Source organism: Bacillus rossius, chromosome 2, assembly GCF_032445375.1.
Source record: "Bacillus rossius redtenbacheri isolate Brsri chromosome 2, Brsri_v3, whole genome shotgun sequence".
NCBI lineage: Eukaryota > Metazoa > Arthropoda > Insecta > Phasmatodea > Bacillidae > Bacillus > Bacillus rossius.
This window is the reverse complement of record NC_086331.1, coordinates 65,579,449-65,723,627: the sequence shown is the minus strand read 5'-3', so window position 1 is coordinate 65,723,627 and position 144,179 is coordinate 65,579,449. Positions and strand designations below refer to the sequence as shown.

At 40.2% G+C, this 144,179-nt stretch overlaps 1 protein-coding gene across 13 annotated transcripts; it reads right to left on the bottom strand.

Annotated features, from left to right (window-relative positions):
* Positions 1 to 39,308: 39,308 nt before the first annotated feature.
* Positions 39,309 to 131,804, bottom strand: LOC134529340 (ribitol-5-phosphate xylosyltransferase 1-like). Of its 13 annotated transcripts, none has more exons than XR_010074537.1 (7): positions 131,592 to 131,804; positions 125,364 to 125,431; positions 96,487 to 97,030; positions 94,050 to 94,220; positions 69,450 to 73,085; positions 56,164 to 56,339; positions 39,309 to 40,247 (listed from the first exon to the last, which is right to left on the bottom strand). XR_010074537.1 is itself a non-coding variant. In XM_063363301.1 (5 exons), the coding sequence occupies exons 1-5, from the start codon at positions 131,681 to 131,683 to the stop codon at positions 70,670 to 70,672; spliced, it is 936 nt and encodes a 311-aa protein (XP_063219371.1). In that variant the 5' UTR covers positions 131,684 to 131,804; the 3' UTR covers positions 62,056 to 70,669. The 13 variants fall into 13 exon arrangements, 4 of the variants coding, with proteins under 4 accessions (XP_063219371.1, XP_063219369.1, XP_063219370.1 ...); XR_010074540.1 differs by lacking the exons at positions 39,309 to 40,247; positions 56,164 to 56,339 and adding an exon at positions 62,056 to 65,030 and having other exon boundaries at positions 69,450 to 69,506; positions 70,599 to 73,085; XR_010074536.1 differs by having other exon boundaries at positions 39,309 to 56,339.
* Positions 131,805 to 144,179: the final 12,375 nt, after the last annotated feature.

Genomic DNA, 144,179 nt, shown 5'->3' with positions numbered 1-144,179 from the left:
TTTGAATTTTTTTATTAAATTTTAATTTTTTTATTAAAATCGGATAATAAATAAAAAAGTTAAAGATGGCGACCGTAACGAAAATTGCAACGGTGACGACATAATCCAAGATGGCGGTCATTGTATCCTTATTCCTAGAAATGGCTTAACTGAGGCTTGAGTTAAGGTTGCTTAAGCCAGTTTTAGGAATTTTCAGCCGCTGGGATTTTTAAGGACTAAAAACGGGAATTTTTCCCTCGAAACGGGGAATTTTTCCCTCGCAAAGAGAAATTTTTAATTTGTGGAATTTTTTGAGATTTTTTGGCGGAACTTTTTTCCACAGAAATGGAAATTTTGGCGATTTTTGAGGAATTTTGGGTAAATTTTGCCCAATTTTGGCGGATTTTGGCGATTTTTGAGGATCAAATTCAAGGTCAAGGTCAAAGGTCAAGGTCACAACCATCCAAGATGGCCGCCGTGACGTCACAATCCAAGATGGCGGACACCGGCACCGGCACCACCGCCTGGCGCCTGTTTCCGGAGGAACCAAACTATACTACTGTGGGGCGCTCGATTTAAAGATGGCGGATCCAAGATGGCTGATCCAAAATGGCTTTCGGGGTCAAGGTCAAAGTCACGGTACTACTTGTCCCGTTACGCTGTGTCCCGTTACGCTCATGGCCGCCGTGACGTCACAATCCAAGATGGTCGCCGTGAAGTCGCAATGTAAACAATTCGCTCAATCCACACCCTGGACCCTGTGCCCGGGCGCCCATTTCTATACTACTGGTGCCAGTTAAGTTCAAGCAATAAGCTGTTTGTAAATTCTGTGGCAGTACCTTTATGCCTGTTTACTATGCTAGACATAATGAAAAATAGTTACGTTGGTTACAATGCGAAATATGTGGCCTTATATATCGATGTCGCAACTATTTGATAGTCCACTCCAAATTCTGTAAAGTTCCAAACTCTAAATTGTTTGTGTACAAAGTGTCATGTGACTTTTCCATGAATCTAAAAATGTCCAGCTTTGGTTGTGATTGTCAGTTTTTAATACGAATGTGGAAGAGCTAGGGCAGACTTGACCATTATTCAGCTGTATAAATTCTTTATCAAGACTAAAAATCTCCAATGGCTGCAGTAGCATCAACGACAAAGGCCTTGATGACACCTTTACCTTTAAAAATTGAAGGTTCTTTGGCCCAGCCTGACCCATCACCTCCAACAACAACAACTGTAATGTCTACTCCATCATCAATAGAGATACTGGTAGCAGCGACATTGAAAGACTCAGTCATCTCAGAGGTAGCAGCTCAAACATTACCTACCACTCCAACAGTACAGAAAAAATTCAACAGATACAGTTTCGTCAGCAGCAGTTCCAGTAACGACCTCAACACCTACTGATTCCTTATCTACCCATACTGTTTTGCTATCGTCACCTCCAATTGACTACCGTTGCATATATTGCAATAAGACTTTTATACATTGCAGAAATTGTATCATGTATCCTACAGTTTCAAAAACCCAGCTCCTGTTAGGCACAAGTGTGACAGATGATGTAAACAAATGTCTTGAAGAGACATGTCAATACATGGAAAGTATTGGTTACACAATCATGTGGAACTAAAGACAATGACGGAGATATTGTATTTTTTGTATATGTGGTAGAGTAGAATTTATGTAATAAATGTTTGAAAAATGTGTTTTATTTATTGACCCTAGAACATTTAATTTTACATGATATGAAAATGAAGAGATATTTAATTAAAACATATTTTTCAGCCTAAATTACTTTTTCATTGGTCAGGGATAAAATCAAGGACAGTTAACATTTGAATCAATCAGTATATTAATAGGTAATTATTTTAATTATATTTAGAATTTTCCAAATTTTTTTAATGATCCGTTGATTGATAGTACTGCACTCTAGTGAGTAAAAATAAACCACGATGGTTGGTGCACACTCTAGCAGATGCAAAAAAGATAGTTAGTCTAAGATGGCTGCAATTAAATCATAATATGGAAATAATAAACGCTTTGGTAGTAGTGGTAGGGGTCAGTACGCTTATATTCCTTATGGAGGAATTTTTAATCAATTTATCTCGCCGGGATTCAAACCGAGGTCTCCAAGTTCCATGATGTAGTTGCGTTTATATTTATTTTTATATATACATCATTCTTCTGTACGTGTGTATGTGACTGAACTCCTCCTAAACGGCGGTACCGATTCTGATGACATGTTGTGTGTGTGATTAAGTTAGAGAAAGGTTTAGATTCACAATTTGATCCAATAGAAAATGTTTTTTGTAGTTTTTTATTTATGTTTTTTTGTTTATCTTTGTTTATCTTTAAAAATAAGTATATAAGTATGTATGTAAAATAAATTATAAAATTTATAAAATAAAATAAATGTTATTTATAGTTTATTTTAAAATATATATAATTTTTGGATTTACAACGTTTGAACATGACGTTTGTCGGGTCCGCTTTAAAATGTGTGTTCAAGTGTATTCAAGAATGGTTTAGATTCACAATTCGATCCAATAAATAATGTTTTTTTTTTTACTAATTAATTTCATAATGTTGTGTTTGATCATTGGATGTTTTACATTGGATCCGGTAGGAAGCGCTCTGATCTCGTTATCGAATATTCAAAAATATTTTATTTTTATTTCAGTTCGACCCGGCAGATGGTACTGCGATTAGATTCAGGGAAATTTCCTGTAAATTGGTACTATTTCGTAAATCTGTTACTTGCGTCATAGCTTAGTGTTGTTATTATATTAAAAATCCTGTGTTGATTGAGAATATTATAATAAAGTTTAATTAATGTCTAGAGGGTTTTGAAGTGTAATTAAAAACTATACATGTGGGATTCGTTAGGTGCAGTATTGAAGTGAGTATTTCCCATGATTATATATAAAATTTACACGTGCATTGAATTACAATCAACCTAACCTACAAATAAAGAAGTTAAGTACTTATAACTTATTTATGTGTTGTTCACTTTTTTTACAAAATTTTTTACAGAAAAATGCCACGTCTTCGTGAAAGAGCAGGAAATATTGGTTGACGTACCCGACATGCGCTAGTGGTCCATAACCGTCGATTAAACAGTACGGCATATGAACATTCGGCGGATAATGTAAATTTAAGAGACCAAGTTGCAAACACACGTGAAAATGAAAATCAAGAGCAACGCAATCAACGTCTTCGAGCAAATACATTAAGACATCGAGAGGGACGTCAACGTGCGACTGACGCACACAGACTACGTAATCAACAGCGTGTGCAAGAACATCGAGCATTGACACGTGTATCACTTCATTGTCTCGCGTTCGAATATGACCCTGAAATAGACTATTGGTCACATGCACAAATCATAATCGGCAATATGGACAAAGAGTGCCAACATTGTCATGCATGTAAATACAAAGGTGAACCGGCCAGTCCTTGCTGCGCATTTGGAAAAGTTTCACTTCCATCATTAAATTTTCCACCGGTGTCATTGAAAATTCTATTAGCTGGAGCCACATCAACAATCGAAATTGTTTTTGCATAAAATTCGTAAATTCAATTCATGCTTCCAAATTACATCATTTGGAGCAACAAAAATCGTTGGGAATGAGGATGGTCGTAATTTTGAATCAACATTCAAGTTTGAGGGCCAAGTGTAGATACCACAAAATTGGTTCTTTGTTTTCAATGCCTGATGCAGGTCCATACTTTTTACAAATTTACTTAATGGGCGATGAGGAGGAACAAATTAACACACGCTGCCTAAACAACCACATCGAGCAGATGGAGGAGCGAAAGATTGTGGAAACTTTGAAAACGTTTTAACAAAATCATAACCAATTGGTCCGGTTGTTCAACACTGTTTCCAACAAATTGCAAAACGACAACTACGTTAGTAGTATATATTAGTTCCTACTAGATCAGGCTTCAGGCTGTGGAGCCGGGAGCCGGGCCGCCATCTTGAATTGTGACGTCACGGCGGCCATCTTGGATGGTAGTGACCTTGACGTTTGACCTTGACCTAGACCTTGACCCCGGCGGCCATTTTGGATCCGCCATCTTGGATGACGTCATTTTGTTTTCTCGAACATTCCGGCGTTGTGTTTTCCGCCATTTTGAATTATGACATGACCGTTGCAATTATCGTTACGGCCGCCATCTTTAACTTTTGTATTTATTATCCGATTTTAATGAAAAAAAATTTAAATTTTTAAAAAAAATTTAAATAAAATTTTTTTAATAAAAATGTTTTTAAAAAACAAACACTTACGACACGGAGCACGGAGTCCTCGGTTCGAACCCGACGAGTGCAAAAAAATTAATAATGGCGACCGATCCTTTCCTCGTGGTGGGTGCTGGCAGACTGACCCCCACCACTTTGTTCATAGCATATATATCGCCAGTTAGCATGACGTCATGTCAGCCATATTGTCCTCGTCTGCTGGAAGCCATCATCATTGTATCGTCGGCTAGAGTGCGCTGATGCCATGTTAGTTTAATTCTTATCCGCTAGAGTGCAGTAATCATTTATTATTTTTGCTGTGACACCCGCCATCTTGTCATTTGGCCGCCATCTTGAGAATACGTAATTATTTAGCTAGAAATTCGGGAAAAAGTTCAAAATTCATTAAATAAATTTGTAATCTATATAATGATTGATTAGATCGACTAAGGTCCTTGGTTCGATCCCTGGCAGATACAAAACAACTTTAATATTTTAAAAAAGTACCACTAAAGTGGCAGGTTTGAGAAAATAAAAACACCGCAAGTTCTTTTAAAAAAACTTTTATTACATAAATACTACACTACTACAAGTACAAAAAAATACACAGACAAATTACTAAAGTTTTGTGGATTTTTCGATTCAAACAGTCTTCTTAATGGACGAAGTAAGTCTTTTACATGTCCGTAAATGTCTATTCAGTTTATCAGGTCGACATATTGGTACACCACCATTTTTCACACAAAGACGAATTATCGACTTCATTAAAAGGACAGTGATATATTTCGTGTCGTTGTGCACTTTGAATATTTGGTAATGTTTTGTTACAAAATATACAGCTTGATTCCGATGAATGTACAGCCAGTCTATCACAATTCCTGAGCTGCCGAGTATAAACTTGCTTAAACATCTGTTGCACTGATATTTAATGAGTTCAGAGTAATTACTACAATTGTGTATTACACAATCCCGTAATTTCAAGTTTTTGAACTTCTCACAGTACGTGCAGTCGGGTGATGGAACACCGCTGGATGCTCCTTCCTTCATCAATGGCACTGGAATTGTTGACAACCATTGTAACACTGATAAAATGTTAACTTCTGAAGCCTTTGAGGTCTGCTCTGCAGAAGATGTTGCACGCGTCGAAATCTCCTGCTGTGCTGAGAGAGCAGGTGTAGCTGTAGACGTCGTTGTCATCGTGCTCTGCACTGATGATGGTAGACGTTCGATCCAGGTTGGTGTACATAGTGGTAATGATGCCATCGAGTTCTCAAGAATAGCTAGATACCGGTCTATTATGTTATACAAGTCTAACTATCCGATCCGTTCATCACCGCAACCGGAATCGTTCATATCACCAGGGTCTCACTTAAATAGTCTCATCAGTTGGTACAACTCATGAGTCAAAACAATAACCATGTTCATTATACTCGCACTTAACTTTCTCGGAGCATTTTTTATAATGATGATGTATGCTATCCAGACGTGAAATTAGTTTATTACATTTTATACACTGAAACAGTATTCTTTGAGCATTATTCTGACAGCTGCTTCTTTCATGTCTGCGCGCATTTGAAGTGAAAGTAAATGATGCGCCACAATATTTGCATTGATGCGCTGTACGCTCTTCATTAATTGAAGTATTCAATGCAGATGATGAAACTTCAGCTGATGATGGAACAGCACGTATCGTTGTCTCCTCTGCAGCAGGTATCGGGATCTACACCGCTGTCGCGGTCTCCTCTGCAGTCGTATCGGGATCTCCGACTCCATCATCGTTGCTGCCATCGAGATCCCCGCTGCTGACGGTAAACAGTCTATTCCGGTCGACATTGGAACAGTAACTAAATCTCACGAAACTACCTGAAGAGAGCAAGTCCGTACTACACCGCGGCCAGAGGTGAACTGCGGGTCCAGTCGTCTGAACCTCGCTTATATACCCGTGGTCTACTGGTATACTACATGAGTCAAAATATTGTCTGTACTTAAAATTATTTTTTTATTAGGTACCTAAAAATTATAGAAATAAAAAACACATTATTTCAAGTTTTACACATTTATTTATAAAAATTACACAAATACACATTAGGTTAAGGAATCAAGCATTTTCACAAGCAAAGTCTTTAATGCCGCACGAACTGACTCGTCGACTCCGGTTCCAACTGTTTCGCAGGCAACGGGATCAGGAACACATGTTTCCAGCTGGTCATCTTCTGCGACGTCGACAACTCCGACAAGACATGGTCGGTGACGTCTGTGACAATGTCTACGCCTGGGCTTAGGCTCAGTGCTAGTTGGGACAGATTCACTGCCTGAACTGCGACGACGAGACGCACACCATTTGGACTTCTGCGTAGAAGCATCACTTCTTGCGGGTAGAACGACAACTGAAGGCACGTACGTATGTATGACATTTATATATGCAGACTCCTACTAACATTGTATGTGCCATTTCTGCATTAACTGCGAGTTTGTACAGGCACAGACACGATCAAACTTGTCAAGTGGCTGCACGTCGTATATTGCACTAAGCTTGCGCAGGGAAGGACAGCCGTAGTCTGTCTGTAGGTCTACAATTACAACCGACGCATCACACAACTTTCTCAGCCATTTCTTCTGTTCAGGTCCGGCAACGTAGATTATTTCGTTTTGAACTAGTAAATCTTCAATAGTGTTTTTTACTTGGTACGGAATTTTTCCTTCGTCCCTCTCTAGTCCGTGATAATATTTACATAGCCATTCATTCGACCGTTTACTTTTTTCGTCTAGTAGTTTCCACGGATACGGAGGTCGGAAAGTGCGTGTTCGAGTCTTGTCTCCGGAGGTGACGCTAATTTCCTTGAGCACGAATCTATTTTGACTCTGGAAACCTTGCAGGTTGCAGTACATCTTGTCGCTAGCAATGCTCGGTCGTAACTAAATTATCATAGAAAATGAAACACTATTTATGTCAGAATTTTCACAAGTTTGTCTCGACAATTGTACGAAGCAAGCCGATCGTGAAGTATCAGACAAAAAGCATAGGTGTTTGGTGGAATATTTCCGCTAGTCGTTATCTCGATCCTACAGTCGATGATGTTTTAATTTATACGATCATCCTGTTCTGAAACGTTAAACACCATTAAAAGAGCCTTGTTCTTGAAACTGTCGGGACTCAGTATCGGTGATTGTCTCCGCCCATAGTAAGCTTGCTGAAACTTGGCGTACATTTGATATGCGAGAAGAAATCTTCCACTTTCAAAGTCCATGTTCATGTCAACGTACGGATAACTTTCGCTGTTTAAAAATATTTTTACATTACGTTTTTGACAGTTATCGAATACGGAGCGACTTACTCCTGCATTGAGCTGGCTTCCGGTCTGAAGCCCGACGATGATGTATCTTGGTTTTTCCGTAGCGAAGCTGGACTTTACTATCCAATTGATACGCTGACTATGAGGCAAGCCAGGATAAGTTTCCAGGCTCCAGGATCGGAATGGCACTGTAAAGTTTGGCCCTAAACCCCGGCCAAACTAAACAACTTCCGCAACCCGCGACACAGTTAAACTCCTATATTGCCCCGTACCGCGAGCGCAAGTAAACCCAAAAAAATATTAAAACCTAAACAAATGGCAGGCTTAAAAAATACTAATAAGATTGCTAACAGTGAGAGGAGGCAGCAAGTTAAAAAGACGCAAAATGTAAATGGCAACATTTAATATATATATATATATATATAAATATACCATAAAATCGTTTCATCACAAACGGCGCATCCATCATAAAATACATACCCTATTACTACTTATAAAAAATTGCTATATAATAAAACTAAATAAAAATACTTTAACAATTCCCCAAAAAAATATAATTTGATCATATACTTCGGAGCTCCGAAAAATTAAAGGTAATTACCAAAAAGGCATTAAAAATATATAAGAACATATTAATACAATAACAAATTTATATACGCACCGGGCGTAGCACTACTGTAAATACCAATTAACAGAATGAAATCCAGCAAAAAATTGACACACATTAGCATCCAAAATAATATATCAAAAATTTAGCTAATTAAAAATTATGGGTTAACAAGCGCTTCTCAGTTAAGTCATTTTCTAACGGTCGACGCCTTTTTTCTTCCATGTCTGGCCGGGATTGGATTGAATTGGATTGGATCCTTCGCCATACCGTCTTGGAGTCTTGGCGCACATAATTCATCCTTGGAAAATCCTCGCGACATTCACACACGCCTCACCAACCCCTCGCTTTTCATCGTACCAATGCGTTCAAAATTATATATATATATGAACCCCGTTCATATTCAAAAAGGAACACTCGTATTCAGATGTTCGACCGGCAAGTCACTTCGACGTGGAACCATCACCATGGCCAACCCGTGTTTAACTCACGTCCGCGCCCGCCCGGGCCCACCAGGCGACTGACGCTCGCAGTCTCCCCTCTGATGTCACACACTCAGCTGTTCACCACGCGCGCCGCCTAGCGCAGCGATTACCAAAATATTCGGTATTGTCCTTGAACTTTCCAGACCAATTTTATAACTTAAAATCTTAAAATTAAAAGTAATAAGACTAAACAAGAATTACAATTTCCTTATTTAAAACAAAATATAACAAACTTAAATCCAAAATAACTCTTATTACCAGGGCATCCGAAAAGGTTAATAAAATAAGTTAACCAATTCTGCCAACCTAAACATTATCAAAGGTAGAGGCTGTAGCACACATGCTACAGCACATCGAAGTTCTTGCCATTTTCTATGTTCTTCAACATCTTTACTTGTTCAACGGTTCTCACTTGGATGTGGGGCAGCATCCACTCGATTGACTGCAGTGTTAGCGAGAAATCTTGAGGGTTTTCTGCAGCGGTGAAAATTGCATTAATGTGCGTGTTGGCTAGAAGCAGTACGAGCTCTATTTCGAATTAATGATTATATGCTTGTAGTCCTCGGCGAATACAAGAAGCATGGACAGAGGAACACAAACTTCGAACTTCTCTTCGGCATAAACCGGAAGCTTATATTCATCCTCGAGAGCCCAACCAGCCATCTTTGCAGCAGACAGTTCATTTGGCGTGAGCGAAAGGTAATTTTTCATAGCAGATGTTATGCCAACATCTCTCGTCTGGTCTACCTCGACGCCATTGAGTACATATGTAATGCGCTCGATTAGGTGAAGAGTACCATTGCAGGATATTGATGTCATTGTTGGGTGCGTACCATCCGCTTTTGTCAGCGTGCCTCTTATACGTAGAAATGACTGCGAAGGTAAAGTACAAATATCTTGGTGCTGTACGGCAATGCGTACTTCCGATGGTAGTGCGTACGGTCCGAGCAGGAAAGGCTGGTACTCGTGCAATTCCATTTTCGTAATGCTGTCATCAAATATGACCGGATATTCCACGTTGAGGATTTCGTCTTCCATATTTATTCGGCACTTGTCCAATACTGAGAAGATACTTTATGCTATCAGGTGTTAATGCACCGATGTCTGGTAGAGAACTGTTCTTATTAACGCCAATACAATTTCTTTTATAACTATTCGGTGTTACGAACTTTATGCCCATCGCTTCAAGTGCAGACGTAATGTAATTTCTTCGTCTTGAAAATTCACCAATCGTTCTCGCTGGTCAACGATTCTGACGACGACTTCGTATGCGCACTTCACGACGGCTGGAACGTAAATGATACTTTGCGGTACCTATACCAGTTTATATCCTGGCGGGACCATCGGCAAAAAGTTGTGCAGCATGTTGCTTAGTCTTCCGTTGAGATACGTTCCACTTGCCAAAATACAGTTTTTTCTTATGACATTCACAGGCAAAATGTTTACTGCGCGCGTAGATTCGTACGTTCTTCCTGTATCATACACCTTTGATTCGAATCCGAGCATCGTACCTATGGTCCCAGGTTTCGTAAAGTCGACATTTTCACTGCATGTTAGAATGCTTTTTTGAGTGTTTGGATTTCCACGCAGTTGAAAGTCTACATCCTGTGGTAACATATCCCTGATGTATTTTGCAATGTCGTCAATTTTGTAAGAGCCAAAAGATAACTGTATTTCATGAGTGGTCCCATCGCTTTTCAGGAAGCAGATCTGGCAGTTTTCTTCGTCGATATTAGGTATGGCATTATACGTTTAAAAATCTACGAGTCCGATAAACCATTCTCCGTCTAAATCCAGAGGCGGGAAATGAACCGCCAGCAGCTCAGTTGCGTGACCTGTCAAGGTAAGTGTTATCGACATGACTAATAAATTATCATCACTGCACAACCTTTAAGTAGCAATTTTTATTTCTCAGCTTATTTTTGTTTGTTAAAAAGCGAAGACACAAGTGTCCGCAGTTTGTTTGATTAGGTCTCTGTTCCGTTTCGTAATTCTAAAACAACGTAGTGGACCAGCCCAGGTACTGTCGCAGTTCAGGCGTAGGACTCAAATTACCGAAACTATCATAGTACTCGGCCATTTTTCCCGTCTTTAGATAGGCCACCCAATGCGTGCCGCGACCCAACGACGTGTCTAAATTAATGATGGCACGTTCGTGCGTTTTTGGGTTGCTGGGCAAAGTGTCGCGCATAAACACGCCGCGGAAATTTTGTATTTTCAGTTTTAGAGCGTACCTGATCAAATCTATATTGGTGAGCGGACGTTTCGGCAAAGAACTTAGGATTTTTTCATTCGTTTCTTCCTCATGCCTCGACCTGATTTGTGATGTTGCAAGTAGAGTCCTGCGCCGTTTTTTTTACCCATGGCAATGGCTTCCATGCTGGCATTGTGTCGCTGTGCTTCTTTTAACTGCTTGAGCTCATTCTTCGAAATGTTGACTGCCCGCACTATACCGCTCGTTGCACCGATGAGGCCGTCGAGAACACCCAATGCAGGCAAAAGCAAAGGAAGAAATCCTCCTATAATCTTCTTGTCGAGAGTCTGTAATTTTTGCTTGGCTTATTGCACGCCTGCACCAGTCTTGGGTTTGGTCTTGCGTGAGTTAGTCTTTGACTTGATGGAGCTGGCTCGAAGAGCACCCAGTCCTAATTTGGTCTTTGCCTTCATGATTTTGGAAACACTCCAGGCCGCGATTTTCTCTCCTAGTCCCGCGTTCGGCGATTTACTTATATCTTCGGCTTCCTGTGCCAATATATCGTCGGCCCGGTGTCTGGATTCCAGATCCTTGCTTAATGAATATGCGATATCGTGCTGCTTGCACTTTTCGTCGAGAGAATTAATGCCCACGTCACCGCGAGCTAACCTTATCGCTAGTTTAGTGCCGGGGCCCCAGAATCGGTAGCCGGGAATGTGTAGCTCGAATGGCAGATTGTTTATCAGCGAGTTCACGAGTCCTGCACTGATGTGTTTTTTGTTCTTACCTTTTCGAGTCATTACGCACAACTGACCAGAAAGTATAAATGTGTTTGATTTTATACAAATTCTTTAGTACAATGCAGGTCGTCAAGCAAGAAGTGTGTTTGCCCGTGCGCATTACGCAAGACGATGTATTTAGTGTGTGTGAAACACGACATGGCTTACTTTTGCCTTCTGCCGTACGTTGCATAATGGCAGGTCCGTCCAACTGCGGCAAAACGTGCGTTCTGCTGAGTTTACTGGAGGAGCCAAACGATCTTCGGTTCGAAAACGTTTACTTGTATTCCAAGTCGTTGCAACAGCCAAAGTACCAGCACCTAGCTACTTTTCTACGCTCGATGGATGGTCTGGAGTATTTTCCATTTAATGATAATGCGGATGTGGTACCTCCAAGCGAAACTAAAGCCAATTCCGTGTTTTTTTTCGACGATGTAATGTGCGAGAAACAAGGCATAATACAAGAGTACTTTTCCTTGGGCACACACTCCAAGGTAGACTGCGTTTACCTGTGTTTGACGTACAGTCGTATTCCAAAACATCTCCTACGAGACAACGCAAATGTCATAGTACTTTATCGCATGGACGAACTTAATTTACGTCACGCTTATGATTATCACGTAAACACTGACATGACATTCCATGAATTTAAAGACATGTGCTCCTTGTGCTGGAAACACGAGCACGGATTTCTTGTCATCGTAAAGGACTGGCCGCTATATAAGGGCAGGTACAGACGAGGTTTCGATCAGTTTATCGTCAAACATGAGTCATAGCATTTCCAAATTTGGACGCAGCAGTCGAGACTTACGTACTGCTCTCAAGTCTCATGACAATGACGTTATCCGCAAATACATTTCGCTACTGGCTCAAAAAGTAGAAAGTGTGAAAAACTAATTACTAGATTATCTCGTTGCCATCGACCAGCGTGTGGAAGCCTCGGATTCTCGCATTCGCGACATGATCGAAGTATCGAATGCACAAAGACGTGACGATCTGAGAACTTTTCAAAGTAGTCTGAAAGCATCACTATCTCACTTGTCAACAAATTCAGATTTAGCCAAACACAAGAAAGAAGTTTCTGTGAACGAATAAAAAAGTATAAAAGGAGGTCTTGCAATATGTTTTCAGCCAGTACAATGTCGGACCTGGCCAGTGACCTTCATGGAGCTATACAGTCTGTTCGTGAAAAATATCTACTTGCTAGATGAAACAGACTTGCACGTGAGATGGAAAATGAGGAGATATTTAAACCAATCACTAGTCGCCTCGACGAACATAAAAAAAAAGGAAGAATCAGCCATCATTGTGAAGACAGAAGTTGAAGATGCAATGCCAACTGTAAAGAAGAGAAAGTATGAACCAGATCGAGAAGAAGAGGACTTAACAAGTACAGAGTTCATGCACAAGAAGAAAATACCGAATAAGGGACATAAAGTGAATGCAATGGTCCGACCATACCTGATATCGTTTACGAGCCGGAATAATGACAAGACCTACGGAGTGTACAGAAAACATAATAGGTGGTTCCCCGGTGCTAAAGAAATAGACTTTCGACCAGGAAATATCGTGCGCGTAGAAGCATTAAAAACGCGCGGGACTCCGGGTCTGTACGAATTGCTGTTTCGCAGGGAGCCTAAAGGATATTCTCACAAAGACTTACAAGAGTACAAAAAACTGCTAGAGCTAACCAATGCACTTTTTCGCGATAACGATCCAGATAGTGGTGTATATAAAGACGAAGATCATGAAAAAATCGACATTCTCGCTAATCTCTTCAGTGAACTAACAATACATGGCGAAGGTTTAAAAAAGCTAGAAAGTGGTCATATATTTGACTATGTATATTGGGACGACCCCAATGAATTAGTTGATGCCTTAGAATTCTACATGCTTCGCTTAGTGTAGGAAACTATTCGCACATCAACAAAATAGTCTCCATACTTAAAGAACTGAGGGAAGCCGGCTACATACAATGAGTCGAACCGGAATCGCTCACGAACTTCATGCTCCTGCTAGACGAAAATACCTTCGTCGCAAGGTTATAGTTCGTGGAATTGATGATTTATTCCAGGCGGACCTTGTTGAGATCATACCATATTCTTGATTGAACAAAGGTTTCAAATACATGATGACAGTCATCGATGTTTATAGCAAGTTCGCTTGGGCTAGACCTGTCAAATCAAAGACTGCAACTAATGTAGCCAAGGTCATGAACAATATTTTGCGTGATGGGCGTGTACCGTCGCACCTGCAAACGGACCTCGGGAAAGAATTCTACAATGCAACCTGCAAGGCTTTGATGAAGAAGTATGGCATCAAACACTACTCTACATTTAGTAACGTCAAAGCCTCTGTTGTCGAAAGGTTTAACAGAACTTTGCGTTCCAAGTTGTAGCGTTAGTTCACAGCTAACGGAAATTACAAGTGTCTTGACATCTTGCCGAAAATAATAAGCGAGTATAATTCCATGGTGCATTCTACCACGAAAATGAAGCCAAAGGACGTAACGGACAATCGCCTGCTTCAAACAGTGTTTTCCAACACGAAGAAGAAAGATTCACGAAAGCTTAAAGCTAACGTCGGTGATATTGTGCGAATCACCAAGCAGAAAGGTTTCTTCGAGAAAGGTTTCACTGCGAACTGGAGTCTCGAACTTTTCCGTGTGACACATGTTCGTGAATCAGAGCCTAGGACCTACTACCTCGAAGATTTGGACCACAAACCTATCCATGGCGGCTTCTATGCCGAAGAGATTCAGCCTACGTTGTATCCCGATACGTACTCGGTGGAGAAGATTATAAAATGGAGAAATGGACTGTTCTACGTCAAGTGGTGGGGCTTTCCACCTCGCTTTAATTCGTGGGTGGCAGATGCAGACATCAAGGAATCCATAAAACTTTAGTTATTTGACTGTGTATTTTTTTTTGTACTTGTAGTAGTATAGTATGTATGTAATAATAGTTTTTTAAAAAAAGAACTTGCTGTGTTTTTATTTTCTCAAACCTGCCACTTTAGTGGTACTTTTTAAAATATTAAAGTTGTTTTGTATCGGCCAGGAATCTAACCAAGGACCTTAGTCGAACAAATCAATCAGTATATAGATTACAAATTTATTTAATGAATTTTGAACTTTTTCCCGAATTTCTAGCATTAAAATTATGAATTACCAATATGTTGGTCTTGATGTCTGATAGGATGATGGTAGTAGAGGATTTAAAGTCTCTTTACGAATGTTGAACATAGTTAATTGAAATTATTATTTTTTACATAAAATTAAACATTATTGCATCGATCGGGTATCGAACCGAGGACAGGAGCGGATAGAATCAATATGTAAATTAATGAGTGATTTATTTAATGAATTTTGGAACTTTTCCCGAATTTATAGCTAAATAATTACGGATTTTCAAGATGGCGTCCAAATTTCAAGATGGCGGGTGTCACAGTAATAAATGATTACTGCACTCTAGCGGATAAGAATTAAACTAACATGGCGTCAGCGCACTCTCGCCGACGATACAATGATGATGGCTTCCAGCATCGAAGACAAGATGGTGGACATGACATCATGCTCACTGACGATATATATGCTTTGAAAAAAAATTGGTGGGGGTCAGTCTGCCTGCAGCCACCATTGAGGAAGGAACCTGTCGCCATTTTTAATTTTTTTTGACCTCGTCGGGTTCGAACCGAGGACTCCGAACTCCGTGTCGTAAATGTTTATTTTTTAAAAAAAATTTATTAAAATTTTATTAATTGAATTTTTTATGAATTTTAAATTTTTTTTATTAAAATCTGATAATAAATAAAAAAGTTAAAGATGGCAGCCGTAACGGAAACTGCAACAGTGGTGTCATATTTCAAAATGGCGGATAACACAATGCCGGAATGTTCGAGTCAACAAAATGATGTCATCCAAGATGGCGGATCCAAAATGGCCGTCGTTATATACTTGTCCTGTTACAATGTGTCCCATTACGCTCATCCAAGATGGCGGCCGTGACATCAGAGATGGACGTGACGTTAGAGATGTGGCTCGGCACCACAGGCACCACACCCTGGACCCTGTGCCCGGAGCCCCATTCCTATACTACTTGCTCGAGGTTACAACTGGCGTATAAATTGAGGGACTGGGTTTCTTTTTACCCGACATTCTCACATTTATAATATTTTGTGTGTAAGTTACACTGACCGATAGAATAATATTTTTACTTGTAGTACAGCTTCAGTGATGTATATACGTGGTGTACTTATACAAATTATGACGATTGCAAATCTTTCAACGTTTTGAATCGTTATATATTTTAAAAAACGTTGGCTCTTAGAAAAAAAAAGTATTCTGATATTTGTTATAGATAATTATTGATTTTTACAATTTTTGTCTGGGCTAATTTTATGATGAAACTTACAGTTTTGCTTAAAATCGCGAAAAACCCGTTTTTGTGTCCTTTGACCCCGAGTAAATTTTTTTCCAGGTATCGGATTGATGAGGACTTTTTAAATTTCATTTATAATGGTGTTTTGAACAATCATGCCAATTTTCAGCTGAGTGCGAATTTTTGTAACTTACTCCTTTTTTTTTGGTCTAATTTGACCAGACTTTACTATTAACTCCAAAATTTCCCAAAACAACCCAATTCAACTAATCATCCATCTGATTGCTCCACATCACTGACTAAACTAGTTACATTTGTATGATGCAAATTCTGCTGTACTTTGAAGCCTAGAGGTGAAAAGTGGCAAGACTGAAAATTTTGACACCTCATTATATAGGCGTACCCAGGATTTTTTTTCTGGCCGTGCGGGGGGGGGGGTTTTGTAGGGGGCTTCTGATTTTTAAGAATAACTCCATAAACACCACAAAAATAATTGTTTATAATAAACATTTTTAAGCTTACAAACTTTTTACAGAAGAATTCTTCTATATTTTTTGTTAAATTCAGTAACCACATTCTCCGGGTCAATGTGGATGTTGTAGTGGACACATTCAGTAAGGCCAATCCATTCAGTCTGTCCTGAGATATGGTGTTCTGCAGATAGGATTTTAATCTTCTTAAGAAAGAAAATGTCCTCTCCGGAGTTGCCACTGAGACGGGAAGGGTCGCCAAGACTTTTAGGAGGCAGTGGATGTTAGGGTACAAGCCTGCGTCACATTGGTCCAGTGCTTCCACAGCACTCTTAGTGCTGTTGTCAGAGCGGCACGCTTCTTGCCAGATTTCAAACTCAGCTTTGACAACTGCAGGATTCGTTTCTGGCAGAACTTCTGCATATGTAGCAATGCACTCATCAGTATCTGTGTTAGTACAAGTTACGCAGTTTTGGGTCAAAATGCTGCATAATGCAGTAATGGTTTTCCGATGTTTGGAAAACCGATCACTCAGATGGCTTATTACAGGATCTACAAATGGGATAAAAGAGTTGATTTTGTAGTGGATTTGAACATAGCAGGCTGGAGCATTCATACAATTCACTTGTCTTCTTGCTATGCGAGGCATTTGTATGATTCCTCCATTTTGTAACAAAGCATTAGAAGCTGCTTCGAAAATAGTTTGGAACTCGTCGTCGGCGTTATTTCTAATACATTTCAAGGTATCTAATACTACATAAATGTAATTAAATGCTTTTATCAAGCCACAGTCAACTGCCTGAAGTTGTTTACAAAGGGTTATAGTAAAGCTAATGATTTTCTCCAAGATAAACAATGCTATAACGAAGTTGGTCGATCGCAACATACTCAACATTTGACATACCTTCTGCGCTGTATCATTGTTGTGGCTTTCTTGCAACTCTTCCAATGCTGACACAATAGCATCGTAAATTTCTTTGAAGCGAATTACTGCATCATGTCTGTGGACCCACCAAGTTTCACACATAGCCAGAACTGTTTTTTGGTGGTCAGTTGGAAGAAGTTCTCTTATTTGTCTTTTCAGGATGTCTGTACATTGAGCTGATGTGTGAAAGAAGCTACCAATAGACTGCACTACACCAACACAATTGCGGATGTCAGATTGAGAACAAGAATCTGTTATTGCTGGATTCAGTGAGTGTGAACTGCAGTACACATAGAGAGCTAAAGGGCATTCTTCCCGTACATACACTTGAGCACCATGAAACAGTCCGCTCATTGCCGCTGCCCCGTCGTATCCCTGGCCAACTACATAGCGGCAATCTATTCCGTTCTTCTTTAAACCACTTACAATAAGGTTAGCCAAACCTCTCCTTGTCATGTCAGTAGTCGGAATAAACTCCAAAAATGATTCTCTGACTTCATGCTTGTTTAAATGATTGACATTCAGGTAGCGAAGGCAAAAAGACACTTGCTCCACGTGGGCAATGTCTGTGGTTTCATTAGCCAAAAAAGCACAAAAATGGGCTTTCTTTACTTTTTTTTTAAAATTTTTGTTTAATGATGTCGCCACAGATTTCTATTAACTGGTTATGAATTTTTGGGCTTCAATATAAAGCATTTTGTGGGGCATTAATTAAATGACTCTTTAAAAATTCATTCCCTGACTCAACAGCGTATCTCAAAAGAGCACGAAAATTTCCTTCATTCTTAAGATTATCATCATCAGCACAGTAAATTTCCAAATTTTCCACACGTCCAGACCCACACTGCACACTTATGTTGCAGAAACATAACAGTTAAATAACTTTGTAACATTCGTAATGTTTCAGAAATGTTACGATACGTAATTGTTCGGTTTCAGTTACATTACATTTACGTAGATATGTTCTCTTTCATAACTTAATGTTGCAATGTCTCTGAAACATTACAGTGATACCTCTCAGAAATGTAACATTGTTACCTAAAATATATGCTACATTGTTACATAGCAAATATGTGACATTGTACATGTTTCATACCATATATGTAACATTGTAACATAACATATACGTAATGTATATGATATAAAATAGTCAATAGTATATTCATACCATATTAATAGAGAGGCATGCTTGCAAACTGCAATATACAGGCAAAACAACTGGCATACTCTTGTCTCTTGTAATAAGCTGCGTTATAGGCATTTCTCATTGGTAAAATAATTATGTGCTAACAATAAAGAAATTAATCCTATTTTGTAGTATAACAAGTGCATTAAAGGTAGACCAGCTTTGTCTACATTTTTGGAACAGTTTCACTATACTGTTATAAAACTGCAGTCCTTTTTCTTTATTTCGACCACATTATGTACAGATATTATTTACAATATTGTGCCATCAACCGACCTCTGTGAAAGGTCCAGCGGGTACCTGACGGGCGCTACGGGCGTCGCGATGCTCTTGTTGTCCGGAGGGGCGCCAGGCTAGCGGGTTGCTAGGCCGTTGATGTTGGGTCGTGGGTACTCTGCCCCCGCGTGCCCCGCCAGGTACACGGCTTGAATGTAACCTGAATTGTTCTCCCTTGGTTGTGAAGGCCGCTCGGCCGTGTGGAGGACGGGAGATTATGGAAAATGATCGTATACGAGTTGGTGAGAATACATTTAATTTGGGAGTTTCACCGGGGGTCCATGTGGGTACACGGTACACTCTACAAGTCCGCTCCGCGGTTCAGTCCCGCTACAAAAATTCTCACCAACACTAAACACAACACTACGTGACAATGGTTACCGCGGCAGTCTCGCGGGACGTGGGTCGATGCTCGCTGGAGACGGCCAGCGCCGAAAGTTAACGGGTGTAGGGGGGGGGGGTCGATGAGCGGGCTCCTAAGTTCGGCGAAACACTTACGTGAGTGATACAATACGCAGCGCGGTATCACGATGAAGACGGTGGGGATAGGCCCGGTTCCGTAAAATACGCGCCGAGTCTCGACGTGGCCAGCGATGAATTAATAAGAGGTTTTAAATTTAAAGATTTAGTACAGAATAAAAATAATCAATGAAAGAAACTTGAATGCTGCCCACGGACACACGTCTGTTCCCGGCGCGGAGTGGTTTGAGACTGCCGAACATGGCCCCCTCGCAAGGAAGAGAAACTTTCTCTTCTTTGTGAGTCGGCGTCAAAAAACTTATATTAATTGAATTTACTCTATTACCAGTTGAAACATGTTCCAGCTGCCCAATTAAAATGTAGCACCTGGTAATTGGGTGCTTAAGGCTTAACAATGGTTTTAATGTATTTAATTATTTAAATTGTGACATCAAGTTGGCGACTGTAAATTTACTAACATATTGTCCCACTGTGAATTGTTTTAGAGGGATTTCTCCTATTCTGACTTGATCATAGTCACGGGCATTTTAATTAAGGCCAGTGGCCGCGGTGACTCTTAATGAGGTTTGTTGTCTGCTCCGTGCGTGGTGTACTCGCCCGGAGTGGCTACGACGCACTTATAACATGTCGGGTAATTAGTAATTTCGTACTAATGGCTTTTCCCTTAATTGAATTATGGGTTCGAGCCTCCGGGGTTCCCTACCTTTAAATTTCATTATGTCTATTTGGGTCACGCCTGAGGTGCTCGCCTGACTCAATCCAGCTGGGCAAAGGGCGCGCTCCGAAAACGGGATACGGTACTGGTGGTGCGGAGCACGGGCTTAACGGCCATGGTCGGTACGACGTCAAATGACCCCCCCCCCCCTGTGGAAGCCCGTCTCCGCCCCGTGTTCCCGCTTCTGCAGTACGACGACTCCCTAGCAAAGCCGGTACCCTTCGACACGCGATCCCATGGCGCGTGGCGCCTTAGCGCCGGCGGCGCATGAGGTGCTGGCGCAGGCGGACGCCGCCTCGGTCGCTGCATGGGCAGCTGGGCCGGGAGGCGGCGCCGCGGCGCATGAGGTGCTGGCGCAGGCGGACGCCGCCTCGGTCGCTGCGTGGGCAGCTGGGCCGGGAGGCGGCGCCGCGGCGCATGGAGTGTCGGCGCAGGCGGACGCCGCCTCGGTCGCTGCGTGGGCAGCTGGGCCGGGAGGCGGCGCCGCGGCGCATGGAGTGTCGGCGCAGGCGGACGCCGCCTCGGTCGCTGCGTGGGCAGCTGGGCCGGGAGGCGGCGCCGCGGCGCATGGAGTGTCGGCGCAGGCGGACGCCGCCTCGGTCGCTGCGTGGGCAGCTGGGCCGGGAGGCGGCACCGCGGCGCATGAGGTGCTGGCGCAGGTGGACGCCGCCTCGGTCGCTGCGTGGGCAGCTGGGCCGGGAGGCGCCGCCGCGGCGCATGGAGTGTCGGCACTGGCGGACGCCGCCTCTGTCGCTGCTAGGGCAGCTGGGCCGGGAGGCGGCGCCGCGGCGCGTGGAGTATCGGCGCAGGTGGACGCCGCCTCGGTCGCTGCGTGGGCAGCTGGGCCGGGAGGCGGCACCGTAGCGCGTGGAGTGTCGGCGCAGGCGGACGCCGCCTCGGTCGCTGCGTGCGCAGCTGGGCCGGGATGCGGCGCCACAGCGCGTGGAGTGTCGGCGCAGGCGGACGCCGCCTCGGTCGCTGTGTGGGCAGCTGGGCCGGGAGGCGGCGCGTGGAGTGTGGGGCGGCGTGACGAGACTGCCCAGGACGTACTCGGCCAGGTGGGCCGGGGGTCGGCGCTCCCGTCGGGGGCGCTCTCGCGGGCTAGTCCCCTCGGGCCAATCCCCCGCGACCTTCATTACCCGATGCCGGGCACGGCGGGGTCGGCCCCTTCTCTGCCGGCGTGGCGTGGTGTATGTCCCCGCGGGCTGCTCTTGCCTCGGGGATGGTTTGCTCTCGGGGGCTTCCCCCCGAGTCGGGGCTGCTGTGGAGCAGGGGATCTCGCGGGGGTCATGTTTGGTGTCCGTTTCCGGTCCTTCGGGCGGGTGTGCGTCGGGAGGAGTCTCAAGCCCGTCGGCAGCTGTGCTGGCATGTGTGGGGGGCAGGATCTTGTTTACCTCAGTCCGTGGAGCGGGGGGGGACGTCGTGGCGCACGTTCACTAGGGCCAGTACCGTGTCCTGGTGGAGGGGCGTCTGTCCTAGGGTGTACACTACACATCTCTCCACCCGCCCCAGGATGAGGCGGGGAGGTTCCAGCGCTAAGACCACGTCTTGCTGGGCTAGCCAGGAGAGTCCCAGCACCACCTCCTCGCGCAAATCCTGCACGACCACCGCAGATACACAACTGTCCGATTCTCTGGTACTCACCGCGATCTCGGCGTGTCCCAGCATCCGCCCGGTGTGCGTCGTGGTGGCCAGGCGTAGCTCGCCGCCGCCCGGTCGTAACGCGCCTGCGGGCACGAACGAGGGCCGCACAAAGACGTCGCTCGCTCCGGTGTCGACGAGCGCGGCGGCCGGCTGTCCGTTGACCTCCACGGGGATGCGGAACAAGTTGTCCAGCGGGAGGTCCAGCTGTCCCAAGGTCGGGAGGGCGTGTCCCTCTCCGAGCGCCTGGCTGTGGGTGGGTGCGGGGGGAGGGCGCCCTATACCTGGGGCCGGCGGGCTGGCGCATTGCGGCGAGGGTAGTCTCACGTGCGCCTCCTGGTGCGGCGGTGTGACGGGTCGCGCCGCCCGGAATCCCCGCGGGCACTCACTGTGCCAGTGACGTTCGCCGCGCGGGCACCCCAAGCGACACAGAGAGACGTGTTCCCGTGCCGTGGCGTCCTGCGGCGCCTCAAAGGCTCGTGGTCCTCTGGGCTGGTATGGGGGCGTGTCCCGTGGTACCGTGTTCTGCCGGGCTTCCGGTGGGCTGTCATTACCTCGGGCTTTCGCGGCGGGGCCGCGCTTGCAGGCCCGCTGAAAGTTGCGCTCTGTCTCGCGTGCTTCCTGCATGTACTCTGCTACGCCACCGGCATGGTAGCGGCGCAGGAAGGGTTGCAGCTCGTCTCTCACCAAGCTCGTGATGACGGGCAGGGCCCCGGACAGGTCGGTGCCGGGTGAAATGCGGCGGAACAGTCGTATTTTCGTGGCTATGAACCCCTCGACTGCTTCGTCGTCCCTCTGCCGTGTCCCATAGAAGTGGGCGGAACACTCGACACGGGGCGATCCGGTGTCGAATCGGTGGCTGAACGCGTTCGCGAATTCGCTCCACGGCATTGCGAATCTGCCCCACATGCTCCACCAGCTCCGGGCGGTCCCTCGCAGCTGATCGCTAACCCGCTCTGTCCATTCCGACTGATGCATCCGGCACCCGATTAGGCGCACTTCGCACAGCCTCAGGAAATCCCTCGGATCTTCATGCGGGGCTCCGGTGAACTCCGGCAGAGTCGCTCTGCTGGGTAGCAGGGCTCGTGCCAGGTCCTCCAGGGCGAGCCACGTGCATTTGGCCTCGGTCGTCCCCGGGGCGTGCGTCGCGTGGTCGGTGTGCGAGCTCCAGTCGCTGGCACGGGTGGTCGGTGGTGCGGGGGTCGCCGGTGTGTTGTGGACCAGCAAGGGGGTGTTGTTCACTGGTGGTGTTCTCGCCTGTGACTGCGTCTCCGTGCTGTTGTGCCACAGTTCCAGAAGCTCTTCGGTCTTGATCCTGTCCGCCATCGCGTTGCGCGGGGCTTTGATGTGGATATCTAGTCCGCACGCGCACGTGGCTCTGTTGACAAACATTCTCCCGGCGGTGGGTGTGGGGAGAGGGGTGTTGGCGCGCGCGCTGATTCGGGCCGCTGGCCGAGAGGCGCCCGGACAGCCGCACATAAGGGAGAGCCGAGACTGGCCACTGCGAAGGGGGGATGCGGATAGCCGTGTGTAGCGGCGGCCGAGAGCGCCCGGACAGCCGCACAAAGCGGAGAGCGCGAGGATGTGAAGGGTGGTAAGGTGGTGTGCGGGCGAGGATGTTCGCTGAAAGGCCAAAGAGGGGTGGGGGTGAAAGCTCTTCCGGGTGGTCCCTTTGTCGCTGCTCCTCCGTGCGCCAAATTCCACAGCGCGCATCCAAAATGGCCATCTTCTGTCCCCTTTGTCTGATCTTGCTGCGTTTTTCGTGATGTTTGGCTGTAGTTATGCCCAACGCAAGGGCGCCATTTGCCGTCACCCGACCTCTGTGAAAGGTCCGGGGGGTACCTGACGGGCGCTACGGGCGTCGCGATGCTCTAGTTGTCCGGAGGGTCGCCAGGCTAGCGGGTTGCTAGGCCGTTGATGTTGGGTCGTGGGTACTCTGCCCCCGCGTGCCCCGCCAGGTACACGGCTTGAATGTAACCTGAATCGTTCTCCCTTGGTTGTGAAGGTCGCTCGGCCGTGTGGAGGACGGGAGATTATGTAAAATGATCGTATACGAGTTGGTGAGAATACATTTAATTTGGGAGTTTCACCGGGGGTCCATGTGGGTACACGGTACACTCTACAAGTCCGCTCCGCGGTTCAGTCCCGCTACAAAAATTCTCACCAACACTAAACACAACACTACATGACAATGGTTACCGCGGCAGTCTCGCGGGACGTGGGTCGATACTCGCTGGAGATGGCCAGCGCCGAAAGTTAACGGGTGCAGGGGGGGGGGGGGTCGATGAGCGGGCTCCTAAGTTCGGCGAAACACTTACGTGAGTGATATGATACGCAGCGCGGTATCACGATGAAGACGGTCGGGATAGGCCCGGTTCCGTAAAATACGCGCCGAGTCGACGTGGGCAGCGATGAATTAATAAGAGGTTTTAAATTTAAAAATTTAGTACAGAATAAAAATAATCAATGAAAGAAACTTGAATGCTGCCTACGGACACACGTCTGTTCCTGGCGCGGAGTGGTTTGAGACTGCCCAACATGGCCGCCTCGCAAGGAAGAGAAACTTTCTCTTCTTTGTGAGTCGGCGTCAAAAAACTTATATTAATTGAATTTACTCTATTACCAGTTAAAAAATGTTCCAGGTGCCCAATTAAAATGTAGCACCTGGTAATTGGGTGCTTAAGGCTTAACAATGGTTTTAATGTATTTAATTATTTAAATTGTGACATCAAGTTGGCGACTGTAAATTTACTAACATATTGTCCCACTGTGAATTGTTTTAGAGGGATTTCTCCTATTCTGACTTGATCATAGTCACGGGCATTTTAATTAAGGCCAGTGGCCGCGGTGACTCTTAATGAGGTTTGTTGTCTGCTCCGTGCGTGGTGTACTCGCCCGGAGTGGCTACGACGCACTTATTGCATGTCGGGTAATTAGTAATTTCGTACTAATGGCTTTTCCCTTAATTGAATTATGGGTTCGAGCCTCCGGGTTCCCGTACCTTTAAATTTCATTATGTCTATTGGGGTCACGCCCGAGGTGCTCTCCTGACTCAATCCGGCTGGGCAAGGGGCGCGCTCCGAAAACGGGATACGGTACTGGCGGTGCGGAGCACGGGCTTAACGGCCATGGTCGGTACGACGTCAATTGTGCTACAAAATATCACATTTATGAAGGAAAAAACCTGGACATGTTGTCCATACTTCTTTATGAAAGTTTTATACAAATTTTCTTTTAGGACTGGCGATTGTTGAAAGTTATTTCAGCCCACGATGTTGAAAAAATGAATATTAAATAAATGTTGTTTAATTTTATGTTTGCATTTAGCATTCATATATTTTTTTTTTGACATTCATTTTTATGGGTTATTTTAAACGCTTTCTTCCATCATCCATAACCATACCATTTAGAAACTTGGAAAAGAACAAAAAAAAATCATATGGTTCTGACTTGAAAAATATATTGCAATCAGAATGTGTACAACAGAATTAATTAACATTCTCATACACCTCACTTCTCTTTTTCTTCTCTCTTCTTCTTTTTCCTGGAACAAAAATAAAACCTATTAATTACCTGGTAGTCCAGGTTTCGATAAAGCATGACCTAGGAAACTGAGGTTTCAGAGTTTCGCAATCTTTAGACAACGAAAGTGAAAACATATTACATGAATATTAAAACAAAAACTGCAAAAATTATGACATCATACGAACTGTAACAAAGCTGAACTTAATTGCTCTGGATCACATGGAAGTATTATTTCACAATCTTTTGAAGAATTATAGTAATAACATATTTGTTTTAATAATTGAAATTAAAATAAATCAGTTGAATATTGATGCACAAAATGTAATTCTGATACACAGTAATACCCGAAACCTCAATTTTGCCGCTTTACCACATACAAAACTATACTCTCAACACATGACTTTAATTACAAACATAAGTTTTGAGACTGTCTCGCATCACTTTTCGAAAACTAGGCTTCATTTAAACTGATTTTGGGGCTGGTACAATCATATATATACTAAAAATATATTAGCAGTCAAACTGCAAAGGAATGTGAATTGCAGACTCAGATGAAACAGCTAACATTTTCATTGCAAATTTCAATTATATTTCACTAACATATTTAGATTTTGTCAGTAAGGATATGGCATCTCATCATATGCCTTTCATGAAGTATTTTTTACCCAATCAGCAAGAAAATAAAAAAATAAAAATTGAAATGTACCAAGTTTGTATATGCAATGTTTTCTACAATAAATATTGCAAAGAAAATGGTAAAATGTTTGGCTAAATGTTTGTTTACAATTTTTTTAAACATTATAAACTACAATTATACATGTTTCATAAGAAATTAATTTTTAAAAATTGCAAGTGAAACATTCCTGCAAATATGTAGGACAGTATATTTCAAAATATTACAAATATTGCAAACAAAATATTATTTTGAAACTATTTCAGATATATAAGTTATAACAATTTAACACTATATTTTTAATTATATAATAAGCAGCAACAGATATAAATTTTTAAAAAAGATAAGTGAAACTATAGCATTTTAAAAGCTACAAAACATTTTAAGTTTATTATAATTTAAAATGTCATATTAGCAAGTAGGCATGTTCTGATAGTATGTGTTAAGGTAACTGGTTGAGAAGGCAAGGCTCATAGGATCCCAACTGCATCCAGTTTTCTATTAGTTGGGTTGCACACTATCAACATCATTAGTTTCTAGAATAAGACATTAAGATGTGGAAAGGAAATTAAACATAAGGTAACTGCTGAGATTAACAGTAATGTTTCGGAGTTTTCATTAAAAAAATTCTAGGAACTACATAAATTGCTGCATTCTGATATTACACATTACATAGAAATTTGCTGAAGTTGTAAGTTCTATTTATTATGGCAGTAGTGCAAGACGGGAGACTATACACGGGCATACAACGGAAATAAATTGACAGGAAATGAGTAAAGAAAAGGCCAGTAAGATTACATTTCTAAGAAACATAGCAGGCATGAAAAAACTAAAGCTTTTACTTACAATTTCTCTCTGTCAGCCCTCAATTTGGCTTGGACAAGCCATTTTCCAGTTATATACGAAACTTCTTTTTCTGTCGCACCTCTAAAAGATTCCCGTACAGATCCTGCAACATACGTTAATGGTTTACTTCTGCAGACTACTTTACAAGCCAAATTTATTTATTTATTTATTAAAGAGCGAGCAATACTTTCTTCAGTATTCATGAATAAAAACATGTCTGGTACTGGATGTTGACCATTAAGACATCCTTTAAGGGGCTTCCACACTCAAATTTTCATTACTTTTTGTTTTCATTTTATTTGCGCAAGATAGTGTATTTGTTCTGTAGATATAAAATGTGACTGAAATTTGCTCTTACTACAATTCTTTATCACTCATAGTGTTTGCACATTGACATGATTAGGCAAAAAAAAAATTGTTATACCATCTTATAAATTTGAAAACTTTAAAATTTGACCCATGATTTCTGTCTTCATACCAAATTTGAATTCAAAATTCTGAGCATAGAAAAAAAGTAATATGTAATAACTCACTTCATTAAACATCCACACAGCACGGACACCATCTTTGAACATAGTAGAGGAAATTACTGATTGACTACATAAAGCCAACAAGAAATTTTTTAAGAATTTAGCAGTGGGTCCCATAAATGCTTGTTCATGGTAACAAAAAAAAATTTTGAATTCAAAGCAAATACGGCTTTTAGTAATATGAGCACACAGTATAATTATGTGCTACTCAGAAGGCAGTTTTTATGTTAGTAGGTGTAAGATTGTCATCCTTTTGATCATGTGTGTAATTGTGAGAAAAGTTAACTTTTTCAACACTGAGAAGTGTTTCTTCTTGTGTTAATCTACGCTTATGTCTATCACTATAACCTGCTACTGTTCGCAGATTTCTTTTCTTGTTCACTGCAATATAAACATCCGTATCCAACTTGGAATGTACACGAGTAGGCTATATCCTGATTGGGTGCTCCAAGCCTAAATTCGCAAGAACATTCCTAACCCCACCACATTTTGAGTAAGGATAGGAATATGGAAATATACGAACATCGAGGCATCGGGAACCAATTTTCGTTCAAAGAAAAAACACAGTGAATATTCCTATTAACTACCGAACAAAAATTTTCCTCTAACCTAAAATTTGTCATAAGCATGCTACCAAACGATCTATGAAATAATTATTCAATGTAATCAAATGTAGTACAATATTAATAATTGTTGCTTACCGAGTCAGCTATAACTATTAATGAAAAACACTGATTTCAAACTAAAGTTAACAAACTTCACCTACTTCACATTACCAAACAAAAACAAAAACTTATTTGGCGCGAATATCATGAACATACATATTACAAAAGATACGACACATTTATATCTCAGAAACATCGCACATGTTATGTAACAAATTACATAATTCAGTTATATTTCAGAAATATTAATAATGTTAGTTACAAAAAATATATTTCATTATATTTCAGAAATATTTACCGTGCTAAGTAATAATTTGTATATCTCAGTTATATTTCTTAAATATTAGAAATGTTATCTATCATAAGTTATATTTCATTAATATTTCCGAAATATGTAAAATATTATGTAACAAGTTCTATGATTCAGTAACATTTCAGAAATATTAACATTTTATGTAACAAACTGAATGTATTATATATATTTCAGAAACATGCATGTTGTTACATAACAAAAGAGTATATTACATCTACATTTCAGAAACGAAATACTGTTACATAACAAAATGTGCATTTAATATATATTTCAGACACATTAATGGTGTTATGAAATGAAAATGTCATTTAGTAATATTTCAAAAACATAAATGTTACATAGTGTGCTGTGTAGGGAGTCTTGTTTTCCTCGTAATGCAATACCTTGTTTTCCACAAAAATTAATGGCACCTACAATTGACTTCAGTTTCATCCGATTTTCTTGCTTCTGCTTCTTATTTTCGGATGACAACATTTATATTATATTGGCATATTTTTCAGACATTACTTTTAAGAAAGTGTCAGCCATTTGGCTAGGGGAACGGGGGGCAAGATCGAAATAGGGGGTAAGATGGAAAATCATATGTTCTCTTTTCCTACACCAGATGACACTCATTTTATTTTGTTACTACAAAGATATTACCATTTTCAGAAGGGAAACTTAAAATTAAATGTTGTAGTGGCAATACTGACATCATAGGCACAAATTGTTTTTTGGGCATGTCAACATCTAAGCTTTCGTGGTAAGTGATAAATTGTGTTTACACATTTGTTTTGAACAATACTTCATTTAAAACGTTCAACATATTTACAGTTATAATATTTCTTTTAATTAATAATAATACATCTGTGATTTTGTCCTGCTAGACAATGCATAGATCACAGTTAAGTGCAAAGGTGTAATTTTAGGTTATGAGGGCAAGATGGAAATGTTGTTTTGGGGGCAACATGGAAAGCTTTCCATCTTGCCCTCTCTTTTGCACAACATTATTTTTCAGAACACACTGATAGGGAAGCATCTGTCGCCATCTTGGATTGTTATTAATAATAGTTTTAAGGGTATTTTTATCCTTACATGTCTCACGCGATTTAAAGAAAAGTAATATGTTTTGAAACATTGCTGCAAATTCTGGGTTGATGTTAAAAGTAGAAACTGTGACATTAAAATTAAATACTTAAGATGACAGCTAATGTTCCTGATTTCTGCCTATGGCTGAGAAGCTAGATGTTTTATGTCCAAACCAAATTACTAAGTTATTTACATACCTAACGGCTTTGTAACTACTGGAAAAGTTAGTGTTCTAATTTATTTTGTATTTTTCCAGATGGTGCATCACTACAAAAAGAAAAGCAATAGGGGAAGCTGGTCTGAAGATGATATGCGGCAAGCAATGGAAGAAGCCAAACGATCAAGCATAGCAGAAGCTTCCAGACGATATGGTGTCCCACTTGGTACTTTACACAGACATTTACAGACTGGTACATCAAATAAAGTACTTGGACGATTCAAGCAGGTATTCTCTCCTGATATGGAACTGGAAATAGTGAGACATGCAAAAGAGATGGATATGATGTATTATGGCTTAACCAGAGAATCTCTTAAAGAGTTAGCATTTTTTCTGGCTCTGAAGAACAACATTCCCAACCCCTTTCAAAATGGGAAAGCTGGTAGATCTTGGCTCGAAGGATTAATGAAAAGGCATCCTGAGTTGTCCTACAGAACTCCAGAATCTACGAGCATAGCTCGGTGTGCAGGGTTCAACAGAGATATGGTTGATAGGTTTTATGACAATTTATGGGGTGTTTATGAGAAACATGGCTTTGTTAAACGACCACTGGACATATACAACATGGACGAAACCTGTGTGAAGACATCTTCAAGCAGACCCCCTAAAGTGATTTCCACCAAGGGAAAGAGACAAGTTGGAGTGGTTAGTACTGCTGAAAAAGGAATACTGACTACAGTTATAGGTTGTTGCAACGCAGCAGGAAATTTTCTACCACCATGTTTCATATTCGGAAAGAGAAAAAGGGTACCAGAAAGAATCTTAAATGAAGGACCAACTGGCAGTATTGCTTGGTGCACAGATTCTGGCTGGATAAATGCAAGCATCTTTCACGAGTGGTTGAAGTTTTTTGTGGACTGTGTGAGGCCGACTCTTGAGCATCCTTGCCTTTTAATTCTTGATAATCATGCAGCTCACCTAAATTTTAACTCCATTGAATTGGCACATGAAAAGGGAGTCATAATGGTCTCTGTGCCTCCCCATACAACGCATAAGCTCCAGCCATTGGATGTTACAGTTTTCAAGACTTTCAAAGACACATTTGAAAGGGCTGTAGATACATTCCAGAAGAATCATCCAGGCTGCAGAATCAACCAATATGACATACATAATCTAGTAAATAAAGCCTTTGAGAATAGTGCAACTATGAGTTCTGCCACATCACGATTTAAAAAATGTGGGATACGGCCTTTCAACAAACATGTCTTCTCAGAAACAGACTTTGCTCCTTCTGCAGTTCATTTTGAACCTCAAGACCCATCCTTGGCATCTGAACACTCTGCAGTTTTGGTCAATGTGGCAACTGCTCATTCTGCAGTTGACATTGAACCTCAAGACCCTTCATTGGCATCTAAACCCACTGCAGTTTCAGTCAATGTAGCTCCTACTCATCTTGTCAATTTTTCCAATGAGAACCCAACGACTCAAAGAGATTATCCCAGTGGGTCACGCATTGTTTCTCCCATCATTTCCAATGAGGATTCTGCTATCTCTACCAGGTTGTCTTACTCAGCTGGATCTACCAAATCTTATGAGACTACTTCTGTACCTGTGCTCCCTTCCTGTTCTTATAATTCACCTGCTGCTTCTTCAAATAATGTCAATGAACCTTTAGTCGTATGTGACATTTCCTCTAAACCTAATAAGGTTCGCATTCCTAGGCCTTGTCCAGATAATGGTAGGGATGATGTTTCACAAAGTTCATATGATCAAAATAGTGAGAGTAGTAGTGTGTCAACTACTTTCAATGTATCTCCAAAAGACATTTTGCCAATCCCTAAAGCAAATAGAGCTGCAAGGTCACGACGACGTCGTTGCTGTCAGAAATCTGAAATCCTTACAAGCTCCCCATTCAAGAATGAATTGCTACAAAAACAAAGCAGTCCAAAAACTGTGAAGAGGAGTATATTGTCTGAACCAAGTGCTTCTTCATCAGGAATAGGCCTACGAAAGAACAGAAAGTCAAATCAAGACCTACATTGGCCTAGCCTATCACTTTTCCAAAGCCACCTATCGATAATCCAATTCCAGATGAAAGAGTGTCATGCCTTATTTGCAAGGAACCCTATAATGACAGTAAACATAAGGAAATATGGGTTCAATGTAACATATGCTAGCAATGGGCTCATGAAAACTGTACAGATTTTAATAACAAAACTGGCTTCTATGTTTGTGACTTTTGTCGTAGTACTTAGTAAAAACTAACAATGTGAAAACTGGGAAAGTGAAATGTTTTAGTCCAATACATTTCAAATGTTTGTGACATATAGTTTACTGGAGGATAGATATTAACAACGTACCTATTATTCATTTCCATCTTGCCCTGATTGGCTTTCCATTGTGCCCCCTTTATGAGGGCAAGATGGAAACAATGCACATCTTTTTAAAAATTTCTTTTTCATTTACACATTGGATACAAATTAATTCAATAACATGTATTTAGGTAGTAAATGTATCATATTACTCGTAAACATAAAAACTTTTTTTGTGGTATCTTAGATGTGTTTTTTATTTACATTAATATGTTAACCTTTCCATCTTGCCCCCCCCCCCCCCCCCCACCCTTCCCCTATATTGTTTGTGGTAGCCAGTTTAAGAATGGGCTTTGAATGTTTCGATTGCTTTCTTCCAGTTGCAGAAAGGTTGATTAACAAGTTTACCCAACTGTTGATGTTGTCCTTTGCCTTCACCTTCAGTACTACGACCCATCACCACACATGTTCGGCAGAATGCTCCCTGTCTAACTTCTTAATACGTCAGCCACGTAAATATTTCTAGCCATTTGTGCTGAAAACTCAAATTTCGGGTCGCTGAAGTAGGGAAATGGTAATTATTGGGCGGTGTCCAGGGTTCTTTTAATAATTTTTCTTTAATAAAATCGTTTAAAACTGTAAATTCTGTGTCACGATAATTTCCGATATCAAAATCAACTAACATACTCGCAGCAGATGCTGAACATACAGTAGTCATTGAAACACTTGTCACAGCAGTCATAACTTGAGTAACCATCACTGGAGCATATATTGCCGAAGCAGCCATCGCTGGAGCAGTTGTTGGAGCAATCGCTACAGCAGCAGACATCACTGGAGCAGTCATATTCGAAGCAGACGTCGCTGGAGCAGTTGTCGTCGGAGCAATAGCTACAGCAGCAGACGTCACTGGAGCAGTCATCTTCGAAGCTGATGTCGCTGTAGCAGTTGTCGTCGGAGCAATAGCTACAGCACCAGATGTCACTGGAGCAGTCATCTTAGAAGCAGACATCGCTGGAGCAGTTGTCGTCGGAGCAGCTACAGCACCAGCACCAGACATCACTGAAGCAGTCATCTTCGAATCAGACATGGCTGGAGCAGTGGTCGGACCAATAGCTACAGCAGCAGATGCCACTGGAGCACTCGTCGCCTGAGAAATAGACACAGCAGCAGACGTCACTGGAGCAGTCATCTTTTGAGGAGATGTCGCTGCAGCAGTTTTAACCGAAGAAATCGTCGCCGAAGCAGACGTCGCTGGCGAAGCTGTCGTTGGAGCAATAGCCACCAGAACAGACGTAATGGAAGCGGATGTCGTTAGATCATGTGTTACAGGAGAAATCCTCGCATTTGTGTTAGCTTGTGTTTCGTTAGATGATCGGCTGCACCATTTTTCCGAAAGTCCATAGACGTTTCATCAGTAACTTTTCTCTTCTTTTTCCCCATATTTTATTTTACAGTGTAACCTATAAAAACAACAAATAGCATTGTTATAAATTAAAAATAAATAAAAATACCGTACTTAAAAATTAAACATTCCGCTAACTGGGAAATTGAGGAACATAGATTATATTTTAGTAAGGTTTGCTTATATAAGGAAAGCGATTTTTGAAAGACCCATCTGAAAAAAAAACACTAAGGTGATAAAAGAGTAAAATAATATAAAACCTAACTTAGTAGAAATATCCCTTCATCCTTTGATTTCATTCCAAAGAATTTATTTTATTCTTGAGTAAATAAATAGAATAGTCTCAAAATTCATTTTTTTAAACCTGAGCTATTGTTGTTTTGTAATTTGTATGTAACTTTTCTTTCAATTCACTGAAGTAAGTTCACATTACCATATTAAAATACCTACACAACCAAAAAAAAAAGTTAACCTAATGGACCTGCATACGCACTTTACAAACTTATCCCTAATAAGTTGACATCATGATAATAGAATAATTGCTGTATAATTTGATTATAAGGGTGTTAAATCTAAGGCCGAAATTACAATAGCCCGTCATCTCCGTCTATCCGTCATCCATTCGTCAATTACGTGACTTGCAGCCAAGATGGACCGAAAAATTTCATCCGCTCGTCCATATAAAGCTTGATAACTTTATACTTTTCACAGATGAACGGACGAAACTATAACATCCTAATGTATTCTAGGTGTATGCATATCACATCTTATAATATTAAAATGTATAAATGTTTAATTGTTTAGCTGCTTCCAAAATTATTTCTTAGCTTATGTAAAGAAACATTCAAAAGCTCTTTTTTGAAACGAAAATGGTCTGTCACGGAAGTGTTAAAATTACTCATGGTAATTCTGGAAATGTGAAAATACATACCGAAATGAAAAAAATTTGAGTTTAATGAGTTTCACTTACTTTACATAATTATTTAAGTAATATAATTACATATTATAAATTTTTTTGCCCAAAATTTTAAGTTTTCTCAACAGTTGTCAGCATTGACATGGAAAAATATTATGACGAACGAGCAGTGTGTTGTAAATCGCTAGCCGCCGACCTCCGTAGCGTAGTCGAATGCACACCGGCTTATTGTGCGAGGGGTTCTGGATTCGAGTCCCGGATAAGGCATGGGTGTAAAATTGAGACTTAATCAAAATATACACTTGCGGCTAGCTTTAGCTTTAACAAAGTTTTTCAGTCGGTAGATAGGTATATAGAGACTCGTACACTCATACCTCTGGGTAGGTGTAGTTGTGTGAATAATATATAATAAAAATATTAAATTACATAAAATTTAATTCTTTTTCAAATAAATAACACATGGGCTATATTGTAAATGCTTTCCTTAGGCGGGATAAATGGTACACATCAAGTTCAGTTCAATAAATATTGCCGTTCTTACTCACGTATATTTATCACGTCTAATTACTCTATCCTTCTGGATAAAGCCTTAACAATATAACTTTACTTATTACTTAATGTACATCGATTTTTGTCATCCTTTAGTTCGGATGCCTGCCTCAAGCTATTATATCTGCAGGATTCGGTTCAAGTCCAAAATGGGACGTCTTCTCAACACAATAGGCCATTACATTTTCTTAAAACTTCTGTTCTTAAATCAGTTGATTTAAAATTTGATACATTTTCAAAGCTGGCTCCTGATTGGCCGAGAATTAAAATAGTTTCAAACTTTATAATTGAACTAAGCAACGTACATGGAGCTCCGTTTTTTCACGTGGTATGTCTTTAAGAAAATCGTTTAAAAATGTGCACACTTCATCTGGGGACTTTCTACCATTTCCTTCATGGTACCTACACGTACATGGTGCTCCTTTTTTCTTTGATATTATTGATGCAGAATATGTTGAATGTAAGTTGTCTTAAATAGTATAGCTCCTGAACAGGAATCTTAGGTCAATTTACATTCTGCATGTAGTCCATTGCTATAGATAAATCATTGCTTTCTTGTGCCCCTCTTGAGATGCTTCATACTATAATGCAGAATAAAACATAGGTACTGCTCCTATGTTTATGTAATAAGAGGTCTGCAACAGCTGCTCTTTTTGCCACCTCATTAAGATGTGGAGATTTTATTTTGAGGTTAAGTTCCTCACATGTGCAACAGGTATCTGCCTGAGGTCTACCAAATCTATACCCAAAACACTTGGTAAAATCACTGTGTAGGTAGTATGAAACGTGACTGGACTGAGGGTACTTTTCTTTGAATAGTTTCCACGTTTTCTTTATTGAGATTTCAGAGCTCAAATAGGAGACTAGGGAGGTATGAGACAAGGGAGTTTTGAGACAGTAGCTTTAACTTTTAAATGTTCGTAGCTCTTGGCTTCTAATTTTTGTCATAGTATGGCATTTATAGTCAGTCATATATGATACAAAAGTGAAGAAGCACGAGGTTAGTTTTTACATGTTGCAGTTTTAGAGTTCGGTAAGTAAATTTATTGGTGTTTATTATTTGTTAATTTGAAAGTCATTAAACAATAAATGACCAAATAATGTATAATGCCTGCCATATAACTTATATTACTAGCTACATTTATGATACGTTATGTGTACTTTATAATACACTAGCATGCATAAGATTTTTTCACAAAATGGCGCAATAGGGAGGTTTGAGACAAATGCTATAGGGGAGTTCTGAGACATCTGATTCCTCCCTAGGCATAAAAGTTTATTTGCTATTCTCTTGAAACATTTTATATGGTGACAGCCCTAGGTCGTTCGTACTAAAATGTCATTCCATACAAACTACCGAGTAGAGTATTTAAACATTTGTTATTAATATCCACTAATGATATGTAGTGGGGCATAAATAGTATTTTTGAGTTCAACTTATTATTTTTTTATTTAAGGTTTTCTCCAGACAATTTTGAGAAGGAAAGTTGTAATGTTGTTACAGTTAAGAATGCCGCTGCATTGGAAGAAAAAGACAGGGCGTGAGACAACACCAGGAGATGTGATGAAGGCTGCAGCAGAAGAATGCATCTCAACAGGGAAACTCCGGCCAATCGCAAAAAAATTTGGTATTGACAAACAAACTCTTGCTCGTTATGTCAAGAAAGCTCGTACTGGTGGTGAAGAACTGTCTTTTACTCCAAACCGAAAATGTTCACAAGTTGTTACCAACGAGGAAGAAAACCTTCTACAGGAGTATATTCTCACTTCTTCAAAAATGCACTATGGACTTTCAGTTCTAACTACTCGTAAATTAGCTTTTCAGTATGGAGCTGCAAACACAAACAAAATGCCTGTCACATGGGAAGAAACCAAGATAGAAGGATATGATTGGTATTTAGGTTTCATGCATCGTCACCCAAGTCTCTCTTTACGATCAGCTGAATCAACCAGTCTGTCACGTGCCACAAGTTTTAACCGAAAAAAATTTGGTTGGCTTCTTTACCAACCTAGAGAAAATTTTGAAACGAGAGAAGATTGAGCCACATCAAATTTGGAACATATATAAAACTGGGGTTTCAACAGTTCACAGGCCACTAAAAGTAATTGCACAGAAACGGTGCAAACAAGTAGGAAAAGCAGCTTCATCTGAGAGAGGTTCTTTGGTGACAGTTTGTTGTGGTATGAATGCTACAGGTAACAGTGTTCCATCGTTTTTCATCTTCCCACGAGTGCACGTCAAAGAACACATGCTATCTGGGGCTCCTCCTGGCAGTTCAGGGGCATCTCACACCTCAGGATGGATGACCGGGGAAAATTTTATGCTCTTCCTCAACCATTTCATCAAGTTTTCTGGTTGCTCAAAAGAGAGCAAAGTGCTGCTCTTAATGGACAACCACGACAGCCATATTACCATTGACTCACTTAAAAATGCAAAAGACAATGGTATTAAATTGTTGACTCTGCCTCCACTTACAAGCCACAAGCTGCAGCCTCTGGATAAGTCAGTATTTTATTCATTTAAGGCTTTCTACAATAGAGCAGCAGATTCGTGGCTTACATCGAATCCAGGAAAGACTATTTCCATTTACCAGATAGATGAATTAGTTGGAAATTCATTCCCACTTAGTTTCACGCCAAAGAATATAGTGCTAAGGATTTAAAGACACAGGAATTTCACCTTTCAACCCTGATATATTCTCAGATGAAGATTACCTATGCTCTGATGTGACAAACTGTTCACTTCCAAATTCGCAAGGCAAAACCTCTGGCATTGGGAAAGATCAGATGCTTCTTGATGGAACTTCAACATCTGAAGTGAATCTAAATGCTGTGCCATCCACTTCATCGCAAGAAAACACACCTGGTAAGAATGGTAATCATATTCTTGTAACTGGATCAACAAAGCATTTCTCCAGAAGATATGCGTCAATTACCCAAAGCAGCTGCAAGAAAAAAGGCTTTGGGTAGAAAACCTGCGAGTACAAGAGTATTAACAGACACACCAATTAAGACACAAATTGAGGCAGAACTGATGGCTCGCCAACAACAGAAACATGCTGCTGCAAACAATACGTTATTTGATCCAACAGTAAAAAAGAAAAAAATTGCAAGCAACAAAGACAATGTTGATGAAGATACTAGTGATGATTCAAGTTATGTGAGTGATGGTAAAACAAATGACACAGACATCTCTACATCCGAGTCTGATCTTGGAATCATTTTGTGATGTTTCGATTCGTGACTTTATCTTAGTAAAATTTACCACAGGCAAATGTAGGCCTACTGTGCATTACATTGCACGTGTCACAGAAAGTTTTCCAGAGGGTAATGAATTTGGTGTTAGTTTTTTGCGACGAAAAAGAGATCACTTTGTCTACCCCTATAATCTTGATGATGCAATAATTTCATCTGCTGACATTGTCTTTAAGCTACCTCCTCCTAAGCCAACAGGAGGAACTCAGAGAATGGGTACCTCTTACAAGTTTCCTTTGACTTTCAAAAACTTTTGTGTTCGCTAAGAATTGTCAAAAGTGATTAGCTCATTTTATATTGCAAATTTTAATTGTCAATGGCTCTATAATAGAGTAGAAAGTTACATGCCGTTAATGTTATTTTTATAGATATGAGATGTTATATAAATAGTAAATGCAATTAATATTAATTACATGATAAAGTGTATTGGGCTGTAAATGCAACAACCATTATTATGTAACTACACAAAAAAAATATTAAAGCTAATGTCTCAAACCTCCCAGGCTGTGTCTCAGACCTCCCTAGCAAAGGGAGTTTTGAGACAATTTGCACTGTAACAAGTAAGTTACTTTTGTAAAAACAATTTGATGCAACATGATGCTAAAACAATTTCAGTAAGTGATCATGACTGTATACTAAATATGAAAATAAATTTAAACTTATATGTAAATTACACAGCCCAAAATTAAATAAAATTTTAGTTTTGTCTCAAACCTCCCTAGTCTCCCTACACCTTTGGCCCATATAATGTGATTCGTGCAATGGAAAAAAACCTGATATGTTCATGGATAGCCTCATGAACATTTGCAGATAGAATGTTACTAATACCTCTGCCTCATTTGTCTTCAGGACTCTTTCCAGCCATTTTAAGTTCTAGGATTCTTCTTACACGTATTTCACTCACAGAAAATATAGAAAGTAATGCTTGCATTCATACCTTCATTCTAACTATTCCCACCAAACGGATATATTTTGATAATATACTTACAGTTTCAAAAAATAAGGCCAAAACCAGTTGGACCATAATTAAAAACCAGTTAAATAAACCAAATGACAAGAAAGACATATCACTTAATGAGAATATTATTTTGAATGACTCTGATAAAATTGCTGAAACATTTAATCATTATTTTGTTACAGCTGTAGATAAACTAGTGGATCATGATACTGATTTGACGGCATTCCTACAATACCTATCAAGCAATTATATAAACTCATTTCCAAAAATTACCATAAATTATACATCAGCTGAGATAGTATTGACGTCCCTCGGCCTATGGTCCCTAATTTACTGTCTGCGAAATGTCCTGCTTTGCCCATGTAGCTCTCGTCGGTGAGGAAGTGAGTTCAGGCCAACGTGGCCGGGACCAGAAAATACGGGACCTGGAGGGAACGTTGCGTAGGTAGGGGAAATGGTAGGTATTGCCAAGGATAATGCGATGATGTCCGTTTTCACGAGATTCTTTTTATTCCATAAAGAAAATCCTGCCGCAGCCTGGCCAGCACTTCGCGGAACGAACGTCCTCCCCGCCGCGACCCGGACTCCCGGACTCCCGGACTCCCGGAAATAAGTCTCGTCCTCAAGATGTGACCCGAAACGACAGAGAAGGTAACTCTGGGGTGAATCGTACTGGTTACGAAAGTTCTGGGTTGATATACAGCGCGCACGCGGCCCGTCACGTATGCGGATGAGGGTCCAGTAAATAAGCGTACTGACCAAGAGAGTTCAGCGGTTCGAAAGGCAATTACAAGGGCTATGACGTATGCAGCTACAGTCCCGAAAAGATCCGTAAAACTGAGAGAAATCCAGCGGTATAACGAATGCGGATAATAGCAGCTCGGCTGCCGAGACCGTCCCGTGACGTTGTCATTGACTGCGAACTCCGAATGCAGAAACGCGTCTCCCGAACGGAGCGCACGTCTGCTCGCTCTCGCGTCTGGTTCGCCACTGCCCTCCCCCGCCCGCTAGCGGGCCGTGACCCGCGGGCCGCGGAGGAGGGGAGGGGAAATCAGCCGGCGTGGGATCAGCCCGCCTCGCGGTGCGCCAGGCTGCAGTTACATAGCTGACATAACACTAGCATAAACACATAATTATTAAGAAAAGACATGACCAGTAATTAATTAATAAAACAAAACACCAATTGATAAATGAATAACGGATTATTGATAGGCGAAGTATTTGTACAATATTTACACACTCGTGGAGGCTCGTGGTCACTTAAAGAAAAGGCATAAAACATAATTATATACAACATTCTGACGTCCGCTGACGTGCCAGGGCGCACGCGAGTGCGTCCCTGTTCGTAGCACTTCACAGTCAGTGCACAGGGGGGAAAGCATATCTCCCTTAGGCCCACGTCGGCGGACAGGTACGGCCTCTGCATCTAGGAGGGTACGACAACTCTCGTCAGTATATATTATAAACTCATTAAAAACATCTCATTCTTCGGGTTTCGATCAAATTAGTAGTACATTATTAAAGCAATGTAAATTTTATATTTCGAGCCCTTTGAGTCATATATGTAATAGTATGTTAGAACAGGGTGACTTTCCAGATAGATTAAAGGTTGCTATTGTTAAACCTTTATTTAAAAAGGGCAATAGAAAAAAAATTGAAAAATACATGGCCTATTTCTCTATTATCAACATTTGACAAAATATTGGAAAAGGTAATACCTACATACAAGATTAAATAAACACTTACAGTTTTATGGTATTTTAACTGATTCTCAGTATGGTTTCCGAAGTAAATTATCCACTAATGATGCAACATTTTGACGTCGTCCGGGCCTGCGGCCCCTTTGAGCCCGATATGCCACCGCCCAAACACCACCATCTCTGTTCAAACCTCCCACTTGTGCATGCATGTGCGCGTGTGTTGGTAGCCCGGCAAGAGGGCACATAGCTGTAGTGCGCCGAACCCCTATTTGTAATAATAATATTATTGTAACCCTTTTCGTTTCGCCCCAAAATAGTGTCACGACGATTATGTGAGTGCCTTTTGTTTCATTAATTTGTTGTTTTTGTAATAAAATACGTGCAAGCACGGACAAGGACGCTCCCTAGCGGGCGACGGAGGAACTAGCATATAACTTGATATAAACTATTTTCTACCACATAAGTAATAATTACAGACGGTCTGGTCATGGGTGTGATGTGCTAATTTTTATAAAGAGTTCATGTTATTTTCAATAATAACCCGGGGCACGCAATAGCTAAGATGTTAACGGTAATGGTGTTCGGCGCGAAGGGCGCCATGTTGCCTGCCGCAAGCCCTTGTCTCAGCCCAGTCTCCTTCTTCAGCCGGCCAAGAGCGGACGTCTCTGCAGACACCCCGAGGACATCACTGTTGTTTCACCGAGTAGTTCTGTTAAGCAATTTATTCAAATCGTTTTCTTTATATCCTCTCTAGGTCGGAGACTGCTTAATTAAAAATTCTTTACTCTCCGGAGTTTTTGTTCATCCCTGTATTAAGAAACGGCTTGAGGCGACCACGTGCGTGGTTCGCCTCCTAACCTAAATCGATTTGTGCCTTGGGCGTTTTATAACAGTATCATGGAAGGATTGTGTAAGGGCGTGTAACGTGAGTAAATAAAAACCAACTTAATTGAGTGACGTGTCTTTGTTTTCGGGGGGGGGGGGGGGGGGGGGGGGGGCACGTTGGTCCTTAACCAGTCAGCGGCGTGTGGGACGCCCTAAGAGCCCACTGCGTTTAATAAGAAGCGTGCCCGACGCTGAGAGCAGGTGTGGTTAGGAACAGGTGTTGCATTTAAAATCAGGAGGGCTAATATCCCGCCGCACACAGACCACGTAATGCCCTGAGTTAGAGTTTCAAGCCGGGTCCACGTGCTCACTCACGTGGTGGCGCCCATTATTTTCCACCAGTATTCAAACTTTAACACCGGTACGCCCTCAATTTAAACTTACTTCTACAATATTGAATGTCTGAGACAATAAAGATTATGTAGTAGGGCTGTTTTGTGATTTGTCAAAGGCATTTGACTGTATTAGTAGGAGTGGCAGGCTGTTACTGGAACGATGTAAACATTGAAATGTAAACATTGCGCCAGTACTAGCCTGGGGGCCGCCATCTTGTTTCATGGAGGCCGCCATCTTGTCTCGTGGGGGCCGCCATTGTTGTTGACATTGGCTACCAGGGCGCGCCACCGTCGCAGCCACTGGGGGCCGCCATCTTTTTTCCGTCTGCTGGAGGCCGCCATATTAGATCAGCCTTTAGTTACCGGAGCGCGCCACTGTCGCTCCGAAGGCGGGAATTGTATACAAAAAATTCTGGGCGGCGTGGGGATTCGATCCGTGGGACGCACAAACGTCGTGGTTAGGAGGCAGACACCTTGACCACTAGACCACAGGACCAGATGAAGTATGGGGAATTAAATAACGTACATATGCCACCATGTTTTTTTTTAATTACAAAAAATATGCTTAAAATAAGCAACCAACATGTTGTTAAACTTCAAAAAAAAATATGTGTCTATAAACCCCCACCATCCACAACCACCATGTCTTTAAATTTCAAAAAAAAAAATCTGCCATGATGTATGCTTAAAAATCACACACACACCCCACCACTCCACAATTGCCGCCATGTTTAAAATTTCCAACTGCTATGCTTAACCCGCCATAGTTAAAGTTCGAACCGCTATGCTTAACCACCATGTTTAAATTTCGAAAAAAATATGCTTAAATAATGCAACCATACTAGCTATGTCTATAAACCACACCACTCCACAAACGCCGCCATACTAGCTATGTCTAAAACATTTGCCGCTATGCTTAAAATCCCCGCCATACTAGCTATGACTGAATGGAGCGCAACATAACCTCAAAAACCACACACAGAGAGCGACCACCATGTTGTCGCCGCGAGGACATAATGTAAAGTGAGAACAAAAAAGAAACCTCAAGCCATCTTATAGTACTTGTCCAGAAAGAAAAAAAAAGTAATGTAAAATATGCTTTAGTGGTAGCACTTGTGCAACACGCCAAGTAATAAGCATAGTGTAAAATAAACAACTGTAATAAGCATAGTTAAAAATATAGATCACCGTACAATAGTACGGGACCAGAGAGAGATAAAATATGCCATAGCGATAGCATGAATAAGCATATAAATGTATTAAGCATAGTTAGGACAAAGACTATTATTTTACGTCAAGTAAAATAAATATTGTACAAACATTGCATAGTAATTGGCTCTCTATCAGTGTGTTAAGTAATAAGCATAGTTAAGTATTAAGCATAGTTAGGAATTAAAATCCCTGCCATACTAGCTATGCCTAAACCATCATGTTTAAATTTTCAAAAAAAAAAAAACATTAACCGTTATGCTTAAACCGCCATGTTGTATGCGTAAAACACCCACCCCCACCCCAAGTATGCCTAAAATAACCCCCGCCATACTAGCTATGCCTAAACCGTCATATTTAAATTCCAAAAAAAAAAATAATTAAACCACCATATTTAAATTTCGAAAAAGAAATAAAATTCCGCCATGGTGTATGCTTAAAGCAAACACCCATCCCAAGTATGCCTAAAAGAAACCCCACACCATTATGCTAAAAGCAATTACCGCCATATTTTATTTCCAACCGCCATATTTTAAAATTTCAAAATAAACCATTTACCCTATGCTTAAAAGCCCCGCCATACTAGCTATGACTAAATAGAGCGCAACATAACCTCAAAACCCCGCGCAGAGAGAGCGAGATGTTGTCTGCTGGAGCGTCACTCATAAACTGCGCAATTATAATCCCATCATATTATAAGCATAATAATGTCTTTAAAATAACACTGTGTGTGGAAATGCTTTAGTGGTAGCACCGGCTCTCTGCCAATGGCATAAGCATAGTTAAAATTTATAATATTTTAAAGACAGAAAATAAGCATAGCTAAATTTATAATATCGTAAAGATAGAAAATAAGCATAGTTAGGACAAAGACTATTATTTTACGTCAAGTAAAATAAATAATGTACAAACATTGTGTAGTAATTGGCTCTCTGCCAATGTGTTAAGTATTAAGCATAGTTAAGTATTAAGCATAGTTAAGTATTAAGCATAGTTAAGTATTAAGCATAGTTAAGTATTAAGCATAGTTAGGACAAAGACTATTACTTTACGTCGAGTACAAACGCCGTGCTGGAAACCTCGCTCGTGCGCCGGCGAGCAGGAATGTATTAAGCATAGTTAGGACCCCTACAGTTAACACGTAGCGTTAAGTAATTTAAAATTGTAGGAACGCTCGACAGCAGCACGATCTCTAGAAATAAATTACTAGCGCTCTGCGACATGTACCAATAAGCATACATAAAAGAAAAACTCACCGGAATGCACCCAGCCCACCCCGGCGACGTGTAACAAATAAATTTAAATAAATGTTGAACGGCCGTGTAGGAAAGAGTGTTGAACGATCACTCGTGCGCCGTAGCGTTAAGTAACAAACATATTTAAAATAAAAAAACCGCACGGAGTGGGCGAAGACCCAGAAAAAAAAAAAACAAGAACACCGACGCGCTCAGCTGCGGCACGAAGCAAATAAGCATACATAAAAGAAAAACTCACCGGAATGCATCCAGTCCAACCCGGCGACGAGTAATTAAAAATAAAAACACAGACGAAAAGATATATTAAAAATAGTAACACCTATATAGGCCGTGTGGAGAGCAACCCGCACAACCGACAGCGTTTAACGATAAGTAAATTTATAAAATATATTACAAAGCGGGAGCATTAGAGAAACACGTCTGTACACAGTGTAAGCACTCTGTAAACTGTTGACAAAGTCCTCGTGCGACGAAAGCGAGAAGGGGGAAAGTTGTTTTTCGACCCTGACACGCAACATTCCATACTAACTTGCAGGAGAGCCTAAGCGTGGAACACAATTAAAAACGCACAGCCCAGTAATACATGAAACCGCCGAACTATAACTGTGACAAAAAAAATACCATAAAGCAAGTGTAATTACAAAAAAAAACCTATTAAAACATAATAAAAAACAATCAAAATGATATAGCACTCACAAACGCAATACAGCGCAATGCAGATAAAATCGCCAATCACATAATAAAACCTCAGCAGCGAAAACTCCCATGAAATAATACTCGCTTATTGAGACACCATGATGCAAAAAGTAAAAATCCCTATACGTAAATAGGAAAAAATAAAACAAACGCGGAATCGCGAGAAAACAACCATATGACGTAATAAAATAAACAATCAAAACCATTGACAGCAAAAGCAAGAAAGGTTATAAAAATACCAATTCAGTAACACATTGATGAAATAAATAACGCAGACAGGTAAGGACGGAAACCTCTATACCCACCCCAAAAATATTATACCACTAGGCTAAACACAACCCATAAGTAAAACACAATAAACCAAAACCAGAATTAAAAAAATAAAATCTATCTACGAGAACAATATTATAAAACTACCACACTCTCAAGTCAACACACCAAATGGCATGACACGAGAAATGACAACACAAATAAATATCAATAACCATAAAATACCTACATCCTCAAAATACGTTATTAAGCAACCGAAACATAAGAAACATACACCACAGCCCACATAAGACCTCGCGAATGAACGGCATAACACCAGAGACAAAACATGCTATTCTCATTTATTAAAAAAAAAAGTATGACGCACATACGAGTCTTAAGTGCTAGCCCAGCTAGTATACATTCATTAATAAATAAAATCGGTTATAGTATTATGTGTAGTCATTAAATAGGAAGTACAAACCGATATAGCCACAAGACGTTGTTAAGTAAAAAATATAGTAAAAAAGTGTATGTATAGCCATTAAATAATATACATGTAAGTAAAACGTGTTATACCCTAAACTAAATATGATAATGTTTAAACTCTTATAGTCATACTTTGTAGTAAATAAACATAAGTCCTTTTAACGGTCTGTGTAATACATATGCTTATCATCAGCTCTGACTAATTTGTCCTTCATATAAGAAAACTAGTTCCCGACTATAAACATAGCATGTTACTCTAATAATAAAAAACTATGTATCATTATAGTATAAAGACCGCAATATACTGGTAACTCATTTTCAAATAGTCATACCACCGTTAATAAATAACCATACTATTTATTTATACAAACAAACATTAACAGCTATCCATCCTTCCCTTTCGCTTATGACATAGCCATATCGTGTGGTGTTCTAAATAAGGAGTGTTGACACCCATAAAGGAATATTATATGAGTCATGTTGTACAGTAAGAATGCTTATAAGATTATTGTTAACTTTCCATCAAGGCTAGATAAAACACAATCTCTATATAGTGGTAGATGAATAATCAGAGACCAACTATAGACTTCAAACTAGTAAATAATAATAAGGATATATCGGGGTAAATAAAAAAATAACATATACAACTACATCCCAATAAGCATAGGAAGCTCTGGCGTTAATAACAAGACGTAAAATAAAAGGTTACTGGTTCAGTTTTAAATAAGAATCTATATTCTACTACTATGCATTCCATTAAGCATAGGAAGCACTATAATCCCATTCCGACGAAACCTAAATAGAACACACCAGTAATGTTTGTGAAAGAACACACAAGGAGATTCATATTAATAACCACTTAGCCAAAATCGTCTACAGAATAACAGACATAGCAAACATCACATCGCTTTGACGATGGTCCAGAACACGACAGACGCCTCGGTGGACCACTAGTAACTTTCACATTGCTTGAGGGCAGACGGAAATAACACAAACACGCAGCGTCCTCCGAACACAAGCCTCCAGCTGTAATGGTGGATAAAATAATATAATAAAATATGTAAAACAAGGATGCCTTGCAAACTATTAATTACACCACCCATGCCTTTAAACCAAGCAACGTGAACGACGAAGCCCGACAACGACTTTCAAGTGACAAGGAGTAAAGAAGGAAATAATATTTACATAAAAGTAAACATGTGGTTTACGAATACTCAATGCCCACCAACTATGTACTACCTACTAGTGCTAATCCATTTATTGCCAGACATAAAATAACCAATTTTTTTTTCTATATAAAATAAATATAGTGTCAGGAGAATACTAATAATAAGTATTGAAGTAACTGAAGCATTTACACAAACAAAACTGTATATTCCTCATCATAAACGCTCCTTGAATTTGTACCCCCACATAGACAATTCGTTAATATTATCATAATATAGTTATCAGTAATAAATAACAAGTCAACTTGAAAAAACCAAACAACGCCTACAGGCATATTGCAACCTACATCGAAACAACAACTAGATGCCCAACCCAAGACTCAAACCCAAACACTTCATAAACCCACAGAGATGGCCAGGAGAAATTAAATTCCATATACTACAGATGCTGTACTAACAAGACACATGTACCTATACCAATGAGAACAGGTGTAACCGCCATAACTGAAAGTATTATATAAAAGAAACAATACAGGAGAATGAACAAAAAGAGCAATTTCAAAAGTCTAAAATGAACAGAAAATTAGGTAAATATTGACGTATATGTATGAGAGTACACTTAAGTAGAAATATATATTTAAAAAATTACATTACCTAGCGTAAGAAAAACGCATTCAGAAAGACCAGACATCGCTTCCCCAACACAAAATGTTCGATGGTAATAGTCACAATCCCTAATAACATACATGTAAAATAGAAAGAGTTAGACACCGACTTTAAAAAAGACAACCACTCTTTAAAGACGCGTAAAAGTTAAAGGACTAAGCTAAATGAATATAACATGGTGGCCACTCACAGCCACCAAAAATATTCCCTGATTTTTCCCTGATTTCCCTGATTAAAAATTCAAAATTTCCCTGATATTTACAATTACAAAAAAAAACATACTTTTGATGAAAAAATATAATATTATAGAAAGCGATTACTCATATTTTAGCACCCTGCTGTGTTTTATTCATTATATACATACGGAAGTTCGTTAAATAACAAATTCATTTTAAATATGTCACTTTACATTATAGAGTCCCGTTCAATGACCTGCAGTCTGTGTTTTGTTTTATGTAATAGGGTATTTCAGTGGCGAGCACTCAAACATTTTTTCACACAACTTTTGATAACTGTTCTTTAATTCATTTTTGAAATGTAACATTTCTAGTTGTGAAATATTCTTAGTTTTAGTACTCTCAACAAGGGATAACAGTACAGTGCAAATTTTACCTTGTATTTGATTTAAAAATTAAACAACTAATGGATAAATCTTCACTGCATTACAATCAGTACTCCCATCTGTAGCTAAAGCAAATGGTCCACTTACTAAAGATTCAACAGTTTCAATTTAGTTTCACCAGCCATATACTCTATTAAGGCAGATGTTTTTGCTCTCGCACAGCTGTATTTCTGTGCAATATTTGAGTCCGGAAACATAGCTCTATACAAATTACCCGAATGATCGGCTATTGCTATCGGTAAATTGTGTTCTACCAAAAAACTTGTAAACAATAACTCTGCGTTTGTTACTTTCGTTTCTTCAGATGTAGCGAAAAACGACGATATAGATTTATTGCTCGTCACGGCTTTAAAATGTTCTGCATGTTTCTTTGATTCAATATGCCGTCCTCAGTCATCCCTTCCACCATGCGCAATCGAAAAGTCACACGTGCATAAAAAAGCGTGGCGTTCCAAAACATTTGAAGATGACAAGCATGGCCATTCTTTTATATAGTTTGGTCGAAAGTTCTGAAGAATAACGTTCTTTTTTTTTTTTTTTGCCACAGATACACATTGTTCTGTCACACGCTTCATTTCTACAACCGGCACTGAAGAACACAACACTATTGAATAAACTAGTTTCACGTCTGTACACCCGACAAAAACACTTTGATGAAAAAAAATGGCTTTCAAGAAAGTAAATAACACAAGACAGGTTAGCCAAAGTACCGTACAAAAATTATCGTGATATAAGTAGCTAACAAACGAAAAGACCGAGAATATGTACTAGTTGTATCGTACAACGGACGTAATACCGTACCATTTCTATTACAAAACACAATAATTAATCTACTTATTTCGACAGTACATGCGCACATTTATCAGTTCCGTTATCTGCTCAACCACGTGATGTATTCGAACTGCGTTCACGAAACACGCACACCAGAAACGGAATTTTTTTTCCGTGACCCAGCAGCACAAAGCCTCGTTTCCGTAATAAACCAGCGATGTTCCGTAGTTCCGTAATATTGTGTTAAATCCGTAATAATTACGGAAAATCCGTAATGGTTGGCAGCTCTGCGTAAATATACATGACACAAAAAATTCCCGGTTATTAAAAAAATTCCCTGACATTTCCCTGATAATTCCCGATCAACGTGATTTCCCTGATAAATCCCGGTTTTCCCGGTTTTCCCGGTGAATGGCCACCCTGTATAATGAAGCCACATATACGTGTGCGACGAAACACGTTTCCTATACTAAATGTCACATCCCAAATAAATTAAATTCATCATCTAAAAGAAAAAGGTTTTTTTTTTTTTGTTCACCTAAACGAAACCTAAGTTCAAAAACCCATATGGAAGAGAGATTCCGCATTATAATTAAGTAGATTGAAAGGAATTGCGAACTCTAGAGACCCACCTTGTTCGCACAAATAATTTTAAGTAATTATGTATGTTCGCAGACAATGTGAGAAAAAATGGATTAGTTTAAGGAATTTGATGTTTGCTCTTAAAAGTGCTATGTAGTGACAAGAAACGATAAATACGGAATTATATATTTAGATACCAACCATACAATTATAACAATTTAAATACGAAACATATAAAAAAACCTCGCGTATGTCGTATATCTAGAACCATACTGCCATGATCAAAGATGTCACCAGTAGTTCCCTGTACACGTAATGAAGTAATAATAAAACATCCAGTGGTTACAAACAGAAATATTTCAAAAATACAATTAACAATGAGATAGGTTATCCAGAAGCATATAGTAATAAATATACAATTGAAAAGCAAACCAATGTACCAATAATATGGAATCACTTCAAAAAAAAAAAAAAAAACAAAGTTCAGACATTACAAACACAGAAAGGTGAAAAAATGCAAATAGATCAGTAAGATGAAGCTTCAAAGACCAATTCCCTCGCGGATAAAGGATGATAACCATTGCAGTAGCACACATTGTCCCACATATGTATCGAAACACAGGGTTAGATCGTAACACACACACACAACTTCCAGGATGTTTCCACCATCATGTTTGGAACCTTTATACCTATTTTAAATTTAAATTTACATTGATTAACAACGAGAACCTAAAATATATAAACAGCAGCACCGATAGTAGCTAAACACAACACACTTAATAGAATATTCTCCATCACGTTCAAAAACCCATCCGTGAAATAAAAATGAAGCAGCCAAGAAAAAGGATTGATATAAAGACCTTAAACTCTGCCGGCCACCGCAACCCAGCATGAGTTGCCAGACGTGTCCTTCACAGACAGAAGGGGTTGCCAGTGCGCAACCAATATGTAATTATTGTAAAAGACTCAATTAAAACAATCAATGATATACGTTAAATCAGGCTAGCATTCTCATAGTTTAAGTGAAAACAGGCCGGAACACAACTTGGTAACATAATATTAGCTATTCCTAAACCTTAAATATATACAATGCAGAGCTGCCAACCTCAAATCACACCCATCAGTAATGGCAATTAGGTATATGAAAAAAGTATGCGTAAATCATGCACGATAAATTTTCCCTGTGGCATTATAAGACACTCTCAAGATTTAACAAGGAGAATAATATGCAAAAGAAAAAGAAAAATATGAATACAATGCAAATTAATGAATAAAAAAAATCTATTTGAACAATACAATCATCTGAATATGTAAGAAATATTAATAATTTTACTGGATATTTGGAATCTTCAATTCAAAGTATTCAAAGTTAAACTTTAAAGCAACTGTCTTTTTATTTGCTTTTTTTTTTATCCTGGTTGGATAAGAAATGTCATGTAAACAAACAACAAGACAAACACAAGGACTTGTAAACAATAACTGCGTTCGTTACTTTCGTTTCTTCAGATGTAGCGAAAAAACGAAGATATAGATTTATTGCTCGTCACGGCTTTAAAATGTTCTGCATGTTTCTTTGATTCAATAAGCCGTCTACAGTCATCCCTTCCACCATGTGCAATCGAAAAGTCACACGTGCATACATTACAAAACCGTGGCGTTCCTAACATTTGAAAACTACAAGCATGGCCATTCTTTTGAATATTTAAGTCGAAAGTTCTGAAGACTTGCGTGTTTTTTTTTTTTTTTTTCCTAGATACACATTATTCTGTCACATGCTTCATTTCTAAAACCGGCACTGAAGAAAACACTATCGAAAAACATTAAAAAAATTCACGTCTGTAGACACGACAAAAACACTATGATGAAAAAAATGGCTTTCAAGAAATAAATGAACACAACACAGGTTAGCCAAAGTACCGTACAAAAATTATCGTGATTTAAGTAGCCTTCAAACGATAAGTCCGAGAATATGTATTAGTTGTATCGTACAACGGACGTAATACCATCCCATTATTATTTGAAAACACGAGAATTAATTTACTTATTTCGACAGTACATCGTACATGCGCACACTTACTAGTTCCGTTATTTGTGCAACCAAGCGATGTATTCAAACTGCGTTCACGAAACAAGCACAGCAGAAACGGAATTTTCTCCGTTACCATGCAGCACAAAGCCTCGTTTCCGTAATAAACCAGCGATGTTCCGTAATTCCGTAATTCGGGGTTAAAATCCGTAATAATTACGGAAAATCCGTAATGGTTGGCAGCTCTGACAATGTAAGAAATCGCACTAGCCAATTTACACTCATATTCCACAAAATATAAGTTCACTGAGATACAATGACACATGAATATATGCATGAATGATAGATAAGTACTATACAACCCCCCAAAATTCAAAACATATTTATCAAAGTACCCTTTCAATACTAACCCAATGAAACAGAAAATAACATTACATCCCAACCATTCTATGTATATGAAAGTAAGCACAATTGAACTAGAAAAAAATAAATATAAAAAAGCTAGCGAACACACAGACAAATATGCATCATAGCACCATTGGGTGGAAAGAAGATAGTACTATCAATTTCATCTTTACAGTCACATGCATTAAGAAAAAAATATATATAATTAACTTTTTTTAACCACACAGGAATCTTTTAGTGTATAATCGTTGTGTAGCAAAATTAGGAGGATAAAATTACGTGTATTTAAAAAAAAATCTAATTACAACTATTAAAAAGTATGTTCGCTAACTCACAATTGTAAAACCATTAATGAAAACCTACAAAACCTCTCTCTTCATATCTCCCTCTCTCTTTCTCTCTTTGTCTCTCTTATTCACTCTATATACTGGTTGTGAAATTCCACGATTGATACAATTAACTTAGAGATAACCCCCACACCGATGCATTGTAACGTCAACTACATTCCGCTTTTGAGAGGGGAACGAGAGCAACTCGAGAACACTCGCAGGCTCACAGCAACGTCCGCCACATTTACACACAGAACTAACCACTCGTACCCACCGGATGGGATACGAACCCCGAGCAAAAGGCAAATACCTCCGCTTAAACACAATTACAAGTGATCTAAATATAGAACGATAGTGCTAACACGAGCAAACACATTGGTTAAAAACTTTTTTTTTAGAGTAATGGAAGCAATACGCTCTTCAAGTCTGTGTGTCAACTCTGGAAAATCATTACGTAGTGGCGGCAATTTTACAACATCTTTTATAAAGAACCCTAAAGAAAAAAAAAAAATCTCAAAGTAAATGATGAAAACAAAAACGTAGTATTTGTCGGTCGATGGTAGTGAAATAATGTGAGATAAAACATTAAAATAATGTCAAATAAATATATTAATTTTTACTATAAAATGAATCCACGTATAACCATAAGTTTTTGATAGTAAATCAACAAATCAACATAGATTTAAAATAATTAAAAAGTTGTAATAATAAATTCTTAAAATAAATTTATTTCCTTTAACAAATTAACATATAATTAACACATATTCGTGAGCGGGCCGCTCCCGCTTTGTAATATATTTTATAAGTTTACTTATCGTTAAACGCTGTCGGTTGTGCGGGTTGCACTCTATACGGCATACATAGGTGTTACTATTTTTTAATATATCTTTTCGTCTGCGTTTTTATTTGTTACACGTCGCCGGGGTAGGTGGGGTGCGTTCCGGTGAGTTTTTTTATGTATGCTTATTGGTACATGTCGCAGAGCGCTATTTTTTTTATTATTACATCGGTAACTTATGTCGATCGTGCCGCATCTAAGTTTTATTTTTAATTACTTAACGCTACGTGTTAACTTTAAGGGTCCTAACTATGCTTAATACATTCCTGCTCGCCGGCACACGAGCAAGGCTCTCAGCACGGTGTTTGTACAACGCTTATTTTACTCGACGTAAAATAATAGTCTTTGTCCTAACTATGCCTAATACTTTTTTAACTATGCTTAATACATTTTTTTTTTAAAAATGCTTATTACTATTTGAAAGTATTCTACCACAATAGAGGTCCTACATTTTTTTAACTATGCTTATTTTGACTATGCTTGTACCGCTAAAGCATTTCCACACAATGTGTTATTTTTAAAGATATTATTATGCTTATAATATGATGTGGGGATTATAATTGGGCAGTTTATGAGTGACGCTCCAGCGGACAACATCTCGCTCTCTCTGCGCGGGATTTTTGAGGTTATGTTACTCTCAGGTATTTAGTCGGTGTTTGTTTTTTTAAGCATACTGGTGGTGGGAGTGGGGTAGACATAGCTAGTATGGTGCCTTTTTGAGGTTATGTTGCTCCGGGTATTTAGTCATAGCTAGTATGGTGGTGTTTGTTTTAAGCATACTAGTGGTGGGGGGTGGGGTAGACATAGCTAGTATGGCGCCTTTTTGAGGTTATGTTTCTCCCAGGCATTTAGTCATGGCTAGTATGGTGGTGTTTGTTTTAAACATACTTTGGGTGTTGGGGTTGCGGTATTTGCTTTTCGAAATTTAAACATGGCGGTATTTTATTTCTTTTCCAAATTAAAATATGGCGGTTTAAGCATAATGGTGGGGGTTTGCTTTAGGCATACATCATGGCGGTATTTTTTTTTTTAAATTTAAGCATAGCAATATTTTATTTCTAATCGAAATTTAAATATGGCGGTTTAGGCATAGCTAGTATGGCGGGGGTTTCTTTTAGGCATACTTGGGGTGAGTGTGTGTGTTTTAAGCTTACATCATGGTGGCATAGGCATAGCTAGTATGGCGGGGGTTTTAAGCATACAACATGGCACCTTAAGCATAATGGTGGGGGTTGCGGCATTTGCTTTTCGAAATTTAAACATGGCGGTTGGAAATTAGATATGGCGGCGTTTGTATTAAGCATATTTTTTTAAATTTAAAGACATGGCGGCATATGTACGTTATTTAATTCTACTCTCCTCATTTGATCTCGTGGTCTAGTGGTCAAGGCGTCTGCCTTCTAACCACGACGTTGCTGCGTCCCACGGATCGAATCCACACGCCGCCCAGGATTTTTTGTATACAATTCCAGCCTTCGGAGCGACGGTGGCGCGCTCCGGTAACTAAAGGCTGAACTAAGATGGCGGCCCCCAGTGGCTGCGACGGTGGCGCGCCCTGGTAGCCAATGTCAACAACAATGGCGGCCCCCACGAGACAAGATGGCGGCCTCCATGAAACAAGATGGCGGCCCCCAGGCTGGTACTGGCGCAATGTTTACATTTCAATGTTTACATTTAAATGTTTACATCGTTCCAGTAACAGCCTGCCACTCCTACTTGTATTAACCATGAGATTCTTTTAAATAAGTTTCATTTCTATGGCATAACAGGTAAAGAATAAATAAACAATTCTTACTTATCAAATCGTAAACAACAGGTTTCTATATATAATAATAAGTCACAAAACCATATTTTTTCTAATGCAGAATATATAAAGCATGGTGTTCCACAAGGCTCTATTTTGGGACCTTTGTTGTTCCTTGTATTTATTAATGATCTTCCTTATGGTCTTGGACCTGGAACTACCCCTATCCATTTTGCTGATGATACTAGTATCTTAATTAAAATGAATTCTTATAATCAGTTATTGCTAAATAGAGACAGAACACTCTTACAACTTAAAGAGTGGTTTGCTATAAATAAATTAACTTTGAATTATGATAAAACTAATTATTTGGAGTTTTCATTAGGTAATAATAATGATCAGATAAATGAACATATTGCAGTAAATGATGATAATCATGCTAATGTTAATAATGTAAGACTAACTAAATTTCTTGGCTTAACTTTAGATACAAGGTTAAACTGGAAAGCGCATATTTCTATCATTTCTAAAAAACTAAGTTCAGCAATTTTTACATTCAGATACTTGTCTTCATTAGTATCACAGGCTACTTTAAGGAAAGTCTATTTTGCCTATTTTCATTCCTTAATGAAGTTTGGTCTTATGTATTGGGGAAATTCTGTTGATAGCCGTAAGGTTTTTATATTACAGAAAAAAGCAATAAGGATCATGTGTTATAAAAAGAAATTAGAATCTTGTAGACCTCTATTTACATATCTAAAAATTCATCCTTTACAATCTCAGTATATTTTAGATGTTTTGGTTTACGTATCAAATCATAAGGATAAGTTTGTATTAAATTGTCAAATTCATGAGTATAGCACAAGATCAAAAAATAATGTTCATGTTAAATTTTCGTCACTGTCGGCTTCTCAAAAAGGCATAGAGTGTATAGCTGTTAAATTATTTAATAAATTGCCCAAAGATCTTCAAATTTTCTGTTTTCAGAACAGTATGTTATTTAAAAAAAAAATTAAAGGAATTTCTCCATACCCATACCTTTTATACTATTATTAAATATTTGGATCACCAATATTAGTATGTATAAATTTAATTCCAATTTCTGCATAATTATAGCTTGGTGTTGATTGTATTATAATCCTACTGTGTGTGTGTGTGTGTACTTTATTATTTATTTCTTTTATAACTGATAAAGGTTAATATACCGTTCATTTTTATTATTTGAACCATTTGTAATATGATTGTATGATTTGTATTGTTGATTTATATTTAACTTCTATTGTATTAAATTGTATTTAACTTGCTCCATGTCCCTAATTTGGGACTAAACGGAGTGCATTTTAAAAAATTAAAATAAAATAAAAAATGTAGCACCTTTCAAAATTTTGGGATTATCTTTGTCTTGTGGTCGCCTCTGTTTAACTTGTTCAACGTCTATCAAGACTTGTAGAAACAAATCTTGCGCATTTTTACTTGGTAGATCGTAAAATCGTACAAACACATCCAGGCAGTTGTCTTCTCCCAAATTATCCAAGCATTTTCGTGTGCATCTGAGGAAATAATCAGTGTTTATTTATAACGTTCCAATTATTTATAAAAAAACACACTCCACACATTTCCATTGCAATGACATTACAACACTTACATTAGTTTTCAAATCATGAAATAGTGATGTTGTTTTAACTCTAAAACTACACACACATTAGTATGAAATTAATAGTGACAGAAAACGTTACCTGCAAGAAAATCCAGGTTTTTTTTTGCAGCAACATCCTTGCCTCTGTGATTAACATAACCTTCACCTTTCAGTCGTGCAGCTTTTACTTTATTCACTTTGTATGATGAAGGATCACCTTTTATTTTACATGAACTGACATGATCTGTACTACAGTTTTCATCATCACTCATATTGCAAGTTTATTCATTTGTTGTGCAATAACCGACAAAAGTACAGTATCCTATACACTGCAAAGCAAATATGAACATCAAAACACAATGCATTGAGTTTATACAATGTCACCAACCGTTGTTACCAACCTGTGTTGCCAACCTCTGCAACCAACCTCTGCTGCCAACCTCAAATATTTTTTAAGGGGCGAATGTCACGAGTCATTTTTAAACAGGCGGAACTCAGTGAGATATGCCCCTTCAAAACAATGTGAAAATTTTAAATGTCTGTACATACTCAACCAAATGCCTGACATCCGCCTTTTCAAAGCCTACGTGTAGGCCTATGTAAGAAGTTACCGACACCATGTAAAACTGAAAATAGCCAAAATGATGAGTTACACCCTTTTTAAAAAAAACGATTCAAATACTGTAGTTAATCTGGACTGGAAATTAAACATGTTGCTGCACACTAACCTCTCTTTCATGTGTCACGATTTAGAAATATTTTTAGCGGAGGTGAGCCAAAGATCGGCTCTGGACTGCACTATCTTATAAATATATTATATGTATATGTTAACTAGGTATGCTCAATCAATTACGATTAGCGGGCCAAAATAACTTGTTGATTGTAAAGTTTAAAAAAATGTTTGCACTCCAATTAACTAACTAGCGATGACTGAACTACAGACTATAAACAAATATTATAGTAGAACAAGAAAGGAAAGTTGTCAAAACAACGAAACGGGAGACACGTTGTGCAGCACATTCTAGCGGCAGGTCCTGGTCTTATAGGATAAGTGCATGTTGAAAAGGAAATATAGCTGTTTAAAATTTACTTTTTTCAAGATTTCTCCTGTTGTAGTTATTGATTATAGCTGGAAAAGTTCGTTAAATGTTTGGTTGCAACAATTACGATGTTGTTAACTGCTAAAAGTAGTTTTTGAATTTAAAATTCCTTAGGCGCGTTGGTGCCGAAGTAGTCTACGTGTGGCGGCATTAACATTATATTCATTTATTTGAGCACAGTTCGGGGGGGGGGGGGGGGGGGTGGGGGGAGGCCTATCAACCTTACAGGTGGATGGCTGAAATCAGGTGTCGCCAGCATTTGCTATGTTATTATATAATTTTATTATTACGGTATATTAAAAGTAATATATTATGCATATGTATTAAATTATATTGTTCTATTACAATATTTGCTAAAAAAAACACCCATGCATTGAGTTGAGGCCTTTGAGCTACTGACTCAAACACAACTTCACACCACATTTCACTCAGCAAGGTCCGTTTCATCTAAGGCGAGAAATTTACATTTCAGCTTTTCAATGTTTGTAACCGTCATTTAAATTAAGCACCTTGCGATAATCGACCTTCTTCTTCGTGTTAACGTACAGTATTTAAATTAAAGTACCTTACTTGACAAAACAACCAAAAAATATCCCCCCTCCCACATTTTAATAGTTTTATGGAGTTTTGTATGAAATTAGGTCGCAATCACTACTGTTACTCAATGCCCAATTCTACAAAGCAAATCTAAAACATAATCGAAGTAGAGTTGAACTGATTATTCCATAGACCAATCACCACGATTTGAGAATTTAGACTGACCAATCATGAACCAACCACTGCAATTCAAGTTTATTTATTGTTAACTTACCAATTGGGCTGCTTGGTGACGTTCTCTCTCGTCGCTCGGTGTGAAACTTCAGAAAATGAGTTTTGAATGACACGAGTGCTCATAATATTCTTGCCTTTATTTCGGGGGGGGGGGGGGGGGGGGGGGGGTGAACCCCCAAAACACCCCCCCCCCCCCCCTTTGTCATATATGTGTGATGGTGTGGTCTATGGACCGGAAGTGTGTATTGGCAAGGCAACGATGACAAGCATTGTGAGAGTTGATGTAAAAATATAAGTATGGTTATCGCAAACCATCTAGAAATATCGTGTTCTTATTTAATATGTAAACACCCATACATGACATGGCGCAGTCGGTTACTGAGTTTACGCGTATGAGAAGAAATATGAACAGTGGAAATAAGTGGATATGTGAGGAGGTTAGGGCCGCCTGTTTTTAACGAGAGGAAAATAAAGCATCATGAATCAGCTAAAACCACCAAAGGAGCTTTGCTGGGAAGGCAATGTGGCTGACAACTATAAAAAATTTAAGCAACAGTTTGATATATATATGTTGGCATCGGGTGGAAACTAGCAAACGGACGAGGTGCAAGTGGCGATTTTACTTCACATCATGGGCGTTGAAGGTCAAGAAATATTTGAATCGTTTGAGTTACAGGAAGATCAGAAGAAAAATTTGAAAAATGTACTGCAGGCTTTTGAGAATTATTGCGTCCCCAAGACAAATGAAAGTGTGGAAAGGCATGTGTTCTTTAACAGGGATCAACTAGAAGGTGAAGATATTGACACATCGGTAGCATAATTAAAAAGACTGAGTAAGAGTTGTACTTTTGGAGATATGCGGGAAGGATTAATCAAGGACAGAATTATTAGTGGGTTACGTGATAAAGAAGTGAAGAACAAATTGTTGAGAACCAATGACTTAACTTTGCAAAAGTGTATACAAATATGTAAAGTGGTAGAACTAACGGAACAGCAGTTGCAAGCACTTAACAAGCAGAACAACAGTTATGAAGTGAATAGAGTTTCAAGTAGTGAGCATAAGAGACAATAAAAACAGAGTTATTGTAGACAGAAACCATCTGAAGATAGAGGATACACAGTGCACCCTGTACAGCGGAGCAGGTGGGACCACCACGCAAGCAGTATGGAAGATCAAGGAAATCAGCAGTTCAGCAGGGGATCAAGTTTCTCATCAAGGAGTGAAAGTACGAAGGGTAAACAACAGTCTACATACAATCAGCAGGCAGGGAGGAACTTTCAAGGTAATAAGTTGATGACGTGTGGTAGATGTAGTCACTACCATGAACTTAAGGTATGTCCAGCATTCAATAAAATCTGTCATAATTGTAGAAAAATGGGCCACTTTGCCCAGTTTTGTAAAACAAAATTTGTCTCTCATGTTGTTCACACAAATCATTGTAACACTCGCACTAGGGAAACAAATGAAGGTAATGATGCTGAGTTCAAATGTAATTTAGAAGGAGATTTGATGTTGGGAAAGACTGACTTAAATGAAGGAACTAAAAAAGTAGAAGACTGGACTGAAAAAGTTACGATTAAAGATAAATACATTAAATTAAAATTGGACACGGGTGCTCAAGTTAATGTGATGTGGGAAGACTTGTGTAATAAGCTGCACTTAAGAATTACACCAACCACAGTCAAGCTGAAAAATTTTAATGGGTCCCCTATTGAAGTAATAGGTAGATCTGTTGCAAAAATAGGTTTTCAAAGTGGGGCGGAGGGTATGCTTGAATTCCAAATTGTTAAGTCGTGTGCATGTACACAATCTGTCCTAGGGTTACCTAGTATCTCTCAGTTTGATCTTGAGAGGAAAGTTAATGAGATTACCACATCAAAGCAGATAAATATCAAAAATATCCAGAGGTTTTTACAGGTATTGGGTGTATAGATTATACATATGAAATTAAGTTGAAAAGAGATACTCAACCTCAAATTGAGGCATGTAGAAAAGTACCATTTTGTTTGTTAGACCCATTGAAAACAGAGTTGAAAAAATTGATTGCCTTAGGCATTGTTAAGCAGGTTAAGGAACCTACTGAATGGGTGAATTCATTAGTCATTGTTCGAAAACCAGATAAAACATTACAAATCTGTTTAGATCCTCATGCATTGAACAGGGCCATAGTGAGAGAAGTGTACCAACTACCCACTTTTGAGGAATTGTTTCTAAAATGCCACAAGCTAAATATTTCACTATTTTGGATGGATATAAAGGATTTTGGCAAATCCCCTTGAGTGAAGCTAGTCAAAAACTTACCACATTCAACACACCATTCGGTAGGTTTTGTTTTACAAGGCTACCATATGGCCTTTGTTCAGCGCCTGAGGTGTTTCAAAGATGTTTTGTAGAAATTTTTGGAAATCTGGAAGGTGTGCAACTGTACATGGATGATTTGATTGTATGGGGTTCAACATTAGAGGAACATAAGAGGTTAGAAAAAGTAATAGCTACTGCAAAAGACAAAAAGGTGTGTTTTAACAAGGCAAAATGTAAATTAGGAGTTACGGAAGTCACATATGTGGCACACACACTATCTCACCAGGGTATCAAACCAGATGAAAAAAGAGTTAAAGCTATCACTGAAATGAATGAACCAACAAATAAAAAGGAACTACAAACATTTTTAGGAATGGTGACATATGTAGCTAAATTTGTGCCGAAGCTATCTGACATGACAAACCCTTTGAGACAACTTCTGAAAAAAGACGTAATATGGAAGTGGTCAGAATTAGAGAGTAACGCCTTCAAGGAAATAAAAAATGCCTTAGTGAAGCGTCCAGTTTTACATTATTTTAATGCCAATGAGGCAGTAGTGCTATCTGTAGATGCTTCCAGTTACGGGATTGGTGCGACTCTGTTACAAAATAACCTGCAGGTTGCTTATCCTTCACAATCTCTGACTACATGTCAGCAAGCTTATGCACAAATTGAGAAAGAAACGATGGTGGTAGTCTATGGGTGTGAAAGGTACAAGCAATATGTGTATGGAAAACAATTTATAATAGAGACTGACCACCAGCCATTGATATCCATTTTCAGGAAGCCTTTGAATCAGTGTCCACTTCGTTTACAGCGTATGAGATTGAGGTTACAGGAATACGATTTTGAACTTAAGTATATACCGGGTAAGGATCTAGCGATTGCAGACATGTTATCGAGGGTCACCAGAAAGCAAGAGGGCAAGGAAAGTTTTGATTCTGAAATAGAGGCTCATGTATGTGTCGTTCAGGAAAAATTACCTATGACAAAGGATCGCTTAGTAGAATTTCAACAGGAGACAGAGAAAGATGACGAATGGCAGAGGGTAATGGAATATACTAAGCAGGGTTGGCCATTGAGTAGTACAGAATGCAATAACTTAACAAGACTGTATTTCAAATACAGAGAGGAATTCTTTCGTGCGCAGTATAAAGGGCTTAAGTCAAAAAACACAACTTTTCGGGAGAGATAAAACTAACTTTAGAAAATAATGCAAAATCGCTTATTTGGTCTGTGTGTGCCATTATAAAATGATATATTGTTTTATATATCTGTTATCAATTAGAATGAAAATATCAGTAATATATAAATATTTAGTGCTTCTTTTGAAAATTTTAATTTTTTGTGACAGACTTATGCCCTTTGTATCTCACAAGATGTGACATAAGTCTTTTTAACCCTTGCAAGTTAAATGTAAACTCAAGTAACAACTACTTATCTATGTCGTAAAAACATTTAAGTTATACTACTTTATTTAAATCATATTATGAAATCATGCATAAATTATAATAAGACATTTTACTAATCCAATTTATGAAACTCAAAATACAATACAAAATACAAAAAATATAAAATAAATCAACAAATTTTACCCTTTCAGTAAGTCAAATTGTTCAATGTTGAAACCCAAAACAAAATCTGTAAAAAAAATTAATTATCAGAATACTAAAATGACAATAAAATTGGAAAGTAAAGGACATGATGGCAATAAACCATAGAAAAAAAAATTGCTCTAAATCATAGTTCGTCGGGATTAATTTCTATCAGATCAGGATCAATGCAAGAAGCATCAACCGATGTATTTAATTTTAAGTAAAATTCATGGAAAACTGAAGGTACAAGTGGAAGCAGGTCCAACAAGTCTTTTTTCTTTGCTGCAGAAATTGCAACATTGTCAGTGTACCTCTTCACAAGATGTGTGGTTTGGAGATTATTCTTACCCCTTCAAAGGTAGCTTAAATCTTTGAAAATACCTTCTTGAAGAGAATCTCTATAATGCAGCACTCCATAGTCTTTTAGATATCGCAGCCACTTTACACTGTGTCACTTGAATTGCTCGCCTTACTTGTTTACTTTCCTGACCACTAAGGGACCTTTTAACAAACCTGCAAAATCGAAGAACTCTTCTTGTGTCATTTATTTGACAGAAAGTTGCTGCTTCTGTCCTTTAGATCTTACAAGTTGATACCAATCGTGAGGGTGATTGATGGGAAAGGGAAGATTTTTCTTCTTCTTTTCGATCAGAGCATGATCCACATTGCACTCTATGTGAGTGTGTCCTGGAATGAGAAACTTATGATTGATGGCACAGATGTGAGGGAAGTCAGCCATGACTTTTGAAAACATTGCCGACACATGTGTGTTCTTATTTTGACCCCCACATGTGTCGGAGTAAAAAGTCACCTCCTTAACGTATTTGGGTAAACAACTTAAATGGTGGTACACGCACGATGCAATTTCATTAGCACCTCTCCCTGCAATAGCTTCATGCTACATGTAATTCGTAGATTTGCCAGTTGCCGTATCATGCACGGTTAAATTATATGTCCATAACTGGCATTTGTAAAATGCAACAGAAGACGAAACAAATGGCGTAGGCAAACACTGTTGCAGATCAAATGTAAAACACTTTTTGGTTGGATCTATTTTTGAGATGTTCTTGTCTGCTCTTTTTGACTCATATGCCAGATCTGCTTCTTCTTGATGTTTTTTTAGCACGTGTTCTGCCTCAGATTTGGCAGCATCATTTGAAGTGTCCATGGCTACTTTTATTTGCATTTGAAGGCTATCACATTTGTGCAAGTGTCTACTTTTGGCTTTTTAAATGACAGCTTCATGTTATGGAATTCATTCTCATAGAGTTTTCTAGAAACAGGCTTCTGAACCTTCTCACAGTACATGCCATACATGATTTTAAGGTTTAAATGTGAAGGCAGATATTGTTTGTCATTTCTCCGTCTTGTGTAGTGACTTTCATAAGCGGGGAAAGATTTTATGTGCGCTCTAACTTCTTCAAACTCTTCTTCAGTTTTTTTATTCGTTGTTGGCTTCTTACCGCGTTGGTCAGGTGATGTAATGCCACTGGTACTTGGTGATTTATTTTTTAGATCACATCTTATAACCTTTTCTTTTTCGTCAAGAGTATTACAGAAACATATTTTGCACACAGTTTGCCTGATTCCATGTATCTGAAAAGAATACACATTTGTCACTTCTCTCTTTTTGTTACTATCAATTTTTATTTTGCAAGTTACAACTTTTTCCTTTGTACTGATGTTAGAAGCTATGAGGGCCACTCGTTTGTCTCTGGAGCCTAAACTCCAGTACTCTGTAAAAATCTCAGTCTGCTTTTTTAAATCTAGTAATAAGTGGTATTTGTTTCTGCACTGTTTCGGTGGCTTGATTTCCCTTCCTGAAACTTCTTTACCCTTATAGTTCAAGTAAGGCATTCCAGAGTTCTTCTTATCTTTCCGTTCTTTACGAACCTTTCTGGACCACTTACTTTCCTTGGTTGTAGAAACCCTTTCTTGATATGAAGATTGCTTATCACAATTTGGAACATTTTCTTTAGGAAGATTTTCATTGAAATTTTCTCCACTTTTATCCTCACTGCAGGTTTCTTTCTCCGTACTAAGTGAAGTCTGTATAGAATAAGATGGCACAGAAGAACAACAAACATTTGAAGAATTACCCAGACATACCTCATTCTCATTTAAATTAGCTCGTACAGAACTGTACTGAACATCTGAAATATTGCCGAGGTGCAATTGATTGTGAGTCACACTACTTATCACAGAGTTGCACGGAACATCTGAACAATAACCAATATCTTGCTTATTATGACAGAAAGAAGAAGATCGCTGTATATTGGAAGAATTACCAAAATCGGAGTTATTTTCATCCAAAATTATTGGCACAGAATTGCACTGAACCTATGAAGAATTACCAACATCTTGTTGATTGTGGTACAAGGACGAGGAGCACTGAATATTTGAAGGATTTAAAATATCTGATTGCCTCAAATTTAAACGAACTGGTACAGAGATACACTCAATATTTGAGGACTTACAAAAGTCACTTTGGTTATCACAGTAAGTAACTGTCTTAGCCCACTTATCAAGATTTAAAATATCCTTCTTGACTTTATTAAAGTCTTTCTCTGCATCTTGTGTAGTAAGTCTCATTTTTTTTTTATTTTTGCACCCTCTTCTTCGCTGCTTTCACTCTCAACAATGGAAACATACATTCCGTCACTTATCACCTTCTATTTTTTCGTCAACCATGGCCGGTAAAACAATATTTTGTACTGATGGCACAATGCGAAATTCTTCAAAAATGGTTTCACATTCGTTCACATATTTATGCAACCCAGGATACATTACTGGAAGTGGTGATGAACTAGCATACTCACTTTCCGGATCATTTAAACCTGCAACAATGGAAAGATTAACCTAGACATTTTTATTACTAACAAAATTATCTGTTAACATATTGTGCTGCATTTTATAGAATTTACCTCGAGCGTGTAATATTTAAAAAATTCGAAAATTCATTTGAAGAAGCTTAATATGTCGGAGATGGTAATTCAGTACATTTTAAGCTTTATCCAACAGATAGCAGCACACATATTAAAAGGAATGTGAATAAAATCAACTTCAGAACTGACTGCATTTTTTTTTAAAAATAACTTTTGTGGAATCACAGCAACTGAGTTGGTTAAAGTTAATCACAGCACCCAAATAGTCAAGTTAGTAATAAAAACATATAACAGTGTAATTTCTTGGCTACTTTGCACATAATAAATAGTACTTAATAGAAATAACAAAACATTAATTTTATCAAAATAAAAAAAATTGATAGTTGTCAGGCTCGAAACCTCAACCCTTATGCCATCACACTAAGCATGCACATTAACTGACTGAGCTACCATATCTAATCCTACAGTAATGGGAGATTCAAGTATATTTTAATACTTTTGTAGCACAGTGTTAAACACATCTAAAAGTAAAGTTTTATTTTTTATCTTTTGAAGTTAAAGAAGCAAAATCTTACAAAGTTTATTACGTAATTAGGCCTACTCACTAAATCCAAAACTAAATCGGCTGTGGTGTACTGTATAGTAATATTACTAAACCCAAAATATTAAAATTACTACTTTAACGGGTTTGAGTGAATAATGTTTAATAAACGAAAAGTTCTTAAACGAAAAGCTAACAGACTTTAATTAAACCATACTGCACATGCTAACACCTAACTAACTACAAATCAAAGTTTACTACTGACCCGTTGTTTCATTTCTAGAGTTTACATCTTGCAAAGCCATGCCTACAATTCTCTTGCTGCGTTCTCCCATATTTAATACACCGTATAAGAGAAAAAACACAGTTAAATCTTTATATGTACAGGACTAGCATCTTGAAATTTTACATCTCACAACACACCAACAATGTAAATAGTACTGCAATTATAATAAACATGAAACAAATGAAAATAATGGCGCTAGTAACGAGGGGCAGGATTACCAACATTGGTTGCCGAAATGAGTGTGACCGCCGGATTTATCTTGTTTAGTGATTTAAAAATATACAGACATTAAAACTACCAATAAAATGATTTGTACATGCGAAAATACGACTTACGGCTTTTATATCTCTCTAATCAAAATTGCATAACATGACTTATGCCAAATAAATCACTCTGACAAAAATATGTTATACTGGTCTAAAGAGCACATATTGACATAACCCTTAGTACAGATTGATAAAAGGTAGTCAAAATGGCATATCATGACTTATGCCATTTAGATCACGCACACAAAAGTATTTTATAATGGTCTAAAGGTCACATGTTGACGTAAGTCCTTTGTACATACTACATATAGATAAAAGCACTCAAAATGGCATAACATGACTTATGCCATTTAGAACACATGAAACAAAAGTATTTTATAATGACCTAAAGGGCATATGTTGACATAAGCCCTTTATACAGATCGCACATTTGAATTTTTGACTTAAGTCAATTAAACCAACGCTTATAACGGCCGCTATTATTAATTTTAGACGCATGCCCTTTGTACCATTGGAAAGCTTGGATTTTTCTGAGCATAACAGTATAAATATCTAAAAATTCAACTTTTTTGACTTAAGCCCTTTATACCGCGCACGAAAGAATTGTTTGTACATAATGGATTGTTGTATAAAACACATCAAGTAGTGGTACCAAAAGAGTTAAGACAGAAAATGTTAGCAAAAATACACTATCATCATTGTGGCATAGAGAAATGCAAAAACAGGGCAAGACAACATTTATATTGGCCAGGGATGACCGTATCAATTGAAAATTTAGTGGGTAACTGTGAGGCATGTATTCAGTTTCAAAAAAGGCAATCTACAGAACCCTTACTGACTAGGATGTCAGAAGAACCATGGCTTATGTTAGGAACTGATATTTTCTATTACAGAAATAAAAACTTTCTCATAGTGGTGGACTATTTCACGAAATTCACTGAAATTGTAGAACTTTGTAATATGTCAAGTGAGGAAACAGTCAGGAAACTCAAATCTATTCTAGCAAGACAAGGTATTCCAGAAACAATATATTCTGACAATGGGCCACAATTTAATAATAAATCGTTTAGGGACTTTGCTAAGAATAAGAAATAGGGTTTTCAACATATAACTTCGAGCCCAAATTATCCAGCATCTAACGGAATGGTAGAGCGTCAAATACAAACAGTCAAAAGAATGTTAAAAAGAATCAATCTAGAACAAAAGTGACTTAGCATTACTAGAACTCAGAAATACACCTGTGTCTAGTACTATTCCATCATCAGCAGAACTATTGTACAACAGAAAAGTTAGGAGCATGCTAAGCTTACAAAATACAACCAGCACCCAAAATTATCATAACCAAATTGTGCAGGAATTAAGGAAAAGAAATGGACGTAGTTATGCAAACAGGAACCAACCCACAATTTTGGTATATTTTATTTGAAAATAAATTAAAATAGTACAAGGTTGATTTTACCATCGTTGCTATTATTATATCAGTATTTATACTAGACCATTAAAATTATACCCACATTATATTATCAATAGGAGAATAACAATTTATAATTAACTTTAACTTCAAAATACTCAGAATAGGTTTCATGTGGGTTGGTTCCTTTTTGCATAACTACGTCCAAATATAGTCAATAAACATTATCATGATAGGAAAACTAAGGCATTAACAGAACAGGTAGAAGGGGAAGTAGTGTATTTTGAGGACGCAGAGGTGGGGAGTCGACCTTTAAGGAAGGGACGTATTCAGCAAATGAGTACAGTAGGACCCAGAACTTATCTAGTGGAAACTGAAAAGGGCAACATTGTCAGGAGAAACCGTCAACATCTTTATAAGACGGGGAATCAGGTTCAGTTTAACAAAATGGACAGAAAAGAGTAAGTATGCAATGATGAAGCGGTGGAAGCCGATTGTGGGGGCAAGGAAATTATGGGTCATAGGGAAGTCTCTCAAACTAACAAACAACAGTGGGCAGAGGGTGATTCTAAAACTGACAGTAATGGGACCACAAACAAGAATCAAGAGAATTCAGGCACTCATAAAACACCCAGTGGAAGAATATGTATTAAGCCTAAGTATTTGGAAGATTATATGTAAAGGGGTAATGTATACCATGTATAAAATGTAAAAAATGGGAAGATGTCATATATGTGTGATGGTGTGGTCTATGGACCGGAAGTGTGTATTGGCAAGGCAACGATGACAAGCAATGTGAGAGTTGATGTTTAAATAAAAGTATGGTTATCACAAACCATTTAGAAATATTGTGTTCTTATTTAATATGTAAACACCCATACATGACACCCCTGGATACGCCTATGCCTCATTAAGTAGCCAGTGCTCTGCCATGCCTCAATACAACAGAAACTGTTACTCACTGTGTCTAAGGGTGGTATTCTAAAATGTTCGGGGAAGGTAGCGACTAAGCACTGCCTTGTTGAGATACAACCGTAAGCTAACTCGCGGACAGTATTCTAGAACGTGCCCAAACTGAATCCCAGTACGGAAGCAAATCAGCAGCCGTTTTAATAAATGGTGCCCTGCATGAGGCTAGAAACTAGTTTCAATGCATTCTAGCAGATGTTTCGCAACCACTGATACAATTGTTATGATAAAAATACTAGAGATAACAGCACCATTCATTGCTCAAAAATAGTACCACCTTTCTAATTTTTTGAAGTACTTTTTCAGTTGCGATCATTTCTTGTATTCCAGAATAGTTTTGCTATCGTAAAGTTTAATTTGTACACAAACACACTTGGTATGTCCCCCAATGATCACAAAAATGATTATATACGAGTTAATGGCGCCAGGCGCAAGTCCGCTATCTCGAAGAAATCAACGAAAAAGTGAGCTCTGTGCATGCGCAGAATTTAGGCAATAGATCGGCAATGGATAGGACACCAAAATCTGTTCCCTAAAAATAAGGGACTAGCCATGTACTATCATGCACTAGGAATACGGTTAGGGTGCAGGTGTTGCATATGCAATACATAAACCTTATTTTTGTGTCTTGGAAACCAGCCTATGAAATGTCACAGAAATCTTTGTTCCTCAGGACAATGGCCTTTTGGATGGAGAAACCACTTAAATTATGCCAGTTCAGCAATAAATAGATACTGAAGTTTAAAATCACACAAAAAGGTGAATTTTACTCTTCAGGCTATTTTTTTCTTAATGTTGTTTTATGAAAATTTGTGTTGATTGAGCCAACTCAGTCTGACATGTAATGTACGTTAATTTCTAGAAATTATTGTTATTTAAGGATTATGCCTGCACTTACATTTGTTGTTTGGTCGCAAACATTGTCACCAGATGTTTAGTCAATGTGATTTTGGAACTGAAAAAATGCATGCAAATGATCATAATTATGAAAACTTGCATGACTTTTTTTACTGCTATTAACATGAAGCAGCACCCAAATATTGCAAAAATTTGTACTTATGTTTAATTGCATTTATGTAAATCCTGGAAACTACAAATTACCACAGACACATATGTCAAATTACCAAACAAGCAACACAACACACAGGTACCCACAAATTTAAGATAGCCAAACGAGGCAATAGCACTTCTATAATATGTACACTTCATGTTTAACATGATTTTAGGCAAGCTGATGAAATACGAGTAGAAGCATTAAGCTACCGCAACAACTCTCTCTCCTAGAAGTATAATTTATGCTTGTTTATCTTACATAATTACTAACAGTTCACACGGAAAATTGTTACAATAAGTAGAAAACAGAAGATTAATAATTTTAGCACCAATAGCCCATCTGAATCACAATCCAAGACCTAAAACTGTTTATTTTGAAAGATAACAGGCCTCAATTACACCTTTCAAAATCAACAAATGTAGCATTTATATGAAGGCTTTTTACAAAAGTGGTAAGAAAATTTGTGCTATCCACCCTTTTATATTCATACAAGTCTTTGTGTTTAATTTTAAAAGTGGTGCACCTCCAACTTACTTCTGCCAACAACTAGCACTACAATTACTAGATAACCAAAGTTAATATTTAAATATATCAATATAAATTACCATGAATGACAAAATGAATCAAATTGGAGGTGTACCGCCATTGAAATAAGGCCTCCATATTTGTCACATCAATAAATAAATCCTTGATTCATTTTACAGGGTGGTTAGCAACACAATGATGAACTCTGGCATACCAGACTTCTTGGAGTTCACTTGTAAATCTCATGATTAACTAATCATTACTCATTATAAAACAATTTTACAAAATATGTTGGATACAAAATATGTTATAATCTAGGAACCATACAAAATTGCTATGGATTTGTAAAAGGCAATATTGTATATTATTTTTATATGCAGGTTTAGAATAATCAGATGGTACATGTAAATTCAATTCTACTAAAAAAGAAACTGTGTCAAAATAATCAAATAATGCTGGCTAACTTACCTACTTTATTCTTAAGGTTTTGCCTCAATTTCCATGCTACATTATTACATTTTCATGAAAGTATTTTTGTTTTAGGGCAATTCCAGTGGATGTTTCACTATACTCATTGAGTCTGAATTCGAAAAACATAAGCTGCAAGTTCGTAACAAAAAATATTAATTGAATACATAGATAATACCTGGGGATAGTACACACCTTTGAATATGAAACTGAACAAATAATTTACTGAAAACAAAGTATTTAAAAGACAACACTTAACATCTCAATAAAGTTTAACTGAACAAAGTTCTACAACCATTGCAAAAGTTTTCGCTGTCATAAAATGACTGGGGTTACATAAATCTTATATCACATACAGTTTTGCAATATGGAAGAATAGTTGTTTGTTGTTGCAAATTTTTCTGTCAGATGTATGCTAAACATAATCTGCTGTTCATAAAATATCAAGCAAGTACATATTCACAATTAAAATTTTTTGTTTTACAATATTGATGAAACTTTGCTTCTGTGTTTCCAAAGTCAAGTACTAATGCAATTAATCTTGTGTAGTCACATTTTTTAATATTACTACCTACAAATCTGTTAACTTTCAAAATATTAAAACTCCAACATGGTGGGTAAGAACAAGGAATAAGCATGTCTGGTAATAAACACAAAAAAATTTTTTTTATAGATTCTTATATCCAATACTTTTTAATTTTTCATGTCACAAGCCAGCATATTTAGGAGCAACCTCATGCACACACATTTTCTTCCAGTCAGCAAATTGTATGGACATTTCATCGTAATTTATAAATAAAAAAAAACATTTCATTGTGTCAATATTGAAAGCAATAAAAATCTTTATCACAGACAGTTTGTAACACTATATGAAAGAAAACTCTTAAGATATGTAATATTTTAAATTAAATTATTTGATTGAAAAAATACATAAATACAATCAACAGAAGAATATTTAACTTTACAGAGAACCACTTAACTTAGACTTACAAACTACAAAAATTATCTCTCATTAACAACACAGTTGCTTGGCTTCTGGGTTAAAGCCGCGTCTGAGGTAAATATATCACAGAAGTTTCCGTCGACATTGCATTCACCCAACATCAAGGTAGAGTTACCTACTGAGGTTTATTATAAGGTCTCTTGCCTTTTTAATACTCTTGCCTGAAAGGGGAGTGTTTCCTGATTGGTTGCAGCTTTGGGCCAATAGGGAAAATCTCCCCTCTCAGGCAAGAGTATTAAAATGGCAAGAGACCTTGTAATAACCTCAGTAGGTAACTCTACCCTGATGAAAATTGAATGCAATGTCGACCGAAACATCAGTGATGTATTTACCTCAGACGCGGCTATAACCCAGAAGCCAAGCAACTTAAGACAATTGCCGTGAAAGCCTACAATCTTTATCATCAACAACATAATTTATCCGTAAATTACCTCAATTTATATACTGCAAGTAAAAAAATTTGTGGTACATTTATTAGAGGGTGCTAGAACATAACTAGACAAGCACAAATCATGAGACAATATATGCTCTGAACTAAAATAAAGAAGCACTAGAGGGATGTACATGCTCAGTTATAAATGAGACAGAAAGAGACTATGACAATTCACACACCTTGTATGCCTGAAATTCCTTCTGTAATTTACAGATGAGCCCCTTCGTACAGATTTGGTGTGATTGCTAAAAGTTCTTGCATCTGGCACGCACCTTGTTACGAAACGTTCTTGTTACAACCTTTGTGCTTTCCTTGCATTGCCATCTATAAGCCCGATCATGTAATGCATGTTAGCCTTCTCTTTATTCATGTACACATTTATCTTGTAAGAGATCTACAGCAGAAATGAGGACAGTTTTTGTGAACTGCACTTTTAAATAGTTTGCTGGAAAGAGCTCTCTAGCACTAGATCGATTGAGTTCCAAGCATACATTGTATGGTGACTTGTGCTTGTCTAGTTGCTATCACTCCCTAACGTATGTACTACAAATTCTTAAACATTCTATATATGCTCTTATGACTGCTGGGAAGAAAGGTTACTTTCAGACATTTCAAAAAATATATATACTGTAATTGGTTTTGAGATCAGTTATTTGGAAAGAACTTCATGTTAAGAACATTAATAAATTTGATCTTCATTGTCTGTTTAAAATTTTTATACCATTCTATCACAGCTCTTCTCCTCTCTACTTTTTCATCTAATGTAAGTTGCATTTCCTGACTAAGAACAGCTGGCAATTCATGCCAATTTTTTAAAAATATCACAGGTGCATAATGGGACTTCAAAAGCCGTAATGGTGAATTTGATGATGTGCCATCACAAATTCCAGGTGTAACTTTATCTTCTATTACGGGAATACTACCAAGAGACAAAGCCTCATAAATTCTGTAGCATTCGGTGTTCATTCCAACTGGACTAAGAGTCAGATCTGACTTTAGCAGAGATCCAATGTACAGTCCAAGGCTTTCTTCAGTCTCCAGAGGCTGCCATCTAATGAAATAAAAACTCTTTAAAATGTATTGCACAAATAAATAGATTCCTGGTAAACTTTTCATACTTAACATTTATATTTGTCTTTTAATATTAATAATGGAATGTTCCATAGTCATATTGTAAGATGCAAAGTCTTTATTTTAACTTGTACAAGTACTCTTTTTAATTCAATTTAAATTTTTACTGTCAGAATAGAATTTATATCCATGTACCCTACAAATAAAACTACAAATTTATGAAGTGTTAAAATAAAGGCAAGCATATAAATACACATACAAGAAGCTAAATACTTACTGACAGTGAAACATACATATAACAAGCTTTTCTGAAAGATGTGCATAAACCGGGACATACTTTACCTAACTGGTGACTAGTTAGTTTGATGAACTAGAACCCTGTAGTATTATACAGCTCCTGCTTATAACACTTTCCTGCTTGAAACAATATTGTTACAGTCCCAGAATGGGTGTCATTAAATAAAAGTAATAAATTTCCTGTGTACAACATTTCATGTTTTAATGTTTCCTGCTAACATCATAAAATAAGTGTATAAAACAGTAAAATTTACTATCTTTTTGTAAAATGATTGTCCTCAATTAAGTAGTTTGATACTTATTAATTTCAAACCAGCAGATTAAATAATAATGGGATTTGTAAAAAAAAAAAATACTTGGTTTTAAATTAAGCTCCAATAGCAGCCGATATCTTTAAGCTTTTAATTTACTGTGACTTTACTTACATGTTGGCTATTTGAAATTGAATGACTGTGTCAGAATCAGTGTTTTCCAAACCTTTTCAGCTGAGACGTAGCAAGTGAACACATAAGATGTCCGGTATTTATACTTGCTAAAAGTATCAGAGGATGATAAACACAGCTAGAAAGTCATACTGAATGACATTGTGCAACAAATACATGTTAAGATATATCACAAAAAATTCAGAATCTGAAATCATTCTACACCCCTCCTGATATGCACATTTCTACAATGGTACAATGGTTCCCACTACCCGTCAAACCCTTCCCCAATCAGGCAGCTGAAAAGCATATTAGGCTTTTGTGTCTTGTAAAGAGCAACGGCTGATCTAAAAGCTTATCAAAGTATGATAAGTGCCAAAACAAATGTTTTCGTACAGTTTTTTCCAGACAACATTATTAATTAGTGTAAGTTGTGATGAGAGTCTGAACCTCGGGGTTTCATGTATGAAAGGGCGGCACTTAATGGAAGTAATATAAGATGTAATTTTATTATCCTTAACTTATTAAAAATTTAGTTTTGAACTGCCCTTCCAAATTTCCATTTGGTGTTAAGAGTAAATCCTTTTTACATTTGCTTCATTTTTTTTGGGCTCGGTTTATGTGGGTTAAAAGATAACACATGATCGTTCTGGTTACTAGTAATTTGGTATGATTCTTAAAAACATTTAGACAGATCTCTTAATATGCTATTATTTCGTAATGTGGTTTTGACTTATGTCAAATGATTACGTTGATATAAAAACACAGGAATATTGGACGAGTACTTTGATAGTTTGACAAGAAAAGAGTCAAATATTAAAACTGTTTAATATTTTGGGTCATACTCTGTCTAAGCAACTTGAGTTAACATTAAGCAGGCTAGTATCAGTCAGTTCATGCGTGTTTTAAGCTTGATAAGACACCTGTTTAACTAGTGGGCCTTCCTTGGTCCTATTGTTTAGCTATGTATACTAACCACTTTGTATACCTTAAAATCAAAGTGCCTTATCTGCAGTTATGATTTTTGAATTGTTTGTATACGCATTATAGTTATTGGCCTTTATGAATGACTATGATAATTTGTCTTTGGGAGATCACAGTTTTAACTTGGCAATTTGTGATAGACAATACAGCCTGCTGTGCAGTGCATTGTTAAAGTGTTTGAATGTACATTGGTCTTACTGTAAGAGCTCTGATTTGCATGAACAATTGCTCTCCGACTCGAACGCGTAGTAAGGCATAATTTTCATTTTGCAATTTTGTAAAGTTTTTAAGTTTACCAATGTCATATAAACCTAATCCAATTATTAATTACAACTAGTTTATTTAAAAGCATTCAATTTAGATTTTTGTAACGCTTGAAATGCATGATGCAACGTATGCTTGTTTCATTGTAACCTTGATGTATTGTTGGAATGTAATGGGAACCATAAGAAAGTATTTTGAGTGTTGCTATTACCTGTAAGTGATTACATAGTTTTTTCACCTTGTTTGTTACACTTACAAGCTATGTACCTGAAGTTACAGATATATATCCAAGAAGAGGTCCTTTAATGGATGCATCGATTTTTCGATAGATATCGAATCAGATTAGATAAATATTGAATTGGATATCCACTTGAAACATCAGCGTTTACATATTTCTTTTTTAAATTGCACTTCCGTCATAATAAACAGAACTTATGATAAAGAAATCTTAGTGAATCCTTCAACTTAACCAAAAAATTCTACCAAAAAACCACTTAACCAAAACTTCTGGCACATCAGACTTTTCTTATAAGAAAGTACTTTTGAAATTACTGTTGATATTTTGTATCACACACATAACCTACAAATATAACCTCTTAAATTTACTTCTCATAGCATCAGTTAGTAACAATACTCAATACTTGATTAAATTCTTTGTTCACATTGCAGGTTCATTATCATTGAGGAACTTTCAACTTCCATTTCATGTGAAACTAAAATTGAATTGCATTGTTTCTTACATATAAAACTCTGTCTGTCTTCCAGATTCATTCAATAAATACATGTGCTTGATCCACGGTCTGGATTTACCTTCATAGATTCATTATCACACCAAGGTAAAGAATGGAATGCCACACAAAAGGATTTGGTGCGCACTGCAGAATTCCGCACGGGTCGACTAATTACCATAATTCCTCCATCCATATCACTTCAGCCCCCATAGTTAAAATGAATTAATTATACAAGAAATCCAAGGCTGAAATTGAAGAACATTGTGGAGTCAATAATTTCTTAGGACGACCAATTATTCCATTTCATTGACATTGGAATGATGGTGAACTCATCCACCCAGAGTCAGTGATAAGTAAAAGCATTTGCAGAGAACATAATTAGAGAGAATTCTTACATTTTCAAGTAGCTATAAGAGATACAATACACAGGGCCGCCAAGAGGGGGGGGGGGGGGGGGGCAAAAGGGGCATATGCCCAGGGGCCCGGTAGCCTTAGGGGCCCAGGGGCCCGGCTGGGAAGTGGAAAATAAATGGCTGGAAAAACATTTTTCCCCTGCTATTAAAACATCTTGTACTATATATATATATATATATATATGTTTTGTGTGTCCTAAAATTACAGTCGATAACCAATAACCTAACCGAGCAGTACTTGTAAAATACTTGCGTAGTAGCAGAAATGGGAATGCCAGGTACGAGCACAATAGGTTTGCTTGGGCCCATAAACCCCTCCACTTGGGGTCAATGCCATTTAGACTCGCCCTTCTGAAGTAAAGAATGCGGTGATGGGCCCTGGCTGGAGGGGGTGTCATGGAGGGTGGTAGAATGTTGACGTTGATGGGTTTTGGGGGGGGGGGGATGTGGGAGGGAGCAACATTTGCTAGCAGGACTCTGCGACATCGTTTCTCTTTCTCTCCCCTCCCCCTTACCATTATCATTCAGAATTCCAAATTTTCCAAAGTTCTTCAGGCAGTACAGTACCGCAGTTTAGACGCAGAACGTATAGCGGGAAATCATTGAGAGTGCATAGTTTAAAATGTGTGAATGTTTTAGTGGGGAAGTTTAATATTTATAAATAAATCTGAAAAAAAATGTTCAATGCTTTAAAGTGTCATTAAAACATTATTGGAAGGAGTGGGAATATAACTTTTACTTATGATTTCATCATTGGTCGGCTGCTAAGAGTACTAGTGTTATGAGAAAGACCTTCTGCTATTGTGAATACTTGTAGTTGTGGCTGCGAGGTTCCATTATAGAACATTATACGCATAAATCGGGGGCTCAGAAGCGCAAGGAACGAGGGAAGAAATCAGAGGTTAGTAAAAGAGGCAGTAGAACCTTGTTTGATGTTGGTGTTAAAGTGAATCCACAGTCACAGCTGAAAACTCCAGATTGTGGTGAAAAAGAGGAGTTTGTTGAGTTTGTTGTTCCTGACAGAATGGTTTCCGAAGAAGTAGGCAGTGAGTTGATTTGTCTCCTTCAAAATGTGAAAATATTGTTTTTCCTGAGAGTAATGTTTTGAAAGCAGTAATATGTACAGTTGATTTACCTTTAGAATGTGAAAAAAATATTGTGTTATCTGAGCCATTGCCAACAACATCAGAATGGCAAGTGTCTCCCGACCTTGGGAAATTTGGGAGTGGGTACTTAAATGCACATATTGTTGAAAATATTGTTCGTAAAGGGCCCCCTAAAATTCCTGACAACCTTCCAAATGATGGGAAACGAGCATTTACCAGAACAGTTTTATTTTCTAAACATAAGAATGGGGTAAAAGTTTTCAGAGATTGGCTTGTGTGGAGTGAAACAAACAAGTCACTTATGTTTTCGTTGTAAATTATTTAGTTGCAGCTCTGATGTCCCCGAATCTTGGAAATCCGTTTTGTGTAGTGACGAAGGGTGGAAACAAGAGTATTCATGGCGCAAGCTATATGATAAATTGCCGTCTCATGAAGTGAGTGCTCGCTATAAGCAATGCTATATTAAATGGAGAGAACTTGAAAGCCAACTCAACAAAGGAACTGACATACTTGCTCATTTTAATACTGAAATTGGTTTGAAAGTAAAATATTATCTATTTCACAGGGTATTGTCCATAGTTCTGTTTCTTGGTGAGAGAGGCCTTGCATTTAGGGGCACTTCTAGCAAAATTCGAGATTCCAATAATGGAAAGTTTTTAGGAGTTATTGAGTTATTAGCTCAGTACGACCCACTGCTAAGAGAGCACATTACTAAAGTACAGAATGCTCAAAGAGATGGGAAAAGGCTACAAGCTCACTCACTATCTTTCTCCTGACTCACAAAATGAATTAATTGAGGCTTGTAGTGCCAGGGTTCTTCAAGCAATACTTGCAGAGAGAGAAAAATTGAAATATTTTGTGTTGCTAGTAGATGCGACACCAGATGCAGCACATACTGAGCAGACAACTTTCGTTTTAAGATATGTGTTAGATTGTGATTCATCATTTATGATAGTGGAGAGATTTTTGAGTTTTGTGTCGTGCAATAAAAAAACAGGACGAGACATTGCAAATTTGATCATTGGTGAGCTGGAAAAACATAAAATTCCTTTCGCTGACTGCAGGGGACAAGGCTATGACAACGGTGCCAACATGTCTGGCATATACAATGATACACAAACTATCATTTGTGAACTGAATAAGCTTGCTATATTTTCAAACTGTGGTGCACATAGCCTAAATTTGTGTGGCTTGAATGCTGCTGAGTGTTGTCAAGATGTTATCACGTTTTTCGGAATGGTCCAAAAAGTTTATAATTTCTTTTCTCGTAGCCCACAGCGATGGGAGGTATTGCAGAAAGAAATTGGTTGTTCCTTGCATAGCCTTTCTAGAACAAGATGGTCTGCTCGAGTAGATAGTGTCAAACCATTTGCTAAACATTTGCCCCTTATCAAGCATGCACTAAATAAATGCAAAGAAATGAATCTATCAGCTGAATGTAAAACGGAAATTATGGGGATTTCACAATATTTCAAGTCCTTCAAATGTATTTTAATGGCTACAGTTTGGTTGGAAATACTCGTAGCAATTGACTTCAGAAACAAAGTTTTACAAGCCCGAGATGCGACTCTCGATGTAGAAGTCGCAAATATCAACAATCTGATTGAAGAACCAAAGGAGCTTCGTGATCAATGGAAGGGTCTTCTAATCAAAGCAAGGTTAGTAGCCGAGGCTATGGCCACTGATCTTCTGACCGATACTGATTTTAAGGAGAGAAGAATGAAGAAAAGAAAATGTTTCCATGATGAAATCAAAGAAGATGAGTCAATGTCTCTGATGAATGAGAATGAGACACTTGAAGAACAGGAATTCAGAGTGAATGTATTTTACAAACTTATTGACTCAGTTGTTAGTGGACTAACTGTACGATTCACTGTCGCCAGAGAAGTTAGCTGTATGTTTAAATGTTTGTGGCACTACCTGGATATGGATGACCAAGACATTGAACATATGTGCATGAAGCTGTGTGAAAAATATTCCGAGGACATAAATATCTATGTATCTAATGAAATGAAACATCTCAAATCAATTCATGTTTCAAATATTGGTCCAAACCAGTTGAAACCAATCCCGCTTTTAAACACACTATGGAGATTAAAATTGGATAGTTTATTTCCAAACGTGTGTATCGCTGTTTGAGTGTTCTGCACAATTCCCGTGACAGTTGCCAAACCCGAAAGTCCTTCAGCAAAATGAAGAAAATAAAAAATGTACATCGCTCAACCATGTCTCAGGAAAGGATTAGTGGGCTCACCTTGCTTGCCTTAGAGCCTTATCTCACTCGGTCATTGAACTACAATGATGTAATAACGATTTTGCTTTGAAAAAGGCACGGAAAACAGATTTGTTGTGAATACTTCTGAACTATTTAATTGTTAGTAAATCAATATATTGAGTAGCATAATCCTTTTAAATGCATTATATGTTTGAAATTTTAAATAATATACTACAGTGTATGATTATTCTGAATGTAGTGATTTTATATGAAGTAATGACTGTTCTGTTGTAAAACATTTTGAAGTGTTATTAAATTTAGACATTTTTATATAGTATATGACATTTGAATTGTTGTGTTTTAGTAGGATGTAAAATATATATCATTGTTATTTAAAATACATGTCATTTATGATTTTGCATCGAACTAAGGGTATTAAATTAATTTGTATAAATTATTAATATGTATTACAAATTTTTCAATGTAATGAATGTGGTTCAATGTGTTTAATGTTTTCCAAGTAATAAAAATTATTATTATTTTAAATTATTTTAATAATATTTATATTCAGAATAAATTATTATACTTATGTATTTTAAACACTCATATAATAATGCAATTTCTGATTACCATTTAAGTTTTTTTTTTTTTAGCAATATTGTCGCGGTTTGAAATTTTGCAGGGTTGTTGAAATCAAATTTAGGAACTTTACTGACGGGACTCTGGGCTGGCTGCTCTGTTCACTCGTCAGCGCAAGTGGCGTGACCATGTAATTGGGGCACGGGGCCGGCGCGGCGCGCTGCGGGCTTGCAGAATTTTGTTTGTTTGTTTGGCCGCGCGCTGGCGCAGCCACGGGCCGCAGTTACTGGGGCGCGCTGTCGTAACAAGCCGCACGGTGTGGCCTGCACGTCGGGGTAGAGGGGGGTAGTCTTCCCAGACGTTCTAGTTAGTTGTTTAGTAAATTTGACTTCAATAACGAGCTTTTGTTATGGTAGGCGCGGCAGGGCGCGCGAATTTAAGCGCAAGTGAGTGGTGACTCGGGGCTCACTCAGGCGGAGGCTATGCGTCTCACCTGTGGCCACGAGTTGTTAGTTCGTTCGTGATGTAGGAATTCAGGCTCACTCTGGCGGAAGCTATGGCGGTCGCCAGAGGTTACGAGTTGCTAGGTCGTAAAGTAATTCAAGTTAGGTCATAATGTAGTCGTCTTCAAGCTTTCGGGCGGAGGCTATGGCCCTCGTCACTAGTCGTTTAGTTCTAATTTTTAAAATGTAATGTTCGTTTTGTTTTCAAGGGCAGGAGAGGCCCCTACGTTAGTTTTAAGTAATCGATCAAGAAAGGCTTTTCGGAAAATGTGAGTATGGACTTATCTTTGTTTTAATTTTAAGTATTAATTATGATTTGATGTATTCGGAATGATTAGGGAAGAGTTTAGTGAAGTTCTCTCTTTCTCTCTTGTAAAGATCGTTCAGTAGTTAAGGAAGTAATGAAGAGATTATTGTTTTAGATTGTAATCCCGCTATTTAAATGTTCTTTAAAAATGATGTTGATTATTTGACGTTAAGAATAAAATCATTTTAATTTAGTATTATGTTATTTTGCAAAATCTCCTTAGTTCAGCTCTCACCAGACATCCTGTACGGGATGACGAACCTATGATCCTAGGTACAGTAAAGTATTTTATGAAGTTAAGACTAGTTGATGCCAAGCGAGTTGTTTCTATGTAAAGAGCTACGATTCTCTCCCCCCTCTGAAAGTGAGACGTGACAGAAATGGTGGAGGCGCCGGGTAGGTTCTATTTCTGGAGAGAGAGGGAGATTTTTTATGTTTATTATTAAGGTAGTTTCAGATGATAGCAGGTTAATAAAAGTTTACTTGAGGAGAGGATTACAGAATTTTAGTCTAAGTGGAGGAAGTCTGCGAGTTTTTTTGACGTAACAGATGTTTATTTGAGGATACTTGTAAGGATAAAGTTTATAGTGATAAGTTGTTTTAAGTCGTTGAGTTTATCGGGGATTATTACGTGAGGAGAATACGTTATAATTTAAATGCTTAATAGAGATAATGCAAGTGGTTTAATTTAAGTGAAATTAATTTTAAGATTGTAGGTTAAGAGAGTTAAAATTTAAAATAAAGTTTTTTTTCGTAAATAGGATTTTTGCATTCAAGTGAAGTTTGTTTGTTGTCGTGCGCGTAGGAGACGAGACGTACGAATTAAATCAGTCGAGGGAAGGATAGACGTTAGAAAGGAATTAAAGAGTAAACGAGAGTTTATTTAAAAGAGAGTTATAAAATTTATAGTGATGTTTTGTTTTAATTAGAAAAATGTTGAGAGTTGTTTCAGAACGACACGTCAGTGGACGTGGCAGAATGAACACGTGACGGGGAGGTGCTGAGACCTAGCGGAGAACGGAGGAACCGCAAGCGAGGGTTGGCGCACCTGATGGAATTCGGTGACGTCACGGGCTCATACGGAGACGTGGACGGCCGTGACCTTGTTTTGATCAGCTGTACGGTAACTTAGCGATAAGAAAATAGACTATTATTTAATAAATTTAAATTTAAGTGTGTTTTAGGAGAAGAGGAACTTTCACTATGTAAGTAATTTATTTTTAGAAGTGTATGATGTATAGGCTAGAAGTGTTTCGTTGTAAGTTGTTTATGTTTTTGTTAGTTAAATTCTACCTCGGTTTTAAAAATAATTTTTGGGATTTGTAAACAGTTATAAGGAGGTACACTATAAAATCGATAAGCATTGAGAAAAGTGGGAAGGATAGTTTTTGTGTGTAGAGGGAATTTACTCCAAGGGAACAGAGAGACAAAATTAATGTTTTCATTAGGGCGAGGGACCCTAAGGTGAGGTGTTGTATCCCTGGGAAGTAGGGATTGTAGAGCAGACCCATAGTAGATGGGCTGGCTACGTGAATTAAGGGTCAGGAGAATCCTGAGAGTTGTGAGTAGTTTGGGGCAGGAGTTCCCCAATGGTAGTACCGAAGTGGCTATCCTGTATGGGATAGGGTACCATTTCAATGAAGTTTGTTGGTGGGGTTATAATCCCTTGTTGTGTAGTAGGCCTATAGCAGATAGGCACTACAGTGAAATTTTTTGGTTATTTTGGAGGGAAAATGTCCCTGGAGGTTAAGTAAGATTGGATTCAGTTAGGAAGGAGGGAAATGAGAAACATTGATGAAGAGAGTTAGTGTACTTGCCTAATGTGAAATTGAATTTTAATAAATTAATTAATGAGAAAGTTTTTTTTTGGTCAAATGATAATGGAAGATAGCTAGATAATTAATTAATTTTTTTTTGAGTAAGGTGTTTTAAGTAATGAAATAAAATAAGGTGAAGTAATTTGAATAATTGGGGAGGAGTTTCTTTAAGAGTTTAGATAATTGTTTTTGAATTTATTGAGATATTCAGCCAGTGGAGTTTGAGTGTGAGTGATACAGTGAGATTTCAAGGAAATCGGTTGTTTATTAATTAGTACAAATGAGATTTTATGATTAAGAGTCAGTAAGCATAGTTAAATTTACGACATGATATTTGGTGACAGTTTACAGTTATTAAGGAGAAAACAGAGTAATCTATTTATTTTTATTTTAATGGTTTGAAGATAAGATTATGAATTTTTTTTGGAAGTTTCTTTGGCATGTTTGAATAATTTTTATTTGGATTTTAAGAAATTACAGAGAAAATTTAATTGATTTACATTAGTTTGGAATTTTGGAGGTTTAATGTTCGATTAGCCCTAACTTGATGGTCGGATCCCAAAAGAATGCCGTAAAACCGATAGCCATTTGAGAGGAATGCGGTAGGCGCTTGTGTAGAGAGGGGTTGTGGGAAAACTCCTTGGGACTGATGGCAGATCAGGGGCCCTAAATAGTGTGTGATGCTGTAAAACCAGTGCAGGGAAAGCCTGGTATGCTTAAATTTTTTTTGGGCACAGGTTAGGTAAACCTGGGGTTCCATGGGATTTAGTCATGTTAGCTGCTGTGGGACATTAAGATTTCCAGGCTCCATAGTAAATTCAATGTTAATTTTTGTTTTCTTAAAATAATAAATTTTTTTTAAATTTTTTTTGAGATATTTGATTTGTAACAGTGAATACAGACCCCGAGGAATAAGAGTTGTCATGATGTGAGAGAAGAAGGTGGTAGGCCTAAATGGTACAGGCACCACAGAGGTTATTTGTATTGCATAATTTAAATATAAGGAAACTTGAGAAATTGAAATTTTGTTGTTGGGTTGGACACCCATAAGAAGAGTATAGGCAGAATTTTTATTGTTATGAGATGTCTAATTTAATTGAAAAAAAGAAAGTTCAAAGATGCAAGGTAACATTATTATTGTAATAATTGAAAGAGATTAAGAGGTAGAGAGAAATAGGTAATAATTTTTAAGTAAGTACTACAGTTTACATATAGGAAGTAAGTAACTAAGAATGAATAATAAGTTAAGTCTAGTGTAAAAGTTTTTTTTAAGTTTGTTAAGTTAGAAGTCATAGTAAATCTTTTTTAAGAGAGAATGTATTTGATAGGAAGTATTGTAAACTTATGGGAATTTTAGGGTAACATAAATAATGTATGTAATGAATAATAAATAGATGGTAGGTCTTAAGTTAGGATTAACATTTGAAGCAGAATTTAATTAAGAAGAAGGAAAATAAGTAGGCCTAATAAATAGAAAAAAAAGAGTATTTTAGGGTAAAGAAATTTTTTTAAAGTAATAAACAATGAATAATAATGTTGTTTCAGGGTAATGTGTACTAATAATACAATTTTTTTTGCAGGAACAGAGATAATAGGAATTATGTAACTTAAATTAAGATGTATTTTTGAAACTGTTACAGATTCCTTAAGATGAGCTGAGCAGCAGTCCAGTTTACAAGATGACAAGAGTTCGAGAGACAAGATACAAGATCACTGAAACAAGAACCAAGACTGAAGATTCAAGAGAAGATAAAGCTGGCAGCCATGGACTTACAAGTGAAGATTAATAAGGTCATGTAAAATTTTAATTTTTGGAAGACAGCCACTGTAGTTTTTTTTGTTATAAACACTCTTTATAGAACTTTTTAGGTTATAGTAATGTAATGGAACTAGTGAGTTGTGATAGCTGTCAAAGAGAACTAATACATTAAGTTTAATGTTAAAGTTAATTTTCTTTATTTACAGAGGGATTAGGAGTTTTTTTTTAAACCTTATTTAGGTTGGAATTTAAATACAATAGCTTATTATAAATGTGTACGAACAGTTCAAGTTCACAGTACTGATAGGAAGGTCAGATGATCTTATTGATTTTGATGATTTGTTTTTGAGTTGATTTTAAGTGTTGTGGATTATACAATGAAATAGTTCTGAAAACTTAAATTATTTCAAACTAAGAAATAGTAAATTTAATTTTAACTCAAAGGACACCAGAATTAAAATTTTTTGAAATAGTAATGTTCGGAAAGTTTTATACGTTACAAGAAAGGTTATAAACAAACTGATCAAATGGAATAAGGATGCAGTAAATCACAGGTTCAGTTAGAATTATTGATTAGCTTTTGAGGTTATGAAGGAAAAGTAGCTATAATTTAAAAGTTTGAATAAAAATAGTTTTTTTATTGGTTTGAAATAAAAACATTTAAAAGTTAATTAGTTATGATCTAGGTGGGTGATGGGATGGGAATTGGCCACTCTTTTTCCCTATAACCTCCCTAACATGGCCTTCTATTACAACTAACAGAAAAAAAAGAAGAAGAAAAAGAAGACTTATTATTAGTTAGAATGTTTTTTCATGAAGATACCTGATGAACTTTTATTGTTTGGAAGAATAGAAGCAAGGTTAATCAGATTATTTACTTGGAAGAAGAAGAAGATAAAGCTGTTTTATTGCTCGACAAGCCAGAGATTGGTGTTTCCCCTCTGAGCTTCTATTGACTTCGTTGTTTTACTCTCATGGGATAGCTGGTTCGGCACCATGGAGAGAGATTGGTGGGCATTGTGGTTGCCCCCAGAAGAAAAGAAGAGTAGAAGAGGTTATGGGTGGGTCATGTGAAGGGACCTTCAACCCAGTTACTTTGTGGCGACTATTGGATGCTGTATAGAGAAGATCAAGAGTCAAGAGTTAGGGAAAATCATTGGAGGTCATGTTTCCCTTCCTTAAGTTTTTCCTATGAAATTGTTTTCCTGATTAGATTATGCTAAGGGTGGGATACTTTATGTTAGCAGTTGAATTAATTAATTTTATTTTTTTTTGTGTGTTTGCATCCTTGCGCATCGATTGCAGTTTAGATGTTAGTTTTGTATTTGTCAGGCGTGATGGTAATGCCTGTTGATGATGTTTCAGAATTGTAATCTGTTCGTGATGAGGATGGCACAACTCCGAGGCAGATGTGGGGAGAAGATGTGAGCTGCCCTGGAAGCCAGTCCAGTAGCTGTTGGAGTTCATTGGTGTTTGCTGATGGCCAGCCCAGGGAGCTACTCTTCTCGACAACACTGACTTCGAGGAGTTGCACCAACCTTCACGAGATAAGAGTTAAAATTAATTTGGAACACTAAAGAAATAATAATTGTCAAGAATTTGCACATTGTTTAACGAATACTGAGAAACTAAGTAAATTAATTTAATTTGTAAAGAGAGCTTCACTAACAAACAATTTTTTTTAGTATTGAGAACTCGAGCCTCTGAAGGTTCCTGTGAGAACAAACCAGATAAAAGTATTACATTTTTATTTTAATGAATAATTGTTTTAAATGATCTTGTGCAGAATCTAGATGTATGTTCAGCAATTAAGGAACTAAGAAAATTATTATTTTTGTGAAACGATGAATTTATAGTTATGGTTTGATGGAAAAAGACAATTTGTAATTTTGAGGTAGCTCGATGGGGCTCGAGCTCTGTGAGGGGAGGGTTATGTCGCGGTTTGAAATTTTGCAGGGTTGTTGAAATCAAATTTAGGAACTTTACTGACGGGACTCTGGGCTGGCTGCTCTGTTCACTCGTCAGCGCAAGTGGCGTGACCATGTAATTGGGGCACGGGGCCGGCGCGGCGCGCTGCGGGCTTGCAGAATTTTGTTTGTTTGTTTGGCCGCGCGCTGGCGCAGCCACGGGCCGCAGTTACTGGGGCGCGCTGTCGTAACAAGCCGCACGGTGTGGCCTGCACGTCGGGGTAGAGGGGGGTAGTCTTCCCAGACGTTCTAGTTAGTTGTTTAGTAAATTTGACTTCAATAACGAGCTTTTGTTATGGTAGGCGCGGCAGGGCGCGCGAATTTAAGCGCAAGTGAGTGGTGACTCGGGGCTCACTCAGGCGGAGGCTATGCGTCTCACCTGTGGCCACGAGTTGTTAGTTCGTTCGTGATGTAGGAATTCAGGCTCACTCTGGCGGAAGCTATGGCGGTCGCCAGAGGTTACGAGTTGCTAGGTCGTAAAGTAATTCAAGTTAGGTCATAATGTAGTCGTCTTCAAGCTTTCGGGCGGAGGCTATGGCCCTCGTCACTAGTCGTTTAGTTCTAATTTTTAAAATGTAATGTTCGTTTTGTTTTCAAGGGCAGGAGAGGCCCCTACGTTAGTTTTAAGTAATCGATCAAGAAAGGCTTTTCGGAAAATGTGAGTATGGACTTATCTTTGTTTTAATTTTAAGTATTAATTATGATTTGATGTATTCGGAATGATTAGGGAAGAGTTTAGTGAAGTTCTCTCTTTCTCTCTTGTAAAGATCGTTCAGTAGTTAAGGAAGTAATGAAGAGATTATTGTTTTAGATTGTAATCCCGCTATTTAAATGTTCTTTAAAAATGATGTTGATTATTTGACGTTAAGAATAAAATCATTTTAATTTAGTATTATGTTATTTTGCAAAATCTCCTTAGTTCAGCTCTCACCAGACATCCTGTACGGGATGACGAACCTATGATCCTAGGTACAGTAAAGTATTTTATGAAGTTAAGACTAGTTGATGCCAAGCGAGTTGTTTCTATGTAAAGAGCTACGATTCTCTCCCCCCTCTGAAAGTGAGACGTGACAATATATACATCAAAATTAATTATTATTTGTATTTTGATGGGATTAACAATGTAAAAGTGCACTGAGATAATACATGCAAATGCTCTCTTTTTTTTGCATAACTAGGAAATTGTTATGTATGTTAAAATGATGGATGCAATTTTACGATACCATATATATTTATGGTATACGTAGTACGTAGTAGTGGTATGCAAAAAAAAAGGAAGGGGGCCTACTACCCCAGCTGCCCAGAGGCCCACAAATTCTCTCAGCGGCCCTGACAATACACAAACATAATTTAAAACCCACTTCTTCTATATCTACATAGATCTGCAGTCACAAAAATCTGCTTGTTGAAAGTTGAGGTAGATAAAATTTCCTGTAATATGTTATAAAAAGTATTGCAGGCAGGAATCTATTCAATTATATTTCACGTAACTACAAATTTATCACACAACTCACTAAGTCTGGAGTTGCATTGCGAGCATAAGGGTGAGTTAAGAGAGCAATTTATTGATGCCTTAGACTATCTTTAAAGAGCCCAATTAGAATACAGTGTAGACTTATGTAGCCAAAGCAAAATGCTAGGGAAGAAATAACTTCAGAGCTTACATTGAAAAACACGGATGACAGAATAAAGAGGTTTCCCTCACAGAAAAAGATTTGGGAGGTATAGTCCTGCGACAGTTAAAAGGTACGGTCTTCTTCTACAGCAATGTGTGGGTATTGACACACATGGCTGTTCAGTAATGCAATCGGAAACATGATAGGCAGCCGCTAAAATACAGAAAGAAGCTAAAAATATTTTCAGGGTTTCTCTGAATAACAATATTTTTAAATGGAACAAGGTGCCTGCTATAAGAAATTTGATTGCAATTATGAAGGAAACTATTTCATTCTTTCCTTCTTTTGAGAAGAAAAACATTGTGGGTATTAAACTGCCCTTACAGCACAAATACTGTCTCATGCTCACTGTCTCTAAAGCCGTTGAAACTGTTTGAGCCATTGTGAGCCATTTTTGTGAATCGCTGGTAATTCATGTTGCACGATGATGTGCTGTGAAACAATACATGCGCATATGTGAAACAGATAAACTGTTAAGAGTTTTGGATTTTATGCAAGTTTACATCAGACACATTTCTCTATGCTATGGCATACATGTCCTTATGTTCTTCCTGAGGCAAATATAATTTATTTACAGTAGATGTTGCTGGCACAAACATTTTGAACATTGCTTGTCTGTAGTACAAACCTACTATGTTGTTAATTAGCAGCTGTATTTGTTCACAGCATTTTGACGTTATAGACAACACGTGACCATTTTCATATGCTGAAGCACCTATACTTTATTCCATGTAGATTTTGTGGGTGCAAGCATTTTTTACCATGCTCATCTGTTATGCCATCTTATAATATTGTTAGTTACCAGCTTTGCTTAGTCTGGACATTATAACCAAATTGTATTCACATTTACAGTGCATTTATGAACAATATATCTTTTCCTGTTGTTATTATAATCCACTGAATTAGCATTGCCAGTTTATTTGCATGTACTATATATTCACATTTACTATATATATTTAATGTGATCATAATGGGATCTTAGGATTGACATCGTCCAGGGCTATGCCCTCCCTTAAGCCCGATGTTTCTCGCCACTTTAGACCCCTTCTCCTCCCATCACACTATGTTCCAAACTGCTCACCGTGTTTGTACGTGTGCATGTTAAGAGAGTTTGATTAGCGTGCCACATACTACTGCAGGAGGGTGCAGAAATCTCAGTGCTTTGTTCCTGTAAATTAAGTAAATAAATTGATATGTAACTTGTTTTGTTTGTTCCCTAGTGTTTTGTGTTTTTAGTGGACAGAGTGACCACTTCAAGATGGGTACTTTCAATTATAATGTAATAAATACTCCAAAACCTGAACATTGCAGAACAGTCCCGAAGAGGGCCTTAATTAATAATTTGTTTGTTTTAAATAGTTTACTTAATCAGTATTATTGTTTGCAGCCATTGGGCTAAGTGTAAGTAAGGTTTGTGCGTAGTCATTCCTTTTACCGGTGGCAAGCTTTTCCAAATTTTGTAATGGTCAACAGCCGGAAACAGGCAGGTGACCTGCCTCTAGGGCGGGTTAAGAGGAGTCCAGTCTGTTGCCGCCGCTACTCGAGGTAAGGAGCTCCACTCACCTGTCATTTTAAATCTTGCGATTCTCTGATCCATTTCGATCTGTTTGCTTAAATTATATAAATCACTTTAACATAACTTCAGGGCTCATCTCTGGCAGTAGACTGCTTTACATAATTATTATTTTTATACATTACTGAATTTGCCAAATCCTATGAACTCTAATTCTGTACAGCATATGTGGGCAAGAGCGGATGCGGTTGAAACCTTTCTGAGGGGTTCGACTGCCAAGCCGGTGTTTCAGTAACTAGTAACTATTACTTGCATTACAGGCACTTCCAATTGGTGGAAGTTAAAAGAGATACCTCTGATTCATAATACCTGTCCTTTCATCTCAAAAATAAATCCATATTGATTTTGCCGTCATCCGGGGTCTCGGGCTCGAGTCCCGGTGTGGCTTTTAGTGGGAAAAGGCGGTTCTTGATCTGTGTTGTCCGGGTGGGCGCCAGACTAGCTCGTTTCTAGTCGTGAATTTGGGGTCGTGGATGTATGTGCCCCTGCGTGGCCCACTAGGGCCGGCGGCGGTGTTGCGTGAGATGATTTTAAATAAGAGACGTGGAGTTGAGGTGGCGGTGTCGTACCTTTTATTCAGAGGAGCGAGTCGTACACAAAACAACACTCTACAGAGGTCCCCGGGGGGGTTTTTACTTGTTATTCCGTGGCGCCGTATCGTTTGTGTTCCGCGTTACGTGGCCTCGGATGCTGTTATGTCTCAGACGTCTCACTGGGTACGCAGGTAACGTAATTTCGTAACACAAAGGCGGGACACAAAATACACTGAATTAAGGGGGTGCGCATAAGTTACGTGGCACTCGTTACTCGGGTAACGTAAGTTAGCAATACAAAACACGGGATACAAAAATACACTGGATTAAGGGGGCGCGCACAAGTTACGTGGCACTCGTTACTCGGGTAACGTAAGTTAGCAGTACAAAATACGGGATACAAAAATACACTGAATTAAGGGGGCGGGCGATTGGAGACGGCCAATCCCGTATGCAAATGTCTCGGCGCGGGTGTTGTGCCCACTGTGGTGAAACACGCACCGCAATTAAGTTTGTCCAAGTTCCCTTGCGGGTTTGTGGTCAGCGCCGTGCGCGTGACCTTAAATAAAGTTCTGTATGTTGCGGGAGACGGCCCGTGCCGTATGCTGAAGAGCAGCCCCGCTGACCAAGTGTGGTGCGGGGTGTCCTTAAGTTGATGCGGCCGGATTAGGTCCTGGACCGAAAAAAGGGACCGGGTACTCACGGAGAGGTTAAGTAATAAAAGGGGTTTGGTTAGTTAGTGACTATATTTACCGGACGTTACTTTCGATGTAGACAAAGGATGTTGCCTCTCCGTGGGACGTAGGTCCGCCCCGGTCCGTGAGCTGCGCTGAACTGCCGAACTGGCATGGCGTCCGAGGGAGGCTCGGCCTCTCTCGCGCCAGGCGTGACCTCATTACGCTAGACTCCAAACGGGTGTGTCTGGAAGAGATTTTATTGTCGCTAAAATCCTAATTTAATGTTTCAGGAGGAATGGGTACGGTTCTTCTCTTGTCTACTCAGGTTTCCGCGGCTTTGCGTTTAATTGCTGTTCGGCTCGCCTGACTCGGGTGGGCCATGGCCAGGGGTGTGTTCCGTTAGCGGGAGCGTATACTGGCGGGTGCAGGTCGGGCTCTGGGGTGGTCGTCGGCCAGACGACGTCAATTTTTTGATATCTAGTTCTAGAACCACCTCATCACTAATGTCAGCAAAAAAGGTCCAAAAAAATGGCCATGTTTCAATGCTTGCCACCATATCTAGCTGTTCTTGCACGGGTGAAGTCCCCAGTTGCTGTCCTCAGTCTGTATGGTAATAGCTATTTGCTACTTATCATGTCTGTGCAAACTATGGATGCCAAGGCTCCAGTGTCAACTGTAAGAAGACACTGCCTGCCATTGACACATCCATTCAGTAGTAGAATGTCACTGCCTCTACAGAGTATGGATATGGGGAAGACCATAGCAACTATTATTTCTCGAACAGCTGGCATTTGCCCCTTCAAACCAGCTTCTGATCATTTCCCTGTTGCACTTATTACTATGGGGTTTTCTAGCATGTTGGGCAGTCCCACTAAATATGCTCTAGTTCTTGGCAGGCAAAGCACCGTGGGCTACCTGTCCTCCAGAACTGGTAACCTTGAGTACCATTCACCAGTTTCTTCAGAGCCATTATAATAACCCCTTTGCTGGTGGTGGCATTAGTATTTCCCTCATGGTACAGTTCTAAATACATTCTTCTTGTCTTGATATTGGTGTTCCTGGCTACATTGAGTGCCAATTCTGTCTCTAGGATATGAACTAACGCATCGCAACCTTTCTTGTGGCGGCCCGTACGTAGGGTTTGCTGGACCTCTGCATTCCTGAGTCCATCTATAAATGCACTAGTAGCTAACTGCTGTTAAAACTCTCCAGGAGCCTTAAATTCCTTAATTGTTTCCGAGAGTTGCTGTTGGCGTATCTTCAAAGCATTCCTGTACACCTCGTCCATTTGTCTGTCGCCATATCTTAGCTAAAGAGGTTCTACTAATAAAGCATCATCATTCTGGTTCGGATCTGGTATGGCCTGAATCAACTCAAGAAGAGGTCATCGAAGAGCCAAAACCAGTGCAGTGACTATTCTTCATCTCCTCTAGTCTACTCTTCATTTTCTCCTGGATACTCTATTTTGGCCAAGTTCATCAGCTTCAATCTTCCTCCTCAACATGCACTGACAACTTACTGTCAATAATGTATTAGTTATATTCAAATTTCACCTATGACCTATCCTAAACTTCTACTATAAACTAACACTCACTTTATTACATTCAAAACTAACATTAACTTTATTACACTCAAAATTAACTATAGTTCCTTTAACGTTTATCTGAAAATAGTTACATTCTAACATTTTTATGATTTATTTTATTTTAAATTTAAAACTGACTCCTAAATCTATTCATTAGGGTTATCCCATTTCTGACACCACATGTTACGAGTGTAGGAATAACAGGTTTGAAAGGATAGCCAAAGTAATTAAATACAGTTATGTTCATTAACTAATAATTGCAATATTAATTAAATTAGAATAATTTAAATGTCTGTCCACAAAACCATTACACTTTCATTAAATCCACAATTAACTCTCCCCAATGGAGCTCAGCTTTGACAATGGCTCTCACTCTACTGATCATCTCTTAACACACAATGCCTCACACTACTCACTCATCCGCCACATAAACAACCCCATATGGGATGCTTCGGTCCACGATGCACCAATCTTCACACACAAAGCCAGTCGTCCGCTATCACTCACCAAGGGGTCACTCACCTCTTCACTTCACTGTCTCGCAGGCCAGTCTCGCCGTTTATATTCCTATCAGCCCCACTCTGGAAAGGTCTCACAGCCCTTCAAAGTGTCATGTCATCAGAATCCCTGAATTACACTCGAAGCTCCTAGAACAATGGCATCCTAGTTATGCCACTTCATACAGCAGGGGCTCTGAAAACTTGCCGAACCCTATAGTGGGAGATACAGGCACCAATCTAATTGAATTATCATGTAGCGGGATGATGGGCTCTACGATGTGGGGCCTCCCTGGAAGTCCCGCTGTCTGGCGTGCCAAGCCCAATGGCCTGCCTTATTGCCTCACCTTTAGTATCCTTGAAAAACTATTTAGTTTTTTTCTCCTTGTCTGCACATCTTAGTGCAGGTATGCTCCTACAGTGCCACGCATCACTGGCCAGGATGGACCTGGACTTCAAAGACTGTCCAAGGCAGTACATCATAATGTGTAGTATAGATGATACAGTAGAGTGAGTATTTTTTATCTAGTGCACAAAGAGGAGGTTTCCTTAATTAATTTTAATTATAATTTCAAGCAAATGCCGCTGGAGTTATTTAATTTTTTATCATGCCAATTTTACAATTCTTGCAAAGTACTGAGTCAGAAAAAAGAATAATGCTGATAGCTAGCTCCCTTTAAGATAAACTATAAAATTTGAAAATATAATAGTTTTTAAATACACAGCGTACATAAAAATTACAATCTGGTAAATATAACTTTAAAAAGTACTAATCAAAACTATTTTCCTCACTTTATTGTTTAGGTATACACACAATAAGGTGATATTCATATCCAGCATTAATCAAAAGGGAAAAAAAAAAAACGAAAAAAAAAACAACTTTACAGAGCTTGTAAAGAGTAAACATTTTTTTAAATACATTTTACATTTTAATAAAGTTTACTAGCATACTTACATTTTAAAACATTTGTTAGAATACTTACCTTTTAAAAACATTGCTAGAATACTTACATTTTAAAACATTTGTTAGAATACTTACATTTTACGACCACGAACCATACATTTTCCATTAAAACTTGATGAATTCAAAACCTCTATAAGTTTTTCACGAGATGAGTGTTTATAGACAGTTCCCAAGAAGTTGCACAAATATGGTCGAGATAATGACACATCAACATCTTTAGGACTGGTATTTGGGAATTTTCTATACCTACAAAAGAAACATTAAAAATCATGCATTCCAACATATATGATCACCAAAATACATAAATTTAAGTCTGCATTTTTAGTGTTTGATGAGGCTAACAATGCACCGAGACATTTTTTTATTTGAACTTAACATATTATTGAAAGCGAGGTCACCAAAGACGGATGAACACACAACAATTAAATTAAAACAAGAAAGGAATTGGCTATGCCTATTGATTAGAAATCATCTCAGTGTTTGCCTGCAGTGATTTCGAGAAACCAGTGGAAACAAAAATCAGTATGGCTGGACCAGGATACGAATCTGGGTCCTTCAGAATGCAAGTTAGGCATTTACCACTGTACCACCTTGCTCCACTGCATTGAAGTTAACTCCTCATTGGTCACTCTATGAGCACTACCTCACACCTTTTATAAAAATGTGCTAGTTTATTAAAAAGATTCTTAGTTCTGGGGCTCCCTTGCTAGGTAATCACAAGCAAGTATTAACTTAATGGGTATTGAGTATTAACCTAGCTCGTACATATGGTATTGTTTAGTCTCTGCTTTACCTGTGAGATATTCCCTCATCACACAAGCGACAACCATAAGATATTTTCACCAGTTTCTAGAAAAACATTATTAAATATTAGCATTTTACAGAGATTGTTTATTGTGCTCTATGCATGTAAATTGCCTTAAAAATCTTTGTAATCCACAAGCAATACATCATAAATGAAGAATTTACTGAATTGGTAGATTATCATTTACTAGAAATTTCCATGCAATTGTACATGCATAAAAAAACATTACAAAAATATATCAAGAAAATCACATATGCATTCAGGTTACAAAAACATTTTTGAGCCAAGAAACGACTGTTGTTCGGTTCAGCTAAAAAAAATTACCAATCACTTCAAAACAAATATCCCCAATCTCCCAACAGTAACTTAGTAATAGGAGAGGCCAGGGCCACTTCGTTCCAGGACACAATTGGTGCATGGATACTTCCATGGTCATCATGAAGCCTATCATCCATAAAACTTTAAAAACTTCTAGCTCATGAATTTTAGTTTAACTTCAATAGTCAAAAAGTTTAAACATGATATTTAACATAATGCACTGCTTCTGATCAACAAGCATTAATTAAACTGTCATAACTATTCCATCCGTTGCTTGGACCCCCATGTGACATGCAGCCATGCAGCCATGCAGCCATCCAGCCATCCTGACGACGACTGACCACACATTTTGTCGCACGGGAATTTGGTGATGCAAAATATGTTCCAACAAACATCCTTTAAACCCATGCTAAAACATGTATTTTTCATTTGTACTTCAAAATTGACTAAAGGAAAATGTGTTCTCAAACTATGATGAAATTTCCCCAAAAGATCATTTACATACATACTAAATCAATATAAAAGCCCACAAATAATGCTTTAACAATTTAAAAACTAAATTACTGGAGCAATATTTCATAACCTGAACACACCTATTAAGCATAATGTACTGTTCCATTAGATCTGGTACCCAAAATACACAGCTGTGAACACACTACAGAACCACACACATTTGTATGCTGACTGATAACTACGGATAAATATTACATTTTATAAACCTTTCCAGTAAAGCATGTATGTATTTGAATGTATTTAAGCAAACACAATAGCATAACTTTTATTGTGAGTCACTGTAAGTTTACCTAAGCTTCCTGCATGACATTAGTAACACTGTATTTTTCCCCCTTGTTTATTATTCGTGCAACCTGTCAATAATTATTTCCCTTTGACTACTTTTTAACTATAACATTATTTTTAACATTGAAAACCTACGTGTATACAAAAAGTTAAATATTTGTTAACCACCTTACAGTAACTGCAACACAGCCAATGTTAGCTGAGAGCCGTACATTACATCAAATTGTAAGACTGCAATCTCTGGAGGTGTTTTTCTCCTTATTTAATGTACTCCAAATCATAGTTTCTTTTGCTAACTTTTTCCTGATATATTTACTACAATTAAATTTTTTAAAAATTTTTAGTTGAACAGCCTCTTCTAAACCATTATGCCAAGGAGATTTACATAGCCAGTTCCACAACACACAACTATTATGAGATGTGATGTGCTATAATATATTAGACCCCAAATTGTTTTAAAATTTGGTTTCATAAAGAAAATGATAGAATCTTTACCATGAATTTTAGTTAATACTTAAAATATGTTTATAACATATTGTAATTGGTCACTTAAATGAATATGCAAATTAAAAATGCAAAGTGCTTACTTACACAGCTACACCCAAAGGCCACTGGAAAATTTCTTCATTATCAACCAATGATGAATCATAAACAATAAATGCTGCGTTCACAGCACCTCCTCTGGACTGCATATATGGCAATAACCAATTGTTGTTGCAGGCTTCATCGCCAAGCAAAACCACAATAACACCACGTAGGTTTCTATACTGATGTAAATAGTTCAACCAAGATTTTGCAGTGGTGATTTTATCTGCAGAACGACCATTCAGTGCAATAACTAAGTATCTCACATCACTAGGAACCGTAGTCTGAATGATGCCAGGCCCTGTGCGGTATTTAATAATAATATTTTTTAATGTCAGTTCTCCATACTCAACAAGTCCATTCTGAAGCACTTGTATTTCCCCATTCAAAATGTGTTTCCAGAGGTAGTTTCCAAGAGATGCTTTACTCCAAATTTCCACTGTATGGGAGGATGGTGATGACTGGTTCACAACTGCAGCATGGGAGAGATGCACTGCAAATGGAGCTCTAACATTCTGACTAAGTGTAGTCTTGTCCAGCAGAGCAGCACCTTAAACAAAACAATTCTTCTGAATCATAACCTTCATTTGCTAAGTGAATAAATGTTATCAGGTCTAGATTAGGAGTTTGCATATCCACAGATTGTGTTTAGCTTACATTACAGAGCATAGAGACCTGGCAGGAGATACTGTCTTAAGGTAAGACTGCTAGAAACATCCCGATTCGCTAATCAAATCATCGGCCTCTCTCTTGTTATCAGTTATGGAGGATGTTATCACAGATTACTTGCAAAACACACAATATGGGATGTTTAGGCCTTCCACGTGCCTCCAAGTGATATGCTAATTCCCTTGTGTAAATAATGCTGTGTTGGTTCAACTTCACAGGTATTTATTGTCTTCACGTTCTACACACTCACAATTAAACTATAACTCATTTGTGACTGGCCTTGCTGTTAGCCCAAGCCAACAACTCATGGCCAGGCCACAATGAAAGGGGTCGTGATGAGAGCAGTACGTCTGCTCTCAGTGGCAGGTTGAAGTTAACAGTGGCAAATGAGCATAAATGGATACCAAGGTAGTGCTACTGTCACCAGTCAGACAATAAGTTAACAAAGTTAACAAAAACTATCCAATATTTAAAACCAACATAGTCATGATAATATTACATAAGGACAGAACCATTTTCTTATGGAAAAATACATGTAAGTAATTAAATAAAGAGAATGAATGTATTATTTTGAGTTATTTAAACAGCACTATCTATAATTTTATTAATTATTGGTAAATGTTATTAAAAATTTATGACATACAGTACTCCTCCTATTTCATGTCACTTCACTTCTCCGGCCCTGCCAGTAATCCAGAGTTTTTATACAGGCAGCTACCAAGCGGGTAGCTTGATAATTTTGAGCATAAATTGGAGAAGTGGCTGCTTGTTGCAGGGTCAGTGCCATCTGTGCGCGATGTTTGTGTCTACTTTGTCTGCCTTACGTCATTCTGTTCCATGTTGGGCTTGTTCGCTGACGGCCTATAATTCATCAGGGTAATTTTGTGTGTTTGAAGTGCTGTGAGTTAAAAATGCCTCTACAGTGTATACGTAAACACAAAACATTATCACATGTGGGTAAAACCAAGATTTTGAAACTATTTGAAAAAGGTTAAACATTTGTTAGTCTCGCAAAAGAATATGGAGTTAGTTGTGCTATAATTTACGACATAAGGAAGAACAGTGACAAGATAATGTCTTTCATAAAAATGAAAATGTGAAAAGTGCGCTGTGACATGTTTTTTTAACTGGAATTCATTCAGTGATTATAGAGTTCCACATAACCTCCGTTGATGACATGGAAGGTTAACAAAAACACTATTACCTACGAACGTTCCAAACACGTCGGATTGTTTATTTTTACTGTACTATGTTATTATGCTAAAGTATTATGTACATATTAAATGTAAAAATATAGGTATATATAGAACAGAGTATTGTCTGCAGCACAGTGATAAATAAAAATTAATTAACAAATGTCTATAGACGTTAAGACAGTGGTTACAAAACTACCTAGTGAATTTGAGTATTTATAAAGACCAAGGATTTGCAGATAAATAAATAAAAATAAAAACAACTTTACATGTTATACTATGTATTTTGCTGGTCTTTTATTTTGGGATAATTATAAGCATTTTAATACTACATTGAATCATCAGCATTATCGAGCAATGAATAAAAATAAAGGGCAATTTGTACAAAATGTACTTAAAGTAACCAAACTGTATTATAATAAATTATTGATTTTAAATAGTTATAAGTATTGAATTGTCAGTGCTTCTCTGATATTTTAATTTTAAAAAAATAAGTATGTGCTTCCCTTAACACAGGAGCTCAGGAGATGTCCCGGAAGCTGCGCATTGAGAGGACTTCCTCAGGAATGCAGTAGAAAAGCATTGAAAAACTTTAAAATCGTGAACATCTTGAAACCCACTGCACAACCAAAATAATGCAGCGTATTAACATCAACTATAAAAGGCACAAAAAGCGACGCAAGGTTGTTATGTCACAAAAAGGGGGTGATAAAGACATTAATAAACTTGAAGATCCACTTACTAATTATGTGGGTTGAAAACATGTCGTCAAGACATGACAAGAAGTTGGAACATATTAGTGTTCATGTTAAGAAGCGTGGTTTTAAACACATGAAGATTAAAAAAATGAAAGATGCCGGCAAAATAACTACATAATCATAAGAAATAAATTTGGAAAACTATCCCATCTTGGAATGACTACATCTTAATTCACATATGGCACTCACACTTGTACAACAAGAGAACTCAGATGACCACGGTGGTTGCGTCTGGCGCGAAGGATTCACTCTGTAGTGACACAGCGGTAGCCGAGGGACGCGGGAAACATAGTATATCAGTGCGCAGGGAGCCGAAAGTAGTGCGAGAGGTCGAGGGAGGTCATACATGGAAGTATAAAGGCAAGGGGGTAAGACATACAACTTCACAAGAAGTAGTCTGCGGAAGGGTAAAGTGGGCAGGCCAGGACGCTGCAGTTGCGAAAAGGATTCAGGTACGAGGCACGGAGAAAGATATTTGCGCGAGCAAATCACCGTGCTGGAAAGAAGGTGGGGAGAGAGTGTTAGAGTGGCGTGATGCAATTTTGCACGGGATACAGAAAATGCTGTGAACAGCACAATAAAAACAAAACAAGAACACTGCCGCTTAGCGACAGGATGCTGAAGATGCCCAGCCGAAAGGCTTGAGAAAACTACAAAAATAATTTAAAATAAAATTCCCTTAAATAAACCTGAAATAATAACTTAAATATAAAAAAATAAAAATAAAGTGCCATAAATTACCTCAAAGTGGAACAGCGCAGAAAACACTGAAAACTTGAGTGTTTCCACAAGTTAAAGATAGCCTTCAGTTTTTGTTTTTACAAGAATGCAATAGGCATTAGCCTATTTTTGGAGAAATTCTAAAGGAAAAAGCTAGAGTTTTCTACAAATAATCACGAATAAAGATAACTTTCAGGTCATTGAGGCCTGGTTGGACAAGGTTAATAGACGTTTTGGTATACAATGTGTCAAATCTATCATGTGATGTTGATGTGGTCGAGCCATACAAATAAAAGTTCTAAAAAGTGATTGAAATAGCTTTTAACTACTGACCAAGTACCTAAAATAAACCTATGTTCACAATGCTGCAGATGGTGCTCCTGAAAAAAAGACAGGATATTGTTCAAATACACATGGTACACTTAAGATGAACATGTTAGTGATTACTTTTCTGTAACTTTCATGACCCGTCCTCAGTTTCCTTACTTTTTCGTAACTTTCTGACCTTCAGATACCCTGACTGTGTTAAAAATATTGGGGAACAATTGGAATCTAAATTTCCAACAAAAAACAGAAACATTTAGTGAAAATCTAATAATACTGACAAATTAATGTTCCTAAAACCAAACCAAAAAAATCATATCAATCATATTATTACTTGAATGAAAAAAAGAGAAAGCAGTCGATAGAATAAATGGACAAGATAGGGTACATAAATTTTATCACATACAATTGAAGCGGAACTGTCCACTTCGTGAAGTCACCCGTACGCCAACCGTCCTTCTACTCCCACTCTTCCTTCTTCCCGCTCCTCCCAGGGTATGTGTTCCCTCCTAGCTGGTGTGCTGCGCAGGCGCAATAGCACCTCCGTAGAGCATACAAGCTACTGCGAGCATAATTTCTATCTCTTTGGTCCCAGTTTTTCTTGCTTGTTGGTCATAATTTGTTTGCTTGTGACCAAGGTCAATAGGTCGGGACTTTGAAATTTCACATGTAGTCAGCTGTGAATAGTTAGTGAGAGAGTTCCGCGTCACACGCGTCGGAGGTGTAGGCATGACGCAACGTAAGTACGGTGAATGATTTCTGCTGGTGCGAGTGGCCACTCTCTTAACTTCTAGCTTTGAAGTTTGATACTGAAATTACTTCTTTCGGCTTGCTACTTCAAAATTTTTGTTTGGATTTAGCCTTGGACGTCTTTTTTATATTAGCTTCACCATATTTATTTTGTGTCATTGTGCACTTATGCTTGTGCGAACAGTGTTGTTTTTTTTGGTAATGTATTGAGTAAAATTTTATTAGTCCTTTCAGACATATTTTTTACTAGACACATGTGTCTTAAATTTTGGGCTGAGGTTTCCATTTTGTTCCCTTACATTGGGAAACTCGCATTCTTTGACAACATGTTTGACCCAAATAGTGGTCGTTATTTGACTTGTTTGTTTGCACTTCCATTGCTCCGTAATGTTAATACTACTTAACATACACCTGGAATGATCAATATTGATAATTTGTATATTCCAATGTTTACATGATCTTGGCAATGTAATCTTTGTGGTTTTCTTGCTTGCTTTGATCCCACGGGACACTGCTTCTAGTAATGAAATAATTACGTGTCCATGTAATGTAAATTATTGTGTAGAATAATGTAACCTTTTATTAGTGTGTAACTTTAAATCTTTGCTACGCTTTTTGTAATTGTTATTTCATCACTGTCATTTTTTTTTCTTGCAGCCTATCCAATGTGAAGTCACCAAATAATTTTTTCCATAATTGCTGTTTTCAAAGATTTTGATGCATTCATGTTACTCTTTAATGTCATAAGAAATTAGCTATGTAATGCTGTAATATTTTGAAGTTGAAAAGAATATTTCCTATGAAAGAAAGTAATAAAATGCATTGCGTGCTATTTTTTGTAAAGATTCCATATTTATTACTGCTTCATGCTATTGATAACTTTAAAAGAATCCCTACAGCTCTGCTCCCGACAGGAAAATTGAGCCACTACCTTGTCGTCAAAACGCATGTTCGATTTCTACTAGCAGCCACTGGAAGACTTTAAATAACAATAATATTTTCCAAACAATCTTAAGGGAAACAAATTAGTCGGTACTACCTTCCAAGTGAATTAAAATAATTGCAGACCAATTGCCCTGCTTACAGTCACCTCTTAAGTATCTGCACAAGCTCTAAACACCAGGCAAAATTAATTTTTAAATAACATAATTTTACTACTCTAGGCGATATGGGTTTCTAGAACATTTAAGACCACAGACAGAAACAGTAGATTTAATAAGTACACCAATCCCTTACTTAGCACAACTAATGTGTTCCTAAAAATGTTCGTGTTACCCAAAATCGCGTATTCTGAAGAATTGGTCTCCATAAAAGAAAGGCTAATTTACTTAATGTGTTCCAAATTGTGTAGGGAATAATTCTTTACATAATATAAATGTGTAGAATAACACTAAACAATAAATGTGTCACACCATTTATCTTTATAAGCCTACCATCGAATAATTTGTGTGACAAATACGAGACAGCATAACAAGAGATAGTTATTGTCAGTTGGCTGGTTGACTTGCCCGCCCGGGAACGACTTTTAATTCACGACACGACCCTTTCAGTGAACTATCCAAACCATCCTTTACTGGCAGTGAAACCAATATTACTGCCTGGATATTTTTTAAAATTTTAATTTTTCAAAAATTAAAGTGCTTATTCATGTATCACCACTTGGTTCACACCAATCCTGTCAGGCCCGGGATTTATTTTATTACACCATTCATTTAACAACCTTTTCCATGTGAATCATCTTTTCATTTCTGTTCCGGTATGTAATGTCAAATATATTTCCGCTAGTACAACCAACAGCATCAGACTTATATAAACTTTTGATAGAGTCCTTATTTCGTACGATTGTGTGCAAAGTTGACTTGCTTAAAACTAAAGTACGACCAACATAATTGTGGCCTTCATGATATTCTGCACGCCGTAATACTAATAGTTTTATCTCAAATACTTGAACACAATGCATTATGCTCTCACTTGGATACCAGATTCCACTATGATTACAACTGCAGGTGCTAGCGCACGTACAGTTACCGGCAAACAAATGTGCAGACTTTGCTTTGTGTTTGAGCATGCGAGTTCCCTGCCACTGGCTAGAGTGAAGTTCATCACGCGCGGATATAGCTAACTGTATGCAACGGCACAACTGTTGTTTACCAAGTTGAAACGGACTTTGTTGCGTTATGCCAGACTTTTTTTTTGCCTGTGGCAATTTCTTGCTAACTGAAATTTACAGACATGCTATTTAAGACTGGGGCATTAAAATTAACATTGCGCTAAATGAATTCAAGGAATCTGAAGACATGCTAAGTAAGGGATTGGTGTACTTCACATGAACATCTAAACAAAAACCAAACAGCAACACTACTTTAAATATCTTAAGAAGGCATTTGATACAGTAGATCACAGCAGATTATAGCATTAAATGAAATCATCTGTAGAAAAAGGTACAGTAATTAAATTATTTACTAGCTACCTTCAAAGATGATGACAATTTATCTCTCTGGATGGACATAACAATAAGTCCCTTTTTAATTCAGAGTACCGTGTTTTATCACATAATTGTCGCACATTTTATTCTAAAATCAGGTTTCAAAGTACAGATGCAACGTTTATGCGAGAAAAACTTTTTTTTTCATAGATAAAGTTATTCATGAAAACAAAACCCATTCATGGAAAGCACGTTTATTTAAAAAGTGAAGTATAAAAGAGCACGCCAAACAATTCAAATCAATAAGTCATGCAACAATAACCTTTCTTCAACTTTAAATAGAGAAACAAAATCTGTGATCCGAATGCAAGCTTGAACGAACGCGCAACTATCGTCATAGTAAACACCACGAAAGAGTGCGGACCATCAAATGTAGTTAACTCAGCACTTGACAGAGAGCGTGCGTTGCACGTAATCAGCAAGATATCAATATTCGACTACGTGTGCGCGCTCTATACGAGAAGCAACATAACCAAACACGACTAATGCCAACTAGCACTGGCTATATTTTTGTAAGTGGTACACCGCAGCGACGCAAACGAACAGATAATGTTTATAACGTTTAACAAACGTCTTTAAAAGAAAATCGACACATCAGGCAACTTCGTATTTCCGTTAATTATAAAAGTAAGTTGTAATGTCCGAATGAATATTAGATTTCTACTTTAAAATACATCATTTTATATGGAAAAAATACAGAAACAAAGCGCTCGGAATCTAATAGTGGGACCAAAAACATCATGTTATGTTTACACGAAAGGTTTTTTTTAATACAAATTTTGACGCCCTAAAATATAGGTGCAACAATTATACGCGTGCTATGATTATTCAAGAAAAGAGGGGTAGTTAGGCTACTTAAAAATTAATCACATACAATTTTACCTACTCTAGTTAACATTATAAATTAGACATCGGAAGAAGGATGTTCAGTTCTAGTTTCAATTTCATTTTTAATCTATGTAAATGCTATTACTAACTATGTTTGTATGTTGTATGCTGATGAGAGATACATATTTAATATAACAGAAAAACGGGAGATAAGTCACACAAAATAATTTAAACATTAACAAAGACAAAATAAATTATATGTTTGTAAGTGAACCCAAAAGAACTGTTGATAATCAGAGCGGATATCAATAAAACTTTTGGCAAACCTTTATCAAGAGTAGCCCTATATAAAGCAAAACTTTCAGGCTAGCTTTTCTGGTGCGACAAATATTTTTTAAAAAATTAAAACCTGCTACTGCAGTTTCAATTGAAAAATAATATAATCAGTCAAACACAGATTACTCCAAAATATCTACTTGCCTATACACATTGTCACTTAATAAACAAGGCACACATTTGGTGGTATCGCAACAATTCATAATAAATATCTCTCATCGAAATATTTCCAAAAGGAGTTATTAAGCATAAAAATACAACCACTGATGATACAAATGGTGAATTTGAAAAATCTGCACTGTGATAAACTCCCTCAGCAACTTTTATTTTCAATGTAGACATGAAATACATGACCATAGCATGCAGAATACTCAAACTATACATGCAAAGAGTAAACAAAATATGCAAAAAAGTATTTAATTATATTATATGAATTATAACTACTTTCTTGTATATTTCACCTATCTTTGCTTTATGTACAAATTGAGTACCTAAGTAAATTAAATTAGAAGTTGCTAGTTCAAACAAACTTATATCAGGGGGTCGGTTCAGAAGACTGAAAACAGATAATGTTTTCCTGAGTGCCAGTCGAACTTTCACTCTACTAATGGTACACAAAACTATCTGTAATTTTTTAAAATTATAACTAGCATTTAAATGAAATGAGACTTGAAAAATTAAACCTTCAATCTAGTTATGTAGATATGATTTCAAGTATGCAATACTATGTGACACGATACGTGAAACTTTCCCAAGCTACAACTATTTATGAACACATAGGTACCACTAGTATGGGTAACAACAGTTGCATTTGATTAATGTATCCAAAATTGTCTTGTGTATCTTTATAAAGTACCAAAGTTAGACAACAATTTTATATATATATATATATATATATATATATATATATATATATTTATTTTTGTATATATTTATTTATATATATTTATTTATATATTTATATATAATGATAGCTGTTCAATCAAGTAAAAGAACTTAAGCATGTAAGTGACAAATTAAACTAATATTTCAAATTATAACAATTATACCAGACTAGTCAAAAACCAGAGAGCAGATATGAATGAGTCTTCACCTTCAGGAACCTCTAGGAAAATATTAGCAAGTTATTGCAAGAAAACTGTTGAATCAAAATTGTAAGCTAAAAGTAAAATTAAATATTCATTATCATGAAACTAAAGGCGTCAAGCAAACGGATAATTTTGTATACTATAAATAACAATAGGCCTACATAAAACACTTTATCTCTAAAAACTAAAACATGGTACATACTAGGATTTTAACTATAAATACCTGTACAATCTTTTGACCATAGTTGCCATTTAACATGGGAACCAAAGTTTTCCACTATATTGAAGAATATTATAGTCTGGAACTGACAGTCACCGTGATGTCATACACATAGTCAATTGCACAGACAGCCTCGATCAGTGCGTAGAACAACACACAATCTTCTAACTGCTGAATTTGATTTCTCTGATCTCAGTCAATACATTGACGCCTCCTAAATAACTTTGCGTCCTGACGAAAAGTCTCTGGTTCGAAATGTTAACACAAACTTCTGGTCACCGACGAGAAGTCCCTAGTCAAAGTTCGTATAAAATAGGCACTTCTTGAACCGAACTGTCCTTTCCAATAAACAATTGAAATAGTACTCCACAATCAATAGTTCATTTTAAACACTTGGGTCTCTTACTGTGAATTTGTATCGATGTAGCTGAACAATAATATCTTCAGCATGTAGAAGTAGCTGCAATTCCACTCATTCTCGATCTAGTACATAAATTATTAACTCTTCTTTATAGAAAAGGTTTTCAAACACCAAATTTTATAGTAAAATTAAATCAAACCTTAAAATACTCAGCATTAATACGACCGCTGATACTACATCCAGCTATATCCTAAGTATAAAATGTTTTGAATCAAAAGTCCTAAAGAACAAACTTGCGTGTGTGGTAAAACAACATTTTTTTTCCAAAAAAGATATTCTTTATCTAGTTAAAAGCAGAAAAAACCAAATTCCAAAGCTTTTGATTACTGAATTTTTAGTATTTAACTCTGCAGCTCCACAAAGAAATTTATAATGTTTATGATTAAGATAATACTTTAATTAAATTGTACATATTACTCTATGAAATGTAATTTTAATAAAGAAACCAGGCAAACAAACTGTAACAAGTTTTTAAAAAGAAATTGAATGCAGAAGAATTATGGCTTAAATATGAATGAAAGAATGAAACATTGCAGCATTATTAACCTCGTTAGTACGTTTATTTTGCGTATTTATGTATTGGTATATAGGTTTGTGTACGTACATGCAAAAAGAAGAACAAAAAGGAAGAAACATAAGTTATGATACAATCTGTAAATTTATTTTTTTATCGTAATGATTAATACAATAAAAGGTCATCATTGTACATACACTAATAGTACAGAAGGCTACTACTGTATTAACTTATTTTGTTTATTTTATAATATAAAATGGCTAATTTTCACAAATTATTTTTATATATTGTAATATTTTGTTCTTCAGGGTTCATACACAAAAAGAAAAAAAATTTCAAGGACAATTCCAGGACATTTCACAGATTTTCAAACATAACAATTGTTATTTGATACTATGTTGTTATCGATAAAATGGCCAGCAGTTAATTCAAAGATAAACACTAATAATAATAAAAATGCTATTTTCAATATTTTTCTTGGATTCTTAACTACAACAAAACAATTATTACCTTTTTTAACAGTTTTTAGACAGTTTTTCAATCTCTTCACTTAACTTTGCGACTTCGGCTGCCGATTCACATGATTTTTTCCTGTATGCATTGGACTTTGAAAGAAGAGTGAAATCATTTCTTTTCTCAGCAAGTAATGCCATTGAATCAGCTTCTTTATTCATTGAATCAATTGATTTCTCAATCTGCAGCTTCTTCTTCTTCAGTTCTTGGACAGTTTCTTACATGTGAGACCTCTTTCTACTACTTTCCTCTCTAGATGTTTGTTTCTTCTGTTTATCCAAGAAGTGCTGATAGCGCATTCTTGATGATCTAGCATTTGCCAACAGTTCTTTACTGAAAATAACATCACTTACTTTTTTATCTTTAAATTCATCATACACAATCCTCATTGCTACTAGAGTTTTTCTGTTAAATTTTCCACAAGCATTTCTCTGTTGACAGAGAAACCACGTTCTACATATGCTTGGTCATGAGACAGAGTCAATATAAGTTTAAATACTTTCCAAAAATCTGCATACTGTTTGTTGTCCAGGAAATATTTACAAAAAAAAAGAATCTAACCTTTGAGTATTTCTATCAAAGTTTGTAAACTGTGAAGGATCTGGTGACACTTCTCTGAGGAACAACTTGAACTGTAGTAAAGCTGCATCACACACACCTGTACTGATCCATTTTCTATTTTCAATCTGCTGAAGTAACTTTTTAAATGTTTCAGTGATTTCAGTTTCATTGCATAGTAGAGTTCTACGGTCAAGACACCTGGAAAATCTCACTACAGGATATTTCAATGGATTTTATCTTGAATTCTTTTAACCAATACTTTCAATAACTGTCGACATTCAGATTTGAACACTAAAACATCCTTTTCTGTGACTTTCTTTTGTGTAACACAAATAATCAGTTGTTTTCTTGTTGCAAAACCAGTTTCGATACTCTTCGTAAACACTGTGTTATCCTTGCTATTAGGATCAAGTGCAACAAATCTACATCATTGTTTGCCTTATCCAAAATTTCCTTCTTTATGAATAATAACTTTAGTCCATACAACAATTCTATTGTGTCAGAAGCTTGGAAAGGAATCATGGGGGAATCAGTCTGGTAGCACTTGAGGTATGGTTGTATCTGACTTCCAATAAAAGAAAAGAAAGACAATTTGGCAACCATCAGTGGATCTTTAGCAGCCTTCTGAACAGTCTGCAAAGACTTGGTACACAGAGCAGATTTGGGTTTACCTTTGTAAGAATCGACAAATGCTGTTACTTGTGGCCAAATACCAATAGCCCGTTCTGAAACATCATCATCCTCCACCCAAAGTAAAATATCAACTTGAAAGCTTTGCAGCTGTAAATATATTTTTATGATTTGTGACAAGGAAACTGTGATTTTTTTTGCTAAGAGTATTACTGACAAATTAATATAAAAGTTAGAATTATGTACAGATCTGACTATAAGTAAATAATAATTTCCTCATTTTAATGGCTTCAAAAATGTTTTTACTAGTATCTCTGTATTAATATATAATGTTCATATTAAGTTTGATCATTAACTTTGGGAATCCACAAAAAAAAATCACATTAATGAAAACACCAAAATGAAGAAAAAAAAATCTTTAAAGTGCAAGTTTGTGTATTACGCCTTTTTAATTTATAGATGAACGTCTACTTCACGACATGTTATCTATGAATTTATGTTTTTTTACAATACATGCTGCACGGACGGAGAATTTACTTCAGTTAAAGGAAACTTAAGTTATTTAATCAAGTGTTTTACTGTAACACAGTGTGTGCTAAATAAAATTTTAAGGATACCGATAAAATTTCCAGGACAATTTACAATTATTTGCGAATTCCAGGACATTTCCAGTACTGGAAACAGTTTTTTGAAATTCCAGGTTTTCCAGGACGTGTATGAACCCTGTTCTTGTTTAAAATCTAAACCTTGTTTTAGTTGTCAAACTGAACTAGACAGTTCCTGCTAAAGAATGAAGCTTGATTCACTGAAATCAATTAGGCAAATATTATAAATAAAAATATTCTGTATTAGCAAATTTAATGTAACTTTAAGCCCTAAATAGATTTTTATCTTAAATGTAGAGATTGTCTCAGTGAAACAAAAACTAAAATCCAAGGACCTTAACCAGAGTCCTCTTAGTCCACAGTAGTAGACTTAGTCCAGAGTTGGTCCACACTAAGATCCTACCAACTTAGTATTGCTTTCAGAGACTTTTTTTTGGCCAGACTAACTTAAGTGGAGAATCATACAGGTACATAATTGTCACATCTCCTGCAAATGTGTACTCAAGTGAACAACTGAAGTTTTTACATACAAAAGACATATAAATATGTAAAAATACTATCACAAAATTATTGATTTACTAACCCGTACGACATGTGTAAATCCACTAGATCTTGTCCAGGATATAAAAAAAAAGAATAGCTCACAGTATTTTAGACAGATGATACAATAGATAAAACTAGAGTAAGCTTCTGATACTCCGGCATCCAATAGTCCAGAATGCCAGATGGTCCAGCACCAGCAAGGACTGTACATGGACTTCAGCCAGCTAAGCAAACTAAAGCTAAAAACCTATAATTTTTAGCTAGGTAAAACACTTTTCAAGCATGCACATAAGTGGTAGATAAAAGGGCTAAGTGCAGCCCGGAAATAGTTGTGAGTGTTCAATGCGGTTAAAGATCTCTCTGAAGTGATCTGCGTGCTTCATGTTTATTCAGCAGAACTTGGCAATCGTTGACAGAAATTTTTTTTTGGACTGTATATGTGTTGAAATGTTTATCCTTATGTTACTGTTAAAAAATTATTTGCTGCCAAATACATTTTACAAATGTATTTGATATACAACTTAGCGTTTAGCGATTGCGGGAGATACCACCTGATAATCTGGCATTTTCAGTAATTCGGCACCTGCAAAGTCCTGCAACCGCCAGATTATTGGATGTATACCAAATATCAAACATTACAAAATAAAATAACATTAAAAGTGAACATAAACTAGACAATGTAACATAAAAACAATGGTTGAACCTAAATCATTAAAACATTGAAATTGCATCAGTGTTAAAAAATTCTTCCCAGTGGTAAATAAAAGGTTTTCTTTAAGTTGTTTGTAACTTACTGAGTGAGTTGCTAAAGATAATTAATTAAATAAATTATTTCAACTGCACTATAAGTTTATTGTATTTTACCTAGCGTATTATCTATCTAATAAATTATTGCTTCTAGTACTGCAATAATGAACATGTTTTTTAAACAGTTATATCAATAGGTAGATTTTTGACATTCAACAAATAATATTAAATATACATTATAATAACAACAATTAGAATTATTAACAAGCTTATGTGTAAAGATTGCATAATTTTTTTTATCACACGCATAACAATTTTACTATTAAATTATTTAGCAGTAAGAGAAAAAGGGGCTTTTAAATCAAATGATTAAGAATTTCATAATTTTTCATGAAAAACACAAATTATGAAAAGAGGCCAGATGACGAAAGGTTTTTCTACAGTTCTGAAAGAGGCCATTTACGACTGATCAACTAAAAACTTATCTCAATACATCCGGCATTTTTACGTAGCAGGCACAACATACACATTGCAAAAAAAAATTTCTCCTAAATGAAACAATCAGTACCACAATTTTGTAACAATTATAACAATATTGTATCTTGAAACAATATAAAACTATAGTATGGAAATTCTAAATCTTCTTAAAAACCTCAATTTAATGTTTACAGAGAGATGCCTGAAGATTAAGGATTTTCATACTATTGGTTCTCAAAATATTTTTTTCCTTAGAAATAGAAGATAATTTTAAGGGTTTTACGAGGCCGATTAATTTAATTTATTGCATTCATTAGATCTTTTTAGTTTGCACAATAACATTCGACAAGTCATAGTAATTACATATACACCCTACAGTAAAACCTCACTAATAAAAACTCTGTTAATACAAAACTCTAATTAATACAAAGTGTTTTCACAGACCCTACAAATTACAAATGAGTTATGGTGCTAAGTAGTTTGTGTAATATGAAAGTATAGTTATTATGTAATACAAAGTGTTTTTGTTCCAAAGGTAAATAATAACATATAGTAAAGGATGGTTGGTTCAAATATCCCATAATGATGTAAAGGATCAATGTAAATTATCAACTAAAATAGTACTAATGCCATTGTTTCATTCAGTGTAGGATGGGGAAAAAAGCTTATAAATTGCATATTATTCCAAGTACAGTATGTTTTTTTTGTAGGTAGTTTTTAAAAGTACATGGGTGTTGTATAAAATTGTGTGCAAGTTTTCTTGGAAAATATTATATTTTTTTAGGTGTGTTATGCATGTACCTACTAAATGAGAAATATTTTTAACTTTATTTGAATTTAATTGAGATGTTATATAAAATATTTGATTGAATTTTGTAATAGTTTGGTTAATACAAACCTCATAATTGCAAAGTGACAAAATTTTGGTCCCTTCAAATTTGTTTTATTGAGGTTTGACTGTAATACAACAGAGGTAGATCCAGACACATTTTAAAGGATGGGCCCAATTTCTATATCACATGGGCAGATATATTTGGAGCTTATATGCCTATGTACAAATATGTAGAACAATGATATTTAATGTGTGTGTATTGTGCAGGGTTAGTCAACTTAATAACTTTAAAAAATATTAAATGCAGCAAAATTATCATATAAATATATTGAAAACCTTTCCATCACGACTTAAAGAGCTTGAAGGGGAGTGACTATGACCAATGAAATAACACAAATATTTTTTTTTATATTTTCTCAAACTGCTACTGGCTCTGTAAGAAGTGTAGCTGGAATGCAATATCCACAAATAAAACAGAAAAGAAAAAAAGGTCAGAAAACATGCAATGTACACTAAATTAAAAAATATATTTCTAGCCTATATTCAGTAACAAACTTTTTGTTTTTAAGCGGTGTGTTTGAGAAGCGTGTTTATGTAATATTGGAGTAGCTTGTTGAATTGAAAGCCTTTTTGGTTGCAGAATTAGTCCTACGTAAAAATTTTGTATTTCTGGTATTATGCTACTGTAAGGATAAATTGCTTTGTAATTAGTAAAAGTTTTTGTATGAAAACATACCAGTAAGTCATGAGTAGATGTGTTCAAATGATAAGAGAATATTTTAATGTTTTTGCATACAAAAGACTTTTTGATTACTATATTTCAAGGTTCCCCAAAACATGGAAAGGAAACATGACAAATATACCATTATTTATATGTCTTTTCTTAGCACTATAAAATATCATGCAATAAAAAGGTGAACAATTGAGATTATATAGAATAAAATTAAAATAATTTTTACAATTTGACATTGTACCTCCTTGAGCAGTACTGAAAGCTCTAACCCCAAATATAAGCTTAAAATGTCTCTATCTACAGAACGCAACCACCACCCTTGTACCTGCCAGTTTTTGTAATGTTTATGTTTACTTTCGGTGCTGTTTTGCACCGTGTTATTCATAAACAAGTGTGTTTCATTAAGGGGCAATGTTTTTCATATACAAGTATTCCAGTATGGATGTGAAAACCATAAGAAAGTTATGATCTAGCCTCATACAACATGCTAAGTAGTATAAAACCAACATATGACTAGTGTAAGAGTTAAGCCGAAATCACATGTTTTTTTTTTACTTCATTAATTCCTAACAGGTTTGTGACATACTTTGTAAAAAGGTATGTCATATTTATTATTATGTTAAGTGCTGATGTTGAGCCCTATGAGCATAAGTGGCACCATGATGGTTAAACTTGCTACAGTCATGGTAAAAGATGGACTCCTACCCTTGAAGGAACTACATTTTCTGTTTCTGGTTATTCTTTACAATAGCAACTTTTCTTTTGAAAAAATCTGAAAATAGTATTTCTGAGTACTGCTAATTATGATTGATTATTTTGTAAAGTGAACACTGTGATTTTACAGGAAGTTTATTACCACAGAAAAATGTCAATTGCAAGTACTTTGCTGTGTGGCGATACTTCACCATAGTAAGCAGCGGAAGCATCTGGCCACCTCTGACCTAGCCAGGGCTGGTACGTCATAAGGGCCAGCAGCATGCGCGAGAGCCTCTGTGCATACGCACGCCATTCCCCACTGGTGAATAATCTAGTGCCAGGGAGCGATTCCGTTATGGCCGGGTGCACTTAGGGTCTTTCCACACCAGACGCACCAGTGGACAACATAAGACGGTCTCGCTCAAGATGCTGAATACCATGGGTGTAGATCCCGGTGGGGGCATACCCCCCCCCCCCCCCTGAAATTAAGAAGCCCCTTACTGAGGGGGACCAGCCTGCATTTGCAAAAGTGACTGTCAAACCGTTTCGTTGTAAAACCTGTGTCTAATGGAAAAATTTCTGTATATTTTTCAGTTTTCTGCTTACTGCATGCATGTAGGCCAAAATATGGGCAGCATACAACATACAAGCACCCTATCCAGAGATGATGTGTCGGTTTACCTCACATGTAAACTCTCGGGCCAACCCCCCCCCCCCCCCCCCCCCGCGGGGAATTCAGAAATTTCCGTGAACCCCCCTTGCGAATCCTACTGATCTGCGCCTCTGCTGAATACTACTTGTTACTCTTTACAATGTGTACATGAGTAAACTTAACCACTCAAAATAGTAACCTTGGTGTTTTATTTCACAAAGCCTATTTTGTCCTTTGCCACATTGGATACTGTAAATGGCATTTGCATGATTGTCATATTGCTGAATAATTGTTATGTGTTTATAAGGTTTTATATTATAATGTGAAATATTTTAAATGTTTCATGTATCTGCTGTTGTTTATTGTAGCTAATTTATTTATGTGGTCAAATCAGAACCGTTAAGAATGTAATCATTTTGAAATTGCTTTAGTCTTTTTATGGTTGCAAAGGAGGTCATGATAGGCAGTGGTGCATTTTATGATGTTTTAACGGAGTCACTATTGTGTGAATTTATGTGACAGTGCATATTAATTTTAATATTTCATCGAATTAAAGCTGTGATTATGTGTGCATGAAAAATGCTGAGCATTGGTAGTGATTGTGAGGTGAATTTTTTGGGTGTTGTTTATTTTTATGGTGTTTTACATTGATTGGTTTCGGTTGTGTAACCATTTGCAAAGGATATGATCTTTGTACTGATTTTTTTTTTCTCCTTAGAGCCTAGATGTTTGCACTTCTAGGTGATCATTACTAAGTAAATGATGGATTAGTTTAGGACAGGTAGATAAATAATGTGTAAAATCATTGCTCAAGTATGACAAAGCAGAAGAAATGAGTTTATTATTTCTGGAAGGTTGGGTTAGAAAGTCAATAGATGCGAAAGGCCTTGGAATATAGGGGAATTATAAAGGTTTGCAATATTAAAAATATTTTAAAATTAATGAAACCTTATTGAAAAACCTATCATTTTAATCTTACAGTTACAGCAATTATTTTCACTTAAATATTTCTCAATTTTAATTCTCTTTACCAACAATATCCCTGGACTTCATTGCTCCCCTCACTCCCTACTAAGTCGTTCAGATTCCAAAGGAAATTTAAAACACTATTTGCAGGACAATCTTGCAACCTTTTTAAATACTCAAAACTAACATTTTGAGATTTTTTTACAGAAAAGTAGCTATTGTAAAGTATTTTCGTAAGACATCCAATTGGGTCTGCGACATTTTAGAGTGGGAGCTCAACTCTCCCTACATTAACTTTATGTTAAGATGTGTGCTTCTGCATCGTGAACTGTTAGCATTATCTTCCAACCATGATGTTAAGTAATCAACATCAGATTAGTCACAAAACTTAAGGTCCCATGAAACCTCATGCGTGTATAGAACACACATCAGAATTGGCACCCAGGCATAACCAACAAATCGCAATCACTTTCACGGTTAGTGTTACACTTACGGCATAGTCAAGTATGCCAAGGTAGGTACATAAAATTTATGTGATTACCTACATAAAGCCAAAGGAATTTGGTCACAAAGAATTTCTTACCTTTATCAATCTAATGGATAATATTCAGTTCTAAATTTTTTCCAGTTTGTGTGAAAAACTGTATGAAATTCATATTATTTTAGGTTAATACATAGTTTCTTTGCTGTACACCATGAATTTAATGCTCTAATTTGGAAGAGATATAAATAATATCATCACCTCTAAATAGCATGGGAATGATCAAAAACGGGATTTGATTACACTTATTTTTGTGACCAACTGAAAAATGTACATATGAAAACCTCAACCATTGTTGAATTGCATTCAAAGTTCAGAACTTACAAAAAAAAATTATATATAATTGACAAATACTAAAAGACAGCTAATAAAATATTGCATGTTAAGTAACAGTGGTGGTGCCCATCATATCTAAAAGGAGGAGGCAACAAGGACAACCCTACAAGCTCAGCCTAAAATCTAGTGATGGGAAGACTAGTAGCCAAAAAAGTGGTGGGTGAAATAGATGTACTGGGTTGGATGAATGAAGAGGGGTTTCTCTTGTGGGGCACATGATTGGGCTACTGGATGACCCGGTAGAAGCGATGAATGGGGGAAACAGGTGGATACCACCTTTATTGATTTTGAGAAGAAATTTGATAGAGTGCAGAACATGCGGTGAAGGAGAAAGTGAAGAGATTGGTAAGGGAAAGCAGGGTGGTAAATTGGACAGGAGACTACCTTAGGGATAGGAAACTGCAGATGAGGTGGGAAAGGAAGGATTGGAAGAGGAGGAAGTGATATCAGGGGTACCATAGGGGAGTTATGGGGCCCTTTCTATTCATTATGTTGAATTAGATTGGAAAGGAAATGGGTGGTAGGATATGGATGTTTGTGGATTGTGTAATGTATGAAACAGTGGGAAAGCATGGAAACCTGCAAGGTTATTTGAACAGGCTAGAGTGCTGGACAATGAAGAACGGGATGCATGTAAACATATGAACGTAGTTAAGTTTATAAGGAGGAGGACATTATTAAGGAAGTTAATAGCTGGAAGGGGAAGGATATACAGCAGGCAAAAGATTACTAGTATCTAGGTGTAAAGCTGGGATGGGGGAAGCAGGTACACTGGATGATATAGACAAAGAGGAAAAGGCTGGGGCTGATTGGCACAGGACACTGCATTTTGTCATTTTAGACTTTCAAGAGTTTTCCACTTGAGTTGAAGTCAGCCGGGGCTTCGCCCCACGAGCCTGATCATCCTCTGTTCCCTTTCCCACCACCTTACCTACCCGGCATTGGTGTCGTGACGTACGTAGCCGTGTGAGATTCAAACCGCGCGCCACAAACTACAGCAAGAGGGCGCTTAGCTGCAGTGCGCCGCACCCCTAAAATATATTAATAAATATTGTAATACTTTTTCTTTTTGCCCAAAAACAGTGTCACGACGGCTATGCGACGGAGGAACTAGCATGCAACTTTATTTGAACCATTTTATATCATATAAGTAATTATTACAGACGGTCTGGGCATGAATGTAATGTACTAATTTTTGTAAAAGGATTGATGTATTTTCCAATAGTAACCCGGGGCACGCCACAGCTAAGTTGTAACGGTAATTGTGTTAGGCGCGAAGGGCGCCATGTTGCCTCCCGCAAGCCATGAGCTCATCCCAGTCTCTTTCTACAGCCGGCCGAGAGCAGACGTCTCTGCAGACACCCCGAGGACATCACCGTTGTTTCACCGAGTAGTAGTTCTGTAAATTAATTTATCCAAATCGTTTTCTTTTCATCCTCGGGGCCTCTCTCGGTCGGAGAGACTGCATAATTAATAATTATTTACTCTCCGGAGTTTTCTCTCATCTGTGTATTAACTAACGGCTTGAGGCGGCCACGTGCGTGGTCCGCCTCCTCACCTAATCTGATTCGTGCCTCGGGCGTTTATAGCTGTATCAACGGAGGATCGTGTAAGGACGTGTACCGTGAGTAAATAAGAAACCAATTAACTGAGTCACGTGTTTTGTGTTCGGGGGGCCACGTGGGTCCCTAACCTGGTCAGCGGCGTGTGGGACTCCCTAAGAGCCCACTGCGATAATTAGGAGCGTGCCCGACGTTGAGAGCGGGCTTAGTTAGGGACAGGTGCTGCGTAAAAAATCAGGAGGGCTAATATCTCGCCGCACACGGGCCACGTAACGCCCTGAGTTAGAGTTTTCCAGCCGGGTCCACGTGCCCACTCACGTGGTGGCGCCCATTAATTTCCACCGATATTCCCACCTCAACACCGGTACGCCCTCAAATGGCACCCAAGAGCGTGTGGCGAGACATTGAACGTGTCGCGAATATCAGGCCCACACGAGTTAGCGCGTGTTAGGCGGTTGTGCACCGGAGCGCGAGAGATAACGGGACCGGCAGGCCACGTGACCAGCCGAGCGCGCGCGCTTCCGAGAATTCGCAGCGAGCAGCCAGGTGGCTGCATTCCTCGCAAAAACAACAACTGGGCGCAGTCAGTGTGTGTGTGTACCTCCAGCCGCGTCGTGTCGCGTAGCGAGGAGAAGAGAGACAATCGACCAGTCTCACCACCACACACAGCCTTGTCGGACAATCACGGACATAACAACAATCCGGGCGCGATCCAGGAAAGTGAGTTGTTTAAAACGAATAGCTTGTACTGTGTTATGTGCGCACGACTGCGCCAGATGAGCGGGACGGCGGGAACATCCTGGATGGACACATGCGTGTGCTTAGGGCAGTATGAAGTACCACGGTATCACGAACAGGCGGTGCGGGAGGAACATTACGGGCCGGAACACGGGAAGTGCACGGGCGCGTAGTGCGGCGGAGACGTGCGGGGAGGCGGCTGGTGCCGGAACTGTCGTGCGTTCAAGCACACGGCGTGCTTCACAAAGACCGAAATCACCTCGTTTCAGGACGGGTGGTACACGTGCCAATGGTGTCACCACGCGAGGCGAGCGAGCGTGCCGAGCCACAGCCCGGTGAGGGACGTCGCCGACACACCACGTGGCAGGACGCCCCTTGTAGGCCACGTCGAGCTGCCGGAATTCGCCGGGAGGACCAGCGACGACCCGCGGAAATTCGTGCGCACGTGCCAGGAACGTCTGAGTCACTACGGAGTACCGGAGTGCGAGTGGGCGGACAGAGTCGGCAGCGCGCTCAAAGGCGATGCCAAGACGTGGTGGCAGATTACCCATGAGTACGACATGCCGTGGGCGGAGTTTGCAAGGCAGTTCGAGACAAGATTTGCGGATGTTAAGGCGGAGATGAGAGTGCGGGCGGAGCTGTATTGCCTCAAGCAAGGGACGACGGAGACGGCGGAGGCGTTCGTCATCAAGAAAATACGTCTGCACAAGCGGCTGTGCCCCGACGAAGAGCCGACGGAGGTACTGGAGCGGGTGGTGGAGCTGATGCGCCCGGAACTTAGGCCACATCTGCGCCTGATGACGCGATGCCCGGCCGAGGAGTTCATCCAGCATGCCCGCGCCGTAGAGCAAGACCTGCGGGCCGCAAGGCCGACCAGAGACATCACACCCTCCAGAGGCAAGCAGGAGGACGTGGCGCCCGCCGACGCCAAGGCCCTGGTGCCCTACGTCACATCTACCCGGGGCGACGCCTGGCGCGACGAGTCCGGGTCAGGCGGCCCTCTCCAGCCGGCATGGAGGAGGCGTACCACTGACGGCAGCCAACCACCGCAGTGCCACACGTGCCCACCCGGTACGTGGCACTGGCACGAGGACTGCCCGGTGCGGAACAAGTTCCGGCCCGACATCATGAACAGACGGCCGTCGGGAAACGGGCAGCAGGGGGCGGCGAACTGAAACGGCTCACCTTCCCCGCCACGCTCAACAACAACAACAGACCAACAACGGCGGGGCCCCTCCTGGGTCACGTGGGAGCGGCGGAAGCGGACCTGTTGCGGATTCCGGTGGTTGTCAACGGGCGCGCAGTCCACGCACTTGTTGACACCGCCGCCAGCCATAACTGCGTGGCCGCGCGCGTGATCGGCCGCGCCGACTTTGAGTCGCGCCCAGGCCAACTCCACCTGGCCACCACGGGAGACGTCTGCCACACCCAGGGCGTCGCGACGCTGGAGGTGGACGTGCAGGACCACCGGTCCACCACGACGGCGCTGGTAGTGGAGCGGCTGCGTGACGTCATCCTGGGGCTACCCTGGCTCTACGAGCAGCACGCCGCCATCGACGTCCGGGCCGGATGCGTGCACGTCGGCACCCAGGGGCGGCGCACCATCCACGGGCTGGGTAGGCCGACTCCACCAGCGGTAAACAAGGTCAGTCTCGACGAGTTTCAGCACGGGGTGCCCCCCGAGTTCCATGTCATCATCCAGCAGGTCCTCGATCACCAGTGTAATGTGTTTGCATCCGCAGATCCTCTAAAACGTACCACCATAGCTGAACATGCCATCCCAACCCATCCTCACGAGCCAATGTTTATCCCGCCCGGTAGCTACGACCACGCCGGTAAACAGACCATCCTAAATCAGGTTCAGGACATGTTACAGGACGGGATAATTGAGCCTAGCGAGAGCCCGTACAATTTTCAAGTCGTGCTGGCGGAGAAAAAATGACGGCGAATTACGTTTTTGCGTCAATTTTAAGCCTATTAACAGGGTAACAATTAACGCACCGCCCGCTCTGTTGAACATAGCCGACACGCTCACGGGACTGCGAAACGCCAAAATATTTTCTTCCCTTCGACTTAAAATCGGGATATTGGCAGGTGCCAATACGGCAGGCGGACCGGCCCAAGACAGCATTCACGGCCCCAGACGGGCGTAGATTTCTATTTTGCGCGATGCCATTCGGACTCCAAGCCGCCCCCGCCACATTCCAGGGGATGATGACACGCGTTCTGGATAATTATTCGGGCAAGTTTGCGGCCACATACCTGGACGACATAATTATATGGTCACAGACGTGGGAGGAGCACGCACATCACCTAGCGCTAGTCCTAGAACGCCTGGAAAGCCACGGCCTCACGTGTAATCATGAGAAATGTCACTTGGGGACCACGGAAATGGACTTCCTGGGTTTGGTGGTCAACGCAGAGGGAAACCGGCCCACGTAAAAACAACTTAACGTCATTGTCAACAAAGAGCCCCCACGCACGCGTAAACAGCTGCAGAAATTCCTGGGATTAGCCAACTGGCTGCGGGCCTTCATTCCGGAATTCTCGGTAATAGCTGCGCCGATGACTGAACAGCTGTCACCCAAGCGACCTTTCCGGTGGACTGCGGAGGCCCAGGACGCCTTTGACGAGTTTAAGCGCAGATTTCGGCGGTGTCACTTACTCGCGCGACTGGACCCGACCAAGCCACTGATCGTACAATCGGACGCGAGCGAGAAGGGAATAGGGGCCATCCTCCTACAACTCGGCGATGACAGCGGACCACGGGTAATCGAATAAGCGAGCGCCAAGTTCGGCGACGTCGAGCGGCGGTACAGTGTTAATGAGAGGGAGTGTCTCGGCGTGGTTTGGGCTCTGAGGCGCTACCGCCCGCACTTGGAGGGGCAGTCTTTCGTGTTGAGGACGGACAGCCAATGTCTGAAGTGGCTGGCCACCATGCAGGGGCGGCGCTCAAAACTGACTCGTTGGCCCATGCTACTACAGGCCCTAGATTTCAAGGTCGAACACGTGCCGGGGAAACATAACGAGCTAGCGGACGAGCTGTCACGCAACCCTGACGTCACGATATCAGCACGCGACAATGCCGAGTGGGAGGAACTGTTACCGCCGTCCAGTGGGCGCACACCCAGAACACCACACACCTCGACACCTAACGCCCCACTTTGCGCAATCGCCCCGAACACCACACCGACGCTACCCCCAGGCGCGGAGCTCGACGATCTGGACGCGTACGTGCGGGCGGTCCAGCTGACGGACGCAGACACACAAGAACTCATACGTCACTGCGGGGAGGCGGAATGTGAGGGGTTACGGGTAGTGGACGGGCTACTCCAGGCACAACCGAAGGGGACAGACAACCCATGGCAAATTTTTGCACCATCCACCACAAGGCGGGAGGTTTTCGACATGTTCCACATGAACCGACTAGCGGGACAACCCGGCGCAGACCAGACGCGCCACGACGTACGGGAGCGATTCTACTGGCCAGGGGTGAACCAGTTTGTACGGGATTGCGTACGGCGATGCAGGCACTGTCAGCGGCACAAGGCACGCCGCACAGACGGAACAGCTCAGCAGATACCTAGGCAACCAACCGAACCCTTTCACACGGTCGCCCTTGACCTGATGAGACCGTACCCACGATCGCCGCGAGGGAAACGATTCTTACTGGTCATGATGGATTGCTATACGCGCTGGGTAGAGGCGTACCCCCTCACGAACGCCCGGGCCGGCACCATTGTGCGCAGTCTGGAGACGGAGTTTTTCCCTAGGTGGGGCTACCCACGTGTCCTGTTGACAGACAACGCCACTCAGTTTGTCGGGTGCCGGTGGGCACAGCTGGGGAGAAAGTGGCGGGTCATCATTCACACCACACCCATATACCACCCACGCGCAAACCCCACGGAGCGACGAAATCAGGAGGTAAAAGTGGAGCTGCGGCTGAGACTCTCGGACGACCACGCCCAGTGGGATGCCCACATCCCCGACATACTGTATTGCATCCGACGACGGGTGAATGCTGCAACTGGCGAGACACCGGCCACAATGGTCCAGGGGCGGAACCTCACTCTCCCCGGGGAATACCACGTGCGCCAACAACACCAGATCAAGGCGGATGTAGAGAGCTCCGAGGGGCGCCTGAGGCGGTTGGCCGAGATGCACAACGCCGTGCGACGCAACCAGGCGGCTTACCAGGCACAGCGAACACCCGGGACGACTCGCCCACCACCTGACTTGAGCCCCGGCCAGCTGGTATACGCCCGACTTCACCCACTCTCCTCCGGCCGTCGCAACTTCTGCGCGGGATTAGCGCCGAAGTGGCTCGGCCCGATGACGGTGATAAAAGCGGGACCCACAGCGGTGGTGATAAAACTACCCTCCGGCCGGGCCGCAAAATACCATCGGGACGACGTCAGGATAGCGGGGCAAGAAGGGGAGGAGACGGAGAACGTGGCGGATGACAGAGCGGCGGCGCGGCGAGAGGAGACGGAGAACGTGGCAGACGACAGAGCGGCGGCAGATGGGGCGGACGACAGAGCGGCGGCGCGGCGAGAGGGGACGGAGGACGTGGCGGACGACGGAGCGGCGACGCGGCGGGAAGAGGCGGAGAACGTGGCGGACTATGGAGAAGCAGCACAACCGGTCATGTCCACACCAACGGACACGGATGAGGGCGGGTTTAGGGGCTTCCCGGAAGTAGAGACGGAGCGGGGGACACCCGCGACAACGACAAAGACCCGGACGAGACGACTGTTTGAGGATTCGGGAGACGGGGCCTCACCCTTCAGGGGATTCCTCAGCGACACGGCCGAAACATCAGACCAACCAGAGCCCCAACCACTTGTATGGGAACCAGAGGAAGCGGAAATTATACCGGCATCACCAGACGAGCCGCTGTGGCCGCTACACTTCTCTCTGGCGGACGCAACGTTTAGTGTGACAGTGGAGAAGCAGCCGGAGGGCGAGACGGCGCAGAGGGAGGAGGTAGATCCCGCGTCGGAGACACCGATCCCGGCACTGCGATACCAACTGCGAACCCGCATGCCCGCGCGAGAACCCAGCTGCTGTGCGATACGGACGCTGGAAGACAGCGCGCACACCAGGAGCGACCACGCCCACCAGGTACGAAAGGAAACGTCGGCATGACAGGCTATTCGAGGGGGGGGGGGGGGGGGGGGGCAATTGACGTCAGCCGGGGCTTCGCCCCACGAGCCTGATCATCCTCCGTTCCCTTTCCCACCACCTTTCCTACCCGGCATTGGTGTCGTGACGTACGTAGCCGTGTGAGATTCAAACCGCGCGCCACGAACTACAGCAAGAGGGCGCTTAGCTGCAGTGCGCCGCACCCCTAAAATATATTAATAAATATTGTAATCCTTTTTCTTTTTGCCCCAAAACAGTGTCACGACGGCTATGCATGTGAGTGTCTTTTATTTAACTAATTCATGATGTTTTGTTAATTGTTAAGTGCAAGCACGAACAAGGACGCTCCCTAGCGGGCGACGGAGGAACTAGCATGCAACTTCATTTGAACCATTTTATATCATGTAAGTAATTATTACAGACGGTCTGGGCATGAATGTAATGTACTAATTTTTGTAAAAGGATTGATGTATTTTCCAATAGTAACCCGGGGCACGCCACAGCTAAGTTGTAACGGTAATTGTGTTAGGCGCGAAGGGCGCCATGTTGCCTCCCGCAAGCCATGAGCTCATCCCAGTCTCTTTCTACAGCCGGCCGAGAGCAGACGTCTCTGCAGACACCCCGAGGACATCACCGTTGTTTCACCGAGTAGTAGTTCTGTAAATTAATTTATCCAAATCGTTTTCTTTTCATCCTCGGGGCCTCTCTCGGTCGGAGAGACTGCATAATTAATAATTATTTACTCTCCGGAGTTTTCTCTCATCTGTGTATTAAGTAACGGCTTGAGGCGGCCACGTGCGTGGTCTGCCTCCTCACCTAATCTGATTCGTGCCTCGGGCGTTTATAGCTGTATCAACGGAGGATCGTGTAAGGACGTGTACCGTGAGTAAATAAAAACCCAATTAACTGAGTCACGTGTTTTGGGTTCGGGGGGCCACGTGGGTCCCTAACCTGGTCAGCGGCGTGTGGGACGCCCTAAGAGCCCACTGCGATAATTAGGAGCGTGCCCGACGTTGAGAGCGGGCTTAGTTAGGGACAGGTGCTGCGTAAAAAATCAGGAGGGCTAATATCTCGCCGCACACGGGCCACGTAACGCCATGAGTTAGAGTTTTCCAGCCAGGTCCACGTGCCCACTCACGTGGTGGCGCCCATTAATTTCCACCGATATTCCCACCTCAACACTGGTACGCCCTCAGAGTGTTTGAACTGGATGAGTTTTTTTTTCCATTTGAGTTTTGGAACTGGCTGAGTTTAGAGCCATTTTATTAATGTGGTAAAGTTGAGAGAAGTATTTTATGCATATTTTATTGATTTCATGATGGAATAATTTTTCATGTTTGTTTTACTGCGAATGAGGTAAAATATTTAACTGGTTTTGTGTTTTTTTTTAATGTAAAGTAATTTTGGCGTGGCTGTGTAGAAATTTTCATTAAGCATATAGGTTATTTTATATGTTATATTAAGTATTCATTTTGAGTTTGGTATATTAATTAAATGAAATCCCGATATTTCAAGAATTTCACATGCAATTAACCAATTAACGTTCACCTGTGCAGTAATGCGGACACCGCCATACATGAGTCCCTACTGTGCTTGCAAACAGCTTGCATCAATAATGACAGTGATCTTAAAGTCAGAACCTGTCATGTAGAGACAAATATCAAAATACTAGCGAAATTTTTCAAATAAATATTTTTCTAGTTTACATTCAATAGAATTCTGAGAAACTCTCTAGTGGGCACGGCCCCAAAGTTGAGGGAAATTGTGGAGGAAAAGCCATTAAAAATTAGAAAAATATTGAGATTAAAAAAATATCTTTGTTAAATCACTTGATACATGTCACTACGTGGCATGTTCTAATTCAAGGTCTCTGTCATTATTGGGGCAAGCTGTTTGCAAGCACAAAAGTGACTCACGCATTTTGGTGCCCATGTTATTGCACAGGCAAACATTAAAACAGTTAATTGGGAAATTAACCTGTCTTTATAGTTGCAATCATGAAAACATCCTTTAAAATACATTAGAAACTATTTCAATACTAATAAAATTATCACACTGACACAAGTAATACCAAAACAGAAACACACAAATAGTTAACATGGTGCTAATGAAATACTGACATGAATACACCACTTCTACAACAAAATTTTGCGAAAAATGGAAAAGGTCCATCTCAAAATAACCAACACAAATAATAGGACTAAAATTTTTTTTTGGAAAGACAGAGGTTTTTTTCAGCAGAAGCCGTTAAACTAGAAGATTAAAATAATTTACTTCTTAAAATCAATTTAGTAACTTACCAGTAAATATTTTTCTGGTTTTTAAAGGTTTTGCCTCACAACTTGCCTCGACTTCATGGCCCTGCCCACTAGCGAGTTTCACAGAATCCAGTAGGAATTACAAAATGCTTTTTTCAGAGTAAATAAAAGAAGGTCTATAGTGCTCAAACATACAATTTTCAGGAATTTGTTTCATGCAACCCTAAACTTGGCAATTACTTGACAATGTTCAAAGTGATCAAGGGAAAGTGTGTTTGGGGGAAGCTGGAAGATAGATTGCATAAAGGTTGGTACAGAGGGAGAAGAGACCATGAGTGGAAGATAAAGAGGGAGTGGAGACGAACAGAAGAGGGAAACTCATTCCCGATGAAGACAGGACAGGAATGGAATGAACTGAGGAGAAAATATTGGAAGTGAGGGGTGCAAAATACCTATGGAGAAAGCTGAAAGGGTATATTTCTAGGATCGCAACATTTCCGTACAAAAAAAAAAAGTGATTTTTTTCAACACTAAAATCCTTCCTCAATTTTCACTAAAAATAGAGTTTAACCCTTTCCTGCCTGGCGGTACTTGTGAGTCCCACAATGTTTGAAGCCCCATAGAAATAGTGTGTGCATGTTTGAAACCACATGCTGCCTGTCGGGACCTCTGGGTCCCTGTATAGCTCCGCTCTGCCAGTTGTCGAAGAAGTTCGATTGACAGCCGAGAGATTGCAGCACTAATACGGCAGCGCTGCACCAGTCTGGAGCGCCCTTTTTTTAGTTAGTTGAGCTGGACATATGATAAATGGCTGACAGGACTTAAAAATCCCATCATTAAAAAATATATTAAATATAAATAAAAAAAATTGGAAAAAATTAGGGTCTCCTTTTATGCCTACTTAAATATAAAAATGAAATAAAAATTAAAAAATTCAATTTTTTTACATTTCTAGGCAGGAAAGGGTTAAAAATTCCTACTGGATTCCGAGAAACTCATGTTTGTACGTGAAGTGGTGTATAGATGTCAGTATAACATTACTGCCATATATATAAATACATGTGTGATGCATGTGTCTGTCTGTTTTGGTTCTATTTGTGTCAAGTGTGCATTTGTATTAATAAGGAAAATAGTCCTTTCATATTATTTTTTGGTACTATTTCTATTAAGTGTGGTTTCTTATTAAAAATAAAAATAGTCAGTGTGTCATCTAACACGTGTTTTTGTGACTACAACTATAAAGACAAATTAAATAAGGTAGCTGTGCAGTAGACCAGCCACCATCCGTGCTTTTCTATAGGGACATAAATTTCTAATGTAATTTAATATCACAGCTGAGACTGTTTTCTACAGAGATATCTCTGATTGTTGTCACAGCCCTACAGTTTCCTTGATACTAGCTGCAACCTGTGGTTCTCCAGAGATCCTTACGAATACAGCGTAGCCGAAACTGTTTTATAAAAAACACAGGGACGTTTAATGTCAGTATGTTACAGCCAAGGCCACAATACTGTTTTCCAACCTATTTGTGCCTAATTAGGATGGAAAACCAATCATGGTATAATACAATTTTGGCCTTGGCCTTCCGAAAATACTTTTTTCGAACACTAAATATGTTCCTCTATTTACCCTAAGAACAGCATTTCTACATTCCTACTCGTTTCTGAGAAATTACAGTTTATAGATTACAGTAGGTAGCATATGCAGTTAAGTGGCAGTCGCCATGTTGTGCTTTAGCGTAATAACTTTGGAAACCTAAGATTCACACCAGTCCATTCCAAAGCCCAAACAGTTCCAAAGTTCAATCAAGATCACCACTTGCACATGCAACTTCGGTAGCACATATTATAGGATACACAAGCAAGAAAGATGACAATGTCGTCTTTCAAACTTCAGTTACGGAGAAATTGAATGGTCTAGCTTGATTTAAAGTACTTTAAAATAGTGTGGATGGTTGATTAGGTTAGGTTAGCTACAATAAAAGTACTGTGTAATTGTGTGAAAGGTTGGTTACGTCAAGAAAGTTAAATCTAAAATCGATAATCCATAACTATTAACACTTAAACACTGTACCTGGGTCTGAGAGACCCTACCAATCCTTTTTGTACAGCCAGTTGTTTATTTTTTTAAACAGCAGTCTGGCAACCCTGCTACCTTCATATTATGAGGGGGGTAGTATGTCGGTATAGAGCTGTCAGCCGGCCGGAAACAGTCGTTCAGTAAAAACGGTGTTTTGGGTCTGTGAGATCCAGGTCCAGTAAATGTGTACATCTGGTATTTATTCACGCTATGGCAAGTTCGTCTAGATTAAGGAAACAAGTACGTGTTAGTGATCCTAACTTTGAAAAAACAGTTTCTCAGTTGTTGGAAGAAATTGGTAGTGATGATAGCGATCTTACTGACAATGAATTTCCTCAAGATTTCGTAATTGAAAGTGATCATCAGTCAGAGTCGGAACAATCTGAAGAAGAAATTCCTGAAAATGAAAATACTTAAGGCGTAAGTGAAACCTGCTCAACTGAACACAGTGCCAATCATTAACCATTATACTATTACTGTAAAAATCGTTACAAATGGTCTATTGGGCTAAATAAAACCAGAACCCCGTGTAAAAATATTGTTACACATTTTCCAGGCCTAAAAGGACCTGCACACTCAAACGGTGCAAAAGCAGAGCCTTGTGAATTATGGAGACTTTTGTTTGATGATTAAATCTGCAGTGAAATAATTAACTGGATTAATGTCAAGATGGGTAAGTACAGGTCAAGGCATGCTAATTTCAATAGATCTGAACTGCGAAATATAGACAACACAGAGTTGGAAGCATTTCTGGGGCTTTTACTTCTAACAACAATTTACAAATCTGGTCATGAGCGACTAACTTCGTTATTTTCATCTGGAGGTAAAGATTGTGACATTTTTAGATGTACAATGTCCCGAGAAAGGTTTTGTTCCATTATAGCCTGTCTCAAGATTTGATGATGCTACTACAAAAAATCAGAGGAAAACACATGATTCAGTTGCAGCTATTTCGTACATTTTTCAGACATTTATCAACAACTACCAAAATAATTTTTTTAAGGTGAATATGCATGTATTGATGAAATGCTCGTAGGATTCAGGGGTAGATGTGCTTTCAAGATGTACATTCCTAACAAGCCTAACAAATATGGAATAAAAGTTTTATGTCTCACTGATGCTAGAAATAATAACTTCTACAATGGGTATATATATGCTGGTAAAGACACAGATGGTACTACTCTTACTTTAGAAGACCGGAAGTTAGCCAAACCTACCCAGGCAGTTCTGACGTTGTGCACTCCTATTGAAGACACTAACCGAAATGTTACAGCAGACAACTGGTTCACATCAGTACAACTTGTAGACAAATTGCTTCAAAAGGGTCTTACATATGTGGGGACTATAAAGAAGAACAAGCACGAAATACCTCCTGAGTTTCTACCAACCAAAAGTAGGCCTATATTGTCCTGACTTTATGGGTTTACAGGGAACAAAACTAATGTCTCTATGTCTCTTACGTACACAAAAAAAAAAGAAAATCAGTAATTCTGATATCGTCAATGCATCATTCATCGGCAACTGATAAAACAACCGGAAAACCAGAGATCATAGTTTCTATAACATGACTAAAGGGGGTGTTGACAAGCTGGATCATAAATGATCTGTTTACTCAGCAAGTCGCAGAACAAAGCGATGGCCAATGGCAATTTTCTATACTCTAGTAAATATTGCATCAAGTAACTTGTATACATTACATCAGAGTTTCCGAAATAATCCACAAGACGACCAATTTGCATTTGTGGATGAACTCGGAACGCAGCTAATTGAGTCACACATGCGAAGACGATATGAAGCACCTTCTATGCAGAGAGAACTGAAATTGGCAATGGGAAAATTGCTTAGCGTGGACGACAGTACATCAACGACAGCTCCTATTAAAAAACGCAGACGATGCAGCCTCTGCCCTAAAGGAAAAGACAGGAAGACATCACACGCAAGTAATCAGTGCAATAGGCCAGTTTACCTCCAGTGTTCTGCACTATTGTGTAACGACTGTACAAAATAGTGCCAACGGAATGCCTTGTCAGAATTTTTGTGGAATAGTTTGTAACAAAACTTCTAATATTTCCTTTATCTACATTGTTTTACCATTTCATTACTGTAGCTATGTTTTAAATATTGTTACTTTTAATATTTTATTATATAAATTTTTTAATTGTGTGCAAATTTTGTAATGGAACCAAACACTTAGGCTTTATAAGTGTATTATGGATATATTTTAGACTATATGCAATGTCGACAAATAAACAATTACTTGTACATATATATAAATTCATATAACTAAAAAAATTAATTAATTTAATAGAAATTATTTCTTTTATGAGTTCCTCAGACCCAGGGTCAATAACAATGCCAAAAAAATAAGGCACAGTGTTTAAGGGTTAAACATATTTTTACAATATTTTAATGTAGCAATACTAACCTAACTAAATGGCCAAAATATTTTTAAGTATTTTTAATGGAGCTAACCAAACTTAATCAATTATTCTCATATCACATATTTGTAATATTTACACAAAGCACACACGATCGCAGTTTTAAAACGGACTGTTGTGAATGTTAGTTTTCGTCACACACAAAAGCAAAAAAATTTGCGGCGGCCGCATCAATGCAATGTAACCTATAAACAGTGATTTCACATAAACCAGTAGGAATTTAGAAACGCTGTTTTCAGAGTAAATAGAGGAGCGTCATAAGTGTTCGAAAAAATTATCTTCGGAATGATAATATTTTATTCACGGTCAATGCGCGACATAAGAATGAATATACGACCTCTTCGCCCATAAACATGTCTCAGAATCCAGTCGACATAGTTAAACGTCTGTAGTGCTTGAAAAATAACAATTTAGGGATTTGATTATGTTATTTACGGAAAAGCCGCAAATCTAGAAATTTACCGAATGGGAGAGTGGCGGGCTGTTGCCCAACTGCAGGTCTTTTCTAAGTAAATATGTAGAGTCGCGCTATATGCGGAAAAAAAAGCTAAAAATCCTAAAATACTTTTATTCTATGCTCTTTCACTTCCTCTTTTCAAATCAGCCGGCGGAGATAAGAAATTCCAAATACTTTAGGAGATATCAAATTTTTTAATTTTCATCACAATACCTGGGTATTCATGCGGTGATCACCATTGTTTCTGGTTTACGAGTATCTATTATGTTACTTATTGGACAATTTTGTCACGTGACAGTTCCGTGATTGGCCAGTATTCAAATGAACCAATACGTGATTATTTATTTATTTATTTATTAATGTTCCGTCGGAGGTATCGCGACGTAGGTGAACGACTACATCATTTCCTTCTAATGGCAAAGGAAATGTACCCGCCTCCAACTTAGGTGGGTTTTTAACGTTTCTAATTTTAAAGTCAAATATTTATTTGGATATTGTTGCGCACGTAATAAGTAACAAAAAAATTTTACGTGAGTTGTTAATGTTCATCATTTGTCGGGGTTTGTTAGGTCAGGTCAGTTACATTATAAATACTTTAAAACTAAAGAATCATTGAAATTAAATCATATTATTTTTAATGTACGCTTAGTTTGAAAGTATTCATAATGTAACTGACCTGACCTAATCGACCATTTTATTTCCTAATGTTCATGCTTTGTCCCGGTTTGTTTGGTCAGGTCAGTTACATTATAAATATTTTAAAACTAAACAGCCATTACAATTAATTCACATTATTTTTAATGTACGCTTAGTTTGAAAGTATTAATAATGTAACTGACCTGACCTAATCGACCATTTAATTTATTACGCATTCACGAACACACGGCAAAATAACAAACATGGCGACGTTCAAATGGTTGTACAGGTGTTGTATTGCAAAATTAAAAAATTCTGTATCTCCTAAAGTATTTGGAATTTCTTATCTCCGCCGGTTTTAATGAAAAGAGGAAGTGAAAGAGCATATAATAAAAGTAATTTCAGATTTTTAGAATTTTTTTTTTCGCAAATACCGCTACTCTACATGTTCAAAATTAAAAAATTTGATATCTCCTAAAGTATTTGGAATTTCTTATCTCCGCCGGTTGATTTGAAAAGAGAAAGTGAAAGAGCATAGAATAAAAGTATTTTCGGATTTTAAGCTTTTTTTTTTTTCGCATATACCGCTACTCTACATATTTACCCTTTTCTATTTTATATTGTACTTATTTTTAAAATCTTTTACAACAAATTGCATACCTACTCTCAAAGTAAAACTTGTACACAGCAATTATCGTAGTCACATAAACCACTGAAAAACAAAACACAAAACCTTTCCATGAAATTTTCATATTCGAGTTACCACTAACATTAATTACGTAAAATTATCATATCTATTAATGAGCGGGAAGCGTATTACACACAAAAAGGGTATATAACTATTTAGATCTAAATATATTAAATATAGTGAAACTTATGTATATTAACAAGGGGAAAACAGAAGAAGCGCTATTAGTGCGCTAAAAGCGACACGTGTTTTAAACATTGGAATGACAAATAAATTTAAGTAAATCGAAATGGGTTTTAAAGCGGTTTTTCTCTAAATTCTGGAAAAGCAGTATTGTACTAAAAATTATATATTTTTATTATTCATACTATTCTAATTTTGTGAAAAATTTATTCATTTTCGAATATTTTCATTTATACGAAATAATTTAAGTCAATAAAAAGTAATTTGTTGAGGCATCCCTAGAAGCATCAATATTAAACAAACACTTATGTTCTTTTTAATTATGACAATATTAATCGACACAATGAACCTGGCAATTTTTCTCCGACGAAACGAAACTATCATAATTGTGCATATATTGACGTCGTACCGACCATGGGCTTTAAGCCCGTGCTCCGCACCGCCAGTACCGTATCCCGTTTTCGGAGCGCGCCCCTTGCCCAGCCGGATTGAGTCAGGCGAGCGCCTCGGGCGTGACCCCAATATACATAATGATATTTAAAGGTACAGAACCCCGGAGGCTCGAACCCATAATTCAATTAAGGGAAAAGCCATTAGTACGAAATTACTAATTACCCGACATGTAATAAGTGCGTCGTAGCCACTCCGGGCGAGTACACAACGCACGGAGCAGACAACAAACCTCATTAAGAGTCACCGCGGCCACTGGCCTTAATTAAAATGCCCGTGACTATGATCAAGTCAGAATAGGAGAAATCCCTCTAAAACAATTCACAGTAGGACAATATGTTAGTAAATTTACAGTCGCCAACTTGATGTCACAATTTAAATAATTAAATACATTAAAACCATTGTTAAGCCTTAAGCACCCAATTACCAGGTGCTACATTTTAATTGGGCACCTGGAACATGTTTTAACTGGTAATAGAGTAAATTCAATTAATATAAGTATTTTGACGGCGACTCACAAAGAAGAAAAAGTTTCTCTTCCTTGCGAGGCGGCCATGTTCGGCAGTCTCCAACCACTCCGCGCCGGGAAACAGACGTGTGTCCGTGGGCAGCATCCAAGTTTTCTTTTTTTGATTATTTTTATTCTATACTAAATCTTTAAAATTAAAACCTCTTATTAATTCATCGCTGCCCACGTCGACTCGGCGCGTATTTTATGGAACCGGGCCTATCCCGACCGTCTTCATCGTAATACCACGCTGCGAATCGTATCACTCACGTAAGTGTTTCGCCGAACTTAGGAGCCCGCTCATCGACCCCCCCCCCCCCCCCTGAACTCGTTAACTTTCGGCGCTGGCCGTCTCCAGCGAGCATCGACCCACGTCCCGTGAGACTGCCGCGGTAACCATTGTCACGTAGTGTTGTGTTTAGTGTTGGTGAGAATTTTTGTAGCGGGACTGAACTGCGGAGCGGACTTGTAGAGTGTACCGTGTACCCACGTGGACCTCCGGTGAAACTCCCAAATTAAATGTATTCTCGTCAACTCGTATATCATTTTCCGTAATTCCCCGTCCTCCACACGGCCGAGCGGCCTTCACAGTCAAGGTAGAAGCATTCAGGTTACATTCAAGCCGTGTACCTGGCGGGGCACGCGGGGGCAGAGTACCCACGACCCCACACCAACGGCCTAGCAGCCCGCTAGCCTGGCGTCCCTCCGGACAACAAGAGCATCGCGACGCCCGTAGCGCCCGTCAGGTACCCCCCGGACCTTTCACAGAGGTCGGGTGACGGCAATATGTTTAAATTTTGTGTGTGTGTGTGTGTGTGTGTGTCAAAATATGAAATAAAAAATCATCAAACAAATAACTTTTGTTCAATTTTGTACTGCTTGGGAGAATGAAAGAAATAAAGTTAGCTTGTATGCGAAAAGATAATATTTTTCTGAATAAATTGTAGTAAAAATCCTATAGTCATGCGTTTTTATTCCAAGATCTCTAATCTGCGATTTCTGAAAATGTTTTAGCTTTCCACTTATCTCGTTCTGCAGCTCGGTGGAGCCAGCCTGGTCCCATCACTCAGGGAGAGTGGTGGGGTAACACGAGCTAGGAAGGAACTTAAGTTTACTTTTGCATGCATGTGTGAAAGGAAGCTAACAACAATGGGACTGAAAAGTATTCTCAATTATTGCTTTTAGTGTGTCTATTCACAGAATGTACTGTGTGCTCTGCCTATACGATAAATATAACCATGTGACGTCGTACCGACCATGGCCTTTCAGCCCGTGCTCCGCACCGTCACTACCGTATCCCGTTTTCGGAGCGCGCCCCTTGCCCAGCCGGATTGAGTCAGGCGAGCGTCCCGGGCGTGACCCCAATAGACAACAAACCTTATTAAAAGTCACCGCGGCCACTGGCCTTAATTAAAATGTCCGTGACTAGGATCGTGTCAGATTAGAAGAAATCCAACTATTACAGCTCACAGTGAGACAATATGTTGATAAATACAGTCGCCAACTTGATGTCACATTTTAAATAATTAAGTACATTAAAACTATTGTTAAGCCTTAAGCACCCAATTACCAGGTGCTACATTTTAATTGGGCACCTGGAACATGTTTTAACTGGTAATATAGTAAATTAAATTAATATATGTTTTTTGACGCCGACTCACAAAGAAGAGAAAGTTTCTCTTCCTTGCGAGGCGGCCATGTCCGGCAGTCTCGAACCACTCCGCGCCGGGAACAGACGTGTGTCCGTGGGCAGCATCCAAGTTTCTTTCATTTTATTACTTTTTATTCTGTACTAAATCTTTAAATTTAAAACCTTTTGTTAATTCACCGCTGCCCACGTCGACTCGGCGCGTATTTTGCGGAGCCGGGCCTATCCCGACCGTCTTAAGTGTGATACCGCGATACGTATCGTAGCACAAAACGTACGGTACTGGCCGACTCCAGCGAAAGTGTTTTTATTTAAGGACGCCGTGCAAGGGCCTGCCGGCTGCATACACGTAAGTGTTTCGCCGAATTTAGGAGCCCGCTCATAGAGCACCCCCTGCACCCGTTAATGTTCGGCGCTGGCCGTCTCCAGCGAGCATCGACCCGCGTCCCGCGAGACTGCCGTGGTAACCATTAATGTCGAGTAGCGTTGTTTTTTCTGTGTTAATCGTGTAACGGCTAGACGTCGCCAAGTGTTGGTGAGAGTGTTTTGTAGCGGGACTAGATTAAAGGTAATTCTCACCAACTCGTGTATGCTAATTTTCCGGAGTCTCCCGTCCCCCACACGGCCGAGCGGCCTTCACAGTCAAGAGAGAACCATTCAGGGTAGATTCAAGCCGTGTACCTGGCGGGGCACGCGGGGGCAGAGTACCCACGACCCAAAATCAACAGCCTAGCAGTCCGCTAGCCTGGCGCCCCTCTGGACAAGAGCACCGCGACGCCCGTAGTGCCCGTCAGGTACCCCCCGGGCCTTTCACATAGGTCGTGTGACGGCAAATGGCGCTCTTGCGTTGGGCATAACTACAGCCGAAAATCAAACAAAGGGGACAGAAGACGGCCATTTTGGGTGCGCGCAGTGGAATTTGGCGCACAGAGGAGCAGCGACAAAGGGACCACCCGGAAGCGCGCGTCAACGCCCGCGCCGACCCTCGCCAACTTTCACTTTCACCCCCACCCCTCCCCTTTGGGCCTTCAGCGAACATCCTCGCCCGCACACCACCCCCCCCCCCCCCACCTTCACATCCTCACGCTCTCCACTTTGTTCGGCTGTCCAGGCGCTCTCGGCCGCCGCTACACACGGCTATCCGCATCCCCCCTTCGCAGTGGCCAGTCTCGGCTCTCCCTTTTGTGCGGCTGTCCGGGCGCCTCTCTGCCAGCGGCCCGAATCAGCGCGCGCGCCAACCCCCCCTCACCCCTCTACATTCATCGGGAGTCTGTTTGTAAACAGAGCCATGTGCGCGCACGAAGCTACTGTCAACACCGACGCGCCGCGCGACGCAATGGCAGACAGACTCAAGATGAACACCTGTCGAGTCAGCTACTGGCCACAGGGCAGGGACCTGGTAACGGGGAAAGCGAACCCTCTACAGACATGTAAATGCGCACCTGATTACAACTTGCCGGCAATCAAGGTCGAAGCGCTCATAGAACCGTGGCACGACATCACGGAGACGGAATTACAGGCGCGAGCACCACCGATGGACCACACACCCCTACCGAGCCATACCACCCCGGCCATCACCGCCCCCCCAACCACCCACGCCAGCGACTGGAGCTCGCACCCTGGCCACGCGACGCGCGCGCTGGACATCACCGAGGCCAGGTGCGTGTGGCCTGGCCTGGAAGACCTGGCACGAGCCCTGCCACCCCGCAGAGCGACTCTGCCAGAGTTCGCCGGAGCCCTGCACGAGGACCCAGGGGAATTCCTGACGCAGTGCGAGGCGCGCCTGACCGGGTGCCGGACGCACCAATCGGAGTGGGTAGAGCGGGTCAGCGAGCAGCTGCGAGGGACCGCTCGGAGCTGGTGGAGCATGTGGAGTCGGTTTGCCATGCCATGGGGCGAGTTCACGGACACGTTCCGACACCGGTTCGACACAGGATCTCCCCTCGTCGAGTGTTCCGCCTCATTCTATGGGGCTCGGCAGAAGGACAGCGAGGCAGTGGAGGCGTTCATCGCCACTAAACTCCAATTGTTTCGCCGCATCTCGCCCGGCACCCCCCTGTCCGGGGCACTGCCCATCATCACGGGCTTAGTGAGGGACGAGCTGCAGCCCTTCCTGCATCGCTGCCACACCGGCAGTGTAGCGGAGTACGTGCAGGAAGCACGCGAGACTGAACGCAACTTCCAGAGAGCCTGCAAGCGCGGCCCGACCACAAGCACCCGAGGGGGTGACAGCCCACCAGAAACCCGGCGGAACGCCGCACTACGGGACTCACCCTCAGACCAACACCGAGGACTACGAGCCATCGAGGCGCCGCCAACTTGGCGAGCGGAGCGACCGCGGGATGCCGGAGCACGGGAGCAAGTCCCCCTGTGTCGCTTAGGATGCCCGCGTGGCGAACGTCACTGGCACAGCAAGTGCCCGCGGGGATTCCGGGCGGCGCGACCCGCCACACCGCCGTGCCAGGAGACGCACGTGGTACCACCTCCGCCACAGCGCACCAGCCCGGCCCAGTCGGGAAACGGCCCCCGGGGGGACCGGGATTAGAGCCCCCTCCCCCCGCACAGACCATCAACCCCACGCCTGGCGGGGTGCGCGCCCTCCCGACCTTAGGACAGCTGGGCCGCCCGCGGGACAACCTGTTCCGCATCCCCGTGGAGGTGAACGGCCGGCCAGCTGCCGCGCTCGTCGACACCGGAGCGAGCGACGTGTTCGTACGCCCCGCGTTCGTGCCTGCAGGCGCGTTGCGTCCGGGCAGCGGCGAGCTGCGCCTGGCTACCACCACACACACCGGGCGGATGCTGGGGCATGCTGAGATCGTGGTGAGTACGCAGGAATTGAACAGTAGTGTGTCCGCAGTAGTCGTGCAAGACTTGTGTGAGGAGGTGGTGCTAGGACTCCCCTGGTTGGTCCAGCAAGATGCGGTCTTGGAGCTAGGACCCCCTCGCCTCAACCTGGGAATAGCTGAGTGGTACGTGGTGTACGCGCTAGGACAGACGCCCCCTCGACAGGACGCGGTGCTGACCCTGGCGGACGTGCGCCACGACGTCCACCCCTCTTACCGGGCTGAGGTAAACAAGGTCCTCGCCGCCCGACCCGAAGTGTTTGCCGTGGACGGAACCTTGAGGCGGACCACCGTCACCGAACACTGCATCCCCACCCTGACTGATGACCCAGTGTTCGACCCGCCCCGCGGCTACGGGTTTCGCGAGCAGCGAATCATCCGGGAGCAGGTGGACGAGATGCTGCACGACGGAGTCATCGAGCCGTCCCACAGCCGGTACAATGCGTGCATTGTGCTGGCCAACAAGAAAGACGGGACAAGCAGATTCTGTGTGGACTTCCGGCCGTTAAATGCCGTGACCGTCAGCGCCCCGCCCCCCCAGATTAGCGTCGAGGCCGCCGTAGCCGGCTTGGGAAGGGCCCAGGTCTTCAGCACCTTGGACCTGAAGTCCGGGTACTGGCAAGTGCCCATACGATGCGGGGACCGGGAGAAGACGGCGTTCACGGTGCCAGACGGACGGAGGTTCCAGTTCAGAGCCATGCCGTTCGGCCTAAAGTGCGCCCCGTCCACCTTCCAGTGCATGATGACCCGTGTGCTGGAGGGCTACATCGGACAGTTCGCCCTAGCATACCTGGACGACGTCATAGTATACTCAGACACCTGGGAGGACCACTGCCGCCATCTGGCCTTGGTGATGGAGCGGTTGGCCACAAACCACCTGACAGCCAACCCAGCCAAATGTCATCTAGGAGCCACCGAGGTCGACTTCCTGGGCCACGTGGTCAACACAGAGGGGAACCGCCCCCAACTAGGACACCTCCAGCAGATCGCGATGGCAGAAGTCCCTCGCACCCGGAAGCAACTGCAGCGCTTCATCGGGCTGCTGAACTGGCTCCGGAACTATATTCCGAATTTTTCACAAGTCATCGCGCCTCTGACGGACCTGTTGTCGCCCCAAGTCCGCTACCACTGGGGCTCGCCCGCCCAGACGGCATTCGAGGCCGTCATGAGCGCGTTCACCCAGTGCCACACACTGGTCCGCATCGACCCCGAGCGCCCACTCGTCCTCCAGACGGACGCCAGCGCCCTGGGAACCGGAGCCGTGCTGTACCAGGTAAACGACCACGGAGAACGGCAAGTGGTGGACTACGCCAGCGCGAAGTTCGGCGTGGCGGATAGGCGGTACCACAGCAACGAACAGGAGTGCTTGGCGGTGGTGTGGGCCGTGAAGAAATACCGTCCACACCTGGAGGGCAGCCATTTCACCCTCCGCACCGACAACCGCTGCCTCACCTAGCTCCACACCATGCAGGGGAGGAAGGGGAAGCTGATTCGCTGGGCGCTGCTCCTACAGTCGTTCGACTTTACGGTCGAGCACGTGCCAGGCGCGGAAAATCAGCTCCCCGACCTGCTCTCGCGCGAGCCAGACGGCAGACGGGAGGTGCTGGACGAGGAGGAGTGGGACGAAATCCTGCCTCCATCCCACACCAGCACGACTGCCGACGGACACCCTACCTGCACCCGCCTCACGCTCGGCGTAGAGGGGACCGAAGACCCCCCCAGTACCGAGGCCGACCTAGAGCGGCGCGTCCTCACGGCCCAGCGCCGCTCGCCGGACGCCGACCGGCGCCGCGAGGCAGCGCGCGGAGGAGAGCACCCCGCCTGGCAGCTCCGGGGCGACCGGGTCATGAACAGACCGCCGGGGGAAGAGGACGAGTGGAAGACCTACGTCCCACCCGAAGCGCGCGAGGCAACACTGCGATTCTACCACGATCATGACCTCGCCAGACACCCAGGCTCGGACCAGACCCGGAGAGCCGTCTGCCGGTACTACCACTGGCCGGGGGTGAACCGGGATGTCCGGGTCTACGTCCGGGAGTGCGAGATCTGCCAGCGCCGCAAGGCCCGCAGAGGCGACGGCACGCAGCAACAGCAGCCTCGCCAGCCGTCAACACCGTTCCAGACGCTCATGCTGGACATGATGGGGCCGTACCCCCGCTCGCCGCGGGGTAAGCGCTTCCTAGTGGTCGTGACCGACATGTTCACCCGCTGGACAGAAGCCTACCCCTGCGGCAACGCACGGGCGGCCACCATCATCGAAGTCCTGACGCGCGAGTTCCTCACTCGTTTCGGCTACCCGGAGTCCGTCTTGACGGACAACGGCAGCCAGTTCCTGGGGGCCCGGTGGAGAGGGTGGTGCCAAGAGGCACACATCATCCACCACACCACACCCTCATACCACCCCAGGGCCAATCCGACCGAGCGCAGGAATCAGGATCTGAAAACTCAACTGCGGCTGTGCCTAGGGGAGGACCACACCCAATGGGACCGCCACGTCGCCGACGCACTGTTCTGCGTTCGGCGGCGCGTGAACGCGGCCACTGGGATGCCCCCGCCGAGATGATCCAGGGGCGTAACCTGCCGCTGCCCGGCGAGCTGGCAACACACGGCGTACCGCACCCAGGAGAGCAACCGGAGGAGCGCGACGAGCGACGAACCCAGGAGCACGACGCAGCACGCGCAAGACAAGCCCGCTACAGTCAGGGAATCACGCCCCAGACAGCGCGACCCCCGGCACATATGCGGGCCGGCGATCGGGTGTACGCCCGAGCGTACCCCCTGTCGGCAGCGCCGCGCAATTACTGCGCCGGACTCGCTCCCCGCTGGGAGGGGCCCTACATCATGACGCGGCGCCTGGGGGCGACGTCCTACATGGTGGACTTGGGTGGCCGCCGCGTGCAGAAGATCCACCGGGACCACCTGCGAGTGGCGGCGACCCCCGGGGAACCACTCCCGGCCGAACCCGAACATGGGGACACGGCAGACGGACCAGACATCCCCCTTGATGCACTCCCTCCTGGAGGACTGGAGCAACAGCGAGAGGAAGCCGAGGACACCGCTCCAGACGAGCCCGAGTACCTCAGCGACGGGTAACTGGACGCGGACGCACCCCACGACCCCGGCGAGGCACCCTGTCCCGCAGAAACCGCGCCACGAGGGGAGGCCCCCGAGAGCGAGCCGCCCCCGTGGCAAAAGGAACCTACGGAGACTCACACCACGCAGCGTCGGCGGAGAAGGGGCCGGCCCCGCCACGCCAGGTGCCGGGTGACAGAAGTCGCGGCGGACGACTCCGACGACCCCGCCAGAGCGACCCCTGACCCCGAACCCATCATATCCGACCCAGACGAGGACGAAGAGGAATCGCCCCCGAGCCCGACCAGAGGTGGTTGGGGGCACGCGGCCTCCCTTGCCGACGCAACTTTCCGCGTCACCGTCACACAACCGCGCGAGGAGGGGGCTGGACGTCCCCGTCGGACACGACGCAGACCAGCGAGGCTGCGGGAGATCGTCCTGAACAACACCCCGGGGCGGAGCTCACCCAGCCCGGCGCTGATACCCGAGCGGGAACGCCAGCCCTACGGACGGCAAGGCCCGACGAGCCCCGCGGAGAGTAGCCCGCGAGAGCGCCCCCGACAGGAGCGCCGACCCCCGGCCCACCTGGCCGAGTACGTCCTGGGCAGTCTCGTCACGCCGCCCCACACATCACGCGCCGCGGCGCCGCCTCCCGGCCCAGCTGCCCACGCAGCGACCGAGGCGGCGTCCGCCTGCGCCAGCACTTCATGCGCCGCGGCGCCGCCTCCCGGCCCAGCTGCCCACGCAGCGACCGAGGCGGCGTCCGCCTGCGCTGACACTCCATGCGCCGCGGCACCGCCTCCCGGCCCAGCTGCCCACGCAGCGACCGAGGCGGCGTCCGCCTCTGCCAGCACCTCATGCGCCGCGGCGCCACCTCCGGGCCCAGCTGCCCACGCAGCGACCGAGGCGGCGTCCGCCTGCGCCAGCACCTCATGCGCCGCGGCGCCGCCTCCGGGCCCAGCTGCCCACGCAGCGACCGAGGCGGCGTCTGCCTGCGCCGACACTCCATGCGCCGCGGCGCCGCCTCCCGGCCCAGCTGCCCACGCAGCGACCGAGGCGGCGTCCGCCTGCGCCAGCACCTCATGTGCCGCGGCGCCACCTCCCGGCCCAGCTGCCCACGCAGCGACCGAGGCGGCGTCGGCCTGCACCGACACTCCATGCGCCGCGGCGCCGCCTTCCGGCCCAGCTGCCCACGCAGCGACCGAGGCAGCGTCCGCCTGCGCCAGCACCTCATGCGCCGCGGCGCCGCCTCCCGGCCCAGCTGCCCACGCAGCGACCGAGGCGGCGTCCGCCTGCGCCGACACTCCATGCTCCGCGGCGCCGCCTCCCGGCCCAGCTGCCCACGCAGCGACCGAGGCTGCGTCCGCCTGCGCCAGCACCTCATGCGCCGCGGCGCCGCCTCCCGGCCCAGCTGCCCACGCAGCGACCGAGGCGGCGTCCGCCTGCGCCGACACTCCATGCGCCGCGGCGCCGCCTCCCGGCCCAGCTGCCCACGCAGCGACCGAGGCTGCGTCCGCCTGCGCCAGCACCTCATGCGCCGCGGCGCCGCCTCCCGGCCCAGCTGCCCACGCAGCGACCGAGGCGGCGTCCGCCTGCGCCAGCACTTCATGCGCCGCGGCGCCGCCTCCCGGCCCAGCTGCCCACGCAGCGACCGAGGCGGCGTCCGCCTGCGCCGACACTCCATGCGCCGCGGCGCCGCCTCCCGGCCCAGCTGCCCACGCAGCGACCGAGGCGGCGTCCGCCTGCGCCGGCACCTCATGCGCCGCGGGCGCTAAGGCGCCACGCGCTATGGGATCGCGTGTCGAAGTGTGCCGGCTGAGCTAGGGGGTCGTCTTACCGCGGGAGCGGGAACACGGGGCGGAGACGGGCTTCCACTGGGGGGGGGGCATTTGACGTCGTACCGACTATGGCCTTTAAGCCCGTGCTCCGCACCGTCAGTACCGTATCCCGTTTTCGGAGCGCCCCTTGCCCAGCCGGATTGAGTCAGGCGAGCGTCCCGGGCGTGACCCCAATAGACAACAAACCTTATTAAAAGTCACCGCGGCCACTGGCCTTAATTAAAATGTCCGTGACTAGGATCGTGTCAGATTAGAAGAAATCCAACTGTTACAGCTCACAGTGAGACAATATGTTGATAAATACAGTCGCCAACTTGATGTCACATTTTAAATAATTAAGTACATTAAAACTATTGTTAAGCCTTAAGCACCCAATTACCAGGTGCTACATTTTAATTGGGCACCTGGAACATGTTTTAACTGGTAATATAGTAAATTAAATTTATATATGTTTTTTGACGCCGACTCACAAAGAAGAGAAAGTTTCTCTTCCTTGCGAGGCGGCCATGTCCGGCAGTCTCGAACCACTCCGCGCCGGGAACAGACGTGTGTCCGTGGGCAGCATCCAAGTTTCTTTCATTTTATTACTTTTTATTCTGTACTAAATCTTTAAATTTAAAACCTTTTGTTAATTCACCGCTGCCCACGTCGACTCGGCGCGTATTTTGCGGAGCCGGGCCTATCCCGACCGTCTTAAGTGTGATACCGCGATACGTATCGTAGCACAAAACGTACGGTACTGGCCGACTCCAGCGAAAGTGTTTTTATTTAAGGACGCCGTGCATAGGCCTGCCGGCTGCACACACGTAAGTGTTTCGCCGAATTTAGGAGCCCGCTCATAGAGCACCCCCTGCAACCGTTAATGTTAGCGCTGGCCGTCTCCAGCGAGCATCGACCCGCGTCCCGCGAGATTGCCGTGGTAACCATTAATGTCGAGTAGCGTTGTTTTTTCTGTGTTAATCGTGTAACGGCTAGACGTCGCCAAGTGTTGGTGAGAGTGTTTTGTAGCGGGACTAGATTAAAGGTAATTCTCACCAACTCGTGTATGCTAATTTTCCGGAGTCTCCCGTCCCCCACACGGCCGAGCGGCCTTCACAGTCAAGCGTAGAACCATTCAGGGTAGATTCAAGCCGTGTACCTGGCGGGGCACGCGGGGGCAGAGTACCCACGACCCAACATCAACGGCCTAGCAGTCCGCTAGCCTGGCGCCCCTCCGGACAAGAGCACCGCGACGCCCGTAGCGCCCGTCAGGTACCCCCCGGGCCTTTCACATAGGTCGGGTGACGGCACATGTTACTCAAACATTTTATGCATTTTTAAAATGCAAATACCTATCCTAAAACTTACAATATTAGAAAAGTTATAATGAAATAAAGTATTGAAAGTGTTCCAACAACACATTTTGAAACTACAGTTGGAAGAAAACCTAAGTCTACAGAACAAAATATACCTATGTCGCTTGAGGCTTAGTGAAACATGCAAGAAAATAGGAGCAACTGCTTTCATCGCATACAATAAAAATAGGCAAGATTCACATTCATTAGTGATAAAGCAAACATACCCAAATATATAAAATAATTTTGCATTAATAAATTTCCATTCTCTTTTTTTTTTTCGCGACCTCGGTTAGCCAAGTCTTGCAGTATTTCTGGTTCACTCCAGCTACTAGTCGCATTAATTTAATTCCCCGTCAGGACAGTCATAAATCCCATGAACCTGGAATACAACATACAACATGCTTCAAGTAGGCCATACTGGCGTGTTATGTGGAGGACATGAATCCACAGCCAGTCGACCATTGATACTTTGATCTAGAGGGAAAGTTAGATTTTTCAGGACTTAAATTCCCAACCCCCTACCACAGATAAAAATATTTGAATGAAAGAATCCTGGAGTGTCCGTCAACATTTACTCAATCGACGAAAACGACAAGATCCTGCCCGTGCATGTAGGGAAGACGGAAAACCTCATCATTTCGACCTCCTGTTACTAAACCGCAAAGACAATAACTCGCACTT

Excerpts from the sequence above, each read along its gene's own strand:
- LOC134529340 (XM_063363299.1), bottom strand. The coding sequence starts at position 131,683 with ATGAAAATTTCATGGAAAGGTTTTGTGTTTTGTTTTTCAGTGGTTTAT. Across the intron at positions 97,031-125,363 it reads AACCAGAAAAATATTTACTG|GTGCTGCTCTGCTGGACAAG; the intron begins GTAAGTTACTAA and ends GTTTTGTTTAAG. Across the intron at positions 94,221-96,486 it reads TGGCCTTTGGGTGTAGCTGT|GTATAGAAAATTCCCAAATA; the intron begins GTAAGTAAGCAC and ends TTTCTTTTGTAG.